The sequence below is a fragment of the Triturus cristatus genome, chromosome 11, assembly GCF_964204655.1.
Source record: "Triturus cristatus chromosome 11, aTriCri1.1, whole genome shotgun sequence".
NCBI lineage: Eukaryota > Metazoa > Chordata > Amphibia > Caudata > Salamandridae > Triturus > Triturus cristatus.
In genome coordinates, this window is record NC_140594.1 from 107,122,487 (window position 1) to 107,266,665 (window position 144,179).

Consider the following 144,179-nt stretch of genomic DNA (forward strand, 5'->3'; position numbering starts at 1 on the left):
CAGAATACAAGGACAGTCAACAGTGAAGAGGGAGAAAGCACATGGCGAGCACATGGCTAACTAAAATGGCTGCCACAAACAAAATGGCTTCAGCAGATGCTAACAGCTATTGCAGCTAGTTTTCCACAAGGTCAGATAGGGCGCGCCGTTCGGGTCGGTTTCCAGTTGCGGCCTTCAACAGGTAAGTCAGCCCCTTCCAGTCTCCCCCCACTTAGTGGCTAACACCCCCTGCCTACCCCGTACCAGGCACCTTTCTCTTGCGAAGATCTTCATCCCTGGGGCTCTATATCCCATAGATCCCGGGGGTATGTCGGCCCTGGGCTGGGGCGGGCCCATCAGGCTGTCACAAGTAGCTGCACTGGCGCTGCGACGGCGGGTGGCGTGGTGAGTGAAGATCTAAGCCTCTGGGATGGGCGGGAAGCCCTGGGGGTAGGGTTTGGCACGGGTGAGAGGGGGCGCTGGAGTCCATTGGTCGCGGTGCACGCAGGTGCCCCCACCCCTGCAGGCATGCCTCCATCCAAGGAGTGGCTCAGCGGGAGAGTGCGGGTCTGGGGATCTGGTTGGTCCAATCCCAGGTTTTCGGCGGTGGTGTGGCAGTGGCAGCACATCCAGGGTGGATCTCAATTGCCACCCCAGCCTGCTATTTGCTGGGGCAGGGGGCAGCTTGACTCCCTGTGCCTAGAATTTGCCCGGAAGGGCCCGCGTATCGCGGCACCCCCGCATCAAATGTGTCCGCTTTACAGTTCCCGCCCCAGCATGCTGGTAGCTAAGGCGGGGGCAAGCATGGCTGACTCTTGTCTCTTAGGGCACCCTCCCTGCGCCTAATATATTTGCCCGGAAGGGCCCGCGCATCGCGGCACCCCCGCATCACATGTTCACAAGCTCTCTCTTTGGAAGGTGTGTATCCTCAGTGTGTTAGCAATCTCATGGGTGTGCGCATTACATATTTTTGCATGATCTTTGCTCACGGGTGAACGCTCTCTGCTCAGAAGTGCCTGCCCACACCTGCAAATTTTAAGTATTCACGCCACGTTTAACGTTGAGTGTGTAATGAGCAGTACTTAGTGCTGGATTGGGTATCTGGGAGGTCCGATGCCGGGTTTTTGGCGGTGGTGTGGGCCTGGCCTGAAATCCAGCAGGGCTCACAATTGCCACCCCTGTCTGCTAGTGGCTGGGGTAGGGGGCAGCTTGACTACTCGCACTTTACAATTTGCCCCACAGGGTCCGTGTATCGCAGCACTCCCACATCAAATATTGCCCTTCACATTTCCCGCCTCAGCGTTCTGGTAGCTGTGGCAGGGGCAAGGTTGGCTGACTCTTTTCAATTGTACCATGAATTTACCCCGTGAGCACTGGGCTCCTCCCCAGCAGGGAGAGGGGGAGCCGAGCAGCACCCGCCCCAGTACAAGCTCGGGCCCTCCCCGATGTGTCATGAAGCCAGTATAGCTCAGTCGTTAGAGCATCAGACTTTTAATCTGAGGGCCCAGGTTTCAAGTCCCTGTTCGGGCAGGTCATATTTTCAAACCGCCCTTGTGCACAAGCACACCCCAACCCCCAAGCGGAACGTGTGTTACACTAAGATTGGTTGGGTTTTATCCCGGCAACATGTGTGCAGCCTGTGCGGATCGGTAATCTGTAAGCACAGGGCCAAGGTTTCGTTCTGGAAGGCGGGCGCTATCACCCTGGAGGCTGAGGTGTGGCTGCACATGCTGTCTGGCACATCATCACGTCGGTCGCGGATCGTCTTTTGAGCGGTGAGTTTTGTGTGCCTTTGGGGTCTGTTGTGACTGGTGGCCGCAGTTCCTCATTGCGACTGGTTGCTTGGCCCCCAACTATTGTGAGGAGTGTTGGTGGTTTGCTCGTAGCACGTCGGGCGCACAGTTGATGTTAGGTTAGAAGGTGTAATTAACAGCGCTGCCACCTCTGTTGTTGCGGGCTGGGCCGGGCTTCTGCTGGTTACGCTGTTGTGTCCCTAGTCTTTTGTCCCCTGCCTTTCCCCCTTATTTCCAGTGTGCTGCGGGGGGGGGCGGAGCGGTATGGGTTAGGAGCCTGCGGCCTGGTCGGGCACGGCCATTGTTGTGTCTAGGGGGGCCTTAACTCACAGTGCATGGTCAGATCTTACACACGTACGACCCATTTTATTGCCTTTACGACAAACACGGTACATCCGCTCTCTGTGTGTATCCAGCGGTTGCAGCTGAGTTGGTTCTCTGGCCTCCTGGTTGGGCGAGAGAGCAGTGCGGCAGCAGGGGAAGTATTAGCATGTGGGGCCTAGCTGCCACCTTCAAGGCTCTTAGCTGGGTCCTGGTTGTTGCGTCGTTAGCAGTGAGCAGTTTTCAAGAACACCCCTCGAGTTAGGCTCGGAAAGCATCCGGTCCCACACTGAAGATTGCGAGTGCCTCTGAGCTTCCATGTATGCAGTGCACATGCCCAGAGTGCGCAGACTAGATTAACACAGCGAGGAAGTTGTAGTTTTGGTGTTTTGGGACTGTGATGTAACTTCTAAGTGACTCATTATAAATCTTACACAGCCTCATCATTCCTGAATTGAAGCATTTTCAATAATTTTACATCGAAGCCATAGTAGTGGCTTATTTACCTTTGCAACTATCTTCCATTGACAAGGTCAATAGCCCTGGCTTGCTGCAGGTGGAATGTTTTGTGTTGATTATATAGCTACATGCAATGACTGAAGAGGCAGAACGATGGAGCACACTATGCTAAGCAAAGATTTTAGCGTAATTGTTTTAGTCCAACGCCAAAGTGAGAGCTTCAAGTGCAGGGCCAGAATCATTAGGCCACTGGGCAGCACGACAAAGGACTTTTAAAGGCACATGTGAAAATTGTGCATGCTAATTAGTCCTGAAGGCTTACCTCTTGCTAGTCAAATGGGGATGACCTGCACACTGGATGAACATGCTTGTTTAATCAACATTTTGTTTCAGTTAGAAGGGGCGATTAGAATGGCCTGGGTATGGCAGGACAAGCAGTCAGTCATGGGGACTGGGTAAGGCTGGGCTCCCGGAGGTGGGGTGAGAGCTCATAACAGGAGTTGAACACCAAAATAGCAGTGCTGGGGCTGTTCAGTCCAATGATAAAATTTAGACAAATTTGAAAATTATTTATTTAAAAGTTACTATGGCCTATAAGTTCTCTCCTGAAGATGGTTCCCCCAAAATGCTTTGAGTATTATATAGCTCCACATTTATTCATTCAAACTAGGAAAGTTGGGTATTAGGAATTTGGAGTATTTGAGAAGATTGTAATGGTATTTAGTCACCAAGATTGATCCTTTCATATAAATTCCACTGGTGTGGAGTGTACACGCTCTTCTTTGAGGATGGTTCCTATGAGACGTGAGAGTACACAGGGTGGATGTCTTTTAATGATAATGCAAGCGAGCTATGCAACGAAGCCATAGTTGGGGCTTGGTTATCTTATGCGGCTATCAGGCATTGACAAAGCCAATAGTACTGAGCGGGTAGGTATGGTTAATTTTGTATGGTATAACTGAACAATATTCTTACAGCGAAGCCATAAGGTGTTGCTTATGTAACTTATGCAACTAACAACCATTGACAAAGTCAATAGTCTGGAGTTGCTGTAGGTGTAAGGTTACGTGTTGAGTAAATATGTGGATACAAGGGCAGAAGAGACAGAGCTATGCAGCAGTCTTGGCCAAGCAAAATTTGTAGGCTAAAATGTTTCAAATGAATGCCGAAGAGAGAGCCTCAAGTGTTTGGGCCAGATTCAGCAGGCCACCCGGTGACACTACAAAGTATTTTAGAACGTGCGGATGGCACATTTGAAAAGGGTGCATGCTAATATTCCTTAAGGCTTGCTTTGTGCCAGTCCTAAGGGGACAATTTGTACAATAGATGAACAAGCTTGGTTAAATCAATACTTTGTTCAGTTAGAAGGGGATGATTTGTCTAATTCAGATATGCTTCCTGACAATTATTTTTCGACTTGTAACTTGTTCAGGTCCAGCTTGTCTAAGTTGGGTTGGGGCGAGTTACCCAACAGCTGTTATGTAGCATTGACAGTTCGGATGGCTCGTGGAGCAAGGGATGCTTGGTCTGCTTGCATGGGCATGTGATTTCTACGCTGGCTTATCCTTGCATGCTACCCCGTGTTTGGTTTATCTGACTAGGGTGATGTAATGGAATAGTTGCAGGCATGCACCGAGAGATGGGGTTTTTCGATACTATGCAACAACATAAACTTAACCGGTTTGGGTATCCAGGCCAAAGAGTGGCTTTGTGACTCTCGGGTGCTGGAGAGGGTCAGTTTGTAGGCAGGCCCTTCTATATGTTTGTTGCAAGCTTGAGAGCATCGCTGTATTGCGGCCAGTGCACAGGCACTGTATTTCCCCAGGGAGCGGCAAGTGAAGGCAAGGCTCTTTCCAAATCTCGCACAAGAACACAAGGTTCGTCTGGGCCAAGTTGCCTGTGGGGTGACTTGTGTAAGCGAAGACGCAGTACAGCTCTTGCACAGTCCCATCATGTCAGAATTGAAGCAGTGCCTTAGGTACATCTGGGCATATAGGAATGCCAGGCAAGAATCCAGGGGATTACAGAGCTAGGCACTCTGTTCAGAGCCTAGTATATGCAGGCGTAAGTAACGTGGTAGCTGCCAGTCCAAACATGCATCACCTCCTTCAAGATAGTAAGCATTTCTAGGCCCCATACAGGACCTCAAGGGAACTATCACATAGGCTTACCTTGCCAGTGCAAACAATTATGATTTGGGAGGGATTGAGCACTGCATGTGGGGGCACTCCTTGCTTTAAAGAAAGATGGAAGCATTAGGAATATTGCATCCCCGGTAGGGGACCGTCTTTTACCCTAGGTCACAAGTGCAGCTCCCAGCAGGTTCAAGTAGCCTTTCAGCCTCCTGAGGTCGATAATATGATTACCATTAAGTTGAGTATCAATGGACATCTGTTACTCAGAGCCAACAGACCTTTCAGGGTGACGGTGCATTCCAATACACATACATTCAGGTTTCTTAGCAAAGCCACAGGCTTATGCTTTAATTGGATAGAGTCAGAGATCTGAAGGGCCAGTTTTCTGCAGCACGTAGATCATAAATTGGTTAAAAAATAAGCTGGTCTTCAAAGGCAGGTGTTAGTCCCCCCACCCACCTCAGAATCACCCAGACTCCAAATAAAGAAGAAAATTTACTTTCAACAGGCCTGGGCAAACAAATGTATTTAGCCGCAGCTTCCGCCAGCTGATATAATTGAGAGTTTCAGGGGCGGATGGGTTGTACCTCCAGGCAACAGGTTCCCAGATCAGGAGCAGAGGGAAGCAGAGTTTGGGGCAGGTTAGCATACCTCAAAGGTATATATGTGGGTTAAATGCATGTGTATCGCTTGTCTTATGGCTGGGTAGAGCCATACTCACTTAGAGGATGTCCATTTTAAAACTTTGGGCTTTGGCGGTTCTCATGACCAAGGCGGTTTATTGATTTTTTCAAGGGGAAGAGAAATAAGTTATGTACTTCATCGCCTACAACGTAGCACATTAAGGCGGGCGTGTATAAGTCAAGTTGCAACTGGGAGATTTCCCTCATTAAGGTTAGCAGCTGCTCACGTGGTTAGCAGTAAGCAGCCTGGGAAGTCAGCGGGCAAACACCACAGATAAACTGAACAGGCAAAATTCCAGTAAGAAAGGAGGGATACATGGCAAGTACACAAGGACTCCCTTGCTTAATGTCACATAGTTCTAAACTCATCGGATAGTTGAGCCTTTACACATCATAGTAGGTTAAGGCACCAAGGTTGATCAGGCTATTGGGTATGCCTTGGCAGGACATTGACACACTTCACACAAATGGGAGCCTCCATAAAGGGTAAAATCTGAATACACGGACTGGGGTACATTGGCTCAAGCATCCTCTTCTCTGAGCTGCAGGGCATCATGTTTTGGGCAGCTGTCTTTGAGTGACAGGCAAGTGCAGTAAGGGAGCTGTATTAAGTAACGAGGTTACTTGCAGGGAGGCAGATGGGGCCCAGCGGCCCTACAAAAGGTGGGTTGCGGCAAAACATGAAACTGGGAATCTTATTCCGACATTATCATTGGATCAATAATACACAAGACTCTCTGGCTATGCGGGGTAAAAATGTTCCAACATAAAAGTCTAACCCAGCTTGTATTTGATGGAGGGCAATCAATTCTGGGGAAAACGAAGTGAACTAGGTCTATTGCTGGTTCAAGCACCAAGGGTCACAGCTGATTAGCAGGTGGTGTCATCTGCGATCGGACTGCAGTTAAGCAAGCCTGGTGGGCTGAGTAAGTTGCGTCTACAAGAAAAAGGGCGGTGACGGCAAGAGTGGGCATAATACATCCAGTCCCTCAAACCAGATTTGTCACCATTAATGTGTTCGCCTTGGTTTACCAATCAAAGAGGTCTGTGCAAATGTCTGGTCAAACTCAGCAAAGTATGTGCACTCTGGAACCAAGGGCATGTTACAGGTTGCTTCAGTTAAGCAAAAAATCACCCCGCCCTGACAGCCTTAGTAAAGTATAACCACAATGGGGCGACCCTGTGTCCCTCAGAACCTGGGTATTTGTAAGAGAAACTACAATTGTTCTGTCGGGGTGAAAGACAATTACTTGCCAAAAATGAAGCAAATCAAAGAAGGTTGCTTAATACGTAATAAATAAGTTCAAAAACTGTAGCACTTGCATTAATCAAATAATGGCATGCATATTCAAAGGTGTTGGAACACAAAGATGCAAGACAATGACTAGTATTTGATTGCAAAGATCAATTATTTTATATAGGTTGAGGCTTATACATATATATATATATTTACAAGTATTCAAAGGGCTGTCAATATGAAACAATAGTAAAGGGACATGTAGTAAAGTGACATTGGGTGCTCAGTGCTGATGGTGCAGTACATATATATAAGGTGCAGTTTATATACAAATATATGCAACAAGAAGAGACTGGAATGTGGTCAGAACGTCAAAATAGACAATATCTCTGGTATATGGCACATTGCTTATTGATTTACACCCAGAGATTTAGTAGCACTGAAATATGCGTTATCGTTGACGTTTCGACCCTGACAAGGCGTTATTAAAGTGTCTTGGCGGGTCTCCTTCAGGACATGAAAGGGGATTGACAGCCTGAAAGTAAGGAGGGAAATGGTCAACCTGTGTTCCAACTACAAGGGGCAAGGAGGTTTAGGTGGTGTGGAAGTACCCATTACTCACCCAACATGTGGGAGTTCTCCCTTTGGCATCCTTCGTTGAATGGAGGCTGCCAATAGATCTAAAAATAGATCAGACAATTTAGCCTTAAGGAAATGCTCCGGGGGTGGGAAGTAAGACACAGCTTGCGTGCATTTTATGAGTCTTACCTGCATGTGTCAGGGAAGCTCAAGAATGGAGTTGTACTTCATTGATTTGTAGACTGTGGAATCTAAGGATAAGTATGTACAATGGATAAGGTAGGGAATAATCTGATTAAAATTAAGCAATGGTACAGCCAATTATAGTCACTTGAAAGTGCCACATAGGGATGCTTACCTATGTAGCAGAGGTCGAGGGCTGTTTATGAGTTAATCAGCCAGCAGATGACACAAAATGAATAGGGTCCAAAAGGTAGGCCAGGCAGCAGTCCTGTAAGGAAAGCGCAGCAGAATTAAGCGCTAGGTTTGGATCTTGGAATGGGGGATTAAAGAAGTTAGCCCGCTTACCTGGGTCCGCCCGCACGTTCCATCGCAGTCATGAATGAGGCTGCCCGACTCACGTTAAAGTAGTGCACCAAGAGCAGCTTACATGGCAACTCACACGTAAGTGGCGTACGCGGCCCGTGACAGCAGCTAAATGCAGCTCAGCGTATCTTCCGGTATTTAGAATAGCCGGGAAAAGTCAAACGTCAGCTCAACTGATACGGACATGTCATACTTGGATTAAAAAAAAAGAAGGCTGAATTGCTCAATGGTGAATAAAGACTAAGAACATTTTGTCTAATGCGCCCGTGGATTAAATACACATTAATTCAATTTGGTAGACAATATTGGAAATTAGAGTCGTAAGTAAAAACATTAGTATAAAGTGTGTAAATGAGCTTGGAGATTTATGCACAAAATCCTAATGAGGGCCCATTCTGGTAAAACATATATTAGGTCATCCACGTAACCGCTGGAAGAGTAATACCATCTTGCCAGAAACAATACACCTGGTTACTGGATAAAACATGAGTGACCATTCTCGTTAAGCATACTATAAGCGACAGTGCAACTAGTCACTAGGTAGGTGAGTGCTGGTGCACGAAAATTGGGTGACAATTCGAATAAAACATGTTGCATATAAAGATCTGGTCACATAAATCGGAGAATGGTACTACAAAAAAACGAGTTACAGAAGTCAGAAATCTGAAAAACGTGTTAGAAGAAGGCCATTAAGTTGTATATGAAAAAGTAACTTTGGTAAAACGTGTTGCAGACATCAGATATACATGGTGGAAGAAGGCCTTCAAGATGTTGCCCACTATGGCCTCATGGGAAAATTAACCTGTGGGTGTATAATCACAGCTGGCCCATTTGTCTCGAGGTCTCCTCTTGTTCATTTAACCCATTGTCAACCGTGTTAAGAGAGTGAATCCATTTACACTCTGAGGTTAAGGGATGCAGCGATTGAACCACCCCTGGTGTGCATGCGTATTTTTTCCACCACCCACCATCTTAGACTTTCAGATGTACCTAGTTCAGGGTATTGAAATGTTCAACTAGTAGGGCCCCCTGTACTTTACATTTTATCCTGCTCATGTGTTGAAGAACTCTCGCCTTAACCTTCTGTATGGTCTGCCCTATATATAGCATGTCGCAGGGACATTTGATTGCATTTATAACATTAGCACTGTTGCAATTTGTGTGCAAGGGGAGATTGTATGTTCTGTTCTGGTGTGTGAATGATGTACCTTCCACAGTTTGCGAACAGGCCTTGCAGCGGCCGCACTTGTGGTGTCCAGTCAAGGGGGGCAAGCCTAACTGGCTTCTGATGTCAGGTGGTTTAGGAGGTTTCATATAGGCTTTGACCACACTGTCCTTGATATTCTTGCCTCTCTTGAAAGCAAAGATGGGATCTTTAGTCATGCCCAGTTCGCTAGAGACTAAACTGCAATATGTTTTTCACGATCTTTTTGATCTTGTTCCTTCTTGAGTTAAAAGTGGTGACACACACGATTTTCTCCTGTTCAGTGGTTTTTGGTTTCACCTGGAGGAGAAGGTCACTGGGGCAATACCAGGCTCACTTTCTAGCCAGCTTGAGCAATCCCATTGGGTATCCTCTCTCCCATAGACGGTTGGTAAGGGTCTCTGTTTCCTTGAAGAAGTCCACCCTACGGGTACAGTTTTGCCTGAGCCTGAGAAACTGCCTCTTTGGAAGGTTGTCCCTCCGGCTCCTGGGATGGTGCGAGTCGTATTTAAGAAGCGTATTTTGTTCTGTCGGCTTCCTGTAGAGGTCAGTAAACAGTACTACTTCTTCTACTTTAAAGGTGAGGTCCAAGAAGTTGATCGTTTCATTGCTGTAGGACATGGTAAACTGGATATCACTGGATCTGCTATTAAGCCAGTCCCTGAAGGCATTCAGGTTTTTTTCAGTGCCAGTCCATATCATGATCACATCATCTATATAGCGCTTCCATACTTCAATGTGGTCTATGAAACGGTTGTTGGGATTATATAGATGTTCATCTTCGTAAGAGTCCATGAGGAGATTGGCTAGGCTGGGGGCGAACCCAGCCCCCATCGCAACGCCTTTGCATTGATAGTAGTATTGGTTCCTGAAGATGAAATAGTTCTTTGTCATAGCAATGTCCAGGAGTGATACTAAGAATCCTGTTGGTATCTAGTCCGGTTCTGGACGTTTTTCTAGGGTTTCCCTGACTACCTCCAGTGCCTTTCCTTGTGGTATACTGGTATAGAGGGAAAACACTTCAAGGATCACCATGAGTTGAGTATTAACATCAAAAGGTTGGCCTTCAAGTAACTGAATGATGTGCATGGTGACAATCGGTCTCCCTGGTGGTTTGTCCAAGTGTTTGTGCACTTTTGGTAAAGTGTAGATTGTGGGGATTCTTGGTTCCTTTTTATTCAGGAAGTCACATTCGGGTTGGCTCAGGAAGCCTTGGGTTAGACCATCCTTGGTCAGGTCTTCAATCAATTTCATAATGTCTGATGTAGGATCCCTTGGTATTGGGAGGTAGCTCTCCCTGACGTTCAGTTGTTGTTCTATCTCATCCACATAGTCTGGTGTGTTTTGTAACACCACAGCTCCACCTTTGTCGGCTGCTTTGATAACGATTGTTTCATTTGCTCCCAGGGACTGCAGGGCCAGGCATTTCAAAGGAAGAACTCCCACATGTTGGATGAGTAACGTCGACGATAGCGCATGGTTCAGCGCTACCACATCTCTGGGTGTAAATCAATAAGCAAATGTGCCATATACCAGAGATACTGTCTATTTTGTCATTCTGACCACATTCCAGTCTCTTCTTGTTGTATATATTTGTATATAAATGCCACCTTATATATGCATTGCACCACCAGCACTGAGCACCCAATGTCACTTTACTTCATGTCACTTTACTATTGTGTTTCATATTGACAGTCCTTTGAATACTTGTAAATATATACATAAACCTCTACCTATATAAAATAATTGATTTTTGCAAGCATATACTAGTCATTGTCTTGCATCTTTGTGTTCCAACACCTTTGAATATGCGTGCCATTATTTAATTAATGCAAGTGCTACCGTTTTTTGAACTCATTTATTACGTATTAAGCAACCTTCTTTGATTTACTTCATTTTTGGCAAAGTAATTGTCTTTCACCCCGACAGAACCTCTGATAGCCTTAGCAGCCAGGCTGAGGTGGGAGTTGTCAGCTAACAAGGGTACTACTGTCCCAATTTCTGGCCCGAGAATTCTGGCCGACGTGATAGTCCCATACAGGTGGGGGCTGGCAGGTTAGGAGGTGGGAATCCCAGTGTTTCATGCGTTACATTCGCCCGTGAAGCCTTCAAGGGCTGAAGGTGCTTGTGGAGCACCATGTGTTCATATGTGTGTAGTGCGGCATCTGAGCAAACTATGTGCAATCTTGCGCAGCTCCATCTTCTAAAATATGTGCAGGGTAAATTCTGAGCAAACTATGTACAATTTGGCGGAGCACCATGTGCTAATATGTGTGCACTCTGATTTCTGAGCAAACTATGGGCAATCTTGCGTAGTAGTTATAGAATTGTGTTTTGCAACCGTGCATTTCTTTATTTTGCCATGATCAAAGGTTTGGGTGAGTGGCCATTCTCACATCGCGAGAGTGGCGCAATGGGCCGAAAGCAGGAATTGGAGGCATGGGTTTTCCTTCACTGAGATAGTCTAGTTGGGGTTCCCAGGCATGCGTTGGCACAGCTTGCTGAAGAAGGTGCGGCACAGGCTGGAGGGAGGCGAATCTCCTCCCAACATTTTGATCATACACCTGGGAGGCAATGACTTGACTTTCTTGGGTAGGAAGGTCCTGCTGCAAGCGATGAAAGCCACTATGCGTAAGTTGAGCAACCAATTAGGCGAATCTGAATTATGGTGATTAGAGATTACACCACGTCTAGTTTGTCAGGGTGCCAGGTCTGTTGAGGTCGTGGAAATCTCACAGGAGAGTAAACAGCGCGATGCGCAAATTCACAGAACAGAGGGGTTTTGGATTTACCAGACACGGTCTCCTGCATGCCAAGTCCACAGGATGTTTTGATGTGGATGGTGTTCATTCGTCTAGAGTGGGCATGGACCTGTTTCTGTTGGACCTGGGAGATGCCTTAGAGGCAGCTGGGTGACAGTAAGAATCCGAATTAAGAATCATACATGTAGGTGGGCAAGAGGAGGTTTAAGGACCAGCGTGGGTACACTCCCCACTTTAAATTATGAAAACACAAAGAACCCACGGGTCCAAGAAAGCAGTCAAGAGAAATAGTGTGAGCCACAATGACCAACAACAAACAGGACAAAGATGGGAATATCCCTTTTAAAGGACACTCCCCTCACACACCTGGAGGTGTCATGCTTTTAACATAGGGGTGCCTCCTCGTGTCTGGAGCTAGTCGTGGCACGGGCTACAACCTCCTCTCTACGAGGAGGGAGCTCAGGGATGTTTTGTTTTGTGGCACATGGGTGGTCCTAAAAACCCTATGTGAGCGTGGGGTGTGAACAAACATGTGGTGCAGTGCTGAATCAGTGAGTGAGTAAAACTACCTACAGGGTAAGCAATATACTTTATTGAGCTAGCCTGTAACAGGATTAAAAAGCTATGAATGAGCCATAACTATAAAAGGCTTCATTAGCTAGATCGACATGTTTCAGTCGTAATGATCTACTCAAGTATCTCGGCTTTCATCAGGATCTGTGTAATGCAGCTACTGCCAAACAGAGAAGTGCAAAAGGTGTCAAAACGAAAAATAACATCAATGTGTTTATCTTGACATACATTAGCCCCAACCAAATGTGGCTAGGCTCAAAAGCACTACTACAAGTGGTCAGTAGTGAAATGTGGCACTTACCCAATTGGTGAGGAAAAATTCCCACAACTGTCCGGTGCTAATTTTAGCAAGTGGTACAGACGCCAACCTGAAAGGAGGAGGGATGGCGAAATAGAAAACAAAGCAAAAGAGGAAATAAACAAGTAGAAACCTATATTCATTCGTTATTCTCTGGAAAAGAAGAGTTAAATTCCAGAGTTGCACCTAGTTCGAGTGGGCTATAAAAATAGCTTAAGGGTCAGAGTACATCAAACAGACATCTAAAGGGCATTGCACTGAGTTGAGGTGGAACACCGAGATCAGTCTAAGTCTTAAAACCCAAGTAGAGATGACCAAATCAAGGGTATTGAACTCCCTGCTGGTGTATAAAGTAAGTAAAGTAAGTAAAGTGGCAGACCTCGTAGTTGCCGCCATCATCAGGGGGCCTCTTGCACTAGAAAATGGATAGCGATAAAATACAGACGCTCAGGCTCGAGAAAAACAAAAACTGCAACGGGTCAGCTCAGTTGCCATACTGTTATTGTTATCCCTTGAGGCCAGAGAATGTGGGCGAATGCGCTGATAAATCCGACGGTTCGCATATGGAACAAGGGGTTCTGCACTCAAGGGGAGCAATACTTTGGATGTACGTGCTGAAGTGGAATAGAGCACGTCTGGCAGTTAAATGAAGAAGACCGTGGGTCAAGCACACAAACAAAGTGCGCGGAATCAAACAGATTCAAACTTACTGCTCAAATGGAGCGATTCTCCTCGTAGCGGCTGTCCAACCGGCAGGGAAACAAGCCGGTACGGCAAAGCTCGTTGTAAAAGCCATGGAAACGCTATGAACCAAGGGAGATGTAGTTTTCTCGCCAAGGTTCAGGGAAATGTAGTTAAGACCTGCACAGGGAGATAGAAGCCGGGTTCCATGGAACTAGTAGTTATTGTCAAAATTGTTTTTTTTTTTTTTTTTTTTATAAAATTTTATTGAACAATAAATCAATTACAAGCATGGGCCTACAACCACCAGGGCCGGCCGCTAGATTCAGAAAGGATTATACAGTTGTTGAGGCAATAGTCGGCTCCCGGGGCCCAGCCCCGTACGTGGCTCCGGATAGTCCTAGGGAAGCAGGATACCTAAGATTAACATAAATAACAAATAAAAACAAAAGGCGAGGCATAAGGGCAAAAAGTGTGGGTCAGGCTACCTCCGGGGGACTCTACTTCAGACCTTCAAGTAGCTATCAAGAGGAAGGAGTACTGATAGGTCGGGGGGGGGTCACGGGAGAGGAACGTCTATATTCGGTTGTTCCAAAAATCGCAAGGAACCATCAAGGGTCAGGGGGACAAAGCAATATCGGTGTCCACTAGGGGGGGAGTACAGATACCCCCACGATACGCGTTCCATTGCCCCCAGATCCTACCCCATGCCCCCGGTTTACCACGAGCCACATACACAGTCTTCTCCCTGAACATGCACCAGTCCATGTTCTCCTTCCATACAGACACGGTGGGAGGCCGCTGGGAACCCCAAAGCTGCGCTATATCTCTCTTGGCAATCATGTTCCCCAGGGCCGCCCACCGAGTCTGAGCCGCGTTACAGTCATTGGGCTCCCACACATTCAGGACACAGCGACGCACCTCCGGCAGAAGCGCCACCCCGGTGACCCGGCCCATGACCACATGTACCCGGCGCCAGTATTCCGCCACCTCGCGGCACTTCCAAAGGATATGGAGAAAGGTGGCACTGAGCCCACATCCCCGCTTACAGAGCCCGTCTTCAGAAAATCCCATCGAGACCAAACGGGGACCCGTCACATACACCCGGTGGAGAATCTTTAGCTGGACCAGGCGGAGGCGGGCTGGAATGGCCACTTCCTTGGGGGACGACAGTGCGGACTGCCAGTCCTCGTCGTCCAGTTCCACCCCATCCCCTGTCTACGCCTCCCGAAGTTTTTTATAAATTAAAGAGATAGTACTGTCGGGGACATGACCATCGAGTATGCGGTCCTCGAGAGGCGAAGAAGCCGGGATCTTGGTCCCCGCCCCAAATACCGAGAGCAGGGCATGCCGAACCTGGGCGTAGCGAAAGAACTCCGTTCCCGTAAGTTCGTATTCGCTCTGGAGCGCCGCGAATGTTTTAACCGCACCCTTAATCCATAAGTCTCCCACTCTACTAATACCGATCGTGTCCCAACGGTCAAACCCCTTCGTTGTCCAGTCGGTCGGAGGCAAACAGAGGAGTAGCACACGTTAATCGCTCGCTCCAGCCCATGGCTACATTGGCCGCCTTCCAGATCCGCACCGCAATCTTAGTAGGGCCCGTAAGGGTCCGTCCAGCCGATCTGGAGTAAAGTGCCCTGTTATAGTTTCCGCCGGGAAGCAGGAATTTATCCATCCCATACGCCGGATTCAAGCCAGGCGCATACGTGGCATGGTTAATGGCCGATAGCTGTGAGGCCCCATAATACCTGCGAATGTCGGGAAGCGCGATGCCCCCGTCGTACCAGGGGAGAGTAAGCTTCGCCAGTGCGATACGCGCCCGTCCGTCCCACACCAGTCTCCTCTGCAGGCTCTCCACCTCCCGAAAGTAGGACACAGGAATGACATCGAAGGAGTTCTGAAGTGCATAGAGGAATCTGGGAAGGGACAGCATTTTAAACAGTGCTGCCCGACCCAGCGGGGACAAGGGCAGCTTACACCACCGAGCCGTGTCCTCCCTCAAACGCCGAAGTGGAAGCAGGAGATTCTGCTCATAGCGAGCCACCGGGTCCAACGAGACGTATATCCCCAGGTATTTGAAGCCGGACAGAGATAATTGGATCGGGAGCCGCGGCGGCAAGAGAGGAGGGTCACCGGAGATAGGGTAGACACAGGATTTAGACCAGTTGATCGTTAGACCCGAATTTCTCCCAAAGGAAGTCAGAACATCAAAGAGAACATTAAGCGACCGCCGCGGCGAGGTGAGATACAGGAGAATATCGTCCGCATACAACGAGACCCGATCCTCGAAGCCCGGGGCCCACCGGATCCCTCTGATCGAGGGCTCCCAGCGGAGCCAAGCAGCGAGCGGCTCCAGGGCAAGAGCAAAGAGCAGAGGAGACAACGGGCACCCCTGCCTCGTACCCCTACCGAGAGCGAAGGGCTGAGAGACCCGCCCATTAACCACCACCTGAGCCATGGGTCCCGTGTAAAGAAGCTTCACCCAGCCAAGGAATCCCTCCCCAAAGCCGAACTTGGTCAAGACAGCCCAAAGGAATGGCCACTCGATGGTGTCAAAGGCCATCGTGGCGTCTAAAGAAACCAGCACGGCTGGTTCGGAGAGGTACTCCGCCCTGGCGAGGGCGCCGTGAAGACGCCGCAAGTTAAGAGCGGTGTTACGATGAGGGATGAAGCCGCATTGATCAGGATGAATCAGATCGCAGATGACGCTCAACAAACGATTGGCAAGGACTTTAGCCAGGATTTTAGGCTCTGCGTTCAGCAGTGAAATAGGCCTGTATGAGGCACAGCGGTCTCGTGGCTTACCGTCCTTGGGGATCACGACTATCGTAGCCAGACGCTGGTCGTCAGGAAGGGAACCTGCCTCAAGGGACTCTTGAAACATACGACGGAGGAAGGGCGCGAGTTTATCCGGGCGCAACTTATATGTCAAAATTGTTTTTATTGCAATTAAATAACAGACACAAACAAAAATAACCAAAGAAAGGAGAAGACATGCGACAGTTCCGCCATAATTCCCACGCAGGGGAGTTGCATAAGATGAGGGGGGCCGCTATAACTAGCAAAGGTCCTGTTGTCCGGCCCAGCAAGGTAGTCGCGCTAAAGAGGATATGAGTGGCCGAGGCCAGTTCGCCAGATCGGGCGCATTACAGGTGGGCAAAGTCCACCCTACTAACATGTACACCTACAGGTGGACCTCCAGGGCCGGCTCATCCAAGTTCCGTATCTCGGGCCTGTCCCTCTCAGATTCCGGGCTGTCACAATAATCATTCAAACCAATGAAAAAACAACCAGGGAAACTCCCCCCCACCCTCTAACAGCCCCCCCCTCCCTCCCCTCACCCTCCAGTGGTGGAAGCACGCACTCACACATACCGTTGCTAGCTTCCTGCGGTATTCACACTTGAAATAGATGTAGGGCTCTAATCGACGGTGGGCACACTGCAGCTGGTAGTCCCCGAGAGAGGCAGCGCACTAAGGGCCCCCAGCGGAAAACAAAGTTCTTAAAGTCCCCCAAAAATACGTCTGCCATTCGCTCCATGCTCAACAGCTTCCACAACCTCGCATGCCAGAGAGAGATCGCTGGGGCCTCCCTCTTTTTCCAGGCCGCTGCCAAAGTAATTTTAGCTGCCCCAGTACAGAGCCAAAAGATTTTTTTGTCCGCTCGGGTCTGATGCTCTAGAAGCGGGTCTCTAAGGCCCAACAGTACTTGTGCCAAGGAGTCCACGATAGGGTACCCCAGGATGTCTTTAATCTGGGCCAGGATCTCTTCCCAATAAGGGCGGATAATCGGGCAGTCCCACCAGATATGGCAGAAGTCCCCCAACAACCCACAGCCTCTCCAACATCTATCCGAGGTGTTTGGGAATATGCGATGGAGCTTGGCAGGGGGGAGATACCAGTCCATCATGGTTTTAACATGCGCCTCCCGCAGCTCCAACGAATGATTGTGTCTGGCCAAATCGCGCCATAGGTGGGACCACTCCTCGTCCGTGATACCACGACCAAGGAGATCTTCCCAGTGACTCATATATCGTGGTCTAGGTTTGGCAGCTGTGGCAAGGAGGTAGCTATAAATGAAGGAGATAGCTCCACGCATGGTCGAGGTGCGAGAGAGAAAGGCCTCAAAGGGGGTAGGCGGCCGAGTTGCTGCCTCCCGTACTGACGGGGATAAGGCCCAGTGTAGCAACTGTCCGTGGTGGAACCTTTCTGTTTCAGCAATCCCGTAGTCCCGCCCACAATTCGGGAAAGTCAACGGGGCGGAGCCGTGGAACAAATGCGTGAGGGCCAGGCAGCCTCCCTTTCTCCAAGCGTCAAAGGGCCCCTCTTTAAGCGCGGGCGGAAAGGCCGGATTGAAGTGTATGGGAGTGAAGGGCGATGGGAAGGCGGTCCACCGCTCATCCCCGGAGACCGCATCCCAAACCTTAAGGGTGGTGCCCGTAGGGGTGCTGAGATAAGCATTCTTGGGCCTATCCCCCTTTGGTTTCCACACCAGGTCCCAGATCGTGTGGCCCGCCACACTTCTCTCCATGTGCAGCCAATGCTTTTCCGAAAGTGGCTGGGTCCACTCCACCAAGACTCTCAATTGCGCCGCCTTGTAGTAGAGCTGCATATCAGGGAAACCCATCCCTCCCTCCGCCCGAGACCGCCGAAGAGTGGCAAAGGAAAAGCGGGCCCTGCCCCCCTGCCACACAAAGCGCAGCATGAGCGTCTTTATGCGGCGAAAAAAGTCGCCGTCTAAGACAATGGGAAGAGCTTGAAAGAGGTACAAGAGCTTCGGGAGGAGTGTCATCTTGATTGCATGAATCCTGCCCATCCAGGAGATAAAGAGCGGCTTCCAGCGTTGCAGCTCCGCTTGAATATTTGCCAAGAGCGGGGGGAAATTAGCCGCGTATAGCTTGCCCACTGTGGTGGTCAAGCGGATCCCCAGATACATCAGCAAGGAGTGAGACCACGGCAGGGGCGAGAGCGGGCGAAGCCGTTCCACCTCCGCCGAGGAGAGTGTAAGGTTGAGGATATACGATTTGCTATAATTAACCCGAAACCCCGCTACGTCCTCAAAGCGCGCCAGAACAGTCTGCACATGAGGAAGAGAGCGCGCCGGTTCCGCAAGGGAGAGGAGGACATCGTCCGCGAACAGGGAAATCTTATGTTGTTCCCCCGTGAAGGGCAGACCCGAATGTCTGGATGTTCCCGGATTGCCACTGCGAGAGGCTCGATACTCAGGGCAAACAGCAAAGGGGAGAGAGGACAACCCTGTCGCGTTCCCCGCGAGTGCGAGAAGAAGGGGGACAGGTGCCCATTCACCGCGACTCTAGACCGGGGGCTGCTATAGTTGGCGTTAAGCATGGTCACGAACTTGTCCGAGAAACCAAAGGCCTGAAGAGTGCGGAACAGGAACCGCCAATCCACCCGATCAAACACGCCTTCTCGGCATCCAGCCCAAGCAACACCGCCGGGATACAAAACCGGTTGGCCTTCTCAATAAGGTGGACCACCCTTCTGATGTTGTCATGGGTCTGCCTTCCCTTAATGAAGCCGGACTGATCCGGATGGATCAGTGCCGGCATCAGGTCCTGCATGCGCGACGCCAAGATAGAAGAGTAGAGTTTAGCATCGAGGTTGAGGAGGTCTATCGGTCGGAATGATGAACAAGCAGAGGGGTCCTTTCCCGGTTTGGGGATCACTGAGATAACCGCCTCCGCCATGGAGTCCGAGGGCACTCCCGCCTGGGCCATTTCATTAAACAGGCTAACCAGAAACCCACTAAGTTCCACCGCAAAGGTCTGGTAGAAAAGGGCCGTGAACCCGTCTGCGCCAGGCGCCTTGTGGGGCTTCAAAGACTTGATGGCGGCCAGCACTTCCTCGCTAGTGATGGGGGCAGATAGCAGGTCGTTCCATTCGGGAGAGACGCGAGGGAGCGGGAGAGCGCGTAGGTAGTCCTCCTGGGCAGTGGGGTCCAAGTTGTCCCCTGAGTATAGTGCGGCGTAGAAGTCCCCGAAGAGTGCTGCTTTGGTTGCGTCATCGTGTTGCAGCAAGCCAGCTGCATCCCTTATGCCCCCTATGTACTCCCTCTCCCGTTTGTGGCGTAACTGACGGGCCAAGTGTCTCCCCACCTTATTCCCCTGGGAGTAAGAGAGATGGCGGAGCTTCAAAAGGGTGAATTCAGCCCTGTTGTTGTAGTGGGCCCGAAGCTTGCCCCTGATAGCCGCGAGAGAGCGCAGCGTCTGTCTGGACGGATTGGTTTTATGTGCCTGCTCCAGTGTTGAGAGCTCTCCCTCCAGCGCCTCCCGGTCCGCCCTCCGCAGCCGATTGAGGGCCGCGTTGAGGGCCAAGCAGCTCCCTCGGATCGACGCCTTGAAGGCGTCCCAGGTAGTGAAAATCGATGTGTCCCGCACCGGGTTAAGCTGAAAGAATTCCCGGATCGCCTTGCGGAGGTCGTTACAAGTAGACTCATCCCGAACCACTGACGCCGGGAAAAACCATCTGCGCGGCGCAGACCCCTCAGGAGCCCACTGAAAGCCCAGCGCCAGTAAGCTATGATCAGAAACAGAGAGGGGAAATATCTTCGCGTCTCTCAGGGACCCCCGTAGGGATTGTCTATAGAAAACATGATCCAGGCGGGAGTAAGAGTTGTGTACATGGGAAAAAAAGGTGTAATCACGGGAGAGGGGGCGTAAAGAACGCCACCCGTCCCGCAGACCAAGCTCCTCAAATCTCCGTCGTGTCTCCTCAGAGAAGAGGCCGGCCTCAGCCCTCCGCTGGTGAGAACAGTCCAAGTCCCTGTCCCAGACCAAATTGAAATCACCCATCAGAAAGCGGCCGCCCTCCACAAAGTCTTCTACCGAACGCAGCAGTTCCAGGAGGAACCGATTTTGCCCGGCATTGGATGCATACATCACTATGAACGTGCAAGTTCTGCCAAGGAGCACTCCCTTCACAACAAGCCATCTGCCCTCCTTATCGCTGCGCACCCCCAACGGTTGGAACTGAAGAGTCGAACGGAACATAAGGGCTACTCCCCTATGCTTGGACCCCGCCGAGGACCTGTAGATAAGAGGGAATTGCCTATGCTTGAGACAGGACTCGTCGCTCCGGGCCAGGTGCGTCTCCTGGAGCCCCACCACATCCAGGTGGTGGTCCAGGATGTATTTCCAGACCTTCTGGCGCTTCTGCGGCGAGTTCAGCCCCTTCACATTCCAAGTACCTAAGTTAACAGGCATCCTATCACACCCTCCTCTCCTTTCTCCGCCAGCCCTCCCCCACTCTACCCAGCAACCCCACTCCCCCACCAGCACGACCCACCCCCCCTCTCCAAGATCGGGCCAGCAGCGCCCCTCGGGGCCGTCGCTCATGGAGGCTAACCCCAGAAATAACCGGAACACTTCCCGGATTGTCATGCGGCTCGTCGGGCCCATCAGCCAGTAAGTGCCCCACGCCTGGACATGGCAAAAAGACCAACGACCCAGCCCAATTCCGCCCCCGACTCCCTTGTCTGCATCCGAGCAGTGCACTGTCATTCATTCCAGGACCACTCTCCATACCCCACCCAACAGACATCCCTCACAGCGCTCGCACACTCTCCCCCTGGCCTCCACCACTGGACCCTCCCATCCCCAAACCCAACCAACCCCCCCGCCCCCTCCCCTCCCTCACCCCGGGAACCCCCCCCCAACCAGGGACCCACCACAAAAAAACAAATATAACCTGAGTATCCAATAACCCCCAAGCCGGGACCACTGTGGTTATCCCCCAAGTCCTTGAGGCGGTGTCTCCGCCCCCATCCCTCAAGTGAACAGGACCAGGGTGTCTCCTCACAAAGTACATCAATACCCAGTGGTACCTGAAAGGAGGACGGCCCTCCGGCGCCGATCAGACTGAGGTCCCCCGGGTGGCTAGGCAGCAGAAGAAGAGTCCTGCACGGCTGCCTCCGTCACGTTCACCACCGAGGCCACCGCTGCATCCCTCTCCTGCACGCTGGTCTCAGGGTCTGGCCGACCCGGGGCAGCCGGGCGCCCCACTCGTTGCCAAGGGAAGGAGTGCCGACGCTGCCTCACAGGCAAGCCTCCATCTCCCAGCGAGGGGGAGCTGTCATCCAAGCCAAGGAGGTCCTTGGCAGCCTGCAGAGAGCGGACCTGAACCAACCTGTTTTGCCAGCGAAAAATCAGCCGAAACGGATGCCCCCACGAGTAGGTGGTGCTCTGGCTGCGCAAGAAGGACGTTACGGGGCGAAAGTCACGTCGTTTCTGCAGCGTCGACGCTGCCAGGTCTCGAAATAGCTGGGGACGGTGGTCCCGATAAAGCAGTGATGGAAACCCCCTCGCCTTCCGGAGTATGCGCTCTTTAATCTGATAGTCGTGGACGCAGACCAAAATGTCCGGGGGAGGAGCCCCTGTCCCTCTTGGCAACCCCACTCGGTGCACTCTGTCCATCCGCACTTCGCGGACGTCATCCTCTCCCAAAATCTGCAGAAACAGGCCCTCCACATAGCACCGCAGGTCCCCAGCCTCTCCGTCCCAGGGCACCGAGTGAATGCGGATATTGTTCCGTCGGGACCGATTTTCTAAGTCCTCCGCATGGGCCTGGAGGTCCAAATTCTGTTCCGTGAGCCGGAGAACATCTTGCTGAAGCTGATGGACGTCACCAGCGAGCCCCAAGTCGTGCTCCTCCAGGGTTGCCACCCTCTCTCCAATACCATCCACATCTCGTCGTACCTCCCGGAGGTCAGAAGCCAGCTGGGAGCGGAGGCTAGTGATGTCCTCCTTGATAGCATTAAACAGATCCAGCATAAAGGCCTTGGTGACAGGCGCATCATCATCAGGTGGCTTAGAGGAGGCACCAGCGCCAGGCGGCGTCGAAGGCGCAGCCCCCCGCTGCGAACCTTCTCGTCCGGTTTTGCCCCCACGGGTCTTACCAGACATCGTATTTTAGTCCAGGTAGTTCGGTGCCACCCACTGGCAGGTCGTGTGTCCCCACCACCGGTACCGCTTCAGCACGTGCCACCCCAGTTCGGGGAGGGCAGTCTCCAGCCACGGCCACTCCGCAGTTCGTGTCCAGCGTGGGATGTAATCAGGCTCGCCCAGCTCACAGTCGTAGGCCAAATCTCCCAGCACCAGAGCCTCTCCACCGCACCCCCAGCCACAAGGCGTCCCCCTGATCGGCCCCGCGTCTTCGGGCCCCCGTCCACTCTTCGCCACTCGGGGCCCACCACCGGGAAAGTCGCAGGGCGATGGTCCCCCCGGAAGTCGCCAGGAGGAGCCCCCAGAGATATCGCCCACACCTCGGGCCCCAGCCCGAGCCTACCGGGTCCTCACGGGGAGCGCCTGGGTCCAGGTGGCAGCTCTACATTCCTCGGCTCCTCCGACAGTCCGACCGGGCCAGAGCAGGCCCTCACGCTTCACTATGGCGGAGCGCGCTCAAGCTCCCACGCCTCAGAGCCTCCCAGGCGCCGGTAGCCGATGGCACCCCATGGCCGCAGCCCCACGACAGTCTCCGCTGCTTGTAGAAGCCCCGGGGAGTCGAACACCCCCCCGCACGCCGCTTCCTCGGGCTGGTCCGGCCTGGGCCGACTCCGGCTCCGCAGGTCCTTGGTTCGGTGAGTTCCTCAGGCTTCGCCCCCCTCACCTGGGCGGGGATCCACGCCTTCCCGGTGCCCACAGCTGCAGTCCCTCGTGGGTTAAGGCACTCCGTCTCCGCCTGCTCGGTGGCCGCGTCTCCCCGCCGCCGCCAGCGTACGCTCCACCCCCGCTGGACAGTCGAGTTCCACAGCGGCGGCCTCGCGATGCAGGCGAGGTTTCGGCTCCTCCTTCGCCAGCCGCCCCACAGGCCTCCGATGCTTCGTGACCGCCAGCGCCTCAGGGGAATCCGCCGGCGACACCAGATTGTCCCCGCCGCCACCGGACATCAAGCGCCACCGCCGGCGGGTCTTGGAGGTCCCCGGGAGGCCGCTCATACAAGGCTATGCTGGTTCGGCGCCGGAGGGACCTAGGGGAACGTCCTACTCCGCCCCCATCTTGACTCCGCCCCCCGGAACTAGTAGTTCTAACATGCAAGCGGCAAGGTAATGCACGTAGAGAGTGTGGGGCACCAGGAAACTGAGAGACGTGGCCTCAGCGGCAAAGTGGATGAAAAGTGAATGTATTAATTACAAGTGTATTAAAATATGGGAACCATATGTAGTATAAATCCACAAAGGAAGTAGAAAAATTGTTACTCACGATAAAAGTGCTCGCTGCTACGGGATGGTGCTGGACGCCCCTTTATCCTCCTTCTGATTGCCCGAGGGTGTGAGAAGTCTGTTGCCCTGCTGGCGCCCAACAAAGTGCGAGGTGAGCGGGGGCGTGCGGAGATTGACGATGCCCGTAACCTGAGGACATAGTGGGTGCCTGTTATTACGCGACTGTGAGGTCTGGGAGGCCCTCCGGAGCGTAAGACTCCGCCGAGTACCAAATTTGCGGCTGCCACATCAGAAGAGTGTGAAAGTACTCCCTATTTCATGGTCTGGGGTATGGGACTGCCCTGGACCCCTGTTGAAGCCTGCGGCGTCGAGCGGTGGCGCACCACGCTCAATTTCCCCACATAGAGCAGATTGCAGGGCTATGCGGCTGGCAGCTCTCAGAGTTCTGCACCGGAGTGTGGGGCCCCGGCCTGTGGTGCCTTGTGACACAGGGTGCTGCAGTGAGCAGCTTCCACAGTGAATCTGGTGCGTAAGACTAGAGGGGAGAATTCACCATCTATAGCTGGTCCTGGTAGTGGGGAGGGCTTTGGTCCCCCACTAGATGATGCAATCACCGTGGCCTGAAGTCTCGGAGTGCCTCGCGTAGAGCGGTGCCCACAGAGGGATCAAGCTACTGCCTGCTCGCAGTGCCTGCCCACAGTGTTCTGTATTAGGGCAGGGTATTTCCCCTTCAGTTGCAGGATAGTGCTGGTTCTGACCCGAGGGGGGGCGGCCTGGACAGACTGCTGCCCCTGACTCCTGACACAGCAGTGCACCGCCTACACATGTGGAGGACTGGCGCAGGCCACCATCTGGTCACCAGGAACTGGTCCTAGTTCGTAGTGCCTGTGTGGTATGTACAAAGGACAACGCAGGCAGCTGGCTATAGTGCTTGCAGAGGACTCACCTTGGAACTGAACAAGTAAAAAGAGCTGGGAGGGGTGTTGCGGTGTGGCCAGACCCACCTGACACGGCCTGAGAGCTGGTTTCTACTGGTAATATATTGTCGCAGCCACAGGGGCATTTGGGGCATGAAATACAGGGACAACTGAGTCCAATACTCCTAGGCGTAGAGGCCACACATCACAGAAGGCCTCGCCAGTACGTACAGCAGGGAGATAAGGCGCTTTACAGATACTCCAATCTGAGCCCTACTTTTATTTCTGTCCGACAGCCCCTCCCGCAGCACCTTGACGCCTCCGGGCTAAGTTTGCACTTTAGAAGACTGATATTCATTCAAGAAAAGTGGATCCAGGAGGTGTGGTCCTCACATCTGGCCCTGGTGACAAGGAGGTACACCTCCCACGAATTGGACATTCTCTGCTCCCGGGCAGCAGCACACAGTGGCAAGGACAACGATTCAAAAGCCCCTGGGTACACTATTTCGATGATACAGCACTGCCCACCCTGGAGGAGTCAAGAAAGACTACTACTAAAGTGTAAAGCCTGCAGTGTGTGAAATACGCATCGGACCTCCCAGTGGGGTTTTATTGGGGGCCTACTTAATCACGACAGCGATGTGGTGGGGACAATAACTACAGCACTGCACTAACTTCACAACCTCGCACCTGACTCTAATACAGAACTAAAGACACAATGGGGCGCACATGACGTAGGAATCAGAAAGTGGAAGACTCCAGCACAGCCTCGGCTACCCCATCCACTGACATGCTTCCCCCCACTGTGGAAGGCGCACAACCAGACAAACTGGACCTCATCTTGCAAGAAATCCACAAGTCACGTGCACTGATGGAGCAACAACTGGGCTCCCTCACATCGGACATTGCCATAATCCGAGATGATCACAAAAAATTAGCTGAGAAAGTGTCTGCCAACAAAGCAGCAGTGCAGGAACTGCTTCCAAAGCAAAAAGAGCACTCACACAAACTAGAGCAGATGCAACACCAGATTTCAACTTTGCAAGAACGGGTAGAAGATGCGGAGGGACGGTCACGCCGCAATAACTTATGCATTATTAGCCTACCGGAGAACTCAGGGGGTCAAAGTGCGACGCTATACGTGGAAGCCTGGTTCAAATCACTCCTGCCATCGGGTTGATTTTCAAACACCTTCTGCATTGAAAGAGCCCACAGGGTCCCCACACGGAGAAGAGTACCAGGTATGCCACCTCGACCTATCGTGGCCAGAGTACTCAATTACAGAGTCCGTGACCAGATATTGTAAGTGGCAAGGGAAAAAGCACCAATCATGAAAGAGAATGCACACATCTCCTTTTCCCCTGATTATACACTCCAAGTGCAGAGGCAATGGGCGCAATATCATGGAGTCAATCAACATCTGCAAGCAATAAATTAGAAATACGCGCTTTTATATCCGGCGAAACTTAAAATCATATATGAACAAAAAAATCACTTCTTTGATACCCCAACAGAAGCGTGACACTGGATTGAGCACACATTTCCCGACCTACCTATCAATTCGGCTCACCGGCAATCAGAGGAATCACATCCTAGGTGTCATGAGCCAAGAACTGGAGGTGCGCTGTTCGCATTACCGCAAAACGCCTGCTCCACCATACGGACTCTATGTGAACTACACTCCCCAGAATGCTTGGCGGATCACGCTCCGCGTGACCCGCGTTACGCTCGACTGAGCGGATAAAGCCCACCACGTCTAAGGAGCGGTGCCGATGATTCCTGATTGTCCCGTGACTCTCTACCGGCCCCTCGTTCCTGTTTAGCTGCCTCGGCTATCTGCGAAACCCTCACCTTTCCGACCCCGAACACCTTCGCTCCAGCGGCGACGTCCACGCCGGGATCTCCAGGCTCTAGGGACGACATCAGAGAACCTCCGCCCTCGACTCTCCTGACCATCGCAAAGATCCTCCAGCGCTCCTCTGCCCACTGAGTTCCGGGTTCAGAGTCGCAGCACCAACAGGTGCGCTCCTCTGCCCACGGAGTTGCGGGTTCAGAGTCGCAGCGCGAACAGGTGCGCTCCTCGGCCCACGGAGTTCCGGGTACAGAGTCGCAGCGCCCACACCGTTCCCTGCTCCTCAGGAACCGTGAGTACTGACTTACATTTGTCTTTAAGGAGACATCTTCCTTCGTTCTCTCTTCTGACCCTGCTTTGTGAAGCGCGCTCTGGAGCATTAAGCACTAGTTAGAAGTGCTGTCAGTTGCTCCCAGAGATTTTGCGCTCTTGAACCTGTGGAACCAGTCGCTAGGTTCACCCTAGCTTCCTGATCGTTATCCAGTGCTCCCTTTTAACTGGGTTACGAATCTTCCCCTGGCTTACAGCTTTCCGCGATATAGAGGTAGAGAAGGTGACAGGTGAGAACCCGACTAACCGAGTCCTAGGAAGTAGACGGGAGGGTACAAGGTATCGTGTATCTTATGGTGTGCTTGTCTCGTTCCAGGTCCCTCTCCCAGCTGTTCCTTCCCTTCCTTCCCTCGCTCACCTGTCTCCATAGTCCGTGTGTGTCATACGTTTTCCGGACTGGGGACGGATGGGAGGTGGACCCCTTTAGAGCATCAGCGCCATCCTGAGGAGAGAGCTTCCCGGCCATCGTGACAGAATCATCGGCCCACGAATTATCGCTCCTCCCGATCGCACTGACTTAGGGGATGGCCACCTTAGAGGACGTAGTGGCGGCCTTGGCGCTTGTGCAGGTAGAATTGGCTGCGTCAAGGCAAGAAACCGCAGCGTTGCACTCCCGGATAGACCGACTCCAAAGAAACCCCTTTGATGCAGGAAGCATAGGGCCTACCCCCGCACCCCAGGTCGTGGTTGAGATGCCCGCACATGTTCCCCTGGCCCCTCCCAAAAGGTTTCATGGGGATATTCAGAAGGTGCAGGTGTTCATGACACAAATACTATTGCATTTTCACTGTAAGCCTAAACTGTTCACCACCAACTAGTCCCGGGTGGCATTCCTTATCTCATATCTAACCGGAGAAGCGGCTCAATGGGCGGTCCCAATCGTTAGGAGGGACGATGCCCTGCTCTACGATTGGGACGCGTTCCGAGTGGAGTTCGAGAAGACGTTCGACCGACGAGCCGACACCTTCTCCGCGGACCGTGATCTTCTAGACCTTAAACAAAGCGGCTCCGATTTCCTCGGATACCTCAACAGTTTCAGGCGGCTGGTAGCGGAGACGGACTGGCCGGAATCGAACCAATCTGCCATCTTTTACAGGGAGTTAACGGAGGAGCTGAAGGACGTCATCGCCCAAATCGACCCCCAACCCCGCACTTGTTCCGCAATGGTGGAGCTCGCCTCTCGGCTAGAATATCGACTCCGAGAGAGAAATGGGGACCACAGGAGGAAGGAAAAACCCCCTCCGACATCCGAACTAACACGTGCTCCGGATCATGGACTGACCAGGTCCGAACCCATGGAAATTGGGGCGGTAAGAGCGTCCCTAACGCTGAGTGAGAGAGAATACCGCAGAAAACAAGGCCTCTGTTTGTACTTTGGCAAGAAAGGCCACTATCTCCGAGAATGTCCCGTTCGACCCAAGGTCGGGAGACCTCGCGCGGGGCAAGCGGCAGCGGTGACCGGAGAAGGAGAGACGGGAAACGCTTGAGCTTGAAGGTCCTCGAAGGGAAGCCTTCAAGCTACCACTCCATCCCTTCCATGGAGTCGGATGCTACTACAGAACCGGATCATTTCTTCCTTACGCTCAAAGTAGTGATCGACCACACCACTCGGACGATTAGGGCCATGATAGATTCAGGGGCCACGGGCTGCTTTATGGATGAAACAGAAGCCCAGAGATTGGGAGTGAAACTCCTAACGAAGCGCACGCCTGAACTCGTCTACGCCGTAGACGGAAAGGAGTTGGACTCCGGACCCATTCGTTACGTTACGCCTTCCCTCTGGGTGACCATAGGGAGAACCCACGGTGAATGGCTTGCCTTGAACATTATCAAAGCTCCCCGGTGCAAGCTCATCCTGGGACTGCCATGGTTGAGACGACACGAACCAACCATCGAGTGGTCCACGAATACCTTATCCTTTTGTTCTACCTTTTGCCATCAGCAATGCAAGGTGCCCTATTCGTCTCCAACCCAACCATTGGCATCTCCACAATGCGTCGCCACTGCAGCGGAGAAAGAAGTGGTTCTTCCGGCCTGGTATGGCACCTATTCTGACGTATTCGACAAACAGAAGGCAGAGAAACTGCCTCCTCATCGGGCCTACGACTGCCGCATTGACCTGGAACCCGGAGCAGCCGTCCCCTGTTGTCTAGTTTATGCTCTCACGGGTCCCGAAACAAGCCACCTCCGGGAGTATTTGGACACTTACCTCACATTGGGGTTCATTCGCCCCTCCCGGTCACCCGCGGCTTCCCCGCTCTTCTTCATCCCGAAGGCCAACGGCGAGTTGCGCTGCTGCATAGACTATCGCGCTCTCAACGCAGTAACAATAAAGAACCAATACCCCTTACCGTTGATCCCAGTGTTACTCGAACAGGTTCGGGAAGCTGCCCTGTATACCAAACTGGACCTTCGTGGGGCGTACCACTTAGTACGGATGAGAGAGGGGGACGAATGGAAAACGGCCTTCAAGACGCGGTATGGGTTATTCGAATATCTTGTTATGCCCTTCGGGCTATGCAACGCCCCGGCCGCTTTTCAGTTCTTCCTCAATGAGGCCTTGAGAGACTTCCTGGATAAGTTTGTTATAGTATACATCGACGACATCCTTATCTTTTCATCCAACATGAAAGAGCACGTCGTCCATGTGAGACAGGTCTTACAAGCACTACGTGGACACCGCTTGTACTGTAAGCTCACCAAGTGTGAGTTTCACGTGACTACAGTGGAATTCCTGGGCGCACTGCTAACCCCCGCCGGACAAGTCATGTCGGACCGCAAAGTACAAGCCGTGGTGAAGTGGCCTCCACCCCAAACAGTCAAAGAGGTACAAAGTTTCCTCGGCTTCTCGAACTTCTACAGGCGCTTTATCCACCATTTCTCCCAGCTAGTGGCCCCGCTTACAAGATTGACGCGCAAGGGCGTTTCGTTTTCCTGGCATCCCGAGGCACAAAAGGTGTTCGAACAGCTCAAGACGGCTTTCACCTCCGCCCCTATTCTGCGACACGCCAAACCCGAACTTCCGTTTATCGTAGAGGCCGATGCCTCTGATATAGCCGTAGGGGCTGTCCTGTCACAGAGACATCCAGACACAGGACATCTCCATCCCGTGGCCTACCTGTCCAGGAAACTAAATCCGGCCGAAAGAAATTATACCATCGCCAAGAAAGAGCTGCTGGCCATTCGGGAAGCCTTCCTGGAATGGAGACACTGGCTGATGGGCGCTCAACACCAGGTAACGGTCTACACCGACCACCGCAATCTCCAGTTTATGCGGTCAGCACGACACCTCTCTCCACGCCAACAACGGTGGATGCTGTTCTTCGCGGAGTACCACTTCCTCATAACGTTTCAACCAGGAACGCAGAACAGGAAGGCTGATGCATTATCACGACATGGAACGGCCTGCCTCCCCTCGGCGGACCCTGAGCAACCAATCATCTCGCCCGACAAAGTGGTGGGAAGGGTGGAAACGGAGACGTTCGTGGCTGGAGTGAAACGAGGCATACGGACGTTCGCTTGGACTTCTTGGTTGCGAAGCCACAAGGAGTGGCGAATGCATCAAGGCCTCCCCATGTGGGGCTCACGGGTATTGGTCCCGACTCTCCGTCTCCGAAAACTCGTGTTCGGATGGTGTCACGAAGCACCCAGCGCTGGTCATATGGGTGGCACCAAAACCCTAGAAAAGGTCCTGCGACAGTTCTGGTGGCCGTCGGTTCGGCCGGATGTGTTGCAATGGGTAAAGAACTGTTCCATATGTGCCCAAATGAAGACCGATCACTGCAAAAAACAAGGCCTTCTGCTTCCGCTGTCAACCCCTATGAATCCTTGGGAAAAGATCTCGGTCGATTTCATTGTGGGTCTTCCAAAGGACCAAAATTGCACGGCTATCGTGGTAGTCATCGATTTCCTCACAAAGATGGGGCATTTCATAGCGTGCAAACAGGTACCCACGGCAGGTACTTTGGCAACACTCATGTTAAAACACATCGTAAGGCTGCACGGACTTCCCCTTGAGATCGTGTCGGACAGAGGATCCCAATTCACCGCCCGTTTTTGGAAGGTCTGGTGCACCGAGTTGGGTATTCAGTCATCCCTGTCCACAAGTTTTCATCCCCAATCCGATGGACAAACAGAGCGCCTCAACCAGACCCTGAAGCAGTATCTTCGATGCTACGTGGACAAGGCCTCTGAGGCCTGGGTGGACTGGCTGTGGGTGGCTGAAATAGCTTATAACAGCACGATCCATACATCCACACAACACACTCCCTTCTATCTCTCTTCAGGGTTTCACCCTCGTTTCACCCCTTTTTTGCTCCCCCGCACGAGTGTCACTCTGCCCGACCTACAACACAGACTCACGCTGATCAGCTCAACCCTCAAAGCTGCCCGCGTGAAACTTCGCCTAGCGAAGGAGAGGTACAAAGCGCATGCCGACAAACACCGTAGGCCCAATCCTGTGTACCACAAGGGGGATAAAGTATGGTTGTCCACTAAGAACATCACGTTAAAAAAAAACAGCGTATTCAACCCCAAGTACATAGGTCCCTACTCAGTGGTCCGTCACGTCAACCCTGTGGCGGTGCAGCTCCATCTCCCGGCACACATGCACATTCACCCCGTGTTCCACGTGTCTTTGCTCAAACCCTCGCTGTGTCCTGTGAAAAGAGTCCCTCCTCCCGTATGGGTGCAACATGAGCAGGAATACGTGGTGAAAAGGGTGCTTGATTCAAAGCTGGTACGGGGCCGGGTGTGGTATCTCTTGGCATGGAAGGGGTATGGTCCTGAGGAGCATTCTTGGGAGCCGGCAACGGCGATTCACGCTCCCCGCCTGGTGGCTGCCTTTCACCGCCACTGCCCTGGCAAACCCGGTGCTGCTCTCAGCGCATTAGACGGTGGGAGGAGGGGTGTACTGTCACGAGGCAAGAACTGGAATTGCGCTGTTCGCATTACCGCAAAACGCCTGCTCCACCATACGGACTCTATGTGAACTACACTCCCCAGAATGCTTGGCGGATCACGCTCCGCGTGACCCGCGTTACGCTCGACTGAGAGGATAAAGCCCACCACGTCTAAGGAGCGGTGCCGATGATTCCTAATTGTCCCGTGACTCTCTACTGGCCCCTCGTTCCTGTTTAGCTGCCTCGGCTATCTGCGAAACCCTCGCCTTTCCGACCCCGAACACCTTCGCTCCAGCGGCGACGTCCACGCCGGGATCTCCAGGCTCTAGGGACGACGTCAGAGAACCTCCGCCCTCGACTCTCCTGACCATCACAAAGATCCTCCAGCGCTCCTCTGCCCACGGAGTTCCGGGTTCAGAGTCGCAGCGCGAACAGGTGCGCTCCTCTGCCCACGGAGTTCCGGGTTCAGAGTCGCAGCGCGAACAGGTGCGCTCCTCGGCCCACGGAGTTCCGGGTACAGAGTCGCAGCGCCCACACCGTTCCCTGCTCCTCAGGAACCGTGAGTACTGACTTACATTTGTCTTTAAGGAGACATCTTCCGTCGTTCTCTCTTCTGACCCTGCTTTGTGAAGCGCGCTCTGGAGCATTAAGCACTGGTTAGAAGTGCTGTCAGTTGCTCCCAGAGATTTTGCGCTCTTGAACCTGTGGAACCAGCCGCTCGGTTCACCCTAGCTTCCTGATCGTTATCCAGTGCTCCCTTTTAACTGGGTTACGAATCTTCCCCTGGCTTACAGCTTTCCGCGATATAGAGGTAGATAAGGTGACAGGTGAGAACCCGACTAACCGAGTCCTGGGAAGTAGACGGGAGGGTACAAGGTATTGTGTATCTTATGGTGTGCTTGTCTCGTTCCAGGTCCCTCTCCCAGCTGTTCCTTCCCTTCCTTCCCTCGCTCACCTGTCTCCATAGTCCGTGTGTGTCATACGTTTTCCGGACTGGGGACGGATGGGAGGTGGACCCCTTTAGAGCATCAGCGCCATCCTGAGGAGAGAGCTTCCCGGCCATCGTGACACTAGGCGACGACAATCACAGTGACAACGCTCTAAACCCAAGTGGCAGGACGAGGATGTAACCCCAACGCCCTCGCAAATACTTGAGGATCAAAGGAGGGCCATCATTTCTGCTGCCACCTTCAGAGACACTAGAACAGCCCCGGACGAAAAGTATTCTACAGGGGACGCAGCCCAATCAGGGCCAGACCATAGCCCACCACTGTTTTCTTCACTGTCCTCACACACGAGGAATGAACTCCTCAACTAGTGGGGCCGAGATGGGTCATCCTGTGCGGATTAGATTGCTATGCTTCAGTGGGCTTCCTGTGATGTGGTTCGTAAGTAGTGCCCCCGAAGATGGGGGAGACGTTTCCTGGTTTCCCCGCTGGAAGAGGTAAGACTATCTTGAACACAGCTTGTGAACACTATCCACGGCGGAGGAACTGATTTGTCCTTTGGATGGGGGCGGATGTCCGCATCTCATCTCCCCCCAGAGACTTGAACACTGACTTGGGGTGCAGGCGGGGTGATCCCGGGGGCGGGAGCTGGCTCCCCCCCCCCTCTTTGGACTGTGAGAGGTTATTTCATGGAGTATTGAAAGCTCCCCAGAGATTTCTATAGCCATGGCCGATAATGCAGTAGCAAGTTGTAAATCTGTTTTGTTAAGCATTGTTTTAATAGTTTGGTTGAACCAAGTTCTACAGTTGGACCGTGTATTGGGTTGTTTAACAGGGATGCTGACGAGCCGTAACTCACAGAAATCCTGCACCTACTCGTTCACCTTCTCTCACTTTAATGGCTATATCGGGTACGACACAACATTATAACTGTATTACATGGAACATTAGGGGAATGGGGTCACTCCACAAGCAACACAGAGTACATGCTCAACTGATTCGGCGAAAAGCACAAATAGTGTTCCTACAAGAGACACACTTAACCTCCTTGGAGGCCACCAGACTACAAAATAAATGGAGAGGGCAATTGTATCACACGACTTACTCTGCCTTTGCCCGGGGAGCGGCTATTTGGTTAAGGTCCTGGGTCCCATTTGCAATACAAGAAAAACGAAATGATAAGGAGGGGCGATACGTCTTGAACCGGGGTACACTAGATGGTAATCCCATAGTACTAGGAGGTTTATATGCCCCCAATTTGGAGCAGGAAGCATTTTATACTCGGGTTAGTGCAGCACTTGCGGATTGGACGGATGTCAGCTGGGTGTTTGGTGGCGACCTTAATGCGGTGGCCGACACTGTTTTAGACAGATCCCATCCCCCCGATCGGGGCCCAATCAATACGTCACTCCAAAACATTGCAGAACTGGGCACAAGGTTGGGCTCTGATGGACATATGGTGTACTCACAATAAGAGACTGAGAGAATATTCATTTTACTCCATCACACATGATCTTCACACGACAATTGATCATAGGTTATGCAGTTCGTCATTGCTTACGCAAACCACTCGAGCAGCCTATGTGGGCAAAACAATTTCAGATCACAGTGCATTGGAGGTCCCTACATGGCGTCTAGATCCCCGCCACCTAGAGGACGGGGTATTTCAGGAAGCACTAGCAGCTACTATAACACACTACTTCGCTAAAAATGCTGGCACGGCATCCTCCGTGGGACTGGAATGGGAGGCATTCAAGGTAGTACTCAGGGGCACAGCTATTAGCACCTATTCCAGAGCCCGACAACAGGTCCACCGAGACTTGCAGGACATTGAAGGCAAACTGCACATACTTGAAACTAAGACGGCCCACGACCCCAGGGCAAACCCGGACCTCCAGGAGGCCCGCATTAAGTATGCGAAACTACTGGACCAACTGCGTATTATAGACCACTGCACTTATTTACACAAAACGCACACAGTCCCACCACTAGAGATTAACGCCTTTCTAGACACAGTAGAGCTCCCGCAGGTATCTGATGAGAATAAAAAAATGCTAGCCAAACCTAAAATGTTGGTGGCAATAAGAGTGGCGATCAAGTGCCTCCCCAATAACAAAACCCTAGGACTAGATGGCCTGCCTGCGGAGTTTTATGCCACTTACATGCAACAACTTGCTCCACAGCTGAAGAAATTGTATAAAGAGGCCTATAAGGCAGGCACCTTGCCCCTCACTACATCACAAGCACCAATAACCTCTCTTTCCAAACCCGTGAGGGACCATACTCAGGTGTCTGCATACCGCCCGCTCTCCTTGTTAAATACTGAGTATAAGATTTTAAGTCAAATATTGGTCAATCGCTTGGAGCTCTTGGTACAGAAGTTGGTACATATAGATTAATGTGGCTTTGTCCCTGGGCGTAGTATGTCCTTGAATATACGCCGGCTGTGTAATGTTATGTTCGCTTGTGCCACGGAGGACCCCGAGGCAGGTTGTATCACATTAGATATCACACAGGCATTTGACACTTTGGGCTGGGACTACATGCTGGCAGCGCTACAGAAATTTGGGATTCCACATGCTTACACACGTTGGATCCAATTATTGTATCATCTTCCCGCAGCTCGGGTGCACACGGGGTCGCATATATCCGAACCATATCACATACAATTGTGCACGCGGCAGGGATGCCCCCTATCACCCATATTGTTTGCTCTTGCCCTTGAACCACTGGCCCATAAACTTTGGGCATCCACGGCAGGATGAGATATAAACGTAAAGGGCGCCCACCATGCTGATATCATCCTATATTCGAAGAGACTACGAACCAGCTTGGACTCCGCGTCACAGCTCTTCACACAATTTGAACAGATAGCAGGGTTGGCACTAAATTATGATAAATCTTATGCCTTCCCCTCCGGTGCTAATACAGAGGAGCTGACTATACCATTTGGCAACCGGGAAATAACAATTGCGCACAACCAAGATGGATCTTATAGAAGGGAATTTGAATCAGCTCCCTGAGGGTTCAAATCACGTTCTGGACATCACTCCTATCTGTGTCAGGGAGATTAGCAATCTGTAAAATGGTCATGCTCCGCAATTACTTTAGTTTTTTACTAATCTTCCAGTGGTAGTCCAGAGAGCGGTATTTACAACACTGAATACACTCCTGGCGAGCTTAATCTGGGGTACAGGTTGCTGACGCCTGAGTTTAGCGAAGCTACAACTGCCATCTGGCGCCGGGAAAATGGGTGCCCTGGACTTTTATGCATACTGCTTAGCATCACAAATACAGTGGCTCTCGTTTTGGTTAGCAGGCCGTAATTTGCAGGAAATAGCTTGCATAGAGCGCATGTTAGCTCAGAGCTCGCTGCATAGACTGCTCTCCCTGTGTAGTGTAATACCCCACACTGCAGGAATGCTTCTTAGAACTGCACTTACATACTGGAAGCAGGCTCCTAATATACCGCTACTGGGCATTCCTACCAATTTAGGAACACTTACCACCCGTACGTTAGATCCCTGGTTGCAGGCCAAAGTGACAACGGTCAGGGACTTATTTTGGGACAGAATGTTACTCACACACACTGATTTCACGAGCGAGCGGGGGGTTACGGAGACATTGTTCTTGACTCATGCGAGTTTGACGCGTTCCGTTAAAAGACACTGGGCACCTTATGAGGCAGAACCAAATACACATGAATTGGTCCATCTCATGTACCTCATGGGGACGGGCAGCCCTCTAACCCATTGTCTCTACCAGGGCATATGCATGCACCGTCCGTCTCCACTGACTGCAAAGCACATTAAATGGAAACAGGACATTGGCAGACCACTATCAGACAAAGAATGGGCAACAATCTTAGAATACCCAAAACGAGTGTCCCGCAACACCCGTTTTAAATTAATCCAGTATATGATAATGCAGAGAGCGTACCTGACTCCGCATAGAATACATGCCATCTATCCCACCATCTGGTCATCCTGCCCTAGATGTCCTGAACAGGACATTGGTCTATTACACATGCTTTGGTCTTGCCCCAGCTTGCAGGGATACTGGGGTGGAGTAACTGCGACCTTAAAGGAAGTCGTGGGACAACTGGGATGACACACAGTGGAGACAAGTATACTAGGACTCTATAAACGGTGAAAAGAGCAAAATGTGCGAGCCAAATTCGCAGATCTGGCTTTGCTCCTTGCAAAGCGAGGTATAACCAGGAGGTGGAAATCCTCCCGGCCCCAATGCTGCTCAGTTGGAAGGAAGAAGTGGAGAAATGGGGACTGGCTGAAAGCGTAGCTATCCGGCGAGAAGAAAAAAGAGGCCTGCGAAAGGAACCGATTGCTTTGAGTTGGGACCAATTGCTGGAAGCTTTCAAAGCAGCCAACACCCTCACCCCTGAGGCCCTGGATAGGCTTGCACACTCCACTACTAATCCGTTGCCCAAATAGGAGCCCCCATTCTCGTAGCTGAGACAGGGGGACCTCCGTGGTCAAGGCTTATCCTGGTTACCAGTTACCCTCATTGTATATAGTATCCCCACTTGGACTGACATCCCAATTTCCCCCTCTCACAAGCTAGGTTTTAGTCGCAACCATATCAATTTAGTTTTTCTAAATTCCGGAGCGGCCCGTCAGCAGGGGAGGGGGTGGGGCGTGGAGTTTGCAAAAATGTGTATTATCTGCTATATCTTTTTCTGTTTACATTTTTTCTAATTGGTATTTAGCATTTCATATTACAAATGAAGATACCGTTGTTACAAAATGACAAGCATGTAGAAGAAGTTGAACAGTGATTATAGATCATAGAGGTCACTACATTACGGCATATGTTAAACATTGAGTATAGCACAGTAGAGTATTATGAGCACTACCCCTTTGCCCAATGCTGTTTCTGTTTGTTAGAGCTTGGTTAGATGAGTTGCCCATGACCATGGAGTAATGGTGTATCCCCCGTCGTTACTTTTTCCTGCTGTCATATATGCAATGTTAAGGAATGCATTCCTATTTGAAAAACCATCGGTCTCAAAACTGCCGATGAGGAAGATAAGGAAGAACTATCAACTTTTTTGGGGGGGGTAAACTGGGGAGGTTATTGGGGAGCTGCTGGAATGTATAGCGATGTACACCGGTGTGCGGCTGGTTGTTTTTGTCTTTTCACAGTGTGGTGTCGTGTATGTGGGGGGGCGCAGTGGATCGCCTCAGCGAAGCACATGGGATTATCTGGCGTAGCCTCCACACATCTCTGGCCTTAAACACTAGGGTCTGGTTCGGTACCTGCCTCTGCCGGTCCTATGTGGGATAGGGATGGGGTCTGGGATCGGGATGCCATAGGTGAGTCTGTGTGCGCTGTTTTGTGCGTAAATTGGTACAATAATTGTGCCTATTCCAGGGATATATGATGTTTGCAAATTCCCTTCACTTCCTCCTCCCTTAGTACCTCTTCATCCGCCGCTCCCCATTTTTTAATGGCACCTACCCAAGCTTCGTTAGGGGGTCCCTCCGGGGCCCGCCAGTACATGGCTATATCCCACTTTACTAAGAGAATGGCAAGGGATGCGAAGCTGCTTTGTACCTTTTCGGTTTTACGTCTACAGAAGATTCCGAGGGCGCACGCTTCCCATGTGTTTTTTCGTCGTCTGGAGCGTTTGGTGTATTGTGTCCCAGCACCGTTGGACGGTGGGGCAATCCCAAAACATGTGCTTGAAGTCCGCCTCAGGGTCTGGCAACGGGGGCATGCAAAGTGAGTATCGGGGTAAAAAACGGTGAAGGTGGTGTGGTGTGAGGTATGCTCTGTGGAGAATATTGAATTGAATGTTTTTGAAACTCGCGTTCCGGGAAACCTTTTTTGCGTACTCTAGCACCTTCTCCCATTCTTAATCATTAAATATCTGTCCTATTTCATTTTCCCATACCTGCCGCAATGAGTGTAGAGGACTGAGGGTTAGTTCCCGGACAGCTTTCTAGAGCCAAATAACCAAGTGTCTACCCACTCCCATATGCAGAATTGCATGTAGCACTAGGTGTATAGGGGGTTCCCCCTCATTTAGGTCCCAGTATTGGAGGCCACTGTCTAAGAGTTGTCTGTGTAGTAGGAATTGGCCCTGTGGGAGGTCATAAGTTTCAACTAGTTGGGCGTACATCCGCAGCTGGCCGTCTTCGAACAAAGATTCCACCTCTGTGATTGAGTGTTCAGTCCACACTTGAACGGTTCGAGTGGTGTAGTATTTATCCTTTTGGGGGAACCCTGCCAAAAGGAGTAGGCGTGAGTATAGGGGCTTCTCTTTAGACATTTGGTGGATTTTCAGCATGCACTTGCGTGCTATGGACATCTGCAAGGGGTAAGTACGGATTGGCTTGATACCTGGCATGAGCAATCTCCAGATCGCTGGGACAGGTACACGGCCTTCTTCAGTAATTGTTTCTCCAATATGACGCTCTGCCGTCCAGTGCTATAACAACTGGAGTTGAGCCGCTAGGAAGTATGCCTCAAAGGATGGTGCTCCCAGCCCTCCTTGATGTGTGGGTAAATATAGTGTAGTTAAGGCTACCCTACGTCGACCTCCTCCCCATATCAATGTGGTAAGCAGTGTATTCAGCTCCCGGAAGAAAGAGAGCAGTGGTATCACCGGGAGGTTGGTGAAGTGGTAAAGTAGTCTGGGCACCATGATCATTTTGGCAAGAGCTACTCGTCTGATGGGGGCTAAGGGCAATGTTTTCCAGAAGCCCACAGCCCTTAGTATCCCCACCAACACCTGACGGTGGTTACCTTCGTATAGGTCTTCGGGGGAGTGATACAATTTCACCCCTAGATACCGAGGCGCCGCAGCACTCCAGGCAATTTTCTGAGTTCCGATTGATATATCGAGTGGGGCTAAGTGGGGGCTCAATGGGTAGATCATAGACTTATCCCAATTGACTTTGAGACCTGAGGCCTCCGCAAAGTCCAGCAATATCGTCCATATGGGGACGAGGCCGCATGTGAGGTCCCGGACATAGATCAAGAGGTCTTCTGCGTATAATGATATACAGTGTACCATGTCTGCTATCGGGATACCCCATGTCTCGCCCTCCCGATGCAAGCGTATCGCCAGGGGTTCTACTGCCAGGGCAAATAGGATGGGGGACAGGGGGCACCCCTGTCTTGTACCTATTTCTATGGAGAATGGGGCAAAAATATATTTGCCTATTCTCACCCGCGCAGTTAGGCCTGTGTAAAGGAGTCGTGTATACGCCATCAGTGTAGGTCCTATATTTATTCTGCGGAGGACAGCAAATAGATAGGCCCACGACAAAGTGTCAAAGGCCTTTTCAATGTCTAGAATTAGGCATGCCGCGTTGGAGAACTGTGTACTTGCCCTGTCTTGAACATGGAACAGCCTGCGTAGGTTTTGAAAGGTGTTACGCCCTGGGACGAACCTGCATTGGTCTGGGTGGACCGTGTGAGTACTTGGGTATAACGGTCGGCCAAGATTTTTCCTCGTATTTTACAGTCTGCATTTAGCAATGTTATTGGTCTGTATGAAGCGGGGAGCGTTGGGTCTCTATGTGGTTTTGGGAATGTGACTAGGATGGATTCCCTAAGTGAGCCTGGGAGCTCTCCCTTTTTCAGCGCGTCTTCATACATGGCTACAACCCGGGGAACCAGGTGAGCTAAGAAGGTATTATAGCATTCTAATGGGAAGCCGTCCAGTCCTGGTGCTTTATTGCGCGTTAATGCTCTGATTGCTTGGGCGATGTCTGGGGATGTGATTCTCACTTCTAGGGCTTTTTTGTCTGCAGATGGGATGCGGGGAATGGGCAATGGGCGGAGGAATTGGGTTATCATGCAGTGGTCTCTCTGCGTTGGGACCTGATAGATACCCGAGTAATAGTCGTAAAAAACCCGCAAAATATCTGCCTGCGAGTGTCTTTGATTTCCGTAATTGGTTTTAGATCTGTGTCTTGCTTGGCTAACTACGCCAGAAGTGTCCCGGCTCTATTACCTTCTTTATGCATCTTGGCAGCATATACCCTAAAGTTATATTTGCTTAAATCCCTCATGGCCTCTGCATGGGAAGTCTTGGCTGCTGCCACTTGAGCTAGTGTGGCTTCACCCCTATCCGTTTGTTTTGTTAAAGCCTCTAATGCTGTTTCTGCGCTCTGTAAGGACTGTTCGAGTGTTCTACGTACCCCACTATTTGTTGTATTCAATGCCCTCTGGCGACAATTTTGAATGCGTCCCATTCTATTAGTCTGGATGTTGCCGTGCCGGTGTTTAGTATGAAGTGGTCTCGGATATAATCTCCTTGTTCTTGGCGAAACACTTGATCTGTGAGGCAGTCTCGCGGTAGTTTCCAGGAGGGTACGTGTCAGGTCTCACCAGAGAGATAGTCGGAGAACACTAACGAGGCATACGTACACAGCAAAACGCCACAGGCATTAAAGAAACTACATTTCCCATGGCTCAATGGGGGACCACGTTGCTGACGTCATCCCGTGCACGGAAGAAAGTATTTCAACTCTTCCGTCCATCAGCGGGTGCCGTTTACTTTTGCTGCTGAGACGCCCGGAGCTCTTGAAGGTCTGGTAAGGGTGCATCTTGCACCGCATTTCCCTAGTTGTGAATTCTTGATGCGCTCAGCGGATGTGGCAACTCTTGTGAATTGATAGTAGTAACACCGTTTGCACCGTTGGCTGAACCCAGTCGAGGGTTCTTGCGGTGGCAGACGAGCACTGCTTGTTTTGAGGTTAAGAACAAGCAAGGTGTTGTTTTCCAGATTTCACGTTCTTGTGTGTGAGTTGGAAGGCGGCTGCCTTCCCCACTCCATTGGCGTTCTCCCATGTTAGCGAGTTGAAATAACTAATGCAGGGAGAATGCGTGCGCCAGAAGAGATTGGAAGCTTTCTTGGCATCATGTTTTCGTTTCATTTGTGATAATTGTATTAGCGCACTGAAGTGGATCTTCCTTTGAATCACTTGCAAGGAGGAGTATTGTGGGTGCGTGATTACAGATACAGACGGGGAAGTTCTTTTCCAAGTTTAGGAACCTATGAAATACAACCTATTGATAATTATTCTGAGACTTATCAGATACTGAGATACACTCTATCCACCAAAGAAAACGTGGTTGCCAGTGGAATAGTGTGATGAACCGATCCTGATTTGCATAGCCTGCATATTACCACTTTGTGATTAAGTGCCTATGCTTTGGGGCCTTCTTTTGTGTTATTTCACCACAGGGAAACCTGAACCTACCCAAGTCAGCTCTGCACCCCCTGTTCAGCCACCCTCTGCATTTCCGTGGGTAGGTGTTATCACAGGAACAAAGGGAGGGATAGGTGATTCATTGTGCTTGTACGTTTTAACGTGTTGTTTCATTCTTAGATGCGTAAGGAGCCTTGTTCACCACTATAAGCTGACTAGAATCAGGAGGAATTTTGCTTTACAGGTATATTGAAAGAACCATAGGCACCTGTGGGCTCTGCAGTGTATATATGTATGTATGTATCTATATTGCAATATCTGGTTGTTATTTTGTTACAGGTCTCCCTCCCCGCTGTCCCCATCCTTCCCTTCCCCCGCTTGATCACTCCATTGAGTCTGTACTACTAAACTAGACCGTGGTGGCATCAAAAGGTGGACCACAAAGAGCAACATACGACCCTGAGGATCCAAGGCCGTGACTGTACGGGGGGGTGGGGGGGTGGTTTCCACCAGAGGGTCACTATGTGGGCGTCGTGATCTGATAGTACTCTGCCTAATTAGTCTGTGTGCTGGACTCTGGGGAGTATTGTTGTGGAGCAGAGAAATCTATCTAGCCGCACTCGTAAATTGTGTGGGATGGAGTGGTAGGAATACAGGTTAGTGTCAGGGTTCCGTTCCTGCCACGCATCTGCTAATGCCCAGTGTTTTACCTATGTGCGAAACTGGTCTGTCTGTTTGTGTGCAGGTGACTGCGCTGATGGGGGTGGCATCTATCTGAGTGAAGGTGCAGGGTGCAGTTGTAATCACCCTCTAGGAGCCATGGGATCAAGGTGTATGGGGTTAACACACCTGTTTTGTTCTCTACTACCTGTTGGCCAGACACATCACTTCCGCGCAAACCGGCGCATAAAGCGACATCGGGGCTCCCGCGGCGCGGGACGCCTGTATTGTTTTCTGCTACCTGTTGGCCAGACACTTTCTCTCCTCCCGCGGACTGCCCAGGACTGCACAACCCAGGGGGCATAGCGACTGGAGCCGCATCACTTCTGCGCCAACCGGCGCATAAAGCGACATCGGGGCTCCCGAGGCGCGGGACGCCTGTTTTGTTTTCTACTACCTGTTGGCCAGACACACTCTCTCCTCCCGCGGACTGCCCAGGACTACACAACCCAGGGGGCAGAGCGACTGGAGCCGCATCACTTCCGCGCCAACTGGCGCATAAAGCGACATCGGGGCTCCCGCGGCGCGCGCGGGCGTGCCCGGGCGTAGCCTGGGCCAAGGGCGGGCCCTTCCTTGCCCATCAGAGCCCGGATGAGGCTGGGCTGGGCCCAATCTCCAATTTTCTGTGTCACCTGGACTACAACGAATAGATCAAGTAACTTTAACATACAAATAACTGTTGTTAATTGCTACTTAGACTTTTGTGCACTAGGGGGGCTATTGTTTATATATTTTCTATCATCATACAAGTTACAGATACCTACGTTTCTAAGAGTAGTAGCAACCGTTGTCCACGTCCTAGTCGGTGATTGAAAAAGAGTCTGGCAGATACCGGAGAAACCCACTTACTGCATTAATTGTATATACTGACATAGAATAATATAATCAGGAAAAGAGAGTTGCCCAGCATACAGCATATTGCAGGAAAAAAGCCCGCCGGGGGCGCACAACAAACTTTATTGAGCTACCTTACAGGAGCAATGGGGGCAATAGATAAAAAAATACCATCAGTAGAAGAGTCCACAGTGGCAGGCACGACTTGTTCAAACATTCAACTAGACAGAGACAAAGACTTAGAGTCACTAGAGCCTCTTGGGCAGAGTCTAAGGGATAGTTTACCCCAGAAGGGTTGCATCCAAAATATATCTGATTAAATAATACTTAGTGATTCTGACTGTTTTACACAACCCCCTCAGAAAAAGAAAAAAATCCGATTATTAATGATAAAAGAAATGATGTGCACGAAGGAGGGACAGATCATATAAAATAAACTAGTCCGGCCCCTCATACTTTAAAACAAACTAAGCAGGGAAAAAAAAGAACGGTGACAAGAAAATGCTCTTGGAAATCTAACGAAGAAACCCAAAAAAAGACTGACTTACAGGCCAACGATTTAAAAAACACTAACAGTCCTGGTTTAGAGATTAGACCTCTACTTACGAGTCTCACTGGATAAAATGGGGGAAAGAATATCTGCACTAGAAGCCTCCTTGAACAACTGCTCACATAGTGGAAGTAGAAAAAAAAACATCTATTGACTCTAGCAATGACAGAAATGATAATCAGGAAATAAGTAGTACCGCTGATTTTTTTAAAAACTCATTCTAACATCGTTCTCATAAAAGAACCACTAACTCCCCGTGAGAGTAATTCTCCTAAAAGAACTTTCATTTCCAACTCAGACACTTATAAATCCAATATGATCGGTCATTACTCTAATAGTATAGAGAATAGGGGTAGAAGTGGTAGAAGCACGGATGAAATCTTAGAGTGTAGACCAAATTACTCTACCTCTAATAAATCAGAAGCACGCAACGATAATCTTAGTAGAGATTAACACCTAGATCTACCCCCAGCGGCTACACCGTATACGGTCATTTTAGCAAATGTACCTAAATTAAGTAATTTAGAAAACGAAACATGGGAAACGTTCAGAAATTAAGCATTACATTGGCTTAGTACGAAGGTCGGTTTTACTGAACAACTCTTTACTGAGTTTAAGATGGTGCGCAGGATCCAGTGGATAGGTAAAAGTAAAAAAACACTTCCAGGGGACTGTGTGGTTTTAAACATTTAGAACACCCCCTTTGGTGAAAAATATCATATGGTCTGCAGGAAGTAACTTTGTATCACCAAGAGGGATTAATATATTGCCACTGGGTTTCTTCTACCAATCACCCATTAGGGTAGATAGAGCTGATACTACCAGAAGTACCGCGTCAAGGTATATTTATACTTATAACCTTCCGACTGAGAATCGGTTTACCCTGCTCTCGGGTCTGGAAGAGATAGACTGACTGGCCCAGCCACAGGAAATGCAGTTAAAGGAAGTATCGGGATGTATTTCACATGGTTCACATTGCATAGACCCTATTCTAAAACCTACTCTGCATGGCCCATATCCAGGAACTGTTTTAGAACCACGGACCAGGAGTCTAATTAATAACCTGACTAGTAACACATCAACAATAAATTCGATCTTAGAGACTGAGCAGGGAACAACTACGGCCATGTGCTTACCTGTAAATCCACCTAGGTTAATGAAAGTTAACCTTAAACAGGTATCCATTATAAATGAACCTAGCCTTATAATTTTATTCTGGAATGTATCTGGTATACGATAGAAACTGACTAACCACATTTGGCATGATTTCTTGGGGACATTTAACATTCTCTGCTTCCAAGAGACATGGGCCATTGCTGAAACTCATATTGAGGGCTATAAAACTTACCATACCCCAGCTATTCCATCAGTCTTTGGGAGGGCTAAGGGGGGGTTGACAGTATATATTTCCAATTTGATTACGATTAAGGAAATATCTTTTGTAAAGTCAGAACCTAACTACCAAATAATAGCCCTCAACATGACCAAACAAGACATGTACGTATTGGTTAACTTCTATAACAATGTACAGAAAGAATACCTGGGGGATGTTCTAAAGCAACTTAGAAACGCCTTGTTACAAATTCAGAATAAATGCAATCAAAATGTTCTATTCATATGGGGGGGGGGGCATCAATATTGCTCTTTGTACAAAAAATAACAACTCAACATATGGCTTGACTTATGAGAATAATCGCAGCCTATCCCACTTCCCCCATACAACTAATGGTGACTGTCTAAATGAGATTTTATTTGTGCTGGAAGTAGGTTTTGCGAATGAGCTGTCCTCTCCACCAATTCCACTCTCACAGACCTTTAATGGCAGAGGAGCAAACACAATTATAGATTTCATTCTAATTTCAAATAGGTATGCTTCCCGCTTGTTGAAATTTGATAGTCATCAAAATGCTAGCAGCGATCACTTCCCATTGAGCGTCTCATTATCTTATCCGTATGAAACCGATAGAAGTGAGAGTAAGAGGATTTATGGGTCAGGAAATCTGGAAATTTATAAAGTAAACGGATATTCTTTAAAATGGAATAAAAATGGACCCACAGGAGCTCACAGAAGTAGTGGTCAAAAAATCGTTAAATTCCATTATGAAGTATGTAGATTCCTCCACTCCACATCATAAATTTTAAAAAGCTATACGGAAATAACAAATGTCATCAAGGATTCACTGAAAGTCCAACTGAAACAGAGAAATGACAGGCGGAAGGGTTGGTTCAATAAAATTGTACAAAAGCATACACTGACTTAAAATCCGTTTTACATAAAAAGGATAGGGACAGTCTGGAGATCAGACAGCTCAGAAAAGCATATAACCGGACAGTGAAACTAAGAAAAAAAGAAACATGGGAAGAGCTGCATGAAGCCTGTATTAATAAGGATACCATCGCATTTTGGCGAGTGGTTAAATCCCCCCCCTTTTCAACAGCGGATACACCGTCTATAGACATCGCAATATACGAGGAACATTGGGTGGAACATTTTCCCCAGATTTTTGGCTTGCCCAATGAGGACAGGGATGAAGGAGCAGTGTTAGGTAATATTAGTACTGGTTTCCAACCAATAGAGTTTCCTATAGCTCTTGATGTCACCTTAGCAGAGGTTGAGTCTGCCCTAAGGGCTAGCAAGGGGGGAAAGGCCCCGGGCCCAGACGGGGTCCCAGCAGACCTTTTTAAGTATAATATGGAGCTATGGTCTCCAATTTTAACAAGAGAACTAGAATCTTCCTGTATTGCTGGACTTATTGAATCATGGTCGGAATCTATCTTAGTTCCGATATTTAAGAAGGGAGATAGACAGAACCTGGCATGTTACCGCCCTATCTCATTGTTAGACACACTGGGCAAAGTGGCAGGCCGTATTGTCCTTAATCGCCTACAACAATGGGCAGAGGACAATAATGTATTGTCGGATCTCCAATTTGGATTCAGGGAAGTATTGGGCACCATAGAGCAAGGTCTCAATTTGACCCTTCTTATGGGAAAATATGCAAACGCGAAAGGGGGAAAATTGTATATGACCTTCGTAGACTTGACAGCCGCGCTCGATTGTGTAAATCATGTTAAGTTTTGGAGAATCCTGGAAGTAATGGGCGTGGATATCCCCATAATTAACTTCCTAGGAAACGCGACTGCTAGGGTGCGATTTGGCATCAATGGAGAGTGTACGGGGTCGTTTAAAGTGGAGAGGGGGGTAAGGCAGGGCTGTGTCCTGGCACCCTTCCTTTTTACACTCTATACAAATGGTTTAGAACAAGAGATGTTGGAAGGGTGTTGGGACCTACCACAGTTGCAGAAACGCCCAATTCCCGCACTACTCTACGCAGAGGACGCCGTAATCATGGCTCGGACTGCGATAGGATTAGAACATGCCCTTAATTCCTATCATAAATTCATGGTAAATTTAGACGGAAGTAGGTGAGAAAGGGAGTGATTTCTTTTGCATAATGCCCACCCTTCTGGAGTTAGACGCAAACCCTGCATGGGCGATCATAGAATAGCCCCATCTGTGCATAGCTTTACAGGTGTGGCCAATGAGGTGAGTTTCCTGAAGTAAAACAATATCTGGTGACAGCCTCCGAACCTGTTGCAATACTATACTACGTTTGATTTTGTCCCCCAACCCGTTTACATTCCAACTTAGAATTCTAACTTCCTTGTTACGCTGTACCCCCATTGATACGTTTTACGAAAAATCCTAGAATCAGGTAAACAAAAAAAAAGACCCTTACCCAACAACCTCCCGCCCCGCTGCCCTGACCTCTGGGCTCGAAACTGCCCATAAACAACTTGCAGAGTGCCTGTCGCCCTAAAAGTTCAAAGAAAGAAGGAAAAAACGATCCAAAGGGGAAAAGCAGGGAGCTACGTGTCCATGTCCTAAGCAACATCACTGTCACAACTCTATTAAACAATTGGCATATGTCCAATAATAAATCAGTAGTCCCATTTAGGTGAGGTACCGTAGACCCCACCCCCCTGCGGCCCCCCACCCCCAAGCTTCAAAGAAACCTGTCCTTATCGAGGCTCCTCCTCAGGCCGGTCCGTTGCCATCAGGGCCTCTGGCTCCCCCTCCGCAAGGCTTTTAGTCCCACGATACTCAATCCAGTCAGCTACTTCTTCAGGCCGATCAAAAAACCAAGCTCTCCCCTCCGCCTCAACCCGGAGGCGGGCCGGGATCAGCATCGAGTACTTTAGGCCTTTCTCTCTCAGAGCGCGCTTGACAGACAAAAATAGTCTCCGCTGTTTCTGTACCCTTTGCGTGAAGTCCAGGAAGAAGGAGATATCGGCATTTATATATCGGAGGGGGGCGCCGGCCCTGGAGTTCTGGAGGATCACATCTCGGTCTCGATCGTTCAGGACTCGGGCCAACATAGGCCGCGGGGGAGCGCCCGGCTTGGGTCGGCCGCCCGGGACCCTGTGGGCTCACTCGATCACAAAGAATTTACTGACTCCCCTGGGTCGCAGGTGATTAAGAATGAGGTCCTCGACAAACAGGTCAGGAGTTTGCCCCTCTGGCTTCTCCGAAACTCCTATGATGTGGAGGTTGTTGCGGCGAAGACGGCCTTCGTAGTCATCCAGCTTGAGGTCCGTGAGGTTCCGGGAGTCACGCAGATCATGGACCTCCCTTTGCAACAGTGCAACGTCACTCACCAGGCCGGCAGTCGTGATCTCCACCTGCTTCACCTTTAGCGATTAATTTTTTAACTTTCTTTTTAAACTGACACATTTGCCTATTTAAAGAAACCTCCGATGTTTACAGTGCTTGTTTACAGAGCTTAATGATGGTGTCACGAAATTATCCATTGAAAATAATTTTTTACATTTAATGAGCTATGAAATAGTTTTTATTGTTGGAAAAATGTGCTTTTATGGTTTCTTTTATATCATATGAAAACCGAATAAAGATCAAATTGAAAATTGATTCTAGAATTTGTCTTGCTCTACATTAGGGGCGTATATGCTCCCCAACAGTATAGGTTGGCCGTCTAACAATCCCTCTAATAAGGTATATCGTCCTTCTTTGTCTATAATGCCCATCTGTTCCTTAAAAGGGATCCCGGCCTAATCCAATTTAGGGTGTCTCTAGCGAAAGCCGAATATGTGGTAGCACATATAGTACCCCGCCATTTCCTACGCAGGCGATTCACCTCTATCTGTGTCAGGTGTGTCTCCTGTAGGAAAGCTATCTGTGCCTGTTGTCTTTTTAAATATGCGTAGGCGGCATATCTCTTATGTGCTGTGTGCATACCCTTGACGTTTAATGTGATAAGATTTACGTCTGAGTTAGGGATTTTGGTGGTCATGTCGGTTAGTATCTAAGCGTATGATGTCCTACTGAACCCCCGCATCCCCCCTCCACCACACCCCCACTCGTAAACACGTCCCAGTGCCGCTTGTGTACTCCGCAGGGGGTAATTGGGGAACTTGAGGAAAGGGGGAAGGTAGAGCTGAACTATGGGAAACATTCCCAACTTCTGGGACCTATCGCTCGGGGCAATACGTCCAAACTACACATCGTGTACTGTCTTTAGTTTGTTATTTGAGGGGGTGACTGTGCGTCTTTGCCAACCACTGACGCTACGGCTGCCCGCTATTAGACGGTTGACTAGAGATGCCTAGGGGTGATATGTCCCCATCACCTCCCATACGTGGTATCTCAGTCCGATATACAGTCCAATATTGTTCAGGATACCTTACCACAGAGTCCCCCTTATTCATGTCCGTGTTCTCTAACTGGATATTTAGATCACATAGGATACGTCAACCCGTGGTCACCTCAGTGCTTGTCATATCAGCGTGTCCGCAGTTTGAGGAGTCACCATCGGAGGTGTGACTGAGCCATCTCAGGAAGTGTTCGCATCGCTGACTTCCTCCTCTGAGGTGAAAAGATGTGGGCCTTTTTCTCTGTCTGAACTTTCCCTCGTCGATCCCACCACTGCAGCCGCCTGCAGTGCTTTCCTGCGCTCCGCTATGATTTGCTCCAGGTCAGGAGAGTTTTTTACGGAGAGATCAGAGCATGGGCTCAGTTGTGTCAGGGTGAGTCTTCTGTGCTGCCGCCGTTGACGTTCAGAGGGTCGATGACTGCGTGTGTTCCCGCTGCCACCAAGGTTTGCTAACCTTTGTTCCACCCATGCGCTCGCATCCGCCGGGTCAGTAAAGAAGTGTGCAGTTCCGTCATGCATGATTTTAAGGCGGGCAGGGAATAAAAGAGCATACTGTATGTTATTTTGGCGTAGGGTACGTTTGACTGCTACGTGGCCCTTTGTTGCTGGACAATACGTCTTCCACTCGCAGCGGGCCATTTTGTCTAGCTGCCCAGAGAACAGTGTTAATGTCTTGATAATGGAGCAGTTTCAATAGGAACGGCCGGGGCGATGATCCTGGGGGGGCCTGCGGGCTGGGACCTGGTGCGCTCTCTCTACAGAGAAGAAGGGCGTCAAGTCTTTCGCCTGGGTGAACGTTTTGATCCAGGCTTCGATGTAATGGATAGGGTTAGACACTTCCGTCCCCTCCGGTAGATTCAAGATGCGAATATTGCTACAGCGGGATTGCCCTTCTAAGTCATCAGCCTTGTTTTCTAGGATCTTTACCCTAGTTTGCAGGTCTTTCAGGGCGTCATTTTGTGACTGCACTTGTGGTTCTATTATTTGGAGCGTCTTTTGCCCTTGTTTAACTTTGTCTGCCAGCTTCCTGTGGTCGTCTCGGAGCAGGTTGAGGTCTGTGGCCAATTCTCCAAATCTGTTTTCCATAGTCACTCTCGAGTGCTCAATTGCCGCCAATACTTTGTCCAGTTTATCGGACATGGACGGTGTGTGGGAGGGCTCCCTTTCCGGCTGAGTGGCTGTGGGGTCCAGGGTAGTCGACTTCGTTTTCACCGGTGCCTGCACCGCTCCCGTTACACGTTGGCATCGCATGTTGTCTTTGTAATATGTTGCCGTTAGCCTAATGGTCTTTGAGCTGAGCCCAGGCAACGTATGGCTAGGTGGCGGCAGACTCCTACAGGATCCCTGTCCGGGTTTGTTGACGTCCTACCCCGTTTGTTGGGTTTCAGCTGTCACAAGTGATATCTCTGGCACCGGGTGTGTACTTCTTGGTATTTGCCACCCTACTGAGCTTTTTGGGGACCGATTTGTGCCTGCGGCGGCGCAGGGCCTTCAACTGCACCGGATTCCACAAAGAGGGTAGAGGGGAAGACGTATATTGTTATGTACCCCTGACGATATAGCTGGGTAAAGCTTCTCAGTCCTTAGGGTGATTGCAGCCCCTCTGTGTCGTGTCACAGTATGGTCTCGCCACTGCGTTGTTTCCGGTGGTATTGGTGTGGGCCCTGGGCTTCGCCTTGAGCGTCGCCATCCGCTTGGCTTGTCCGATTAAGAACAACGATTCTGGCCTGCTCGTTGCGCACCTCGCGGCCTGGCACCGTGCAGAAGGGTCTTCCCAGTGGGTCAAAGCAGCTTTCCGCAGTCAGGACAGACCCGGTTCCCTTTGACTTCCCCCTGCGCGCCTCGAGTCCCGGCGCCGTGCGGGGGTAGGCCGTGCCTCAATGCACTGGGGGGCGGGAAACGGCGGGTGAGCAGGGTTTTTGTCTTCACTGATCCGCCATGCGCCGCACAATCGAGCGCCGTGTCCTCATAGGCTTAAGGGCCTGTGGAGGGGAGGAGGGGGAGTCAGCAAACTCCTCGGCGATGCTTTCCCAACCCCGGCAATGGATCCAGCTCATTCCCCTGTAGGGAGCCTATGTAGCGCCGTTCTTGAAGGGGTCCGGAGTTTCACCCTCCCCATGGCCGATCTTGGGTCGTTATGTCGCACAGCTGCAGTAGGCAGAAGGCGGCGTTCGGGCGATCTCTTCCCAACCCAGAACAAGTACGCCCTGCTTGCAGGTTACTGTCGGTTATGGTGCGGTATAAACGATGGGCTAGGCCTGAGCGGGGCAGCGTGGTTGGTCGATGAGGCCTGCCACAACCGGGAGACTCTCAATCTATCCCGACCTCCTGCCGTGCGCCTCGGGTACCAGCGCCGTGTGGGGGGGGTCACTGTGTTTCGTTGCAATGGGGGCACGGGGAGAAGCAGTGCCGGCCTGGACCATGCCTCGCACCGGGGGCAGGCAATGAATCCCCTGAGTCAGTCCACTGAGCGGCGGCTTGTCGGTGCCCGGTCTGCCAGAGGTTATGGCCACTTCCCAGGGTCACGCCGCTTGCAAGCTACGCTCTCACCTACCCTGTGTGGAGCGTCGGGGACATCTGGGTGGTGCTGTTCCTGGTGTGGCGATAATTGCTGGGGATCCTCCGTCCTGGCCTCCCAAATCCTTCAAAGCCGAAGAGAGCCGTTAGTGCCGGGTGGGTGCCGGCATGTTGGCCTCGTTGCACGGTGATTGTTTGGGTCTCTTGCACCACGGGTACCGCATTCCACCCCGAGATCCAGACTTTAGAGTGATCGCAGGGAATCTGCGGCAGCTCTGATGTTGGTTTCAGCGGGGTTTGGGGTGATTACGGCATAGATGATTAACGATTACGCGGGCTGCCGAGCGGAGCACTAGGAGAGCACGTCTGCCATCTTAGTCGGCTTGGCCGCGCCCCCTGTATTATCTGCTATATCTTGATCCAGGACAATAGTACTGTTGTTGTTGTTATAGCAGGGTAGGAAGAAATGCTATTGTGGGACGCAGGCTTTTCTGCCGGTCCCACTTGAGACGAGACTATGAAGGTGGCACAAGGTTAAAATGTGGAGCACTGACAAGCGATTTATTTCACCACCATGTATATATGTGAGATCCTGCTATGTAGATAATGGTTACTGGAATATTCATTTTTTCTCATGTACTGTAACTGGAGACGATGAATACAATTTGTTTGGAGAAAAAAAAAATGAGATAACAGACTAAAATGTTTTGGGTAATTTCCTACTCCTGGACCTGGTAAAACGTTATTCTTGAAAATTGGGCCGAGCGAAAACCATCGCAGCAACATTGCCCAGCGCCGCCGCATCCGGGGACTGGCGGCAGCGGAATGAGCGTCCATCCTTTCAAACCAGGCAGTGTATGGAAACACCTAAGCATGTAACAGGAGGAGGAACTCTCCCTATGTACCCTGCCGCTTCTTCAATACCCCTAGTTTTTTTTTCTTTATTAGTATCTCAACAAATACATCGCACTGTGAAGTCGATAACATCAGGCACAGGGAGGAAAGGGGGAGGGAGGGGAAGGTCTTGCACATACATTGTGTCAAAGGGAGAGTCAGCATGCTATATATTACGCATTACACATATACATTTCAGTTATTACTCTCAATTTCCGCACTTGACAAAGCAGTTTGAATGCAGGAGACCACGCACTAAGGCATCGCAAATTATGCATAAGAACACAATATCGTATACGGTATACTAGTGATTCAGGGGTCGCTGGTGCTACACCACTGGCGTTGAAGGTGGGTGGGAGCTCATGTACGCATAAATGATAGGAATGGATCCGAGATGTTTTTCGGGCGCGACTGTGTAGGCATCATTTTCCAGAAGTGGTCCAGCTGGTCCTGGCAGTAAGTAGCATCCCGCAGCCATGTCGACATGGAGGGACCTGCCCTCCTCCCCAGTGCCTGGCCAGGTTACGTTTGGCTAAAATTGAAAGCATTGCAATGGGATGGCCCGAGGTGGACGGCATCTCCTTTACGTGCCCAAGGAGACAAACCAGGGGGGTAAAGGGAATTGGATGTTCCATAATTTACTGGAGAGTGCAGTGCACCCTGCACCAGTAATCCATGATTAGGGGGAACTCCCAAGCCAGGAGCAAAAACGAGGCCTGAGGTGCAAGGCCGTGCAAGCAACTAGCCTCCTCATGCAAATCCATCCACTTGAGATGTAAGGGAGTGTGATACAGCCCATTTAAAAACATAAAATGTATACGACGCAGTCTGTAGTTGGGTGACATGGCTGAGGTTTGCGCGCAGCAATAGGACCATTGCTCATCAGTCCCAGGAGGGTCTATTTCCCGTCTCCATTGAGCTTGAGCGACAGGGGCACATATTGGTGCTTTATCTTGCATCACTGTATAAAGTCTGGGACAAGCCTGTGGTGCGAAGTGTGTGAAAGTATATATTCAAGTGCATGGAGCGTCTGTGGGGGGGAGCTGGAAAGGCAGCGTGGAGTGAGAGACATGTAGTCCTAAGCTGAGTGTAAAGGAGAGTGTCCATCATGCTAGGTTTAGAGATATCAGTTGATGCACGTGCTGCTAAGAACTGGTCATTCGGGTACAGGTCTGTGAGTGTGAAAAGGAGTTTTTTCTTGGCTCGTTTGCATATTCCGTCATCCATCATTGTGGACAGCGCGGGGTTGTGTGCCTATAGGTATAGAGGGAGCATATAAGCAGTCAAGGGCAGCTCGTAACCACAGACCGTCCCACGCCCACCTCACGCACTCCACCATGTCCGCTGCGGTACGTGTATGTTTGCAGGTCTGATAGAGTGCTGTTGCAATCAGGACCAGGGCAACCAAGTCTGTTTCCACAGCGATGTGTGGCTGAAACTTGACTGGGTACAACCAAAATTGCACGTATTGGGCCTGGGCGCAGAGAGCATATAGCTGCATGTCAGGTGCGTTTAGACCACCCTGACTAAAGGGCAGCGTGAGAGTTTCCCACGCTATTGTAGGGTGTTTCACTGCAAGTTGGACCGTAGGCGTTTGAAGCATTGGTGTGTGAGTGGCATTGGGAGATTGAGGAATAAATATAAAAATGTGGGTAACACGACCATTTTGGCGATAGCGAGTCAGCCTGTCAACGGCAATGGGAGGTGTGTCCAGGCCAGGATTCTCTCTTCTAGTCAGGACATTGCTCTGCCATAGTTGGCCTGCCAGAGTTGCTCATGTCGCGGCTAAGCCAAACCCCCAGGTATCTCACAGGCTCTGTTGTCCACTATAAATGGAACTCGGATTGAAATGGCGCTGTACTCTCAATTAAAGGAAATATAACAGACTTAGTCCGATTTATGGCCATGCCTGACAGTCCCCCAAATGCAACAACCTCCCTGATGGTTGGGTCTAAATTGTCCTGCGGGTGTCTGATATATAGTGCAACGTCATCCGCATACATGGAGACCAGGATTCCACGTTCATGAAACTGTATTCCTCGATGAGCGTGGTGCTACTAGTGGTTTCATGGTAAGGGCAAATAGGAGGGGTGACAGGGGACACCCCTGCCTCATGCCGCGAGAGATTGAGAAGCGTTCGGTCAATAACCCATTCACACACAGCCTAGCAGTAGGATATGTATATAGTAGATTCAGAAATTTCTGACCAAGACCCAAATGTTGCAGCAGTTGGAATAGGAAGGGCCACTTCAAAGAATCGAACGCCTTAGTGACATCTAGAAGGGCGGCGATCGCATGACAGCGAACCGGGTCCGAAGATTATGCACTGTGGAGCGGTCCGGCACAAACCCCGACTGATCTGGGTGAATCATGACAGGAAGTAGGGGGCCAGACGATTCGCAATTAGTTTTGCTAAACTGTTGTTATATAAGTTTATCATCGAGAGCGAAATGTAGGAGTCACATGTCTTGGGTTGGTTGCTTACTGTGCTCAGTGGAATTTAACGTAATCTCCGCGCAGGATACCGGTGGGGTGATAGTGCTCTTTATAAGTATGCCTTACATTACATACATTACATTACATTACATGATGTGGCAGGTTTACCGGGCTTAAGAATGGTGACAATGACCGCCTCCCGGAGTGACGCAGGGAGCTCTCCTGTCTCCACAGATGCCTGATACCTAGCAAGAAGAAATGGGATCAGTATAAAAGCAAATTTCTTATAAAAGGATGTAATGAGGCCATCCAGACCGGGTGCCTTATCATTCGAGACACTACAGATAATTTGCTGGACCTCTTCCTCTGTGAACAGAGAGTCTAGGTATTGACGGTGCATGTCATCTAGCCACACCAAATGTATGGTTTCCAGCCACTCTTTGGTTTGATTGGAGTGTACTTGTGATTTGGTTGAGTAAAGGTCAGAGTAAAAAGTAGTTGTGTTCAGTATTTCAGTGGGGTTGGAGTGATGTCTGAGTGGCCCGTCAACTAGATCTACTAAAAAGTCATGCACTTTATGTGGCCTCATGTGTTGAGGTAAAGTGTTGCCCAGCCGCTCTCCCTCACCGTATCTACGGGCTTTTGTCTCCCGGCCCAAAAAAGAAACCTCATGGTCTACCTCCTCATATTCCCATAGCGTGTCTCGTATTCTCGCCAAGATATCCCTATCACTAGTTTGGAACAGATCAAGCTCCAGTGCTCACAGCTCGGACTCCAGCCACACGAGTCCCGCACGGATGGCTCTCCGGACTCCCGCTTCGCAATGCAGACCCCCCCCCGAATAATAACCTTGAAGGCCTCCCAGACTACAGATGGGGACTCGACTGAGCCAGCGTTCAATGCAAAATATTCAGTGATCGCGGTCCGTATCTCTGAGCGGAATACCTAGTCTCGTAGCGCAACAGCTGGCAGACGCCAGGAGAAGGCCCGCGGGATCACAAGAGGTAACGCCAACTCTAGTAGTACCGGGGAAAGTTCTGAGAGTGGGAGTGTCAAGGTATCTGTGGCCAATGTTGGAATTTCCCTAGTGAAAGCCAGTAGTCAATACGCAACCATGCTCACGTAGGAGACATGATGCATGTGCCCTCCCTGAGCGTGCCGTGTAGAGATCGCCAGGCGTCAGCCAGGTTCTGATCTTGTATTAAAGTGTGGAGTTGTGTTGCCACCTTGGGGTGCGGTCGGCGGTGTGCTTCAGACCTATCCATATCTGGGTCCAGAACAACATTAAAATCTCTGCCCCAGATTATCACCCCTGGTCCCAGGTTCACGATGTGCCGCCATTCCTCACTAAAAAACTCAGGGCAGTCTGTATTTGGACCATAAATACAAGCAAGTATGATTGGGTGTTGGTGTAGAGTGCCAGCTACGAATACAAAGCGACCTTCTGGGTCCAACTTCGCTTGTGTGAGTTTTCATGGCAAGTTTTTACAGATCAATATGGCTACTCCATGAACATAGTTAGAGTATCAAGAGACACGTGTCTCTAAACACCATCGAGCCCATAGGTGAGCAGTAGTGGCGGAGGTGAGGTGAAGCTCCTGCAAGAAGCATATGTCAGCTTGGTGTCTCACGAGGTATGCTTGCACAAGGTGGGCCTTTCTGGCATCATTTAGCCCACGAGCATTCCAGGTGAGACATTTAATGCCTGCGGTCATGCTACGGTGCAGTGGAAGTAGCTGGTGTGATTGCGTCTAGTGTAGTTGGTGCATGTGTGGACAGCTATATGGTGCGGTGGCTGTCAAGTATGCTTTCTGAGTATGCTAACAAGATCAGGGGCAGTGCCCTCATTCTACCAATGGAGGGGGAGAGGACAATGAAAATGGTCTGCATTAGGTTATGCATGTGTTTTAACTACCCCACTCCAACCCCCAAACTCGGTTGAGGTACCCATACCCACCCAAAACCCCACAAACAGCAACAATACTTGCGTAATAGGCTACAAACAGTTCAAGTTCAATCCCACAGATATAGGACTCATCCCATGGGGGGCAGAGGAAAGACAAACAAACACCTCATAGACAATAGTCAAAGAGAAAATTCCCCTTTTGGGACAAACAAACTTCTATCCACCCAATCACACCTATACTCAATCTGTCACCAGGATAAGACACCAAAAACTGTCCCCAGTCAGGTATTCATATGGAAAGAATCAATATATTTTATTAAAATTGTAATCATGTAATGTCACACGAACAAAACATTTTATACAGCACAAAATAAAACATTTAAAAACATTAAAAGCTGTTCATAATGATGAGAGCTCAACAATACACAAAATATATACACAAAATAGGGAGAAGCAGTAAGAAAAAGATGTTTTCTTATCAACAGGAATGGGGAGGCATATGATCAAGATCAGCTGTTTTCCTAATTGTTTCTCTTAAATGGTTCGGAAAATAGATGTCAAACCAATCTACAGTCTCCCTCCTAGACTTGCGTCGACGCGTTTCGGTGGAAAACAAGAAATAAACAGCCACCTTCTTCAGGACAAATATTCTATTCTCCCATAGAATCTCTCTACAATTGAATCAAATGACAAAGTATAAGCAATTAAAACATTATCAGCATAAACATCATTTTATTAACAATTAAAAAGCTATACATCCCACACTATTCGGACATATCACTATTCCTGGACACATTTCTAAATACCATTGATTCCTGCCATTGAACCCATAAGACACATATTAAAACCATTATGATAACAAAGTATAGTTCTCCTGGTGATTTCACACACCACTCACCCAACCAAATTTAATAACAGCATACCCGAATACGCTTGTATCTTATACTCATACTCCTATTACGACATAAAGTTAATCGTAACATCTAATTTTATACCTTATGGTGCCGATTCGGATCCTGGAGAAACCGGGTACGAACCGTCGGTCGGAGCGTATTCTCCGTCCGACTCGTACCCGGGAAATAAACATTACCAACATGCAAGTACGAATCGTATGGAAACACCATTTCCGTGCGATCCGTACAAAACACCGGCCGACTAAAATATACATACAAATGTGATCCGGGAAAGCGCCGACGTGACGTCGGGACGCATGCAGGCTGCGTTTCACAAACCAGGAAGTACGATCCGTACCGACGTCACCCCTCACGGATAAAATTCTCCGCCTGCCAAAAACTGCCGGGAAATCAGGACGACGCGCGCAAGGAGCACATGTACGTGACGGACAGCCATGGACCCGAACCTACGTGTCATCCCAGCCCTCATAGCAGTCCACCAGCTCTACAGGAACCAACGCAGAAACCGCAGAAGGTCAGAACAACACCCAGGGGCAAAGGGGGGGGCAGGGGCAGGACACAAAACCCCCACCCAAGTCACAAATCATAAATGCCCTGGACATACCTGACCTTCAGGGCCTGGTCACTTCGAGGGGGTGGGGGCGTGTCCAGCAACGGAAGTGGATGTAGACGCGAACCGGCAACACAACAAGTCCGGTACGTACCGTACCCATGCCTTAAGAGTGTGGGTACGAGTCGTACCACGCCCACCCCTACGTCACCCCAATAATGGCGGTACGGCCTGTACCCACGTTCCAAAGGCCTGGGTACGGGCCGTACCCCCACCCGTGTATGTACGGCGCGTACCAACACCCCACCCGTGGATGTACGGACCGTACCCACACCCGCGTACATATGGAGCGTACCCCCACCTCAACAGTGAATGTATGGAGCGTACCCCCACCCCAACAGTGTATGTACAGACCGTACCCCCACCCGTGTATGCATGGAGCGTACCCAGACCCGCGTATGTTCGGAGCGTACCCCCACCCGTGTATGTATGGACCGTACCCACACCCGCGTACGTATGGAGCGTACCCCCACCCCAACAGTGTATGTATGGAGCGTACCCCCACCCCAACAGTGTATGTATGGAGCGTACCCCCACCCCAACAGTGTATGTACGGACCGTACCCTCACCCGTGTATGCATAGAGCATACCCAGACCTGCGTATGTTCGGAGCGTACCCCCACCCATGTATGTACGGACCGTATCCACACCCGCGTACGTATGGAGCATACCCCCACCCCAACAGTGTATGTACAGAGCGTACCCCCACCCCAACAGTGTATGTACGGACCGTACCCCCACCCGTGTATGCATGGAGTGTACCCAGACCTGCGTATGTTCGGAGCGTACCCCCACCCGTGTATGTATGGAGCGTACATGGCCAGACACAGGAGGGGTGGGTGCAGAGTCCTCCCAGCAGTGCCCAGACACAGGAGGGGTGGGTGCCTATCACTCCCAGCAGTGCCCAGACACAGGAGGGGTGTGTGCCTATCACTCCCAGCAGTGCCCAGACACAGGAGGGGTGTGTGCAGAGTCCTCCCAGCAGTGCCCAGACACAGGAGGGGTGGGTGCAGAGTCCTCCCAGTAGTGCCCAGACACAGGAGGGGTGGGTGCTTATCACTCCCAGCAGTGCCCAGACACAGGAGGGGTGGGTGCTTATCACTCCCAGCAGTGCCCAGACACAGGAGGGGTGGGTGCAGAGTCCTCCCAGCAGTGCCCAGACACAGGAGGGGTGGGTGCAGAGTCCTCCCAGCAGTGCCCAGACACAGGAGGGGTGGGTGCAGAGTCCTCCCAGCAGTGCCCAGACACAGGAGGGGTGGGTGCCTATCACTCCCAGCAGTGCCCAGACACAGGAGGGGTGGGTGCAGAGTCCTCCCAGCAGTGCCCAGACACAGGAGGGGTGGGTGCAGAGTCCTCCCAGCAGTGCCCAGACACAGGAGGGGTGGGTGCCTATCACTCTCAGCAGTGCCCAGACACAGGAGGGTGTGTGCAGAGTCCTCCCAGCAGTGCCCAGACACATGAGGGGTGGGTGCCTATCACTCCTAGCAGTGCCCAGACACAGGAGGGGTGGGTGCAGAGTCCTCCCAGCAGTGCCCAGACACAGGAGGGGTGGGTGCCTATCACTCCCAGCAGTGCCCAGACACAGGAGGGGTGGGTGCAGAGTCCTCCCAGCAGTGCCCAGACACAGGAGGGGTGGGTGCAGAGTCCTCCCAGCAGTGCCCAGACACAGGAGGGGTGTGTGCAGAGTCCTCCCAGCAGTGCCCAGACGCAGGAGGGGTGGGTGCAGAGGCCCCCAGCAGTGCCCATGGAAAGAAAAAGGGTGGAGTACCCACAGATCCAATGGCCACAATTGTCAGTCAGGTGTACAAAGACCCTGCAGTACATGTAACACATGTGTGCGAGGCTGGGAGTACACACATGCAGACTGCCTAAAAGGGAACATGTCCACATGAAGTCAGGTCAACAGACTACATACACAAGTACAGTGATCACCAAGGATGCCACGAATGATGCAGGTGGAGACATCGCTCTGCATGCATGGCCAAAGTTGAAGGTGTCCGTCACACACCCAGCTAATGTAGACACAGCTCAGCACAACATATTGGAAACACCCTGCAGGGAAGATGTCAGGGTACACAGAGGAAGGAACACACCTTGGGACAATTTCACCATGCAGTAACTGCTTACATGAACAAAGAAACTTAGCTAACACCTTGTGATGGCACACAAATACCAGGGTCCCCCCTATGACCAGCACACTACTACATTTCCCACACACCCAACACATGATCACCACCCAAAATCATGTAGCAGCCCCACCAACAGCAATACCAGAAAAGCAGTAGTGTTCTAAGGGAAAAAAAATGGCTTTATTCAGCATGATCAAAAAATGTTTGTGTGGATAAAGTTCAATATTTACAAAGTCCATAGGGCAGTCCATAAGTCACAGCTGGCTGGGGGACACAGTGGGACGCGTGTCCCCTAGCTTGCCTACACAGTTCAGACCAGGGGGGAGGGGCATCGTGTGGGGGGGAAGGACCAGGCACCGCAGGGACAGGAGGGGCAAGGGCAGGCATTGTGGGTGCAGGGACGGAGGACTCCACCACAGGGGGTGGGGCAGCGCCAAAGGAGGTGGTGAGGATGGCGCTGCACACGTCAGCAAGGTCCCCCAGCGTCTTCCCTGCACCCGAAAGAACCACATGCCCCAAGGAGGGGGGGGACGAGGAATGGGTCGCAGCGCCACTGGGGGAGGGTGTGGACAGGGGGGGGCACTCAACTACCCTGACCGGGGACTCCTTTGCCTGCTTGCGGGGTGGTGTCACTGTTGGGCTCAGGGACAGAGCGGCCATGAAGGAATCTTTGCTGGATTCGTGGCCAGGAGAGCTGATGGGAGTGGATTTGGAGGGAGTGGATTTTGCGGAATGCGGACTCCCACTCTGGCTGCGAGACTTACGTTTGCCCCCCGACCCAGTGGGTGTGCCTACCTCACCCTGTGTGCGTGCCAGGAGGTGTGCGCTTGCCCTGCCCTGCTGGTGTGGTGCTTGTGTCTGGTGGGGTGCGTGCATGCTGACATCTGGGTGTACGTGGGACAGGCATGGGAGTGGGAAGTGTGGATGGGGCAGGGGTAGGGGGTGGGATGTAGCGCTGCAGGAGACCCACTGCTGCAGTCAGTGTCGAGTCTATGGACCTCAGCAAGTTGCGTTGGTCAGACTGCGCGGCTGAAATGCCCTCCAAGTATGCCTCCATCTGGTTGAGCACTTGGCTGTGGCCATGGAGGACATTAAGCGTCGCAGTCTGACCAACCCGCAACAGCCGCAGGATGTCCACAGACTCGGCATTGGTGGCAGCAGTGGAGACAGGGGCAGGGGGTGCGGTGCCTGGCAAGAAGGGACACGTGGTGACCGAGCACGGCGGGAAGGGACACGAGCAAGTGGGAGGCCGGTGATCGGAATGGAGGGGGCGGGTAGTGATGGAGTGCTGGTGTCAGCTGTAGGACCAGCCACCGCCCCCTCGGAGTGCTCAGCCTCGGACCCGTCTGCGTCATAGTCAGTGGTGGTTTGACTGGACAGGTCCTCCGCTGAACTCCTGTCGGCCTCCGTGCCACTCGATGTGCCAGACAACTCTGCACTGCTGGCACTGGTGCTCCCTCCCTCCTCACGGTCCGTGCCAGTGTCTCCCTCGGTGTCCCCCGATGATGCTGTGGGCAAGGTGAAGAGACAGGAAATAATCAGACACCTGTATACATATGTCACATGAGTCAAATCCACATAGGTCACAGTGCATAGCCTGAAAAGCAACATGAGTAACATCTACAATACAAGGTACATATGTAGGCCCTGCAACACACAGTTGGTTGACCCACCATGCCACTGACCAACTATGGAGAGCATGACACAAAAGCAAATAACATGATATGGATTTGGACAGAGGAGCCAGGCACTGGGGACAATCTAGCACAGCATCTGCAGCACACAGCGTGGGCGTAAAAAGGGATGAGCAGGAACCATGTCTATTAACTGTAGGCACATGCTGCAAAGGTAATACTTAAAAACATGCCCAACATTAATGGGTCACTGCACCTTGAGTGTATGTCCAGACAAACATCACACACTGGCCAGACCTGTATACGCGCGTGTCCGAGCCGTTTCACTATGGCTTTGCTCGCGTATGCGTACCCATAGTGATACGCCCCGTACACACGCGTGTACGGGCCGTTTCACTATGGCTTTGCTCGCGTATGCGTACCCATATTGATACGCCCCGTACACACGCGTGTACGGGGCGTTTCACTATGGCTTTGCTCGCGTATGCGTACCCATAGTGATGCGCCCCGTACACACGCCTGTACGGGCCCTTTCACTATGACTTTGCTCGCGTATGCGTACCCATATTGATACGCCCCGTACACACGCGTGTACGGGCTGTTTCACTATGGCTTTGCTCACGTATGTGTACCCATAGTGCTACGCCCCGTACACATGCGTGTACGCTCCGTATCACTATGGGTAGGCCTACGGCAGCACTCCCATAGTGATGGGGAACGTACACACGCCCTCAGAGCGCATGTACGGTGCATTTCACACCTGACAGTGGTGACAGGCAGCACACAGAAAGGAATAGAGCTGACATACTTGTCCAAGGCTGGACATCAAGGCATTGTCTGTGCAGTACTACATGTGTGGGGCACAGGTGTGTCAGGCTGTAATGTGGCACATTACTCCTGAGTTGTGAAGGCAATAGATGTATGATGAGATGTGTACAGATGTCATGTGTGATGGTGGACTATGTGCCAGACATCCCCTTCACTCCTTTGACATGTGTGCATGTAGTACAGAACACTTGTGAAAAGCGTCACTGCCATGGCACAGTCAACAACACACGCAACTGTCCCCTGATGCCAGCTACAGGGGTTTTCACACCTGACATGTGACTACCCGCGTTGCACGATGTGACTATGTGTGTTCCCATTAGCTTGCTGTAGGTGTTTGGTCAAATGCATCTGCAGTTGCTGCAACCAACATGTGTCTGTGTGTAGATGGCCATGGCACAGTGTTACGCATACCAGGCCACATGTGGAATCCGACGTAAGGTGTGTATGTATGCATCGACACGGCGTTTCAAAACAAGGACATATCTGCATACTCTCAATGTATGTGTGATCATTCTTGAAATGCAATCCTTCATGGCAAGGTGTGTGGTCTGTCTTTTTCTATTACATGTGACCTGTGCCTCTAGTGTTCCGCAACCTGTCTGTACAATAAACATCCTTCCTCTGCACATATTTGGTTGTCTGTAACTCCTGTAATGCGTCTGCCTGCTCACTTACACTGGCCCACAGCTAGTTTCATGGCATGGCATAATGAGGTTGAGAATAAACGTTTGGAGCTGTCTCTTGGTAGGAGTGTCACATGGCTGGCATACGTGTCCAGGGCATATTGCACAGACCTGACTCTGTATGTAGCATATGTGTATTGCCTGTTGACCATGTGCTCAGTACATTGACATTGGTTGTGTACTGTACTCACTCTTCGTTGTCCCTTTTAATTCACTGCAGGGCTCCGCCTCTCCCTCGAGCAATTCCGGACTTGGCTGACATGCGGGAAAATGACTGTATACGCCGCTACCGCTTCCCCCAACGTTTGATTGTGGACTTGACGACACGGCTGGCAGCACACCTCCAACCACTACACAGGTATCCTGGTGCACTGACACCCAAGATGAAGGTGATGGCAGCCCTACATTTCTTGGCCACGGGTACCTTTCAACATACCATTGCCCATATCGGTGGGATGTCCCAAACCATGTTAAGCCGTGTTCTGCATGATTTTTAGAGGCCATGTTGGAGCACCCTGATGAGTTCATAAAATTCCCAACTCCTGAGCAGTTGACAGCTGTCAAGCGTGAGTTCTATGCCCTGGGAGGGATGCCCCATGTCACTGGGTCCATAGATGGAACACATGTGGCTTTGGTACCACCACAGGCACAGGAGGTAGCCTTCCGTAACCGCAAGCATTACCACTCCATTAATGCCCTTGCGGTGTGTCTTGCCAACATGGTGATTTCACATGTCTGTGCTCGTTTCCCAGGATCAGCACACGATGCGTACATCATGAGGCGTAGCAGGGTGCCTGAAATGATGCTGCAGCTGCGCAACGAACGGGCATGTATTGTTGGTGGGTATACTCTGCCAGTCCTGTATTCAACGTCATCTTCCTGTCTTACTGCTTCTCCTGACCCACTCTTGTCCATGATGTTTCCATGTAGGGAACGCTGGCTATCCCAACATGCCATGGCTGATCACGCCTCTCCGCAACCCCAGCACGGCTGCCGATCACCGCTACAACAACGCCCATGGGCGGACCAGGCGAGTGATAGAGAGGACGTTTGGCCTCCTGAAGAGCCGATTCCGTTGCCTCCACAAGACCGGTGGCGCACTCCCATATGCACCGGTGAAGGTCTGCAAGATATTCCTCTTGTGCTGCATGCTGCACAACATGGCAGTGGAGAAAGCTGTGCCACTCATCCTGGATCCAGATGAGCAGGACCATCCACCCATGGAGGATGAAGGGCTTGGGCACGAGGCAAGTGATGTGGAGGAGGAGGAGGCGGTAGAGGACAGGCGGAGTCGGCTCATACGCGACTTCTTTGCTTAGTGGTGAGTTCCAGTGTCTGAGTGTGCACGCATTTGGCTGTGTGTGGCATGTGTTGCAATGTGTGTGTCCATCTGCATGTCTTCCAAGTGAGTCTGAGGTGTTTGGATGTGTCACTCGAGTGATGGTGCAATAGAATAATGTTGTTCCAGAGTCATCATTGTCACCTCGCATGTTGACAACCTAATACGTGTCGAGTACGTGCACATGCATGCGGTAGTGCTTCTTTTGGCTGACTTCTGGTGTGTCTCCCATCCACAGGTACTTGCGCATGCTGTCTGCTGGTGGCATTGTTGTGCTCCTGCTATTCCTCATGAACACAGCAACATGTGCTGAATCAGCGTGACATGCACGGACAAGTTCGAAAATCTCCTTCGGGTAAGGGATGCAGCACGGCTTTTTGGGTGTGGTATTTGTTTTGAATGTGTGTGCACTGCTCCTGTTCAAGTTTGGATACTTCACATACATGTAGATTCACCATGGGGCACATGACCTGGAGCAGAATTCACCTGAATTGATGGTCAGACTTGGTGACAGTCATCTGTAATGGGATTGTGATGGAGCAATCAATGTGTGTAACACTGGCCTCGGAAACAGACGGGTTGCACCGGGTTGACATGGTGTGTGAATTCCCCATTAGGGGCTCAATGGTGTATAGCAGCCTCTCCGTGAGCAGCAGGGGGTGTTTAGCTGTAATCTGTCACTTGTGTGCCAGTGCCATGGATTTCCAGCATCTGTGGTGGTAAGGGGGGTGCCAGTGTTGGTCCCACGTGTTCATCCACATGACCTGTGTATGTGTTGACAGAGTTGCATTAGCATTCCGACACACATGAGTAATAAAGGTGTCCCTCTGCCTCCAAGGTGCCTCATCTCTGTCAATGGTGGTCTGTTGCCACTGTGCATGCGGCATGTCTGGCATTGTTCTCAGAGATGGTGCATATGAGTCTATGTGTAGAGTAGCAAGATGCAAGCTGTTTGTCAGGGATTAGATTCTGTATTGTGCATGATGTCCATGGCTGTGTAGGTTTTGTGGCATGTCAGTCTCCACGACGGCCACTGTGCCGCATGTGAATCCATTTTGTGTGTGTGTGCCATGTTGAACCAGACATTCCTTCCTTGACATACACCTTTTGCATGGTTTCTTCCTGAGGTCCTTGTCTTTGTGTGCTACTTGTGGCATTGTTTCCTTGACATGGCGCATGCTGCTGCAGGCCCTGCTGCAAGGGCACCCAGTGTCCACGCAAACGAGCTGGTGTTCATCATGGATTGCTTGCTGACATGTGCTATGCTGATCAGCAGCATCTGTGCCTCATGCGGCAGCACACTCTGCATTATGCACAAGATCCCCAGTTCCATCCACCTCAAGGCAAGAGGGAGACCATCCCCCAGGTCAACTATGACATCCGTGTCTACTCCTACCCTGCACTCTACGGACATGTGCGTTAGAAATCCCATGAGACTTGTCCACATCCAGGGTGCATCTGCACAGCTCTGCTACTACATCCGGCGACCAGGCCACATCAACGTCCAACAGAGATGGGGTGAGTGGATCACTGGCAGCTGCAGGATGACCTTCTCAATCCACGCACACACTCAGTATGCAGCCCACACCCACAACACAACCTTGTGGCACTGTGATCCAACACCCAATTGTGCCATCTCCATGCATCCAACCTTGGCTGGCCCACCATTCTCCACATCCACCTGACTCAAGCATGCAGGACATGGTTCTGCCATGTGTCTACACATACCTGGGACTCCCACCCCAGGACACTCCACATGATCCCTGACCTCTGCGCATAACTGTTGCTCTTCTAAATAGGTCTGTGGGCCCAGTTGTGCGGGCACCCCCTCAGCTGGTTGGGCCCATCACGGGTGAGTATGGTGCTCCATGTCTGTCTTGGATGGTACATTGTGACCCATGTGTGTCCTGTGCCAGACTCAGACACCAGGGTATGGATGTTTGGAGTTAATTCAGTAATCATGCATGGTTTGACTTTACAACACACACATGTAGTGGAATAATGCTAAATGACGGCATCATCTTGTGATTGTGATGATTTTTATTAGTGCTGGGGTACGTGTTTGGGGGGGTGACAAGAGGTGCTTGGCGGGAGTGTAGAATCCAAAGTTCACAGGGGGAGTTGGTGTCCTTGCCATTGACAGTCATCAGAGTCTGTGCCACAGTCTATGTCAACATTAGTCAGACAGTGACCAGCAAGGCCATGTGGCCGAGAATGTCCTTTGCTTCTGTGCTGCTGTTGGGCCAGAGGGTCAGGTGCCAGGCCAGGTGACCTGGGAGATGGTGATGTTCCGCTGACTCTCACGGTCTTTTGCGTGGACGACCCACCTTCCTGCGGGGACCCTCAGATGCCTGCCTTGACGATGCAAGGGACGCTCCATCAGATGTATCCTCCTCCTCCCTCCCTGTGTCTGGTGGTGGTCTACGCCTGGTGGCACAGGGTTTGCCAGGCTTTGGGCGATCTGATGGAGGGATTGGCTCACGTCCCTGTGCACCGCCAAGAGCTCTGCAAGTCTTGCCTCCATCCTGGCATGATGCTCAACCTGCAGGGCCTTCATCTCATTGAAGGTCCCCACTACCTGGGCGATGCCTCTGGAGTCACGCCGGTATGCGTCCAGGATGTTTCTGACGTGTGCCATAGCCGGGTCCTGAGCCAACTGGTCAGGTTCGCGCCTCCGCCGTCCTCCACTCCCACCACCCCTGCCCACTTGCGCCTGGCCTGCCGTTGTGGGCACATCGGGTCTCCGGGACCCCTGAGGGATGGCATTTGCGGTCTCGCCTGCCTCCTCTTGGGTGCCCGGAGAACCTTGTCCCTCCTGGACAGACTGGCTGCGTTGTTGTGTACGGGCAGGGCTCCTGGGGAATGGGGGTGGTGGTTGGCACAGTTGTACCTGACGCAGGTGCTGCAGGTGGTTGGACACCAGAGGGGCCAGGTTGGTCTGGGTCATCCACGGAGTGGTGAGAGTCGTCGCTGCCGGTGGGGTCCTCTTCGCGCAGAGCCTGGTCCTGTGAGTCTTCCCCCCCAGTGTTGGGGGGAGATCGATGATGTTGACCTGTGTGTGAGAGAGACAGTGTTAATTGTGTTACATGCGACATCCATGTGTCATTCTTTTTTGATTTGGCACAGTACCTCTGGGTGGTTGGATTTGGCTAGCATTCCTCACACAGTGCACTTGTGCATGGGTAGGTCCCTTGGCCACAGCTTTCGACACTTTACCTATGTGTGACACAATCTTAGTTGATGCATCTTTTGTGAACGCAGTCAGCAGTGTAGTGAGCGGGCGTAGCAAGCCATGCAGAGCCGCCTTACGTGTTGCACTGTACGTGGCCAAATGGTGTTTATTCCATGCTATTTGAGAATGCAGGTAGGTAACTTTACAATTTGTGACAGGGTTCTGACGAACACAGTGGGTAGGTATACTGGGTGTAAGGTTCTGTTTGTGCCTGCAGCACGGATGTACTCGTGCACAGATTGACACATGGCCTAGTGTTTATCAAAGGTTGAAGGGGGGGTTAAGGCACTGCCAAACCTTGTCTACATGCACACAGTCCACCTGCTGACGAGCGGACATGGCCACACCACCCAAGGGTGATTTGGTCTCCCTCTGTCTCCCTTTCTCCCTCCCTCTGGCAGCCTCCTCCCACTGTCCGTCTCCCTCTGTCTCCCTTTCTCCCTCCCTCTGTCAGCCTCCTCCCTCTGTCCGTCTCCCTCTGTCTCCCTTTCTCCCTCCCTCTATCAGCCTCCCCCCTCTGTCCGTCTCCCTCTATCTCCCTTTCTCCGTCCCTCTATCAGCCTCCTCCCTCTGTCCGTCTCCCTCTATCTCCCTTTCTCCCTCCCTCTATCAGCCTCCCCCCTCTGTCCGTCTCCCTCTATCTCCCTTTCTCCCTCCCTCTATCAGCCTCCCCCCTGTGTCCGTCTCCCTCTATCTCCCTTTCTCCCTCCCTCTTTCAGCCTCCTCCCTCTGTCCGTCTCCCTTTCTCCCTCCCTCTATCACCCTCCCCCCTCTGTCCGTCTCCCTCTATCTCCCTTTCTCCCTCCCTCTAGCAGCCTCCTCCCTCTGTCCGTCTCCCTCTATCTCCCTTTCTCCCTCCCTCTATCAGCCTCCTCCCTCTGTCCGTCTCCCTCTATCTCCCTTTCTCCCTCCCTCTATCAGCCTCCTCCCTCTGTCCGTCTCCCTTTCTCCCTCCCTCTATCAGCCTCCCCCCTCTGTCCGTCTCCCTCTATCTCCCTTTCTCCCTCCCTCTATCAGCCTCCTCCCTCTGTCCGTCTCCCTCTATCTCCCTTTCTCCCTCCCTCTATCAGCCTCCTCCCTCTGTCCGTCTCCCTCTATCTCCCTTTCTCCCTCCCTCTATCAGCCTCCTCCCTCTGTCCATCTCGCTTTCTCCCTCCCTCTATCAGCCTCCTCCCGCCATCTGTCTGTCTCCCTGTGTCCACCTCTGTCTCTGTCCCTCTCTCTGCCCCTCTCCCTCCCTCTGTGTTTCACCCTCTGTCACCTCAGCCCAGCTTCCTGGGCACACACAGTTTGCAGGTCTTGCAAAGGCCATTGGCTTGTTCATGTGGGTTTGTTTCTTCTCTGCGGGCACCCATTGGGCGGAGTGTCTGAGTCTGCGCTGCTGCTGTGGCGGTGTGTGCTGACACTCTTTCAGTGTGCTGCGTCTTCATTGGCTGCTGTTATGTGCAAATTGTGCCTTCATACCCATGTCGTCCTGCAACGCGGCCACCATTATTAGGCAAAACAGTACTGTGTGGGGACACACTGTTTGTATGGCTGTGCCCTTAGCCATATGGGCTGAGGGCATTGTTGTGTGCTTCAGAGTTGCTCTATGTTGGTTTTGAGGCCCACCCTCCCGGCATCAGGGACATCCTGTCTTGTGTTGGTGTTTTGTGTGGCCTGTGACTTGGCATGGCCTTGCTTGGGGCATGGGGCATGGAGGCGCTAGTGGCATGTGTGTGTTTTTGGAGTGTGGTTGTGTCTGGTGCTGGCTTTGGGGGGGTTGCGTGCATGATTGGTATTTGGGTTGTATATGGTGGTCCCCCCATGTGAGTTGAGTTGTTTGTGTACTCACCAGGCTCTCGGACTCCTTCTACTCCGTCTACTCCCACCGGCGGCAGCGTGGCCATCACCTTCTCCTCCCAGGGATGGTAGTGTACCGGTCTGCGGGCCGGACCTCCTCCAGTGATGTTGGCCTGGTTGTGGTCGTCTGTCATTTTTCTCTTGACCGTCCTCTGCAGATCGTACCACCTGGCTTGGCACTCATGCCTGGTCCTTCTGGTGGCCCCAACAGCATTCACGGAATTGACTATCCTCTCTCACATGGCAGTTTTTTCTGATATGCTGGTCCGTCTGACCAATGTTCAGAAGAGCTGTGGCTCGACTCGTCGACAAGGGACTCCAGCTCGTCCTTTGTGAACTTTGGATTCTTGTTGGTGGGCATGGTGTGGGGTGTGGGTGTGGATGGTTGTGGGGGTGGGGGTGTGGATGGGTGTGGGTGTGGATGGTTGTGGGGGTGTGGATGGGTGTGGGTGTGGATGGTTGTGGGTGTGCAGGTGTGTGTGTGTGAATGTGATGAGGGTGTGTTTGTGATGGTGGTTGTGTGAAGGAGTGCAAGTGTAAGGTGTATTGATGGTTGAAGTATGGTGCAGTGCGTTGTCTCTGGGGTCTGGCAGCAGTGGATCTGTTGCAAAGGATCATGGTTTGTGTGTGTTGGGCCTTTTTATTGGTCCATTTGTGGGTGTGGCTGTGTTTGAACTTTGGGTGGGTGTGTTATAAGGAGTGGTTATAAGGAGTGGTAGTGGTTTGGGCCTCTGTTTCTCTGTTTGTCAGTTGCAGGTCAGTGTATAGGATGTATTTGGCCTTGTTGGATATGTTTTGTGGTGTTGTGTGCCTCGGATTGACTGTCCTTGTATTTTTTTGGTTAGTTCTGGTTCAGTAGGAGTGTTTTTAGCATCTGTACGGTGCGTACATGGGCCATGTTGTTGTACAGTGCTGTCCTTTGCTATGGCTTAGTACGACTTGTACATGCCCGATGTTGGGTGAGGGTGCTGGTGTGTGGGCCTGGGGTAGGGTGCGTACGAACACGGGCAGGGTGTTGGTCCGCACCGTCCATCGGTGGTGGTGTTTCGCACGGTACATACAAGGGGGGCTGGGTGTAGGGTCCGTACATACACGGGTGGGGGTACGGTCCGTACATACACGGGTGGGGTGGGGGTGCGGTCCGTACATACACTGGTGGGGTGGGGGTACGGTCCGTACATACACGGGTGGGGTGTTGGTACGCTCCATGCATACACGGGTGGGGGATACGATCTGTACATACACGGGTGGGGTGGGGGTACGGTCCGTACATACACTGGTGGGGTGGGGGTACGGTCCGTACATACACGGGTGGGGTTTTGGTACGCTCCATGCATACACGGGTGGGGGTACGGTCCGTACATACACGGGTGGGGGTGCGGTCCGTACATACACGCAGCAGTGCCCAGACACAGGAGGGGTGGGTGCAGAGTCCTCCCAGCAGTGCCCAGACACAGGAGGGGTGGGTGCCTATCACTCCCAGCAGTGCCCAGACACAGGAGGGGTGGGTGCAGAGTCCTCCCAGCAGTGCCCAGACACAGGAGGGGTGGGTGCAGAGTCCTCCCAGCAGTGCCCAGACACAGGAGGGGTGGGTGCCTATCACTCTCAGCAGTGCCCAGACACAGGAGGGTGTGTGCAGAGTCCTCCCAGCAGTGCCCAGACACATGAGGGGTGGGTGCCTATCACTCCCAGCAGTGCCCAGACACAGGAGGGGTGGGTGCAGAGTCCTCCCAGCAGTGCCCAGACACAGGAGGGGTGGGTGCCTATCACTCCCAGCAGTGCCCAGACACAGGAGGGGTGGGTGCAGAGTCCTCCCAGCAGTGCCCAGACACAGGAGGGGTGGGTGCAGAGTCCTCCCAGCAGTGCCCAGACACAGGAGGGGTGTGTGCAGAGTCCTCCCAGCAGTGCCCAGACGCAGGAGGGGTGGGTGCAGAGGCCCCCAGCAGTGCCCATGGAAAGAAAAAGGGTGGAGTACCCACAGATCCAATGGCCACAATTGTCAGTCAGGTGTACAAAGACCCTGCAGTACATGTAACACATGTGTGCGAGGCTGGGAGTACACACATGCAGACTGCCTAAAAGGGAACATGTCCACATGAAGTCAGGTCAACAGACTACATACACAAGTACAGTGATCACCAAGGATGCCACGAATGATGCAGGTGGAGACATCGCTCTGCATGCATGGCCAAAGTTGAAGGTGTCCGTCACACACCCAGCTAATGTAGACACAGCTCAGCACAACATATTGGAAACACCCTGCAGGGAAGATGTCAGGGTACACAGAGGAAGGAACACACCTTGGGACAATTTCACCATGCAGTAACTGCTTACATGAACAAAGAAACTTAGCTAACACCTTGTGATGGCACACAAATACCAGGGTCCCCCCTATGACCAGCACACTACTACATTTCCCACACACCCAACACATGATCACCACCCAAAATCATGTAGCAGCCCCACCAACAGCAATACCAGAAAAGCAGTAGTGTTCTAAGGGAAAAAATGGCTTTATTCAGCATGATCAGAAAATGTTTGTGTGGATAAAGTTCAATATTTACAAAGTCCATAGGGCAGTCCATAAGTCACAGCTGGATGGGGGACACAGTGGGACGCGTGTCCCCTAGCTTGCCTACACAGTTCAGACCAGGGGGGAGGGGCATCGTGTGGGGGGGAAGGACCAGGCACCGCAGGGACAGGAGGGGCAAGGGCAGGCATTGTGGGTGCAGGGACGGAGGACTCCACCACAGGGGGTGGGGCAGCGCCAAAGGAGGTGGTGAGGATGGCGCTGCACACGTCAGCAAGGTCCCCCAGCGTCTTCCCTGCACCCGAAAGAACCACATGCCCCAAGGAGGGGGGGGACGAGGAATGGGTCGCAGCGCCACTTGGGGAGGGTGTGGACAGGGGGGGGCACTCAACTACCCTGACCGGGGACTCCTTTGCCTGCTTGCGGGGTGGTGTCACTGTTGGGCTCAGGGACAGAGCGGCCATGAAGGAATCTTTGCTGGATTCGTGGCCAGGAGAGCTGATGGGAGTGGATTTGGAGGGAGTGGATTTTGCGGAATGCGGACTCCCACTCTGGCTGCGAGACTTACGTTTGCCCCCCGACCCAGTGGGTGTGCCTACCTCACCCTGTGTGCGTGCCAGGAGGTGTGCGCTTGCCCTGCCCTGCTGGTGTGGTGCTTGTGTCTGGTGGGGTGCGTGCATGCTGACATCTGGGTGTACGTGGGACAGGCATGGGAGTGGGAAGTGTGGATGGGGCAGTGGTAGGGGGTGGGATGTAGCGCTGCAGGAGACCCACTGCTGCAGTCAGTGTCGAGTCTATGGACCTCAGCAAGTTGCGTTGGTCAGACTGCGCGGCTGAAATGCCCTCCAAGTATGCCTCCATCTGGTTGAGCACTTGGCTGTGGCCATGGAGGACATTAAGCGTCGCAGTCTGACCAACCCGCAACAGCCGCAGGATGTCCACAGACTCGGCATTGGTGGCAGCAGTGGAGACAGGGGCAGGGGGTGCGGTGCCTGGCAAGAAGGGACACGTGGTGACCGAGCACGGCGGGAAGGGACACGAGCAAGTGGGAGGCCGGTGATCGGAATGGAGGGGGCGGGTAGTGATGGAGTGCTGGTGTCAGCTGTGGGACCAGCCACCGCCCCCTCGGAGTGCTCAGCCTCGGACCCGTCTGCGTCATAGTCAGTGGTGGTTTGACTGGACAGGTCCTCCGCTGAACTCCTGTCGGCCTCCGTGCCACTCGATGTGCCAGACAACTCTGCACTGCTGGCACTGGTGCTCCCTCCCTCCTCACGGTCCGTGCCAGTGTCTCCCTCGGTGTCCCCCGATGATGCTGTGGGCAAGGTGAAGAGACAGGAAATAATCAGACACCTGTATACATATGTCACATGAGTCAAATCCACATAGGTCACAGTGCATAGCCTGAAAAGCAACATGAGTAACATCTACAATACAAGGTACATATGTAGGCCCTGCAACACACAGTTGGTTGACCCACCATGCCACTGACCAACTATGGAGAGCATGACACAAAAGCAAATAACATGATATGGATTTGGACAGAGGAGCCAGGCACTGGGGACAATCTAGCACAGCATCTGCAGCACACAGCGTGGGCGTAAAAAGGGATGAGCAGGAACCATGTCTATTAACTGTAGGCACATGCTGCAAAGGTAATACTTAAAAACATGCCCAACATTAATGGGTCACTGCACCTTGAGTGTATGTCCAGACAAACATCACACACTGGCCAGACCTGTATACGCGCGTGTCCGAGCCGTTTCACTATGGCTTTGCTCGCGTATGCGTACCCATAGTGATACGCCCCGTACACACGCGTGTACGGGCCGTTTCACTATGGCTTTGCTCGCGTATGCGTACCCATATTGATACGCCCCGTACACACGCGTGTACGGGGCGTTTCACTATGGCTTTGCTCGCGTATGCGTACCCATAGTGATGCGCCCCGTACACACGCCTGTACGGGCCGTTTCACTATGGCTTTGCTCGCGTATGCGTACCCATATTGATACGCCCCGTACACACGCGTGTACGGGCTGTTTCACTATGGCTTTGCTCACGTATGCGTACCCATAGTGCTACGCCCCGTACACATGCGTGTACGCTCCGTATCACTATGGGTAGGCCTACGGCAGCACTCCCATAGTGATGGGGAACGTACACACGCCCTCAGAGCGCATGTACGGTGCATTTCACACCTGACAGTGGTGACAGGCAGCACACAGAAAGGAATAGAGCTGACATACTTGTCCAAGGCTGGACATCAAGGCATTGTCTGTGCAGTACTACATGTGTGGGGCACAGGTGTGTCAGGCTGTAATGTGGGACATTACTCCTGAGTTGTGAAGGCAATAGATGTATGATGAGATGTGTACAGATGTCATGTGTGATGGTGGACTATGTGCCAGACATCCCCTTCACTCCTTTGACATGTGTGCATGTAGTACAGAACACTTGTGAAAAGCGTCACTGCCATGGCACAGTCAACAACACACGCAACTGTCCCCTGATGCCGGCTACAGGGGTTTTCACACCTGACATGTGACTACCCGCGTTGCACGATGTGACTATGTGTGTTCCCATTAGCTTGCTGTAGGTGTTTGGTCAAATGCATCTGCAGTTGCTGCAACCAACATGTGTCTGTGTGTAGATGGCCATGGCACAGTGTTACGCATACCAGGCCACAGGTGGAATCCGACGTAAGGTGTGTATGTATGCATCGACACGGCGTTTCAAAACAAGGACATATCTGCATACTCTCAATGTATGTGTGATCATTCTTGAAATGCAATCCTTCATGGCAAGGTGTGTGGTCTGTCTTTTTCTATTACATGTGACCTGTGCCTCTAGTGTTCCGTAACCTGTCTGTACAATAAACATCCTTCCTCTGCACATATTTGGTTGTCTGTAACTCCTGTAATGCGTCTGCCTGCTCACTTACACTGGCCCACAGCTAGTTTCATGGCATGGCATAATGAGGTTGAGAATAAACGTTTGGAGCTGTCTCTTGGTAGGAGTGTCACATGGCTGGCATACGTGTCCAGGGCATATTGCACAGACCTGACTCTGTATGTAGCATATGTGTATTGCCTGTTGACCATGTGCTCAGTACATTGACATTGGTTGTGTACTGTACTCACTCTTCGTTGTCCCTTTTAATTCACTGCAGGGCTCCGCCTCTCCCTCGAGCAATTCCGGACTTGGCTGACATGCGGGAAAATGACTGTATACGCCGCTACCGCTTCCCCCAACGTTTGATTGTGGACTTGACGACACGGCTGGCAGCACACCTCCAACCACTACACAGGTATCCTGGTGCACTGACACCCAAGATGAAGGTGATGGCAGCCCTACATTTCTTGGCCACGGGTACCTTTCAACATACCATTGCCCATATCGGTGGGATGTCCCAAACCATGTTAAGCCGTGTTCTGCATGATTTTTAGAGGCCATGTTGGAGCACCCTGATGAGTTCATAAAATTCCCAACTCCTGAGCAGTTGACAGCTGTCAAGCGTGAGTTCTATGCCCTGGGAGGGATGCCCCATGTCACTGGGTCCATAGATGGAACACATGTGGCTTTGGTACCACCACAGGCACAGGAGGTAGCCTTCCGTAACCGCAAGCCTTACCACTCCATTAATGCCCTTGCGGTGTGTCTTGCCAACATGGTGATTTCACATGTCTGTGCTCGTTTCCCAGGATCAGCACACGATGCGTACATCATGAGGCGTAGCAGGGTGCCTGAAATGATGCTGCAGCTGCGCAACGAACGGGCATGTATTGTTGGTGGGTATACTCTGCCAGTCCTGTATTCAACGTCATCTTCCTGTCTTACTGCTTCTCCTGACCCACTCTTGTCCATGATGTTTCCATGTAGGGAACGCTGGCTATCCCAACATGCCATGGCTGATCACGCCTCTCCGCAACCCCAGCACGGCTGCCGATCACCGCTACAACAACGCCCATGGGCGGACCAGGCGAGTGATAGAGAGGACGTTTGGCCTCCTGAAGAGCCGATTCCGTTGCCTCCACAAGACCGGTGGCGCACTCCCATATGCACCGGTGAAGGTCTGCAAGATATTCCTCGTGTGCTGCATGCTGCACAACATGGCAGTGGAGAAAGCTGTGCCACTCATCCTGGATCCAGATGAGCAGGACCATCCACCCATGGAGGATGAAGGGCTTGGGCACGAGGCAAGTGATGTGGAGGAGGAGGAGGCGGTAGAGGACAGGCGGAGTCGGCTCATACGCGACTTCTTTGCTTAGTGGTGAGTTCCAGTGTCTGAGTGTGCACGCATTTGGCTGTGTGTGGCATGTGCTGCAATGTGTGTGTCCATCTGCATGTCTTCCAAGTGAGTCTGAGGTGTTTGGATGTGTCACTCGAGTGATGGTGCAATAGAATAATGTTGTTCCAGAGTCATCATTGTCACCTCGCATGTTGACAACCTAATACGTGTCGAGTACGTGCACATGCATGCGGATGTGCTTCTTTTGGCTGACTTCTGGTGTGTCTCCCATCCACAGGTACTTGCGCATGCTGTCTGCTGGTGGCATTGTTGTGCTCCTGCTATTCCTCGTGAACACAGCAACATGTGCTGAATCAGCGTGACATGCACGGACAAGTTCGAAAATCTCCTTCGGGTAAGGGATGCAGCACGGCTTTTTGGGTGTGGTATTTGTTTTGAATGTGTGTGCACTGCTCCTGTTCAAGTTTGGATACTTCACATACATGTAGATTCACCATGGGGCACATGACCTGGAGCAGAATTCACCTGAATTGATGGTCAGACTTGGTGACAGTCATCTGTAATGGGATTGTGATGGAGCAATCAATGTGTGTAACACTGGCCTCGGAAACAGACGGGTTGCACCGGGTTGACATGGTGTGTGAATTCCCCATTAGGGGCTCAATGGTGTATAGCAGCCTCTCCGTGAGCAGCAGGGGGTGTTTAGCTGTAATCTGTCACTTGTGTGCCAGTGCCATGGATTTCCAGCATCTGTGGTGGTAAGGGGGGTGCCAGTGTTGGTCCCACGTGTTCATCCACATGACCTGTGTATGTGTTGACAGAGTTGCATTAGCATTCCGACACACATGAGTAATAAAGGTGTCCCTCTGCCTCCAAGGTGCCTCATCTCTGTCAATGGTGGTCTGTTGCCACTGTGCATGCGGCATGTCTGGCATTGTTCTCAGAGATGGTGCATATGAGTCTATGTGTAGAGTAGCAAGATGCAAGCTGTTTGTCAGGGATTAGATTCTGTATTGTGCATGATGTCCATGGCTGTGTAGGTTTTGTGGCATGTCAGTCTCCACGACGGCCACTGTGCCGCATGTGAATCCATTTTGTGTGTGTGTGCCATGTTGAACCAGACATTCCTTCCTTGACATACACCTTTTGCATGGTTTCTTCCTGAGGTCCTTGTCTTTGTGTGCTACTTGTGGCATTGTTTCCTTGACATGGCGCATGCTGCTGCAGGCCCTGCTGCAAGGGCACCCAGTGTCCACGCAAACGAGCTGGTGTTCATCATGGATTGCTTGCTGACATGTGCTATGCTGATCAGCAGCATCTGTGCCTCATGCGGCAGCACACTCTGCATTATGCACAAGATCCCCAGTTCCATCCACCTCAAGGCAAGAGGGAGACCATCCCCCAGGTCAACTATGACATCCGTGTCTACTCCTACCCTGCACTCTACGGACATGTGCGTTAGAAATCCCATGAGACTTGTCCACATCCAGGGTGCATCTGCACAGCTCTGCTACTACATCCGGCGACCAGGCCACATCAACGTCCAACAGAGATGGGGTGAGTGGATCACTGGCAGCTGCAGGATGACCTTCTCAATCCACGCACACACTCAGGATGCAGCCCACACCCACAACACAACCTTGTGGCACTGTGATCCAACACCCAATTGTGCCATCTCCATGCATCCAACCTTGGCTGGCCCACCATTCTCCACATCCACCTGACTCAAGCATGCAGGACATGGTTCTGCCATGTGTCTACACATACCTGGGACTCCCACCCCAGGACACTCCACATGATCCCTGACCTCTGCGCATAACTGTTGCTCTTCTAAATAGGTCTGTGGGCCCAGTTGTGCGGGCACCCCCTCAGCTGGTTGGGCCCATCACGGGTGAGTATGGTGCTCCATGTCTGTCTTGGATGGTACATTGTGACCCATGTGTGTCCTGTGCCAGACTCAGACACCAGGGTATGGATGTTTGGAGTTAATTCAGTAATCATGCATGGTTTGACTTTACAACACACACATGTAGTGGAATAATGCTAAATGACGGCATCATCTTGTGATTGTGATGATTTTTATTAGTGCTGGGGTACGTGTTTGGGGGGGTGACAAGAGGTGCTTGGCGGGAGTGTAGAATCCAAAGTTCACAGGGGGAGTTGGTGTCCTTGCCATTGACAGTCATCAGAGTCTGTGCCACAGTCTATGTCAACATTAGTCAGACAGTGACCAGCAAGGCCATGTGGCCGAGAATGTCCTTTGCTGCTGTGCTGCTGTTGGGCCAGAGGGTCAGGTGCCAGGCCAGGTGACCTGGGAGATGGTGATGTTCCGCTGACTCTCACGGTCTTTTGCGTGGACGACCCACCTTCCTGCGGGGACCCTCAGATGCCTGCCTTGACGATGCAAGGGACGCTCCATCAGATGTATCCTCCTCCTCCCTCCCTGTGTCTGGTGGTGGTCTACGCCTGGTGGCACAGGGAGGGTTTGCCAGGCTTTGGGCGATCTGATGGAGGGATTGGCTCACGTCCCTGTGCACCGCCAAGAGCTCTGCAAGTCTTGCCTCCATCCTGGCATGATGCTCAACCTGCAGGGCCTTCATCTCATTGAAGGTCCCCACTACCTGGGCGATGCCTCTGGAGTCACGCCGGTATGCGTCCAGGATGTTTCTGACGTGTGCCATAGCCGGGTCCTGAGCCAACTGGTCAGGTTCGCGCCTCCGCCGTCCTCCACTCCCACCACCCCTGCCCACTTGCGCCTGGCCTGCCGTTGTGGGCACATCGGGTCTCCGGGACCCCTGAGGGATGGCATTTGCGGTCTCGCCTGCCTCCTCTTGGGTGCCCGGAGAACCTTGTCCCTCCTGGACAGACTGGCTGCGTTGTTGTGTACGGGCAGGGCTCCTGGGGAATGGGGGTGGTGGTTGGCACAGTTGTACCTGACGCAGGTGCTGCAGGTGGTTGGACACCAGAGGGGCCAGGTTGGTCTGGGTCATCCACGGAGTGGTGAGAGTCGTCGCTGCCGGTGGGGTCCTCTTCGCGCAGAGCCTGGTCCTGTGAGTCTTCCCCCCCAGTGTTGGGGGGAGATCGATGATGTTGACCTGTGTGTGAGAGAGACAGTGTTAATTGTGTTATATGCGACATCCATGTGTCATTCTTTTTTGATTTGGCACAGTACCTCTGGGTGGTTGGATTTGGCTAGCATTCCTCACACAGTGCACTTGTGCATGGGTATGTCCCTTGGCCACAGCTTTCGACACTTTACCTATGTGTGACACAATCTTAGTTGATGCATCTTTTGTGAACGCAGTCAGCAGTGTAGTGAGCGGGCGTAGCAAGCCATGCAGAGCCGCCTTACGTGTTGCACTGTACGTGGCCAAATGGTGTTTATTCCATGCTATTTGAGAATGCAGGTAGGTAACTTTACAATTTGTGACAGGGTTCTGACGAACACAGTGGGTAGGTATACTGGGTGTAAGGTTCTGTTTGTGCCTGCAGCACGGATGTACTCGTGCACAGATTGACACATGGCCTAGTGTTTATCAAAGGTTGAAGGGGGGGTTAAGGCACTGCCAAACCTTGTCTACATGCACACAGTCCACCTGCTGACGAGCGGACATGGCCACACCACCCAAGGGTGATTTGGTCTCCCTCTGTCTCCCTTTCTCCCTCCCTCTGGCAGCCTCCTCCCACTGTCCGTCTCCCTCTGTCTCCCTTTCTCCCTCCCTCTGTCAGCCTCCTCCCTCTGTCCGTCTCCCTCTGTCTCCCTTTCTCCCTCCCTCTATCAGCCTCCCCCCTCTGTCCGTCTCCCTCTATCTCCCTTTCTCCGTCCCTCTATCAGCCTCCTCCCTCTGTCCGTCTCCCTCTATCTCCCTTTCTCCCTCCCTCTATCAGCCTCCTCCCTCTGTCCGTCTCCCTCTATCTCCCTTTCTCCCTCCCTCTATCAGCCTCCCCCCTCTGTCCGTCTCCCTCCCTCTTTCAGCCTCCTCCCTCTGTCCGTCTCCCTTTCTCCCTCCCTCTATCAGCCTCCCCCCTCTGTCCGTGTCCCTCTATCTCCCTTTCTCCCTCCCTCTAGCAGCCTCCTCCCTCTGTCCGTCTCCCTCTATCTCCCTTTCTCCCTCCCTCTATCAGCCTCCTCCCTCTGTCCGTCTCCCTCTATCTCCCTTTCTCCCTCCCTCTATCAGCCTCCTCCCTCTGTCCGTCTCCCTTTCTCCCTCCCTCTATCAGCCTCCCCCCTCTGTCTGTCTCCCTCTATCTCCCTTTCTCCCTCCCTCTATCAGCCTCCTCCCTCTGTCCGTCTCCCTCTATCTCCCTTTCTCCCTCCCTCTATCAGCCTCCTCCCTCTGTCCGTCTCCCTCTATCTCCCTTTCTCCCTCCCTCTATCAGCCTCCTCCCTCTGTCCATCTCGCTTTCTCCCTCCCTCTATCAGCCTCCTCCCGCCATCTGTCTGTCTCCCTGTGTCCACCTCTGTCTCTGTCCCTCTCTCTGCCCCTCTCCCTCCCTCTGTGTTTCACCCTCTGTCACCTCAGCCCAGCTTCCTGGGCACACACAGTTTGCAGGTCTTGCAAAGGCCATTGGCTTGTTCATGTGGGTTTGTTTCTTCTCTGCGGGCACCCATTGGGCGGAGTGTCTGAGTCTGCGCTGCTGCTGTGGCGGTGTGTGCTGACACTCTTTCAGTGTGCTGCGTCTTCATTGGCTGCTGTTATGTGCAAATTGTGCCTTCATACCCATGTCGTCCTGCAACGCGGCCACCATTATTAGGCAAAACAGTACTGTGTGGGGACACACTGTTTGTATGGCTGTGCCCTTAGCCATATGGGCTGAGGGCATTGTTGTGTGCTTCAGAGTTGCTCTATGTTGGTTTTGAGGCCCACCCTCCCGGCATCAGGGACATCCTGTCTTGTGTTGGTGTTTTGTGTGGCCTGTGACTTGGCATGGCCTTGCTTGGGGCATGGGGCATGGAGGCGCTAGTGGCATGTGTGTGTTTTTGGAGTGTGGTTGTGTCTGGTGCTGGCTTTGGGGGGGTTGCGTGCATGATTGGTATTTGGGTTGTATATGGTGGTCCCCCCATGTGAGTTGAGTTGTTTGTGTACTCACCAGGCTCTCGGACTCCTTCTACTCCGTCTACTCCCACCGGCGGCAGCGTGGCCATCACCTTCTCCTCCCAGGGATGGTAGTGTACCGGTCTGCGGGCCGGACCTCCTCCAGTGATGTTGGCCTGGTTGTGGTCGTCTGTCATTTTTCTCTTGACCGTCCTCTGCAGATCGTACCACCTGGCTTGGCACTCATGCCTGGTCCTTCTGGTGGCCCCAACAGCATTCACGGAATTGACTATCCTCTCTCACATGGCAGTTTTTTCTGATATGCTGGTCCGTCTGACCAATGTTCAGAAGAGCTGTGGCTCGACTCGTCGACAAGGGACTCCAGCTCGTCCTTTGTGAACTTTGGATTCTTGTTGGTGGGCATGGTGTGGGGTGTGGGTGTGGATGGTTGTGGGGGTGGGGGTGTGGATGGGTGTGGGTGTGGATGGTTGTGGGGGTGTGGATGGGTGTGGGTGTGGATGGTTGTGGGTGTGCAGGTGTGTGTGTGTGAATGTGATGAGGGTGTGTTTGTGATGGTGGTTGTGTGAAGGAGTGCAAGTGTAAGGTGTATTGATGGTTGAAGTATGGTGCAGTGCGTTGTCTCTGGGGTCTGGCAGCAGTGGATCTGTTGCAAAGGATCATGGTTTGTGTGTGTTGGGCCTTTTTATTGGTCCATTTGTGGGTGTGGCTGTGTTTGAACTTTGGGTGGGTGTGTTATAAGGAGTGGTTATAAGGAGTGGTAGTGGTTTGGGCCTCTGTTTCTCTGTTTGTCAGTTGCAGGTCAGTGTATAGGATGTATTTGGCCTTGTTGGATATGTTTTGTGGTGTTGTGTGCCTCGGATTGACTGTCCTTGTATTTTTTTGGTTAGTTCTGGTTCAGTAGGAGTGTTTTTAGCATCTGTACGGTGCGTACATGGGCCATGTTGTTGTACAGTGCTGTCCTTTGCTATGGCTTAGTACGACTTGTACATGCCCGATGTTGGGTGAGGGTGCTGGTGTGTGGGCCTGGGGTAGGGTGCGTACGAACACGGGCAGGGTGTTGGTCCGCACCGTCCATCGGTGGTGGTGTTTCGCACGGTACATACAAGGGGGGCTGGGTGTAGGGTCCGTACATACACGGGTGGGGGTACGGTCCGTACATACACGGGTGGGGTGGGGGTGCGGTCCGTACATACACTGGTGGGGTGGGGGTACGGTCCGTACATACACGGGTGGGGTGTTGGTACGCTCCATGCATACACGGGTGGGGGATACGATCTGTACATACACGGGTGGGGTGGGGGTACGGTCCGTACATACACTGGTGGGGTGGGGGTACGGTCCGTACATACACGGGTGGGGTGTTGGTACGCTCCATGCATACACGGGTGGGGGTACGGTCCGTACATACACGGGTGGGGGTGCGGTCCGTACATACACGGGTGGGGTGGGGGTATGGTCCGTACATACACTGGTGGGGTGGGGGTACGGTCCGTACATACACGGGTGGGGTGGGGGTACGGTCCGATCTAACAAATAATACTCCCTCTTGACCTATATAACAATTTCCTATATATGAGCTAGCACACAAAAAACACCAAATTGTATTCTTTATATTTTTATTTATCGTATTTTTATATTTTCATTTTTTTTCTTTATAAAAATATAATCGAGTTTTGAACAAATAAATCAATTTTTCATAAATAACATCATCACTATACTTTACACATTATTCATGTCAGTTCATTAATACAAAGGTATTATTCCAATTCATGACAAAAAAAACAAACAAAGCCCAGGGAAAAGAACACTGCACATACAAACTCTTCATTCATACAAACACATACCAGACATTCCTTGCACATATATCTCAGTAGTTTTCCCACTTAGCACATAATGAGTGATAAGGTAATCCTGATGGCCCCCAAGAGGGAGCTGCTACAAAGATTTGTAGGATCTACAGGGAGATTTGTTCAACGCGTTTCGGTGGTAAAAGAAAACGTGAAAACCACCTTCTTCAGGACCAGCTACTTCTCTTAGTGCAAGTTCTCAAAACCTGGGGTATCTGTCTAGGGGAACAATATCGAACTACAAAGCCTGCTGTTTGTGCTGTAAAACGTAACCACAGTATATTTCTTCCTTTTCTCTTTTTTATCTGTTTACCTGTAGATGTCCAATGATGTTAGCCTCCAAGTCCCACTAAGTGTAATGTGAGGCTAGGGTACATCCAACAATAATTCCGTAGTGCTCCATATATCTTTAAGAAGTAAATTGCTTAAAGATCACCAGGGTATTTCTTTTCCATCCAAACCCAGATATCGGTAGAATCCCCAAAATACAGAAACACGCTGTTGTAATTCTTTATGGTGTCCCAGCGCTCGAAACATCAAAGTCCTTCAATAGCACGTAGGCGTCCTCAGATCGTCCTGCCGTCAGCAAGTGAGCCATACATACACTGGTGGGGTGGAGGTACGGTCCGTACATACACGGGTGGGGGTACGGTCCGTACATACATGGGTGGGGTGGGGGTACGGTCCGTACATACACTGGTGGGGTGGGGGTATGGTCCGTACATACACGGGTGGGGTGGGGGTACGGTCCGTACATACACGGGTGGGGTGTTGGTACGCTCCATGCATACACGGGTGGGGGTACGGTCCGTACATACACGGGTGGGGTGGGGGTGCGGTCCGTACATACACTGGTGGGGTGGGGGTACGGTCCGTACATACACGGGTGGGGTGGGGGTATGGTCCGTACATACACGGGTGGGGTGTTGGTACGCTCCATGCATACACGGGTGGGGGTATGGTCCGTACATACATGGGTGGGGTGGGGGTACGGTCCGTACATACACGGGTGTGGGTACGGTCCATACATACACGGGTGGGGAGTTGGTACGCTCCATGCATACACTGGTGGGGGTTCTGCGCGTACATCCGCGGCCGGGGGGCATTTAGCGCGTACATGCGGGGTCTGTGGTAGGGTGTTCGGCGTGTATGCGGGCACGTGTCTCCATGGTTGCTATGGGAGTTCGGTCCGTACGGTGTTTTTTCCATACAGTTGTGAAATCGAAAGGACGGGAGTGATCGTACTTGGGCAGTCGGACTTCATTTTTCCGATTCGTACGGTAAATCGTCCGGGGATGTGTCGGACACAATTTCCGACCCGAGGACGTGTGGGGGACTTTTCCGGATGTGATTCGTATGGAGTTTTTCCCATGCGAATCGTACTTGGCAGTTTGTACGCTTCTTGTACGATTCGGACGGTAAAAAGTCCAGTTTCAATTCGGACGGGGGAAATTTTTCCAGGATCCGAATCGGCACCTATATGTCTTATATTAGATGATCATAGTTTTTGATGCTTTAATAGCACAAGACACTGGTCCTTTATGCTGTTTCAGGATTATTCTTAGGCACATGTCTAGGATAGCTGGGTCTTATATATAGGATTGGACCGCTGAGTAGAGTGCTTGTAGCCCCTTAAGGACGATTACTATTTATTGGATGATACCATGAGCCTCAAAGTCCCACTATATGTTTGACGTTCGAACCAGGAGTGTCATTGGGGTGAGTCGCATTACTATGTAAATGGACCTGTAAGTGCCTTAGTGCGGATCTGCAAAACGGGACCGTATGAGATGACGATATCTAGAAATATCCTTACAGCATAAGTGTTGCTACTTATGTGGGGAACACAGTGGGCCTGTCTGCCACTAGACCTTCTTTAGACTGCCTATGACTGAAATCATTTTAACCTTTGCTGGACCGCACTTCGGAATAGGATTGCCAGTTATACATAGAGATTTTATAGGCAAGAATACGGAATTATTAGTGCGAAATTTTGCCAGGGCACCTTAGACATATAGTGGCTTGTTTTGTTTTGTTTTTATGGTATTTCTATATAGTGAGTCATGAGTAATAAAAAATAAAAAACTTTCTCTCCCCGTAGTGGGGATGCGGGTTTGTTAGATTCCGGCTACCTATTTGAAAGATATGGAGCCTAGGCGTATCTATTGGAACTCTAAGATGGCCGCCATAGCTGCAGTGGGACCTATTTTGTAGTCTTAGCTTCATTTGGATACAAGTCATGAGTCGTCAAGTATCCAATATAGTGAATAAAGTAAATACCGCATTGCGTGCTGGGCTCGCGCTATTCGTCAGAAGCGGGCTTTGTCTTGTCCCTTGTTACGGATGACACTGAGGGACATTTCAATATGGCTGCCATACTGGAAGTTGGCCGATGCGCGTGTGAGAAATTGTAAACAGCTGAGGCTTGTTAACCGAGCGGGCTGTTTAAAATTGCAGTATATAAGGTAGGCCAATACGGGTGCTATTGTCGAGACGCTGGGGCCTGAAGATTGCGAGTAGACGTACACGCGCGGTCAATGAGGTGAGTACGATTTAGATGTGAGTTAGGGAGAATTCATGTTTTAGGGTAGTACTCGCTTGTATAATTACATAGTACTCAGTAAAGGAGGATTATACAGAGATATTATCCATGGCCCATTTGGCCGTATACGATATATTGCCCATCTGTATTGTATTATGATGTTGGGCGTTAGTTTCTCACAGAGGCGCTCGGAGGAGGAGACGGAATTAGAGGGCTGTCTGTGACAAAGTCCTCTCAAAGGGAGCAGGAAGTAATTACGGACCGCTCAATATGAGTCTTTGACCTATCCACTGAAACCGGCATTTGTCTTTTCAGCACTAAATGAATTTTGTGATCGTGCTGTGACAGTTTGAGGGAAGAAAAGAGTCTCCCCATTACTGCGTTTCTGCATAAAGAAATAATAAGGTAAAATGGGTGTACGACTTATTTTTGCGATCCTAAAGAAGGAATTGAAGGAATCCATTGAATTGCATAAGAATAACACGTACTGAAATTGGCATTCGGTTTTGTCTTGCATTAAAAGAACCCTGTGATTGTGCTGAGATACTTGGAGGGAAGAAAAGAGTTGCCCCAGTACTACGTCTCTGCTAGAAGAATAGAAATTTGCATGAATTAACACAAGTAAATCCAATGTATTAATATTTAAATCCTATTAGACTTAATAGAAGGAGTCCTATGGAATTGTAAAATAATTAGACTTATCCGGGACCCTTTGTTCGTGTAACATTTTATCATTAATACCTAAAATCGATTGAGGGTATAAGCACAGAAATACCGTAATATTCTGGCTGCTTCTCAGTGTCCCAATGTCAAAAGAGTGAGATTCTATCTAAACCATAAGTGTCTTAATCTCTTTAGAGCTGATGGGTCAATCTATCTGTGTGTGATTCCATACTGTGACGGTGGTGAGGCGACTCGAGGAGGCAAGGATCCCTTGACTATTGACCATTATACCACATAAACGTCTGACCTATAAGGTATAAAATTAGATGTTACGATTAACTTTATGTTGTAATAGGAGTATGAGTATAAGATACAAGCATATTCGGGTATGCTGTTATTAAATTTGGTTGGGTGAGTGGTGTGTGAAATCACCAGGAGAACTACACTTTGTTATCATAATGGATTTAATATGTGTCTTATGGGTTCAATGGCAGGAATCAATGGTATTTAGAAATGTGTCCAGGAATAGTGATATGTCCGAACAGTGTGGGATGTATAGCTTTTTAATTGTTAATATAATGATTTTTATGCTGATAATGTTTTTATTGCTTATACTTTGTCATTGATTCAATTGTAGAGAGATTCTATGGGAGAATAGAATATTTGTCCTGAAGAAGGTGGCCGTTTATTTCTTGTTTTCCACCGAAACGCGTCGACGCAAGTCTAGGAGGGAGACTGTAGATTGGTTTGACATCTATTTTCCGAACCATTTAAGAGAAACAATTAGGAAAACAGCTGATCTTGATCATATGCCTCCCCATTCCTGTTGATAAGAAAACATCTTTTTCTTACTGCTTCTCCCTATTTTGTGTATATATTTTGTGTATTGTCGAGCTCTCATCATTATGAACAGCTTTTAATGTTTTTAATTGTTTTATTTTGTGCTGTATACAATTTTTTGTTCGTGTGACATTACATGATTACAATTTTAATAAAATATATTGATTCTTTCCATATGAATACCTGACTGGGGACAGTTTTTGGTGTCTTATCCTGGTGACAGATTGAGTATAGGTGTGATTGGGTGGTTTGTTCCAAAAGGGGAATTTTCTCTTTGACTATTGTCTACTTGGTGCTCTACCCCTTTTGTGGTACGGGGCCCCTCTCTTCCTGTTTTAGTAAACAAACACCTCAGCCAGAGCTAGGCTGAGTGGCTGAACCGACAACTGTTGCTCATAGTGTTGAACATCAAAAGGAGAGAGATTAATTACATTCAACTTGTGATAATCATTAACCACATTTGCCCTTTGATAGCAACCATGAGGCGCCGTGTAATAGGGCCTCAGCTCAGGTGAGATCCCGTATAAAAACATATAGGGATAGCGCTAGTCATTGTCATCCAGCAACGCCTCTTCCTTGTGGCGCGGAGATCCCCCCGCCACCTTTGGGCCAGGCTTTTAAAAAAAAAAAAATTCAAACAATTTTATTGATAACAACAAAAAGCATTGGTTCAAGGCAGTGCACATTCATCTTTGGCAAGGTGTTATATTTACAACATCATCGTAGGGTCAAGAATATGCGAAGAAAAGTAGTAGGTCTAATTACGGAGACGTCCTATTGTTGGCTACCCGGTGTGGGGGTCACTATCACCCCTATATTTGTTCCACTTTCCCCATTTGTGGTCCCACTTTTTGGGGCAACCTCTCCCCTTGAACACCATGTTTTCAGCAATCATGGCATAGTCCATGTCATTCGCCCAGTCCCTTACCCGTGGCGTCATGTCCAACCCCCACTTTTGGGCAATATTACGTTTGGCTATGGCCCATCCCGTCATGGCCCACGATTGCTCCGCCTGCAAGAGGTCAGTTGCCTCCCAAATGTTAAGGAGACATAATTTGGGGGATGGTTGAATAGATTTACCACACGTCCTGGTTAGTTGTCGGGTAACGTCCGTCCAATACTGTTGTATGTGAGGGCAGTCCCAGATGATGTGTGTGAATGTGCCAGTCTGGTTACATCGTCAGAGGCAGAGCTGGTCCGGTCTCCTACCCAACCTAAACAGTAATTTTGCATTGAAATAGACCCTATGAAGCACTTTGAACTGGACCAGTCGGAGGCGCATAGGAATCGCCACTTCTCTGGGAGAAGCGAGCGCCTCTCGCCAGTCCTCATCTTCAATCTCCCCCAGATCATGTTCCCAGCTTGACCGTAGTTTCAACATTGGGTCAGCTCGAATATTCACAAATTTTTTATATGTTACGGAGATGGCTATGCGGTCCATTGGATCTAACAATAGTCGGTCCTTCAGCGGGGAAGAGTCCGGAAGGGGGGCACCCCTAGGGAGGGCCGAATCAATGGCATGGTTAATTTGGAGATACCTAAAAATCTTCGACGGTGCGAGGTGGTATTTAGCTTGTAGATGAGCAAATGTGGCCTTTTTCCCTTTCACCCACATGTCCCCTACCCTAGAGGTTCCGATCAAGTCCCATTTATCAAACCCTGGACATGTGCTGAGGTGACCCAATATATCCGGTTCCCACAACGGGGTCGCCTTAGTTAGATGGTTATGCCACCCCATCTTGCGCTGGAGTCTGTGCCACACTTCCACCGTACGAGCCGTGGGGCCAGTCAACTGTAACTTCCGGTGATTCGTAAAAAGCACCCTGTTATAACCCCCCTCCCCATAAGCCAATGGTCCGTTCTGTAATTAGGATCATTGTGTGGTCCAAATACCCATCTATTATTGGCCGTCAACAGTGATGCCTAATAGTAGAGGCGCAGATCCGGCAGCCGTCATACCACCCCATGTTGAGTTTATTTATGGCAATACGTGGAGGTCGACCCTCCCAAAGCAACTCCAGCACCACCTCATCAATTTGCGAAAAATACGAATCAGGAACTGGATTAGGAGCATATTCCAAAGCGTAAAGAAAGCACAGAAGGGGGCGAGCATTTTAAAGAGGGAGGTGTGTCGCAAAAGACTAAGGAGCAACGACCTCTAATGCGTAACATCTGACTTCAAGCGCTGCAGAGGCACCTTCAGATTCCGTTCATAAAAAAGATTATCATCGGATGTGATAAAAACGCCCAGATATCGTCGGGCCAGGCTTTTTAAGCTAATTTATGGGCTGCCTTTGCACTGGTAAAGAAATGTGTCTTTCCTCAATGTTCAATTCTCAATTTGGTGGGGACAGGAGGGCGTAATTAATCTTTGCTTTTTGCAAAATTCTTTTGGTGGGCAGGAATTCCTTCCAAGAGGTTTGGACTGCAATAGTGAAACCTGGGTAGAAGGAAATCGCGTTGCCTCGGAACTGCACCTCTCTTCGATCCCTAGAGAGGCGCGGCACCACATCCCTGTCCTTGTAGTTGAGGAGGCATGCAATTGTAGGGCACGCCAGAATGCCCGGAGGCGGCAGTGCCGTTAGGGACCTGTGCGCCCGCTCTACGATAAACACTGGGGGCAGGGCAGCACCAAAAAGTTCCTGGAGCATTGTTGTGACGTAGTCCTCCATGTCACCATTGGTTGTGGACTCTGGAAGACCTACGATGCGCAAATTATTGCACCTAGACCAGGCCTCCAAATCCTCATTTTTAGCTTGAATGGTAGCTAGGACCTTGTGCATGCGAAGCAGCTGCTCGCTGGTCATAGTTTGATTGTCTTCGATGTCAAAGACCCTGGTTTCAAGTTGGTCTAGGCGATCGCCTTGTTTGTCGACCCTCTCGCTTATTCTATCCAGATGCTGTACCATCCCATCCAGTTTAGCATCAATCACTTTGAGGCTGGTTTTTACATCCACCAAGATCTCCTTTAGGTCATCATCTCTATTAGCCACCCCCGCGGAGGGGTCCTGTCCTGACCCCCATGCTGCTCTGGATCCATCCAGCACGAGGTGTTTTTGCCTTCAAACCGGTGCTTTGTTTGGGGCGTATCAAGCTTGGCCATCTTGGAAGGATCGGGTATCACTCGGTCGGCACCAGGCTGTGTATAGGCATGAGCAGCATAGAATAGAAGCAGGGACCACAGCGGCCAAGAACGTCCAGCTATCCCACTTCACAGCCCAGGCAAACAATCGCAGGCCGGTCTGCCCTCCACTATGGGTTCAGGGAAGGGAGAGGCCTCATAGGTACTTAATCACAATAGGGGACCGCAGAGAAAGGATGTCCATGCAGAGGGGCAATCCCAGGCCTCACCGGGTACAGTCACGCTCTCCACCACTGAGGTCTCCAGCCCACACAGTCAATCAGAAGCAGTAGGAGTCCAAAGCAAGGGGACAAGGCGGCGGCCGGCAGACAACAGCGTGGCCTAGCAGAGAGGGATCCTCAGCTGCAGAGCCCAGCAGGCCGCACTGCCTTCGGCCCCCACTCACGCACTCAGTCCTCCTCGCCTCAGGATGCAGGCCGCGGGCCACGGCACGCGGTCTCGTCGTCCCTCCGTTCTCGCGGTGCCCACTGCGAGCGATCAGTGACGTATCAGTCACCCCGGCAGCCCGCCCTATCAGACCCCGATCTGCTCGGCATGCAGGGCAGACTGCGAGGCACAGGCTCAGAATTCCACCAGTAGGGCCCCCCGCAGAGGCAACAGCAGCTGGGGGGTGGCGCTGGCAAGGGATTCACCAGCCGCAGTCTGCCCAGACCACACAGGTCCGCCCAATCGCCTCTTCACTCAGCCGTGCCGGTACGGGGGCAGAAAACAGGCACACGATGTGGGCGGCCAGCCCTCGGTTCAGGCCGCACCTCAAGGGCCCCGCCACAGACCCAAGGATCCACCGAGCAATCAGTGTCAGTCCGACAGGCAGCAGGATCCGCAGCTCGCCCCCGCAGGCTCTGCCGCAGCTCCGGGAGTGTGCCACGCAGGTCTGACCCCGTGCACCTCAGAGAGGCCCAATTTCATTCACCACTGCCACCTCCGCCACAATATCAGGCCCGCTGCAGTTGATTTCCCACAAGGATTCCCCCATGTCAGCTACAGGTGGGCAGACGCAGATTGCTCCCCGATGTACATGGATTATGGAGGATAATTAATTCAGGTGACGATGTCACTCTATCGAACGGCCATCTTGTTGCTCAGCCAAGCTCCGCCCACCCTTCAATACCCGTAGCTTGAACAGAATTGCACCCCAACTAATTCAGCTCCACTTTACTATCAGAAGAGCTACGCTGTTCTTTGCCTTTCCGGGACCAGGAGTTATTCAATTAAAGTGAAGATGCTTGACATTAAAATAAGGGTCTAAAACCAGTCCTTTTAAATCTTCTGACATGTCTCATAACCCCTGCAGTGAGAGAGATTAAACCAAACTTGCCGGGACGGACCAACCTTACCCTGCCAGCAGTAGCAGCATTCATACCACTATTACATTTATTCCTTAAAGTGAATGAAACAGGGTGCGACCACCTGTGGGGGTGCACAAGAACCTTGTTGGCCACACAGCTAAATCTCTAAACCGGATCCCCCTTCCCATCTCTTTGTGACGTCACCTGTAGTGTCCCAAACCGGGCTGTGATTGCTCGGGGCAGTAATAAATAATTAAATGGACACAGGACCCTTGCAATATACCAACTCGACCAAAGGATCCAACCCCACACCATCCAGGCTGGTGTAAGCCCACGGACCGACACCTGGCAGACACAAAATGAACAGACCAGAACACAACATTCACGCTCGCCCCACCTAAAACTGGTGGCCCCAACATGGCTGTACACTGTATTATTGTGTCCCAAAATCCTGTAACTGATCAACTCTGTATAAAGAGGAATCGACTAAGCTTTGAACACGGTGTTGTCCTCATTTACAACAATATACTCGTTCTCTCTCTCTCCTTTGTATGATACGCTATGACCTTAACTTACTACTGCTGCCCTCTGTGCTTCACGCGCGCCCAGGCATCCCAACATCATAACAGTTGAAGCAGGGTCCCGTTTTACCATATAAATGCCTTAGGCGAATTCTGCCCCACATCTGAAGCATGAGAACCTTATATGGCCCCACCAGTCAACATATAGGAATCTGTTAACACAGTAGGCCCTATGCCTCTCTGATAAAATCACAACACATCTCCTCTGCAAAGGACACAAGCCCCAGCTCCATCTTCTTGGTAAAACAAACTCTCACCGAGCCCCCACTCCTTTGTTGTCCCCGGAGTGCGGTTCTCTTCTCACGAACACTGACCACAGAAACAGGGAACATTTCGAGCTAAGAGGAACACACGGGGTGCACTGGGGTGAGGGGTGGGGGCCAGGTGCAATCTTTCACTTTTTTCGATATTTTTGTATTTTTGCTAGCTTCACATAAGTAAACAAGCAACGTGGCGTGAGAACTTCAACTGTAACCTATGGTAATCTTCCGCTTTCTTATAAATATTCTGTGATGTGACGTATATCGTTTCTGATAAATGTACACATTATGATATGATTGACAGCTAACACCTGTCATGTGATGGACTTGTGGTCAAGCTCTTCCTCATTAAATCAGTATAAAAGAGCTGCCCACATTCAACTCAATGGACTACCTTGAAACTACTTGAATCATGTGCTCTGTGATTCCATGGATAACCGTTCTCATTTTTAGAAGTCTTATTAAGGTTGTGCATTATTCATTGTACTTTGAAACATATTTCTATCATTGCATTAGTATGATTTTAAGCCTCATTGAAATTGCATGGTGTTGCTCGCAATTTTAAAATATGTCTAACACTTGGTCTTTGCTAAAAACAAGCAGCTTTATAATTAAGCGACAATATTGTTTGGAATTGTGTCTCCAAATAAATTGTAAACAATCTTGATTCAGTTCCTGCCTCTCACTCGTGTATTTCCTTATTTTAGATAGAGCACCCCAGCACAAATTAAGCTGGGGTAAAAATCACCCTTTAGCATCTTGCGACCACACGGCAAGGAAACGGAATCTGTTCGTTGTGACCACGGACGGAGATTGCCCTTTTCGGTGCCTCTTCTTGACTGAGCACAACACGCTCAGGGGTAAGTCAAAGTCATTCTCTTTGCCTTTTACCGCTGCGTTGCTTTGCCTGTATTTTCAGTTAAGCATCTATGGGTACACCTCTATCTAAAAATCACAGTTCCTTGCAATAAAAGTGGTGTCTTGCCACGTAAACAACCCTTTTTCTTTAACCACGTGTGAGCGGGCACTGAGCCAAGAGTTAGTGTTAAGAATTTTTTAACAGTTAAAATTGGGGATGATCCTTAGTGGTAGCCCATGTTAGCGGTAGCACATGTTAGACATCTCCAGCTTTTTGCAGGTGATCCTTAGTGGTAGCCCATGTTAGCGGTAGCACATGTTAGACAACTCCAGCTTTTTGCAGGTGATCCTTAGTGGTAGCCCATGTTAGCGGTAGCACATGTCAAACATCTCCAGCTTTTTGCAGGTGATCCTTAGTGGTAGCCCATGTTAGCGGTAGCACATGTCAAACATCTCCAGCTTTTTGCAGGTGATCCTTAGTGGTAGCCCATGTTAGCGGTAGCACATGTCAAACATCTCCAGCTTTTTGCAGGTGATCCTTAGTGGTAGCCCATGTTAGCGGTAGCACATGTTAGACATCTCCAGCTTTTTGCAGGTGATCCTTAGTGGTAGCCCATGTTAGCGGTAGCACATGTTAGACAACTCCAGCTTTTTGCAGGTGATCCTTAGTGGTAGCCCATGTTAGCGGTAGCACATGTCAAACATCTCCAGCTTTTTGCAGGTGATCCTTAGTGGTAGCCCATGTTAGCGGTAGCACATGTTAGACAACTCCAGCTTTTTGCAGGTGATCCTTAGTGGTAGCCCATGTTCGTGGTAGCACATGTTAGACGTCTCCAGCCTTTACCAGTGACCATCCGTACAGATATTTTATTACTGATTTTGTGAAAATAGAGTAGCATTCGAACAAGGCTTTTTTCTTTTCTGCGTAGTTACAGAAAAGGGGAAGTCTCTCTCTCATTGCAAGCCTCCTGTAAGTGGTTTCCTGTTCTTCCGCGCGAACAGAATCACAAAGACTTTCACTTATTGCAACATTTTTTTTCAACATTAAAAACATACGTTCTTTCTGTCTTCCTTTAGGGCCAAAGTGCTCAATTTTGCCTCTTTTAATTCAGTGTAAAAAGTATACTCCTCTTATGTATAAATTGTTTCGTAGTTTCATAAATTCATGGTTCTTTTTGGTGTTTCTATTTCCTATTAGTATTGTCGCGCCTCGTAATAAATGTATTGTGGCCTAACACCGGTGCCTGGCGCATCGAGTCTGAACGATTGCTCAGTTGTTAGAGAGATAAATAACTAGCTGTATAAATGTATTTGCTATATGCATATTGTTAGTCTTTGAGTCCCCCGTGAATATTATTGTCACATAAGCACACCCTGCCATCCCCCGTCCCCCTCCCCCTGCCCTCCATGTCTTGTTAAGGTCATTATGTAATAGCGCATTGTCAGCTTCTTTAAAATACAGGTCTAGTGCCATAGCGTACAACAGGATTTGTGCATGAAATGAATAATAACCAACCAAAATAACTAAGCTACTTTTGAACATACTACACAATAAATCAGTTGCACTATCCGTCCACTAACAGCACATCAAAGCGACCTTATTTCAGTAGCGTGGGACATATTGGGAGTTCAGCTTACACCTACATCAGAGGTAAGGATATCTGTGCTGGCCCTGGTAGAATGACCAGGTCCAGCTCTTACTGATTTCAGGCCTAACACACTGCTTCCAGATACTACACGTCCTGATCTTGTCTGGCCACACTACTCACAGAGTTCTTCCACTGAAGATGACACACGTTACCTACCATTCTTATACTCACCAGTCTCTCCAGTCATAATTAGCGATTGTGAGGACTCCTCCTCAGGATCAACTTATTCAGTGGAACAGACAGAGGAACCCACCAGTCCTGACATCACCCTCCCAGACACGCCAACATCATCCACATCAAACTCCAACGGTACAATAGAGTAAGAAGACTCTCAGGAAACCCATTCACCACTGCTGCAAGAACTCTTGAGCGGTCAGCAACCAGAGGAGGGGCATGTGCCTGCTCCAGAGGCAGATTACCCTCCGCAAGACAACACTAGGGAATGAGTGCAGCACCAGTAGGCTCTGCAGCACCACAGATTGTTGTATACATCATTAACGGACACATTAGTGGTATTTCTGAGGGTCCCCCTTCCTCCTTCACTCCGGTCACACCTTTAACTAGCGCTGTCCTATTGACAGTGATTGAAGTCTTAGGCATTGACATAACACATCAAACACAGGTAAGACTGAAAATAGTACCCAATTCCCAGCTAAGTACCAGGACACCTCTATAACTGAAAATAAGTATGTCTACGCCATTGCAACACGTACTAAAAACCTTCACAGGCCAAGAACAGTGCATCATTAAACACTGTAGGGAGCTGCACAAACACACAAAGAACTTGATACACCCCTGGCCTCCTGAAGGTACGTTTGATCGTGCCACACTCGATCCTGCCACAACATTCTTAGAAGCAAAATACTCCAGCTGCAAGCTTCAAAAACGAAAAGATACCTTAGCATTGCGGCACCTTTTTAAAGAAAATGCTGAGCCAACATTAATGGCTACAGCCCCCCCCCCCCCCTTCATATCATATGAGTGGCATGTACCCCGAACTTATTATAAATTCAGATTTAGAGCCAACTTAAAATGACAAAGCAGCTGTGGGTCACTCTGTCCTCTTTTCAAAAGACCCCTTTGATCCACAACATAACAGTTTGCTGGACCACGTCCAAAAACTGCCAACTCTTACTGCCCAAAGCCCAATGATAGAAGCCGTGATACCAGGTATAGCAGGTCAGATTGATGCACAATTCACCCTGAAGCTCACACCAGCGTACAATAAGGCAGCACAACAGCAAGATGAAGATGAAGAGTGTGATAGTGCTTCCAACATATTGCATCAAACTTCTCACAGCTCACGCTCTGGTTCCTACCCATTCCTCACTGATGAACACCAACCGCTTCCAAGTGCACGTCGCCAATGCAATGCACAATTCCCCATCAGTACACTCTCCCAGCGTGAGGTTAGGGCTTCCATCACAGGCCTTCAAAATACATATAGGGAGGCCAGGAATAGCAAGCAAGAATACCCTCAGACATATGCCCAATCCGACTTCACCAAATGGAGACACAGGCAGGAGTTAGACAAAAGTACGGATAGCATTGCACTTGGCGAACACCACACAGATTCGCTACACGAAAAGCATTCACCCAGCCTCACCAGTGACGCTGCAGCTGTCCGCCGCCTGTCAATGGAAGTAGAACAAATGCATGACCAACTCACTGACCTACTGGGTGATGTAGACCTCACAGCTCATCTAAATAATGGAAGACCAGAAACACCGCAACAGCGGGTTCCGCAGGTACATATTTCTGGGGAAACAAAGGGCGCAGCAATGCCACAAGCCAATGAAGCAGCTGCCTCGGGTATACCCCAGAAAGGAGCATCAACTGGTGATACCAACTCCCTTGCTCAAAACAGGCAAGCACCCCCACAGACCGTACAGACAGTCATAACATACACCTTTGGCCCACAACCTCCGTCCACACTTACCTTCATGAACACCACACCACAAAGAGAACATCCGGACGCAGAGGAACCAAAAGAAGGAGGAAAACAGAGCTAGAATGATTAGAAGTGCTAGGGACACATGGCAGACCGGACATGTCCTATGATGTCTCAGGTACAGCATCAATGCGCTCTATTAGACAGAAAAATAACTATAACAAGATGATGTTCAGCAAAAACACACCCTCACATTACACCGAATTAACGCCCAATGATATAGTTACACGTAGAGAAGATTCTGACTTTTATGTCAATCCCTTCTCTGATGATTTGGCTGAATGGACAGAGAGTCTTGCACCAGAAATGATTCCATGGCCATGAACTGGGTCCTTTGATCCACAAGATATGGCAACAGCAGAAAACTGCTTCCTACATGGGGAGGGAGATAAAGACTGGGACTGCGGTTACATGAAGGCAAGCTTCAGAGTATGGCAGAAATATGTACGTGAATATGACCCCACCCTGTACAATGGACCCACACCAGCAGGCACGAGGATAACACACCAGATGCCACTGATGTTCAAAAATGCCAATGACCCCCATCTATGTCCCATGGTCAAAAATGAACAAAGATAATTTGATAAAAACAACTCCCACCACTCACAAGGGGGCTGGAAAATGGATAGCCGCGTTGGAAAAGCACACTGCAGGTGTCAACCTAGGAATAGCGGATGTCAAAGGTCTGCTTATCTCCCTCATTGGAGAAGATGAAGAAGAAATATTCACACATGTCAATAACAAAATGACAATCACTGGCACAGAATATGATGGTGAAGCATTTAACAAAATAAGAGCACGCGTCTGGTCCCAATTGCGCTGCAAATTCCCAGATATTCCAGACATAGGGTCCCTAATGCCACAAACAATGCAACCAAATGAAGACCCAGCACAGTACATTTCCAGGATGAAGGAAAAAAAGGCATCAGGAATTAAGAGAAAAATGGAACGCAACAGGAGCGAACAATAGGTTTGTCTACCACACAGTAAAAAATGGACTGCCCACTGACGTGCAGGATAAGTTAGATGGGATAGTAGCAATGGAATGCAAACCATGTCCTGAAATGCAAGATCACATTATTCACTTCTGTAAAAAGCAGGAACAGGCAATTAGCAATTGAAAATGCAGCAGCCAAGCTGGTACAGCAGAAACTTAAGAAGAAAAAAGATACTCCAGATACAGTCATGCTCGCAACACCAGTAAACCAGATGACTGCTGTTACAAGATTCCCACAGAATGCCCTGAATGCGTTAGCAGGTAACACCCAGGGAGGTGCACCATACATGCAAGCACAGCCCACCTATAATAATGAACAGCAACAGCCATATTATGGTAACTGGCAGAATAGGCCTAGGAACACAGGGATACAGGGGAGAGGTAGAGGACTGGGTCAACAAAGGGCCACAGAACATCCAGGACCCCCGGTATGCTTTTACTGTCATAGATGAGGACACTTCATAAGAGAATATCACACCAAAATGTAGGATGAAGGAATGGAGGTGTTTAGAGGACCCCAACAACAGGCCCCCACCCAATACCAACAACAGCAGCAAATGCAGCCACAGTCAGTTCAGCCCCAAATAATATATTCCTACCTCCTACCAGCACAGCCGAAGGCCATGCAACAAAAATTATAATTACAAGCACCTGCAATTACCCAATTACAGGCACCAACTCCACAAACACAGCCACAAATACAACAACAACAAACACCTGTATATCAATTGATGCCCCAAGCACAAGCATTTGTACCTCAGGGAGGCACAGTGATATCTTCCACCAACCCATTTGTGCAGGGCACCATCCAGCAGTACCAGGCTGGAGGGTATCACAGTTAGGACAGCCCACAGACAACTCTTGTGTGCCCAGTTTTGTCGTGTACAACAGATGTTAAGGAAGACCTCATTGCTTTTGTCACGATAAACAATAAAACTTACAGCTTTCTAATTGACACAGGTGCTACTTATTCCTGTATTACAGGAGGAGCACCACCCATTTCAAATCAGATAGTGGACAACAAAGGGTTTTTCTGGGGCAATAGCTAGGGTCCCTTTCACCAAGCCAGTACCAATAGAAATAGGAGGCAAATAGGTAGAACAACGTCTGCTCTATTCACCATGGTCCCCAGTGAATCTTCTGGGCCGTGACCTCATGGCAAAATTAAATATGACCATCCACTTTGGTGTAAATGGAACAATGATTTGCTCCATTCCAGGTACACATATGGCCAGGATGATGGCAGTCACTGTGGACTCTTCCTTAAAAGCTCAAATAAGAGCCCACCTAGTGGACGAACACTCATTCTCCACTGCAGTGCACATCATTGTTGCCACCACACCAGAACTGAACGGCCGCACTGTCCAACTTCCAAAAGAGTTTCTCTTTCATCCACACTCACAGGACTCTCAACTGCCTGACAAGCAGATGATTTTAGACATACACTGTCTTGAAATAACACCCACCTATGGAGCATTCCAAGCAATTGACGACAACGCCCACATCTGGGCCTGCGTAATTTTCCTTCAACCAGGAGGGTTAGTAAGGGACATCCTAGACGACCAACTCTTCGGACCCCCGGAGCTTTATTTAAAAATGAAATTGGGGGGAGGAGCCAAGATGGCGGTGTGAGCAGTCGTCCTGCTCCGGAGCTCCCGCCGAGGCCGAAACTAGCACTGGCCATACGGCCGATTACAGCACCTCAGATCCCTGGGCGGCACCCCCGGACCCTTGTGAGGGGGAGCAGCGGCGTTGGAGCGAAGGTTGCCGGTCCAGAGTGGACGTGGGGGCGAGAGGAGAGAGGCAGCGAGAGCGGGCGCTGTAGCTGTGCGGCGGAGGTGGCCCGAGGTAGAGAGTGACGGGCGGAGCACTGGCGGCCGGATCCCTGGCTTCCGGAGTGCTGAGCACCCGCGCCCGCTGGAGCCCATCGGGACCGTGACGAGGGTTCCCAGAAACGGCAGAGTGACGCCGCAGCAGCGGAGTGACCGGCCCGCCGTCTCGGCCGACAGTGTCCCGGACCCTGGTGAGGGGGAGCAGCGGAGTCGGAGCGAAGGCAGGCGGTCCAGAGTGGACGTGGGAGCGAGAGGAGAGAGGCAGCGAGAGCGGGCGCTGTAGCTGTGCGGAGGAGGCCTGGCGACCGGATCCCTGGCTTTCGGAGTACTGAGCACCCGCGCCCACTGGAGTTCATCGGGACCGAGACGAGGGTCCCCAGAATCGGCGGAGTGACGCTGCAGCAGTGGAGTGCCCGGCCCACCGTCTTGGCCGGCTGTGTGCGGTGTGAGAGCCCGGACCGGGTGACCTGAGGCCCACGGCGAGCGGCGGAGACCGTCGTGGGACTCCGAGGCGGCCCCCCCTTCTTCTTCCCCCCTGCACATTTTGCACCGCGGCGCTCCGGGAGGTAAGGAGCTGCACGGGGCGGAGAGGCCCGGGAGTTTGTGTAGTGCCGGAGGGCCGGTCCAGAGAGTGGTGGGGAGCATCGCACAGCGGTCCCGGACTCCTGGGGGTGAGGACCTGACTGTTGGGGCCCGAGTGGAGGGGCATTTGGTGTGGGGAGCAGCGGCTGGACGGTTGGTCACCAGGCGCAAGCGGAGCGCAGCAGGGCCGCGCCTCTGGCACCCCCTGGGATAACGAGCGACTGGACCGGCGAGCGGTGTGGCGGTGGACACTGCTGTTGCCGGGCTGGGGTGGCTGCATCCAACGAGCCCCACGCCGGACACAAGCGAAGAGCGCCACCTGAGGCACTGGAGGGCGGCGACGGCGGCAACCGGAGTGCGCTGGCAGCCTGAGAGTCGGGAAGGGAGCGCTTGGTGTGCGCGAGGGAGCAGGTCGCTACTGGCTGCGGAAGGAGCGGGGTACGCTGGTGGTGGCGGTGGTGAGACTTGGGATGCAGCGGCTCCCCATTGGAAGAGGGGCAAAGAGGGCTTGGGTCGCTCATGGCACTGCCTGGGACTTGGAGCGAGGAGCAATGTCCACCCAGCGAAAGCGGCAAGCTAAGTCCATTAAGGACCTGTTCGCCAGGGGGTCAGACGGGAAGGTGCCTGCGGCCTCGGATCGCGGGAGCCCGGGAGGGGCGGCCCCGGAGGATGGGGGGACGGAGCCCATTACTAAGGCCTTTATGGAGGCAATGTTCGCAGCGCTGCGGGCGGACATACAGTCCTTTAAGCAAGAATTCAAGTCGGAGCTAAAGGAGGTCCGCAGAGATGTGGATAGCGTTGGTGAGAGGGTCGCGGAGCTGGAGGGTAAGAGTGATGAGAGGGACGAGGAAGTTGCGACACTGCAGCAAGAGATCATCCGACTGCACGACCAGCAAGTGGACCTTCAGGGCCACCTGGAGGATCTCGAAAACTGCTCCCGTCGCCATAACATCCGCGTGCGGGGGGTTAAGATGGATGACACGTCCAAGGACCTCTTTGCCTACGCGAGGGAACTCTTTAATCACATCCTGGAGCGACCTCTGGACACGGAGCTGGTGATAGACCGGGCACATAGGGCGGGACGACCCAGGGCTCCGTCTTCCCCCCCGTCGGACATTCTGGTATGTGTACAGGATTTTCGCACCAAGGAGTTGATAATGCAAAAAGCGAGAAAGATGCACCCCTTGCAATTTCGTGGCCACAGCCCGGTGTTGTATCAAGACTTGTCAGCCCTCACGCTGCAGAAGCGGCGTCTCTTTCGGCCTGTTACGACACAGCTGCAGCAGAACAACATCCCCTACATCTGGGGTCACCCCTTCGCTTGGTGTTCCGGAAAGAGGACAAACTTTACCAGCTGCGCTCCCTGTCGGAGGCTTGTAAGTTGCTGGGGGTGGACCTTCCGGAGGAGGCGGGCACGGCGGGGTCCCCCCCGGTTGGGGGTGAGAATTCTGGGCCTCGCTGGCGTCAGCAGGGGTGTAAACGCCGGCCGAAGAGACCGCCGGCGGCGGAGATATCTAGGGGTCGCCTGGCGGCCCTGGAGGCTGTCTCCTCGGACCTTTCGGGTGAGACCGACGGCTGACTTGATTAAGCAAGGGATCTGAGGGACTTGGCTTTGTGGACCCGGACCTGGGCGGGAGGGAGGGCTTCTTTCCACTTTTTGGTGGATCTTCCCCGATGCCGTACTACCGATCATGGACGAATGATGGACCTTTTGTTCTAAGTTATGCTAAAGTTGATTTGTTGGTGTTGGGGGGGGTTGGGGGGTTTGGGGTTGGGGAGGGGGGGGATGGGGCTCCGCATCTACCGTTCCCTCACACAGGAGGGCTCCTGAGCGCCCTTCGGTACCTGATAGACACACACAGCAGAGGTCCCTGCGCCGCGGCACGGGACACCACACAGGGTCAGAGTAGTTTAGGGGTTACATAGTATGCCATCCACCACGCTCAAGATATTGACCCTGAATGTTCGGGGTCTTAACAATCCTGTAAAGGGAAGGGCCGTTCTCTCTTGCTTGGAAAACTCACATGCGGATCTGTGTTTACTACAGGAAACACACCTGCTGGGGCGGGACTGTCATCGGCTTCGGTCTAGAAAGTTTCCCACACAATTTTTCTCCTCGGGACCGGCCAAGGCAGCGGGGGTGGCGATCCTGGTTGCCCAGCGGTTTAAAGGGGAGGTGCTGCACAAGGTAGCGGAGATCAAGGGGCGATTGCTGGTATACCGCTTTGCACTTGGGTGTGCGTTGTTCACGGTTGGTTCGTTGTACGCTCCGAATGAGGGGGCGGAACGTTTTTTACGGATGGCAATTTCGGAGGCCACGACCACACCGGATCGCAATGTCGTCATCGGAGGGGACCTTAATCTGGTGTTTGATAATGCCCAGGACCGATCTAGCCTGCGCTCGGGCCAGACCGGGGCGATCTCGAAAGAAGGGCTCCTCTATCTGCAGGAGCTGGGGTTCTGCGATTTATGGCGTAGTTTGCATCCGCGGGATCGGGAATATACTTTCTACTCTAACGCGCATAAGACGTATGCCAGACTAGACCATTTCTTGGTCTCCCAGTCGGCGAGAGCGATCTCTACGGCAGTGGAGATAGGCACGGCGTCACTATCGGACCACGCCCCGGTGACCGCGACTTTCACCGTCCCACCCGTGGTGCGTCCTGCTAGGGTTTGGTGTTTGCGGGACGCCCTGCTGCACCGAGAGGGGGTGCTCCGGAGAATACAGCTTCAGATTCGGGATTTCCTCAAGCACAATGATAACTCGGACACCGCGCCCGCTACGCAGTGGTCGGCGTTGAAGGCGGTACTAAGGGGGGAATTTATCTCCATCTCGGCGGCAGACAATAGGGAGCGGGAGAGCAAACGGGGCAAACTCACGCAGCAAGTCAGGGAACTGGAGCGGATGCATCAACGGACGGGTGCGCCGAGACTCTGGCGGCAGCTAAAGGCCGCTCGCCAACAGCTCACGGCCCTGGATCAGGATAGGGCAGAGTTTGCGGCGCTGCGGTTACGGCAAGCTTATTACGCAGGGGGAGATAAATGTGGCCGCCTGTTGGCTCACAAGCTCCGGGAGACCCGTCAGCGTCAGGGAGTCCAGCGGATCGTTCGGGCGGACGGGGGGGAGGCGACGGAAGACGGGGATATTGCAGAGGCGTTTCGGGAGTTCTATGAGAATCTATATGCAGAGGCTCCCTTAGACCGTCAGGATGGTGTGGCTTTTTTGGACTCGGTCACGCTGCCGGCTCTCACTACGGCGCAGGCGGATCATTTAGATAGAAGTATCCAACTGGAAGAGGTCATATCCGCAATCTCCCGCCTTAAGGTGGGTAAAGCACCAGGCCCGACGGCTTTTCGACTATCTTCTACAAGAAGTTTTGCCCCCTGTTGGCCCCGATTCTCACCCGGCTGTTTAATTCTTTTGCCGCTCAGGGAGCTATTCCTGGCGAACTCCTGGAGGCCTCGATTACTGTCATCCCCAAACCTGGGAAGGAGAGTTCGCGCTGCGGATCTTACCGCCCGATCTCCCTCCTTAATGTGGATTTTAAATTATATACCGGGATCCTGGCCTACCGCCTTGGCCCCCAGATGCCACTTCTGGTCGATCCGGACCAGGCGGGTTTTATACCCGAGCGCCAAACGGCAGACAACACAAAACGAATTTTGCATCTTATTGAAAAGGCCACCCGGGTTCCGGGGGAATTTATGATGCTGGCCATTAACGCGGAAAAAGCGTTTGACCGCGTGCACTGGCCTTTCCTGGAACAGGTGCTGGAGAGGGCGGGCTTGGGGGCACGGTTTCGCACGCACATCCTCGAATGCTACAGGTTTCCTACGGCGGTGGTCAGAGTGAATGGTTGCACGTCCACCAGACTTAGAATCGAGAGAGGCACGAGGCAGGGATGTCCCCTGTCCCCTCTTCTGTTTGCCCTTTATATGGAGCCCTTGGCACAGCGGCTGCGACAGAACCCAGAGGTGGCTGGGATCCGGTTTGGGGGTTATGTACATAAGATAAGCTTATATGAGGATGATGTTCTGCTGTCCTTGTCTGACCCACGGTCGGCCCTCCCGGCATCTTGGGAGGAGCTGCAGGGGTTTGCTCGTGCGGCCGGGTTTAAGGTGAATGTGGAGAAGTCCGTGGCGTTAGATTTATCGCTGTCCATTTCCACCCGTGCGAGATTACAGACCAGCCTTCCCCTTAGCTGGTCGACTGCAGCTGTCTCCTACTTGGGGATCCAATTGGCCCCATCGCTGCCCGCGGTGGTGGACCTCAATTATAGACTCCTACGCGACAGAATACGTCGTCAGATTGATAGGTGGCGGTATTGCCCCCTTTCCCTGCTGGGCAGGGTTGCAGCGGTAAAGATGACCGTCCTCCCACAGATTCTTTGCCTCTTTCGTACTATACCTCTCCGTCCGCCGGCAGGCTGGATCAAGGCGATGCAGTCGGAGTTGTCCCGTTTTATCTGGGGGGGCGGAGGCCGCGTATGCGGCGGGCGCTGACGCTGCTGAGCCCGGAGGCGGGGGGCCTTGGGGTTCCGGACCTCCGACTCTATTTCCAAGCAGCCCAATTGCGATATTTGGTAGAATGGAGCAAATGGGAATCGGAGAAACACTGGCTGTTTCAAGACCAGGCTATCGCTGCGTGCCCTCTGCAGGGGATCCCCTTCCTACGCAATCCCCACAGGCCCCCGAATTGATATGCCTCTTATATCACGCGGGTTCCGCTTGAGGTTTGGGACGCCACCAGTCTTCGGCACGAGTTGACTACCTTTCCGTCCCCGCTTACCCCGCTGATGGGCAATCCGGACTTCACCCCTGGCCTGGAGGGAGTCGCCTTTGCGGGGTGGAGGGAGGCGGGTTGCCGGGCCCTTTGCCACGTTTATGGAGGGGAGGGGGGGGTACACTCGTTCTCCCAGCTGCGGGAGGTGTTTGGGCTGCAGGAGACGGAGAGATTGCGCTACCTGCAAGTGAGACACTGGGCACTTCAGCCACAAGTTCGCTCTGGGGCGGAGCGGCGCCTCTCTGCCTATGAGCGGTGGCTCATCACACGCACAACTGATAAACATCTCATATCGGATCTTTATAAACAACTGCAGATCTTATATTCACACTCCTATAACCCTATCAGGAACAGATGGGACAGAGAACTGGGGAGAACCCTGAGCCAGAAGGAGTGGGAGGATATATGTTACAGGGCGAGACATACTGCATACCATATGGGGCTCACGGAAACTCTCACTAAGATGGTGACGTATTGGTATTATACCCCTGAGCGACTGCATCAGATGGACCGGACGAGGGAGGCACGATGCTGGAGGGGGTGTAGAGGGGTGGGTAGTCTCACCCATATCTTGTGGGAATGTGCTCAGCTGGGGTCTTACTGGCAGCAAGTGTTAGATGAAATTGACAAACATTTCGAGACGGAGATACCACGCTTTCCGGCTTATGTGCTTCTTGGTCTGCCCAACCCCTTGACTTATCCGCTGCGGTCACGCAGAGGTCATTTGATGGCCATTGCTCTGGGGTCTGCAGTTCAGAATGTCCTCAGCCACTGGGGTACTCCTCAGGGGCCGACTTTAATGGGGTGGCTGTATCGCCTATGGCACGTCTTGGGTATGGAAAAACTGGCGCTGTCAATGAAAGGGGAGGGGGAGAAATTTGGAGAGTTGTGGCGGCCCTTCCTGGCGATTTTGGCCACTGAATTTAGGGAAGTCACTTGCCCTAGATATTTGAGATTGCTGCGCATTGCGGAACCTCCGGAGGAAGGAGGGCACTAGCAGCCAATGGGGGACTGGGAACGACGCGGAGCGCGGGGGGGTGGGGGTGGATTGGAGGGGAAGGGAGGTTTCTTTTAGGGGGGGGATAGGGTTTGTTGTGGGGGACATGTACCAGCAGAGGGGTCAGAGGAAGGTATTGTGCAGCTTCTGCGCATGCTGCTTAGGTGGGACATGAGGTTGGCTGGCCCGGTTGGGGTTTGTATCTTAGCCTGTGAGAGAGCTGCTACATGTTTATTCTCATGTTGAAATTGCAATAAAAACATTTAAACCATAAAAATGAAATTGTCTACCAAAATGAAGTCCCCCTTACAGTGACCATTCAAATAAGAACACCCACTCCTGCCCAACACTTTGACTCCATACGTGACACAGACCTGGCTCAAGTACCAAGCAACCTTTGGACCACAGGCCCAAATGATGTAGGCCTCATTCACTCTGCTACCCCATTCAGAATTACACTCAAGAAAGGTGCCATTCTACTATGAGTGTGCCAGTACCCCTAGTCCAAGAAGGCAGAGGAGGGTATTGCCCCAACTATACAAGCATTACTGGATCAGGGAGTAATATACCCCTGCACATCTCCTTGTAATACATGTCTGTTTCCTGTACGCAAACATTAGACTAATCAATGGCGTCTAGTACACGATTTACGTCCCCTCAACAACATCGTGGTACCAGAATTCCCAATAGTCCCTGACCCCTCAGTGATTCTAACGAATATTCCACCAGATGCAGAATATTTTCCGTCATTGACCTGAAAAACTCATTTTTCAGTGTCCCACTACACCACGATAGGTAATATCTGTTCTCATTTTCATTTAAAAATATTCAATTGACCTACACCAGGTTAGCCCAAGGTTATTGTGAATCCCCCAGTGTCTTCAACAGAGCTGTCAAAGATGATTTATCAAATTTCCAATGTGACAGCACGATGCTGCAGTATGTCGACAACATATTGCTCTGCAGTCCCACAGAGCAACAATGTAAAAAGGATACAATAGCCCTGCACAACATTAGCACAGAGAGGATACAAGGTTGACAAACAGATACTTCAATACTGCCAAAAAGAAGTGCACTACCTTGGACTTTTGCTCTCAGCGTCAGGCGAAGAGGCACCCCAGATAGAATTGAGGCAATAAAATGCACCACTGAACCGAAAACAGTCAAGGACATGCAGAAATTCCTAGGATTAGTGAATTATTTTAGCAAGTGGGTCTTTGGTTTCTATACCATCACTGCCCCACTGCTGAAAGCTGTTACACTGGCTAAAGACAGACATAAAATTGATTGGACACCAGAAATGAAGACAGCCTTCACACAACTGGTAGATGAAATCACAAATGCTCCAGTGTTACGCTCCACTGACTACACCAAGGAATTCTACTTGTTCACCCACTGCGACGGTCAAGTCATGACAGCAGTCCTCACCCCAAAATACCCCATGGGCCACAAGCCAATTGCCTACTTCAGTGGCATACTAGATTATGTAATGAGAGGACACTACCCATGTGAACAAGCACTAGCAACAGCAGCAGTCGCAGTTGAGAAAAGTACTCCCATAGTCATGGGATCCTCATTGACACTGTACACTGAACATGCTGTTTTTGCCATAATACAGAAAGCTAAAACAACTATTACCACTCAAAGAGTATCAGATTACAAAGTCATACTATCTTTGCCCTCTCTGAAAGTAGTTAAATGCCACACAGTCAACCCTGCCACTTTTTTTGCCCATCCCATTGCAACTACAGATGATAACCCTCATGATTGTGCAGCATACAGTCCAGATTAGTCAGGAGCAGCAAAGGAGGACCCATTGCCAGAGAGTATTGTGTACTTTGTTGATGGCTCCTCTACCATTGATCAAGAGACAGGGATCAGGTATATAGGAGCGGCAGTGGTTAGATCATAACAAAATGACTCCTCTGACTCCCTAGACATTATACAGTAAAATTAGCATTACCTTCACACTACTCAGCACAAGCAGCGGAACTAGTGGCATTGATTGCAGCGTTGAAAAATGGAGCAGAGAAACGCATCACTGTTTATTCAGACTCTGCATATGTCGCGACAACAACACATTCCAGCATCTTGCGATGGAGGAGGTGTGGTTTTCTCAAATCAGATGGCACACCTGGTATGCGCAGACAGTTACTTGAAGAGCTAATAGACGCACCGATACTGCCAGCTGAGGTAGCTGTAGTAAAATGTGCAACAGACACAAATGGCCAAGACTTTGTATCCAGAGGTAACGCTCTGGCAGACTGGGCAGCTAAAGCAGCCACCAGGGGTCCCCCACCTGCACCACCACCCCCACTTGCAGCACCACCAGAAGGCCATTAGCTCCCATCCTGCTTGCCCAACATGTACCTACAACAGTACAACACGACAAAGAAAGTGCAGAGGAAGAAAATTCTGATTTAACGCTTCCATACACTATTGACGATGCACAGCCATATGATCACATTGCACAATTACACTTCAGAGAAATACAGGAAAGTGCTCCACCACAAGAGAAAGAGTTATGGAAAAAGAGGGGAGTACAGCAAGACCACTCAGATTTTACCTATAGACAAACAATGACAGGAAAACCTGTCATGCCACAGGCCTTACTACAAGTAGCGCTTGATCAGATACACCTTCACACACATGATTTCCAAGATAATATGTCCACCACTCTACAGACTGACTGGTTCATCCCTAATGCCCATGAATTAATACAGCTTTTTGTTCATAAATGCCTCAGTTTTCAGCAGTACTCACCGAACGCCACTATGCAAACAGTTGGTTCTACAATACCAGAAGGCCCTTTCAAAGAACTATGTGGACATGATTGATCGCTGCCAAAATTATCGATACCTCATTGTTGTAGTATGCCCATTCTCACGATGGATTGAAGCTGGACCATGTGTCCACTGCGATGCCAAAGCAGCAGCTAATTTCCTGCTCCGTGAGGTCATTTCGCACTGGGATTTGCCAGACGCGATCCGTTCCGACAACGGCAGCTATTTCTCAAACGCCGTATTTGCCCTTCTCACAACAATGTTAGGGATTAAACATAAATTGACATCAGCATATCACCCACAAAGTAATGGCATTTGTGAACGCCTTAACAGCCTGCTCAAAGGAAAAATAAGCAAGATAAGTGCCACAACTGGAAAGAATTGGCTCTATTGCCCTCCCAATTGCTCTGTTTGCACTTAGAAATACTCCCAGTTCTGACCACCACCTAACACCCCACCAGCTTGTCACTGGTCGATCTACCAATGTATCTGTCCCCTCAACAAAACCCAAATTAGATAGTGAAAGTTCTTGTGAAATTGTGAAAGCTGAAATGTTGACTATTTATGTGCACTAACATACGCTGCGCAGTTCCTCTCTACCCAGATATCAAAAAGAAAAGACAAGGCCCCAATCGCTCCTGAGCTTTCACCTATCTGTACGGGATCCAAGATTTTTGTAAAAAAAGCTGTTAGAAAGTGGAGAGACACCAGATTCGAGGGTCCCTTTAAAGTGATAGACTCTTCACCCACTGCTGTTCGGATTGCAGAAAGGAAAGCATGGATCCACAAGAACCACGTCAGGATCAACCCGGCACCATCCCAGAACTAAGTGATGAACAAGGGGAAGGCATTGCGTTTCCATTGACCATCCAAGAAGAAGAAGAGAACAGTAATCGCTTGGTCGTTTATGGATTCAGACGCAGAAGAAATACCAGCCACACAGAAATTTCCTATTTGAAGTTATGTACATACATATTAATATTTTACATTATTGTTGGTGTGGGGATTGGGAACTTTAACTGGTATGCAGTTATATCACTCTGCATTGATAACAAGCATTGGCATAGCCAATAAGTCTCGCCTTTGGGACCTTATAAGTGTTTAGCAATGCAACAGTTGCATAACTAAATACTTATAAGGTCCCAAAAGCAAGACCTATTGGCTATGCCAAGCGGTCGTGCGGCCGCGAAAGTGAAAGTAATCGCAGTAAAGCGCGGCGCGCGCGCCCGCGCACCTGCACTGTAGCTCTAGGCTGGCCTGGTAGCACTTTTTGGAGGCCTCTCAATAAGTCTCTCCAGACCAGCGCATGCGCTGGGTCAGGCGAGACCTAAAAATGCCTATATTACTAAAAAAGGTCAAAGTTGTCAACATCACTGTGCACTTCAAATCACTTCCTCATCTACCTGTTAGCACACGTTTTGCAAATAGCACCCCTAGTAGTGAAAAGGGTTCGACATCCTCTGTCAGTGCTGTCAGCACCCCAAATAACTATGTGCCCCTCACCTCATCACCTCCTGTACCCATTGAAAATACAGAATGGATCAGTACCGTGGATATCACATTACGCCCCTCGCAGCTGCCTCGCCGATGCAGACAAGCCTGTCCTGACCAGTTGGAAGGGGACCATGGGGTCCATAACTCCCTATTAAATAACTTGTGGTATAAGGATATGACAGCAGCTGGCAAGCAGGTCACAAACCAATTAGTTATGTGTGCTCATATATTCCCCATGCATTAGGCGCAGATAGACTGATTTTCCCTAGAGAAGTCCCACCATGCACTGCCAAATGCCTTTTTCACCTGTTCCTTTGCCGCATACAAGGACAAGTCCAGATCCATTATTCTGACATTTCCACTGCATATTTAAACACCACAGCATGGGACTACAAACACACCACACACAAAGTTATCTCTGACCCAACTGACCTTGAGGGGATAATGCAGGAAATGTACAGAAGAGGAGTCCGTAACATCGACCTTAGGGCACATCACCTTAGGAAGTGTGGATACATCACAGTAGCATCACCTTCAGCAGTATGCAATGTAACAATATCCCATAGCCGCCCTTGTCAGAATAGAACTGTGCTGCTCCTATGGGCACAAGTTTTCTTCAATATTAAGTGGAATGATCCTGGCTTTGTGGAGTGCAAAGCAGCATCCTTAGGGCCCCCTTGGGTAGACTCAGATTATGACGATGGGATTGACTGGGAGGTTGAAAATGAGTGTGAACAGATATGGTTACAGGAAAGTAGAAGGTACACCTCGGGTGGGGAGAAAATGTCCAAACCTAAAAAGCATTCAAACTAAAGTCACCTCTTCTCTGTTTTCTAGGAAATGGCACGCTACCTGGGGGTCGCAACTGGATGCAATAGCACAATTTTAAATTTGGATATGCTGCACGGCACCTCCAGTCTAGTGGACCTCTACTGGGCATGTGGAGAACGCCTCTATCTCCAACTGCCTACTCAATGGAATGGACTTTGTACATTGGTGACCATGCACGAAGTTCACCAGGTTGTTCCAGCAGCCAATATTTCCCACATCCATTCGCATCCAATGACAGGCGATGTTACCTTGCTCCACCAACACCGGCGAACTGCTCAATACTTCACCAACAACGCTTTTGATTAAATTTCCCAAGAATTCCACCTTTTCAACCAAGCCCATCTCTTTTTCGGGAGCCTCATCCCAATGTTCCAGATAAAAGCAAATGCACGTTGGCTCGAGGTGACCCGCTACGAAGTCATGCGGGCCATCAACAGTACCAGGGATAGGCTAAATGCTATCAAAGAAGGACTGCGCCCGCTTAGGCTTATGGTTTTAGAGCATAGGTATGTCCTGTACATGCTAACTGCGATGGATGGTGGACTATGTTGCAAAATAGGAAAAAGCTGCTGCACTTTTGTGCCTTCGAATGATGCTGAGAATGGATCACTCACAATGGCCATTGAGAACTAGGACAATTTAAGGAACAAAATGTTTGAGGAAGGAGGTACCAGGGCAGACATAGCAAAGGACTGGTTTGATTGTACCTGGATGCCTTAATGGCTGTCTGCCCTTCTAAAAAATGTTGTACCGCTCTGCGGTGTGCTGTTGTTCCTATGTTGCGGCATACAGATAGTATGTCATTATGTGAAAAGATTCAGTACTAAAGTAGCAGGGATGAATTACACTAGCACAGGCAGACCATATGTGAGGACAATGGACCAGAGAATGAGGATAAACTAGCACTGTTAGAGATAGTTGAGCTCACAACGACTGGCTCACACTTATTATAGACCACTGCTGACGCCTACTACCAAGTACCTACCGCTCCCCCACTTCCCCCTGGTAGACACCTAGAAGGGGGATCCTTATGAATCACTAGCTGACAGGCCTGAAGGAGAATATGTCAAGTTAAGATCACTACTAGATAAGCAGGACAAACAGTGTCCCTACATTAATGACACACCCTGAATGCACCAACAGGACAAAGGGCCAGCCAAATACGCTGTAAGAGTTTTGTTCAAACATGAACAAGAGGAGGGAAATGAAGCAGGGTCCCGTTTTACCATATAAATGCCTTAGGCCAATTCAGCCCTACACCTGACGCATTAGACCCTCATTTGGACCCACCAGCCAACATTTAGGAATCTGTTAACAGAGTAGGCCCTATGCCTCTCTGATAAAATCACAACACATCTCCTCTGCAAAGGACACAAGCCCCAGCTCCGTCTTCTTGGTAAAACAAACTCTCACCGAGCCCCAACTCCTTCATTGTCCCCGGAGTGCAGGTCTCTTCTCACGAACACTGACCACAGAAACAGGGAACACACTGGGTGTACTGGGGTGAGGGGTGGGGGCCAGGTGCAATCTTTCACTTTTTTCGATACTATGGTATTTTTGCTAGCTTCACATAACTAAAGACAAGCAACTTGGCGTAGAAACATGACCTGTAACCTTTTGTAATCTTCCGCTTTCTTATAAAAATTCAGTGAAGTGACGTATATCGGTGCGGATAAATGTACACATTATGATATGATTGACAGCTAACACCTGTCATGTGACAGACTTGTGGTCAAGCTCTTCCTCATTAAATCAGTATAAAAGAGCTGCCCACAGTCCACCCGAGGGATCACCTTGCACCGAGAAACTTACTTGAGTCACATGCTCCGTGATCCTTGGTTAACCGTTCTCATTTTTAGAAGTCTTATTAAGGTTGTGCATTATTTATTGTACTTTGAAAAGTATTTCTATCAGTGCATTAATATGAGTTTAAGCCTCATTGAAATTGCATGGTATTGCTCACCATTTTAAAATATGTCTTTAACACTTGGTCTTTGCTAAAACCAAGTAGCTTTATAATTAAGTGACATTATTGTTTGGAATTGTGTCTCCAAATAAATTGTAAACAATCTGGAATCAGTTCCTGTCTCTCACACGTGTATTTCCTTATTATAGATAGAGCACCCCGGCACAAATTAAGCTGGGGTAAAAATCACCCTTTAACACAGTGGCACCACTGAAAACAGACACTAGATCGATAGACTAGCAACAGTCTTAAGCGCACCTCTGATGCATTCACTGAAAACAGCAGAGTAACCGACAACGGACATTTACCACCGTTAAAATGGCATCTGTCTTTCATGTTCGCACCATACCATAATTTCTATTAAAGATGAAAAATAGATTTAAAATTTCTCAGTCTTGCCCCTCTGAGGATCAAACCAATAACGTGCCAGTCTCTAACTCTTGTGCACTGTCATTACACCCTTCCCGATTAATGGTGGGAACCTACGCCAGTCATTAAAACTTAATTGAAATCAGACCTCCTTGGTCACATTGGGCAATATCGGTAAACAGTGGGGCTTACAACAGGAAGGATGAAAGACTGAGTGAACGTAGACTGGGGCTCGAACTGCCTTCCAGGATGTAAGTGGCTCTCTGTGTTCTCTCCTTATGCACATGAGCCAGCCCGACAGTCAGAATGAAAGCACACAACCTGAATGCGAGTCACCTCTCCCCCCTCCGGCCTCCCAACCACAGAGCATTGGCCCCCCTGGGCAGAGCCTGTGGCCACACAGCAGGAGAGGGGCAGGGGAAGGGATCAGCACAGCTTTAGGTCCGCGCCCATGCCAATCAGCAACCCGTCGGGCCTGTGCATGGCCAAGCCATGCACAGGCCTGGGCCAATGACCCGTGAAGACCTCATGAACTAGCCAGGCCCTGCCCACCGACACACCCCCTCCACTCACAGTCAGGACCTAAGATGAACTCCAGCCGCACTCACTGCAGAAACCAACACACGCGGAGTAGCCCGACCAGGGGACGTGGCAGATGCGTGTGTCTGGCGGGGGAACCCTTGGGGACCCGAGCGGTGGCCCGAAGAACAAGTCAGCAGTGGAGGACAGAGGCAGGCATGTGGCCCCTTTGAGTCAACGCCAATACGCCCCGGATCTGAACGGCCACCCGATGCACCACACACAGCTGTGATGCAGAGGCAAGCCCATGCTTCCCCCTTGGAGCAACGCTCGGCAGCACAGGGACCTGCACGGCCGCCCGATGCACCACCACCGTGACAAATAAACACAGTGCCCGGTAAGCCACAGCTCCCTCAGCTGAAGGCAGCCCCCCATGTTAGAATGATGCGTTAAAACTTAGCGGCCGCCAGTGCCATCCTACAGCTGAGGGTAAGGTAAGCAACCCAGGACCAGGGATGGCGGCCCCCTTGCCCCCCCCTGAAATGGGAGCCAACCCAAGGAAAAGGGTGACCCAACCCGGGTGCCCCTCCACCTGCCCGTGCAGTAGTACTACCTATTTGCGCCCGACCCGCAAGTGGACCATGGGAGGAGCTGCCGGACGGCAATGTGGGAAGAGGGGGGGGGCGTTGTAAGGGTGCTCCAACGCAATGACAACGGCACCCCGGCGGAGGGCAGACTGCCGCCAACCATGCTGATGCGACTCAGGACCTGATGCAACACCTCCAGATGGCGTGACCAGGAGGAACAAAGAGGAAGGCCAGTGGGCTGGGACAGGTATATGTAACTCGCCCTGACCCTCTGAGTGCCGGAAGTGATGTGGCCTCGGCACAAGACTTTGGGGGACTCTCCGGGGGTCCCCACGACTAGAGTGTGGGGATGTGCCTAATGCGGTACTAAGGTGGCCGCCCTTTTATATGGGCACTCCCACCACGTGCTTCTTCCACTTCGGGCATCGAACTATAAAAAGGAACAAACAGTCAACAGAATTGCTTGGCCTCATTTCATTTCCCTGATTATGTGAAATCTGGCTTCAGCTCCCTCGCTGTCATCAGGCATTCCCTTCTGCGGCTTCTCCAGTCTTCAGACTTTGGTCATGTTCCTTCCTGCACTTCTCCTGTCAAGGCTGTCTGGTGTCCTCCTGTTTTTCCGGCTCACTCGCTGCTAGAATCCAGAAAAAGACAACAAATGTGAGGTATTTCTCGGCACTCATGTTTTGCCGACACCCTCTTTGGATTTTGTAAGGTACTTTTCCCTCTATTATTTATCTACTTGTTTGAACTATGAGAAGAACAATATGTTGATTAAGCAGTACAGCACAAGGGAAGATTTGGGCCTCCCAAGATTATTATTGTTGAAAAAGAAAAGAACAATCTGGTTCAGGGAAACTAGGGGGCACGAAGGCCATAGAAGGGATACCTTTGAGCAATTTTACAGTCCCTTCTTTAAAAATTTATGACGAAACAATGATAGAACATGTGAAGTTGCCACTTCGAATATGCATAAAAGGTGAATGGCTTGCAGCCGAGGCCATCAGCTACAGGAACTTTGTGGATAACATCTTAGCAGCTCACTTACAAATTCCCTTAGTGCAAAAATCTACTCCTATGGGCCGTAGATGGCAGTGAACTGTCTTCTGGACCTATAGCGCACTGCACCGCCTTAATAAAAACTGTTTCTGTTTTGTAATGTCAAAATGAAATAACAAATAAATCTGTTACTCTTTGAGAAACTTATTTTATATTATGCTGTTTTTTCTTTCCTTCTTGTTATACTATGTCAACTGTGAATCCTTCTATGAATGCTATCAACTCTGAATCCTTCTATCAATGCTTTGTGTTGTAATGCGCTCTGATACTCTCGGGTTTAGCCAGCGCTATATAAAACTCTCAACTAAATAAATAAATAAAGGTAATCATTCAGGACAATCATCATGAAACCTTTCAATTTAATGTAATCAATGCTCCACAATATGGTATCATCTTGGGCATTCCATGGCTAAACAAAGATAATCCCACAATTGATTGGTCAACGAGGACCGTCAGGGTTGAGTCTGACTTTTGCCCCAAAGAATGTTTAACATCCGCGGATTCAGCAGCCAAAGCCTTAACAAGGTGCCAGAAGATTGCAACTGCGGCAGAAAAAGAATCAGTCTTGCCCAGTCAGTACACATAATTTAAAGAGCTTCGTGGAGAAGTGTGGCTCAATGATTAGAGCGGCAGACCCTGATGCAGAGGTCTAGCCCGGGACCAGGGTTCAATTCCCCGCCTCGGCGGGTCTTGGGCTCAAAAAAATTCCACGGACCTGATATTTCTCGCCTCGGTGCCATTCCAATCATGGAGTCCCACTCTGCAACTCTGGGCAATAGCTTGCTTAATCTCCACAACGGCCCCCACAACGCTAAGGATGCCTGGCCTCCACCTTGGGGGTGTCCAGGAGTGGATGCCTCACAGGGAAAGCCAGGATGGGTTCCACAGCGGTATTCGTATAAGCGCCTTGAGACCCTTGCGGGTGAGTAGTGCGCTATACAAGAATCAATTTACATTTACAAAGAGCTGTGTTTGGAACATCAGGCAGAGCAATTACCACCTCATCAGCATTACGAATGCCAGATAGACTTGATTCCTGGTGCCGTAGTACCTTGCGGAAGGATCTAAGCCTTATCTGAAAAACACAATGCACATTTGAGACAACATTTGGATAAATACTTGGCAAATGTGTGTATTCAACCATCTAAATCCCCGGCAGCGTTACCTCTTTTTTTCATTCATAGGCCAATGGTGAACTTAGAACTTGCATTAATTACCGCGCCTTAAGTAATGTGACTGTAAAAAATGATTATCCTTTGCAACTCATACCTGTGTTTCTGGATCAAGTAAAAAGTCAGTCATTTATACTAAGCTGGATTTAAAAGGGGCTTACCATCTGGTTCTTATTCGAAAAGGTGACGAGTGGAAAACTGCCCTTCGAACTCGCTATGGATTATTTGAATAGAGTGTTCTGCCTTTTGGATTATGTAATGCTCCAGCTGTGTTTCAATTTTTCATAAACGATGTCTTACATGAATTCTTAGGTTTATTCGTTATAGTTTGTATAGATGATATTTTAATCTTTTCCCCTTCTGTGAATGAACATTTCCTACATGTCTGTACTGTGTTATAAACACTTCGACAACACCATTTGTTCTGTAAGATCACAAAATGTGAGTTTCACGTGACCAAGGTAGAGTTTCTGGGAGTAATACTGTCCCCTATGGGACTTGAAATGGCCGAACGTAAAATACAGGCCATTAAGAATTGGCCAATCCCTGTGAATGTTCGAGATGTCCAATGTTACTTGGGGTTCGCAAATTTCAACCACCGGTTCTTAGATCATTTTTCAATGGTAGTGACTCTACCAAATTGCTGCGCAAAAACACCTCCTTTGCTTGGACTCTGGAGGTTAATGAAGCCTTCATGCACATAGAAATGCATTCATGTTTGCACCAATTTGAGCAGATCCTGACCCAGACAAAGGGTTTATTGTTGAGGAAGATACCGCCAATGTTGCCATCGGGGCAGTCTTGTCCCAAAGAAATTCTCAAACTGGGCAATTACATCCTAAAGCATATATGTCTAGAAAGTTGAATGAGGCAGAAAGCCGCTACACTATCGCTGAAAAAGAACTGCTTGCCATTCGAGATGCCTTGCATGAATGGAGACATTATTTACTAGGAGCCAAACATCTCTTCACTGTGTACTCGGATCACAGAAATTTACAATTCATGTGGGCTGCAAGGTTACTGACTCCACAGCAATTGCGATGGATGATATTTTTTGCAGAATTCAATTTCATAGTAACTTACCTGCCTGGTTTGAAAAACAAAAAAGAAAACACTTTAACTAGACAAGGCAGTGAACAAAGTTTGCCTGCTGAGCAACCAAAAGCAATTATAGATCGAAGTAAAGTCATATGTGCGACTCAAGCTCACAATTTCCTTCAACACCTACGAGTAGCTCTGCAAAAGCCCTTGTGGAAAAAGTGGCTTTTGGGACATACGGATTGGAAAGTAAAAAACGGAATACCAACTAAGGTGTCTCAAATTCTAATTCCCACAAAAGTTTTAGGAGACAGAGTCTTGGATTGGTGTCATTCAGCCCCTTGTGCTGGACATAACGGATTCAAGAAAACCTTGGAATGAGTTTCTAGGCAGTTTTGGTGGCCCACTGTAATACAAGATGTTGTGCGAAAATGTGTCATTTGTGCCCAGTCTACATCTAACCATACTAAACCTCAGGGTCATCTTCATCCTTTACCAATGGCCAATTTACCTTGTTAGATACTTTTGTTGGATTTCGTTGTTACTCTGCAATTTTAGTAATGGTTGATAGTCTAACCAAGATGGGACATTTCATTGGTTGTCAACAGGTACCAACTGCAAGACAATGAGCACATTTGCTGTTGACTCATGGGGTTCGTTTACATGGGTTACCAAAAGTAATCATGTCTGATCGTGACCCACAGTTTATTGCATGTTTTTGGAAAGGATGGTTTTCCTCCTTACAAATGTCTTCCGCACTGTCTACTAGCTTCCACCCACAAACTGACGGCCAGACTGAACATCTAAATCAAACCCTTAAACAATATCTACGATGCTATGTCGATTCCACCACTGAAACTTGGGTAGACTGGTTATGGTTGGCAGAACTAGCGTATAACAGTGCTCAACATGCATCTACTCAATTCACCCCTTTTACACCAACTATGAGTTTCCTACTCGATACATTTCCTTATATCATACGATTAAACAGAATATATTCCCTAGAATTCAACAACAAAGTAAGCACATTTCTTAAAGTCAAAGGACATCTCCTAGAAGCTAAGAAAAAATATATAATACAAGCAGACAAACACAGATGAGAGAGCCTGAGCTATAAAAAAGGAGATAGGTTATGGTTATCTACACAAAATCTACATTTCAAAAGACACAGTGTTTTCCATCCTAGATTCATTCGCCCATTTAAAATGGTAAAACTAGTAAACCCTGTGGCAGTAAAGTTGTCATTACCTCAGTCACTACGAATACATATGGTCTTTCACGTTCTTTGATAAAACTTGCTCGAGGAATCAAGACAAAGAAACCAGAACCCATTGTAATCAACGGCAAACAGGAATATGAAGTCAAGGTAATCCTTGATTCCAAATGGATGGGTACCAAGTTATGGTATTTGATAGCTTGGAAAGGCTTCGGTCCAGAGGAAAACTCCTAGGAACCTGCCTCTGGTGTACATGCTCAATGCTTGAAGGAACAATATCATGTCAAGTTCCCTTTTAAGCTTGGACCCTTTCAGCGTTCCCCTAAAAGGGGGTGTACTGTCATGACCTGCAAATCTCCTTCCATATATATGAACCCTGCAGGCATCTCTGCTGCCATTCCCCTGGCACGGCATTCCATATATACATTAAAGATATTGTGGTGATTATGTCTGAACAAAACACAGAGACATTTTGGACTTTGGCAATTCTAGAGGGTCATGCGTGCTTCTGTTTACTTTCTATGTTTTATTTTTCAGTTGGACTTTATCGAGACTACATTGCCCAGAAGTCTGTGCTGCTTCAAAGGGCGCAGAGTTTTAGGCCACTGACTCATAGCCGAACAGTTTCCTGCTATTGTTATTGATGACTCATACACCATGATTGCCACAGTAAATAATGACTCAGAGGATATTTACACTGTGATGCCTGAGTGATTGATGACTTATAGAAAGTTACACCATGATTGCCAGAGTGATTAATGGCTCTTGGAAATTACACTGTGATGTCTCAGTGATTGATGACTCATAGGAAGTTACACAGTGATTGCCACTTTGATAGATGACTCATAGGAAGTTCAACCATGATTGCTGTGATTGCTGACTCACAGGAGGTTCAACATTAGGTAAGACTGCTATGACCATGCTCTATCTTCCTTGCTTATTATTCTCCAATGTCAGCAGGACCTGTCAAAGCCGTGGAGAACTCGCAAATCCTGAGATAAGCACAAGACCGAGTGAGCAGGGTCAAGTGAGCACCTTCGAGGATTCACGGAAAAAGAAGAACGAGTGATCCGGAAGATGTAGCATCAGAAGTGGTAGAGAACTTAACGCGACTAAAAGATTTTACCAAGAACGTCACTTCAGTCGGAGCAGTAGGAGAGTCTTCACCAGTTGAACCTGTGCAGTGGGTGGAAGTTCAAACTGCGAAAACACGCTAGCACAACAACAAAAAAGGCAAGTGTGGGTCAGTTTGCAATGCAGGTGGGCTCCGCTTTTGTACAAATCTTGTTGGCAAAAGAGCAAGTGGGACTCACTAAAGAAGTGCTTAGATAAATTGGATTAGTGCAGAGTGAGGAAACTTTGCTTTAATCAAAGATTGAACAAACCTGTAGACTGTGTAAATAACAGTAATACGGAGTGAGTGAACTCCACTATTAGCATACAGGAATAAAGAATACTTGTCAGATCACCTGCCTTTTGTCGCTAAACAGGAAAAGGGAGAGTAAAATACATTTCCTGTGCCCTTTCAGCAATTAAGAATCAAGGGGAGAATCCATCCCATTAAAGGTTCCTAGAACAGGTTCAGCTGAACTCATTTTCTTTTCAGGTAAGGGGGTATTGATCACAATTCTGGATACTAGCAAAGTACTTATTTGGTAATAATAGGGATTTATACAATGACTTTTGTTGTGTCTTTCAGATCTCCCTCCCAGTTTCCCCTTCCTTTCCTTCCCTAACTTGATCCTTCCAACTGTCTGTGCTTTAAAAACTAGCAGCAGTTGGGAGGATCGGGAGGTGGACCCACTTGAGCATCGCCTTGATCCTGAGGAGTTTGTCTGGCTGACAGGTGGCACAATCCAACTCTGTTGGAAAGGACCCTTGCCGCAAGGCAGCTGTTTGAAGGTTTAAGAGGTGGGGACAAAGAATCTCACGGAAGTGCTTGTAATATTTGATAGGATACCTGTCCATGCCAGCCATTTTCCGGGCCTGTAGCCCCGATACCGCAGCACTCACCTCCTCATGCATCAAAGTTTCATCCAGCTCCTTGGCCAAGGCACTCAATATAGTCAGCAGTGGTATGGTGTCTAGAAGGGGGTTAGCAACCTCTGCCTGTGTCGGGGAACACAGTGAGTATAACCCTCTTTAAAAATCAGCAAAGGTTTGGGCGATTGCGGAAAGCTCCTCTCGAAGACAGTCCCAGGAGTCTCCAATCACCGGAACCACTTGGTCGGAAATACAATGGGTGGCCAGCCGGTACAATAACTTACCAGCTTTGTCCCCAGAGGTGTATACCTTCTGGGTGGACGCTCTCCAACTCTGCTGTGCCTCTTCCAAGGAAACCTGCCGCAGTTCAGTGCAAGCAGTGGCCAGGAAACGACGAGAACGCAGAGTTTCTCGGCAGCGAAGTGTCGCCTTCACACGCGAAATCTGTGTCTCAAGGTCGGTAAGGCATGCCAGGTGAAGCGCTTCGGCCTTTCGAACATAGCCCTTAATACGGCCTCTAAAGGATGGCTTGATAGCTTGTTATAGTGTCGCTCCCGACAACACCGAGCCAATATTTAGCTCGAAGAACTGATGTAATTCCTCCTTGACAAAGGTCTCACACTCAGGGTTCTGCAAGTACCATGCATTGAATCTCCAGGTCGGCCACAAGACATTGGTTTGGGATCACCATGATAACAACAATGGGCTGTTGTCTGAAATGCCACGCAGAAGTATGCACACCGATTGGACAGAAAGGAGATCTACAGCCGGTAACCACATCAGGTCTATGCAGAATTCTGCGGCAAGCGCAGCAGATCGATAGGTGTAAGCCCTTTGAGTGGGATGCCAGGGGTACCAAACGTCACAAAGGCCCAGTGAATCAGCCCAAAGAGGACAAGATAGCCGCGCGGGAGCGCCTAGTTGGGTATGGGACGGAGGAGATGTCCAAGACAGGGTCTGAAAGTACATTAAAGTCCCCTACCTGTGTGAGAGTGAGGATGAAGGTTCTCAGCAACTGCAGAGAAGTCTGCAGCAGAGGTGGCGGGACATGACAGGAGGTAAAATGATAATGCAGTGCTTCCAATTGGCCTTCAACTCTCATATAGCAGCCCTGAGTATCAGTATGGTGTGCTGTAAAAGCCAGGGGTAATGATTTGTGTACCAGTATGGCGCCTCCTCTAAAGCCACTCCTCTAAAGCCACATGTAAAACCTGAGTGATACACCCTATCAAACTCGAACCGTCCCAAAAATGGGCAGTTAGTTCCCAAGATATGGGTCTTCTGCAAAAGAACGACCACCGGCCTGTGGCGCTTAACGTATCTCAAAACCGCAGACCACTTAATGCGATCCAAGAGTCTATTCACATTCCAGGAGAGTACTGTTAGCGTGGGGATGGCCATGACCCAAGATGAACAACCAAACCAAGCCCCAGCCCGGCAAGAGTGGACAGGGGATCCCTGGGACCATTTGTGCAGTGCTGATACAAACTAGCTATTGTTATATGCTGTGAAGGTTATTACGCAGAGATTTAATTTTGACATCTTCTGCCCACTCCATCAGGACACCGAGATGGACAACCTGGACATAGGGCTTTTGAGAGACAAGATTTTATCCTCGGCCATGGAGACCCGTCGCTCGACCTCCGTGGCTATGTTCAACACTTTACGCAGATCTTGGCGCATCAAGGAGAGGTTGACTTGCAGGCCATCCACTTTAGATTCTGCGGCATCTCGAGAGTCCTGTATGACCTTAAGGATCACAGCCAAATCCGATGCCCCTTGCCACCCTGTGTCAGGCATCTGCCCAGCCGAGCTCTCCTCCTGCTCTTGGGTGGCAGCCCTCAACCGCAATCCGCAGTGCCTCCCGGAGCAGGCTGCCCCTCTCAGATGGATGTATGATGATACAACGCGATCATTTAGATTGCAGTACATTACATAGCTGCTTTTACAATGCAAGTCGTTACAACGACTTGCGCTGGAGGGCGTTGGAATTAGGAATAGTGTGATTTACTATTCCAACTCCAGCCTATGTAACAGTAGGGAAGGTGTTGGAATAATAAATCACACTATTCCTTAGTCTAGAGCGCCATCCAGCACAAGTCGTTCTAACGACTTGCGTTGTAAAAATAGCGATGTAAGTGTATTGCGGTGTTTTGACTGCGTTGTAAATGTCATTTTCCCTCCCAGACTCCAGCACTCAGGCAACACAATAGTTGATGTTCCCGCTCCAGAAGGCTCCCCCGCTGCAATCAGAAAGGGGGGTGCCACCAGCTACTCCCTGGCCGCTGGCCCCCAGGGCCTCCTCTCATCTCCAACACCGCACCGCAGACCGTCATGCCCGCTGTGCCTCACAACCCACTCGCCCAGGTGGCCAGGATCAACTTCAGGACACAGCGTCTCCTGCTCGCCATCAAGCCAGGGCTGAAGTGAAGACACAGCTCTCCCCCAGGGGTGCCTCCGCATAAAGAGCTGTCCTCCGGATGTCGGGGGGAGCGATCCAAAAGCTCCACTTCTCCCTCGCCCGTCCAGTTCCAGGTTGCACTAATACTGTGGCCCTGCAGCATGGCAGCCTCCTCCACACCACAACAGTCCAATGGCCGCATATCAGACCAACAAAGAGGGCTGAAGTCAACCTCCAAAGCCCTGAGAAGAGCCATGATGCCCCGAGGTTCGGTGAGGGATGCTGGGCAGGCAGGATGGAGAAGGATCCCTTCCCGAGTGACAGGAGCTCCACTAGATCACAACCGCCATCTTGGCCGGAGGAGGTGTGGCACTGTGGCCAGGGTGACTGACTCCGGAATCTGGGGATCACGGTTAGATCCCCGGCGCCAGATTAGCCCAGCACCATGTGACTCTGGGCAATAGCTTGCTTAATCTTCCCAACGGCCCCCAGCACCTAGAGACCCTTACGGGTGATTGTTTGCGCTTTACAAATGTGGATTATTATTGGCCGCCCAGGCCACGCTCCCCCATAATACTTTTTTTAAAGTATTTACAGGTACAAGATTTTTTTCAACAGAACGCTCCCCGTAATACCATCAGCAGTGACTCAGAGCTGTTGTCATACATATATATCCTGGAGATGCTTAACTAACTATTCGGAAATGTTACTGAATAATGAAAGAGCATAGAAAGGATGATTTAAGCAGTCAAGCATGCAAATGGAGTTCAAAGACTGGACTCTCCGTGAAGGTGTCGGATATTAAGGATGCTTTTGAAATTATCTCTTTTTCGTTTATCTCAGTTAACCTGAAGCTACAACAATTTAGAACTCTGTGTATGCTATATTATACCCCATAGAGGAAAGATACATTGAATAACAATACATCTAGCAATTGGAGCAGTTGTCCAAGGTGTGGACTGCATGCAACAGACATAGTTCATATGTTTGCTAGCTGCCTACCTCTTGAGCAGTATTGGAGCGAAGTAGCGCAGTATCTGTCCCCGCATTTACAATGCGAATTGCAGCTAACTGTGAGAGATATTATGCTTGGCTTCAAACAGAATGCTGCTAAGCTGGTGAGCATATCTCTACTGCCATTTCTATTGCAATAATCATAGCTCGTCTATGTATTGCTAGGGGATGGACAACGCCAATTTCTCCCACAGTTTATCAGTGATGGGCATTGCTTGGTCAAGTCTATGAGATGGCAGTTGCAGTTCTTCAGCTTAGAGGGAAAAAAGGAGCTAGATGTATTAATCAGATTCGAGCACCTGTTTTCGGTGTTGCTGTTTTCTTTGATGGTGTAGCCCTATTCATTAATATCAGGTGTGAAATATGAAATAAGGAATATGAAATGCGAAATATGATATGAAATGTGTAATGATTAAATGATAGTCCACTTAATTAGCTGATTATCTTTATTTTTGTCTCTTGCCTCCCCTCTTTCTTGTTTTTTTCTCTATTTTGTTCTTATTGTTTTTTTCTCTAAGAATGTATGTTTTGAGTATCTTTTTGATCCCTCTAATTTGAAGCAATAAAACTAATTTAAAAAAAAGATTTAAGAAATATAGCCCGTCTATGGGGGGCATCGACCCTGCCGAAATTGAGGGACTGGCAGAACGATATGGACTGGTGTATGCTACAGGAAAAGACCGTATATATGGCACGAGGGTGTCCCAGGAAATGGGAGGAGGTGTGGTCGCTTCGGAACGCATACCGAGGATATATAGTTGAGCCGCCGCGGGCCCGCCTATCCGGCCTGGAAAGTGTGGACGTAACATAGGAGGTAGGCCGGCTCGGGCTACTAGCTTGGTCTCTGGGCTGTCTTCCTAAGTTTCCGGTGCTGCGCCACCCTAAATGCACTGCATGAAAGAAACCTGTCTTGTGTGACCTGTTTATGTTTTGTTGTCTGAAAACAATAAAAAAGATTTACAAAAAAAGCGAATTTCAACAGAAAAAGTTTTGGAAAGATTTTCCAATAGTTTCAAGCCAAAAAGGCAGAGCTCAGTGCCCCAGGATCCTGTCTCCAGGTGTTGTAAAAATTAAGTAACCTGTCACCTATGAGGCATGATGGGATGCAGGGTGTGTTGTGAGGTATACACAGTGCCAGCTTTTCTCTACTATGCTTTCCATTGCATCTTACCAGCTAACAATGCAACTCATTCCTTTTCCTTTTAAGAAGGATTTGTGAAAGATTTTCCATGGTCACTTTGCTATCATTGACAGCATTTTATCTGTTTGGCTTCTTTTTTTAAATGAAAATGAAATGCAATTTTACCATTATTTAGCCTTGCTTTAAGGGTTGCAAACGTAGATGTACTGTACTACTGAACAAAGCTAGATATATATACGTCTAACTTTATAAGTGCTCCTGGATCCCTGCGTGTGGGCAGAACTATTTAGTGCCTATGAATTTCGAAGAGGATCCCTGGAAGAGAAATACAATTACATTACATATCAAGTATATTTACAATTTTAGGCACAGGGGGATTGAGCAATTTGCCTATAATTAGGAAAATGTCAGTCAAGAGCCAGGCTTAGACCTAGCTTCCTGTTTAGCCACTACACCACATGTCCTCCTATTCATGGCCTTGGGTGAATAATTGTGACATCTGGCCTAACATCTCTCAGAAATTAAACCATCCACTGCGTGATGATCCCCGATTTACCAAGTACCTCCCTTAGCGTATTTGAACATACTTTAAATGGCATCCATTGCTGAACGCTTCAACAATTCTGAGGATTTGAAGGACTGGGTGATATTCTATTAAGGACCTAACGGGTTAATTCTACATTAAAAACAAATGTTCGTGCAATTGTATTGCACTATGGCATTAGGAGATTGGCTAAGTAGCTACTCAGTTTGTTATTCGTAGCTGATAGAGTGTTAATTGGAGGTGTAGCCTGAGAAAGGAATGTTTGGCGTTGTTTGTGAGCGTCAGAGGTATGCTCCAATTATGGTGTAACAAATTGCTGTAGCGCTTATACACGAGATGTGGATGTGTATTATTTACCACTTCAGTCAAGCTCGTAGTCATGAATGAGACAGACACACTCTAGCGCTTCATTCAATTTTTGTGCCTTTCAGTGCTGGTTGAGCGGTCTAGTCATGCTTATTCAATACTAGGGTTCGAATTTGTGGAAGCCGGCAGATCGGCTTCCAAAACGCTAACACTGGACCACGTTGAAGTAAGAAACTACGCAGGTCTATGATCAGTCTTGTGTGCTTCATTCATGGAATTTGCAGCATGGTTTTGAATTGAGTTTAGTTAGTTTTAAGAACGCTGACATGAAGCCACTTCTGATGATATTGGATACTTGTGTCCGCTTAATAGCATTACCAGGGAGGTTTAACTCATTTTGTGTAGTAATCAGGAGACCACACTGGAGTGATGATGTCAACGTAGGTTTATTCTGGTACCAGGTAAGCAGGTACACTGGTAGAATAAGTCCAACAGCAAATGTGAAAGTCCATATCACAAACCCCACCGGGAGCAGCCTGCTAGCTGCTCAGCCCAATCCATCCTACTGTCACTCCTCATCCAGTCACACAAGCATTCCACTCATGGCCCACACACCAAACATTCCATTAAGAACACACACACAGGCTGAGCAGCCAGGGACAGGGAAACATGGGAGAGGCAATCCATAACCCCAGGATACTACATACCTCTTCTCTAATGGACAAAAGATAGATGTAACGTAAATAAAGCATAAAAGATAACAACAGCATATAACTATAAACATTAGAAATTACAGCAAGAATAAATAGTTCACAACCCAGGGATGAGGAAAAAACAACATTGCACAGGGAATAGAACTAATAAAGATGAATCTAGTGTCCAGACCTAGGGATGGCAAGGAACACACATCACTAGATGGAAAGTAACAAAAGACTATGGAGAAAGACGCATAAACAATAAAACCCATCCCCCTCCTCTAATGAAAAGAATGAATAGACGTAAAGATGTAATATCTCCATGTAAGGAGAAAAGTCAATGTGGACAGAAGGAACTATACCCAACGTCCTGCCCCCACCCTAAGTAAGGGACAATGTGTAAGTATTACATTTTGTTTTTCGTCAGAGTTTTTTTTTGTCACAGTTGACTACCTATACAATAGGCCAAATCAGCTTATGGTCACTGTTAGGTTTCTGATTTCTTACTTGTGCTCAGATAGGCTTTGGGTTTGGGTGAGGTATATTTCTGAAATGAAATGAAAATAAAATGTATAAAGTGCTCTACTACCCTTGGGTGTCTAGGCACTGGTTCAGGAAAGGGAAAGTGGTCCAGCAGAAAAGGAAAGTGAACTAGATACAAATTTTACTGATTAAAAACCCAACTTTGTAGGGCTTTTCTGAAGGCCAGCAACTCAGACTTCTTTTTTAGATTGAGGGGCATAGAGTTCCACAACTTAAATGTATGTAACATATCTCTTGCCATCCCAATTAGATCTTTTGAATCTGGGAACAACTAGATTAAAGTTAGAGAAGGAGCAAAGAGGTCAAGATGGAATACAGCACTGAAAGCCCTGTGTTAGATTTTCAGGTCCAGAGTTATGTAAGGCTTTAAAAGTAATGCATAGGGTCTTAAAGTCAAGGCCTGCAAAGCAGAGTTGTGTCTGGGGATTACCAGGAACAGACGTGCTGCAGTGTCATGAAGAATCTGTGATTTGCTTAGGAACCTTTTCTGTATATTTGTAAACAGCGCATTACAGTAGTCCAATTTAGAAGTTACCAAACGTAAAAGTTACTTACCTTCGGTAATGCTATATCTGGCAGAGACACAATCTAGCTGCAGATTCCTTAACTTTGAATTCTCCCCTGGCGGCATTCTGGGTCTGGAAATTTTTCAGCAGTATCTCTGCGCGCTGGGGAATGACATCATACGGCTACGCGGTGATGTCGTCTCCGGATATTACATCAGTGGAGCCATAAAAGCCCCTCAGGCGTGCGGATGTCAGCTTCTTCTGTGAAACCTTCCGCGCCAGAACACGGAGCCACTACAGAAACTGGTTGTGGAAATAGCGTGCCAAAAAAAATCTAAAATCTTTGAAACATTAATAACGAAGAAACATCAAATGGTATGTTAATACCAGACATGGATTTTAAAGAAACCTTCAATAAAATGAACGAAACACATGGCTACATGAAACCCTGCACCCTGGTAAATAACATACACTCTATACACCATTCATCAATGGTAATGAAATGCATGGTGATAGCCAATCTGCACCACAGCATTACGTGATATATTGTCAGTACCAATGTCAAGGTATGATGATACCAAGAAGACTTTCATAGAAAGAACAAATAAATTAACACTGCTCACTGGTGTGTCATCCAGAGTGAAATAGAGAACTCATATCCACTCTACCAACCACACACATTTGGAAATGGATGGTGCTGCAACAACTAAACAAAAGCTAAGTGGCCAGGCCAAACAGTTTCTTTAGCCCAACATAGATTGCGATAGCGAAAACTGGTATATAACCCCAGTACTGAAAGGGTATAACCTATACCTCAAAGGACATTCGCAGAGCGGGAGGATGGGCAGGGCGTTAAGGAATCTGTGGCTAGACTGTGCCTCTACCAGATATAGCTTTACTGAAGGTAAGTAACTTTTACATCTGATAGAGACAGCTATACACCACTGGAGGAGGGTCTGCAAACTAATCCTACAAAGTTCTCAAAGAGAACTAGTCAGTCAAAACTAATAACTGGCCAAATGTATGTAGGAATAGCAAAACAAGAAAACTGGCTATTAATAGAACCTATGATCACTGTACAGAACATATAAATAAAAAACAATCTTACAGGTCCAAGAGAATTGGCCCTTGAATAAAAAGGGTTGAAAACTCCTGAAGAGCCATTTTTCAGAAGACAGACCTTAACCCCTGTCCCCTAAAAGGGCAAGAAACCTTGATGACCATAATATGCATTGTTGATAACAATAAAGAATCAGAGAAAGAACTGTCCTGATAAAATCTGAAAACAATTCAGAACTAATTTTCCCAAGGGAAAGATGAACAACAATACCTCCTTGGTTCAAATAATTTAGTTTGGAAAAAATGAATATTCATATTCATCCTATGCAACAATTGCATAAGACCTTACCACAAACATTAATTTATAGTCCTAAATATATATACAAACTTAAATGTGACACCAGATACTCCGATTGACCCAGTAATTCACAGAATTTTACTGGCCAATAACTACTGCCAGAACGCAAGAACGTATAAAGCTTGCCTCCGTACAGCCTTCAGTGCCATAGTCCGACAGACTGAACACAATTTCGAGCCCTCGATAAGCTCAAACACTAAGGCAAGCGAGAAAAGAGAATCAACCGTATCTTTGATTAAATCCTTTTTCTTTTCTCCTTTTTTTAAAACAAATACACTGAAACAACCCGTGCATCACAAACCTTTGGTTTCCAACTTACCGCACTACAAAGTGGAGCAGGAATATGAATTGCCTGCATTTGAGGAAATATCCATGTCATTACTAGACACTGTTCCTTTACCCTAAAGAAAGAACTCACAAGCAAATAGCATCCAAAAGCATGCAATGTATATACTCTGAACTACAGCAACTCTCCAACTTGCTCAATCTCTTCAAAGAATTGAAGCACTCATAATAAATACATAGTCCGCTCAAGAAGAGGGAACAAACTGCACTGAATACACTGGTTAAGAAAAAAACATGCAAATGTAACAGAACCTCCCGAGAGGGTATCACAAAAGGCAAAGAGCGATTATTAGAAAGCTGTACAATAGCAAACCAACACTCCACGTACAGTAAGTCACATACCCAATAAGGGGTATAACCTCTTGAGACTAAGCTCTTCATCAGAGTAAACCGAAAAAATAACCAGTTACATAGCTGTAAATACCATCCGCAGATTAAAAAAATTTAATCCGGAGACAAATCTTCTCAATATAGGCAAAAAGTAGTGCTTAACACTTCAACGCTACAAGACATAGCAGAGGAAGGAGATAATCCTTAAACATATGAACCACAGCTGTGGATACATAAGAAATAAACAAAAGACCTGATGAGGTCAAATTACAAATATCCAGCAATAAGGCATTGTATCGCAGATTCAGCGTTGCTGTCAAAAAACAGGCTCCATCAAAGGGCAAGTCTTTCAAATTCTCCCGAACGTTATCAGGAAATCTCAACTCACACAACCAAGCATGTCTACAGAGAGCAATTGATCGAGCCATAGCTCTGCCAATAGAATCTGTTGCGTTCATCGCCAATTTAATATTAAACTTTGCCATCTCAAGGCCATCCTGCACAATCTGAGAGAGTTCAGCCCTGACCCCTTCAGGAAGGGAAGGAGGCAGTTGGTTAACAGAGTCCCACAAAGTATAGGAAGCCCTTCCTCAGACACAAGATGTGTTCAACGATCTCAAGGTCGAACTAGTCGACGCAAAGCTATTCCTGCCACACATCTCCAACCACCTAGAATCTATACCTGGCGAAAGAAAAGGAGAAATCTCCAAACTTAGCGAAGCTGTAGCAGTTTGCAAAACAAACCCTTTAGCAGTAGGGTGTCGAGAAAGACAAGCAGGGTCGTCCGGAGCAGGTCGATGACGATGTGAAACGGCACAATCAACAGAGATACCTGACATCGGCCTTGCCCAAGTACTGGAGAATGTCGTACAGAGACTCGCCATAAGGTAATAAAGGTTCAACATCTGTGCCACCCTGATGAAGCAGATCCAATATTGGATCAGATGACATAGTCAGCAAGGAAAGCTGCAATTTTGGTATTCCAGCAGCTCTCTTAATAGCCTCAGTGAAAGCTGCACTAGCCTCCGTCACCATTCATGGCGGAGAAAGCAGTTCATAATTAGGAGAAGGTTGCAGACTACTATCGCCACCAAATCTCGCCAAAGAACCTCCTACCTGAGACTGTCCAAGACCAACTAAGCGGTCGACGTCACCAGTGTCTGCAAGGTCTTCATGCAATACTGGAGAAAGATCATCATAACAAACTTCATCATCAATTTGTAAAGGAAAAGGTGCAGGAGCTGCAGTGGCAATAAACGGCGCCGATCGACGTAGGTGCCGCGCCATGACCACCTCATCCGACTTCACAATGAGAAGCCACAGCCGGCTGTGTCCCAATGTCGTAAGGACTCCAGGTACGGAGTCGAGGTCCTCGAACGGCGCCAAGGGCGAACCTGCCGGCGTGTTTCCAGTCGGAGTTCCCCCTATCTCCTTGGGGCCTGAAGGCCGTCCAGCAGGAATCATGGACCCAAAAAAAGCATGATAATATGCCTGCATCTGGGACATAGTTGCCCCGGTTCCAGGATAAGGAGGGAGGCTCGGGGTTGACTCCTGTGCTATATCCTCCAGTAAAGAACGGGAGGAACCAGCAACGTCACAACTTTGTTAGGCTGAAGACCTCCATGACCTCGATCCCTTCCGATGGGATTTCCGAAACTTGGACGAGCGACGCCCATGGGAACGGCTTCATAAATGGCCCTGCGCAGGCACTTCAGAGCGGAAAGGAGATGGACGTTGCCTAGACTGCGATCGGGAGAGCCGCGCCATCAGCAAATTAATTCATCTTTCCCGCAATGACTTAGGCTTCAGCCTCTTACATGCGTCGAACTCCTCGGAGTCGTGGTGCACTCGTAAGCACCATATACAGATGGAATGTGGATCCGTAGCCCACATCTGTTGAGTACAGGTTTCGCACATCTTAAAACCCAAAGGTATAGGCACACTGTTCCCAGTTGCAAAAAGGGCATCAAAGTAGGCCAAAAAAAGAAGGCCAGAGAAACCGCTTCTCCAGATCCGCATTGCAGAGCGTAAAAGAACAAAATGACGTCCGCACGCCGGGGACTTATATGGCCCCACTGTTTTCATACCTGGAGATGTCACCTCAGAGCCGTACGACGCCATCCCCCAGCGCGCAGAAGTACTGCTGAAAAACTTCTGGATCCAGTCTGCTCCTGGGGAGGATTCAAAGTTAAGGAATCTGCGGCTAGATGTCTCTATCAGATAGAGACCCCAGTTTTCTGCAGTTCCCACTGGATAAAAGGAAGAACCTTCCTAAGTAATTTAAGCATGAAAAAAGAGGAAGAAGTGATAGACTAAATCTGACATTCAAAAGATCACTCACTGTCAAACAGCACCCCCAGGTTTTTGATTTTCGTAACCAGACTTGGAAGAGTACCAAGTTCCTGGCACCATCAACTCAGAGACCAGAAAGAAGTATTTCTGCAAATAGCAGCACCTCGGTTTTAGCCGGCTTCAATTTCAAGCAATTATCACCTATTGATCTTCCAATGTGAAGCATGCAATATGAAATCTAGTGGCAGTGGCCTCTGAGCTACTTGTTACTGACTCCACAATCTGGGTTTCACCGGCATAAGACACCAATGAGAAACCAAATGATTTGGTCAAATTTGCCAGTGGAGTAACATATAGATTAAAAAGAGTAGGGCTCAATGATGAGCCCTTCTTAACCCCACATGGCAATGAAAAAGAGGGTGATGTAAAATCCTCCAAGGCCACAACTTGCTCTCAACCCGCAAGAAAAGATTTCAGACGAGAGAGAGCTTAATCCCTGATTCCGATGGAGAAAAGACAGTCAATGAATAGGTCGTGATTGACAGTACCAAATGCCACTGAAAGGTCTAATAAAATTAAGGCAGCATTTCCTCCAGCATCAAGTGTTTGTCTAATCTCTTCTGATTCTGTTATCAAAGTCAGTTCAGTACCATGTAGGCTTCTAAAGTCAAACTGGGATGAGTCAGGAGCCGATTATCATTAAAAAATTATGTCAACTCTGAGTTAATAGCTTTCTCGACAATTTTTGCAAGGAATGGAAGCCGCAAGATCGGCTGATAGTTGTTAGGATCAGTGGCATTTAAGTTAGGCTTCTTGAGAAGAGGCAGAATGGAGGCTTTTTCCAGTTTATGGGAAAATAGCCTGAGCTGAACATTTTGTTGTATATGTTCATCAAATGAACCGCTGTAATTTCTGGAACACTGTGCAAGATTTTAGGAGGACAAGGGTCCATCTGGGATCCAGATTTAATTTTACCTACAAGGTCCTGTGTCTGAATTGAAGATAAAGAAGTAAAGGTGGAACAGAGTCAGTAGGGCAGTTTAACAAGTCATCTCTGTAGCCAACATCTTCTGACCGTGTCGCTAGGTCTAAATTACCTACAATGGTATCTCCAGCCAAGAGTCAGGAAGGCTCTCTGTTAACCTAGAAAATATTATAGACAGCTTTAACCTTTTCTTGAAAGAAGGTAGCTAGAGTGTTGCAGAACGATTGGTTGAGCATATTATTTTTTTTCTCGAGCTTGTATTGATTTTTAACCGCTGCAAACAACTCTCTAGAGGAATTTTTTGATGATTCAAGTTTAGATGTGAAGTACTGCGCCTTTTCCTTATGAATCAAATCTTTATAGGCTTGGATGGAGAGTTTATAGGTTTCTTTATACTCCAGATCATCCAGAACACTGCGGCCAGACTCGTCCTTGGCATCCCACAGCATGAGCACATCACCCAACACCTGCAAGACCTCCACTGGCTCCCCGTCGAGAAGAGAGTAACCTTCAAACTACTCACCCACGCCTACAAATCCCTCCTCAAAACCAGACCCAAATACCTCAACGAATGAGTCTCCTTCCACGTACCCAAAAGAAATCTCTGCTCTGCCGACCTTGCCCTGGCAGAAACCCCGGGCATCTGCAGAATCAGAGCGGGTTGAAGAGCCTTCTCCTACATCGCAGACAAATCCTGGAACGAGCTCCCAGTCAGCATCAGAGGCTCCCCTACCCTGCACACCTTCACAAAGAGCCTCAAGACCTGGCTCTTCGGCTGATCCGGAGCTGCACCCCCCAAAAGCGCCCCCCCCCAGCGCCTTGAGACCCTCACGGGTAAAAAGCACGCTTTAAACTCCCTGATTGATTGATTTATCATTAAGATCGTAATTGGTCCTCCATCTATGGTCCTGCCTACGGCACAGCTGATTCAGGTGTTGTTGTAACTGAAGTATATCAGTCTAACCAAGATTGATAGTTGTGCTGGGGTGGGGCCTGATTGTCCATGCTGTGAACGTAGCTTTCGGAGCTACCGGGTCCTTCGGTGCACGGGGCCTTATTATCCTGGTTTTTGACCCGCAAACAGACCTTGCCACAAGGGAAAGCTGTCCCAGTGCCTGATGAGTGCAATATCAGGGTGTGACTGCCCCGTGGAGATAGTTCTGGGAGATAGAGGAGGCTGCGCTCACCGCAGTGGCTGCTGACAATATGACGTCCGATCAGATTAGCAGTCTCTACTAGTGTGTGACTGGCAGACAGACTGGTGGCTGTCCTTGCCAAGCCATCCGTGGCTGAAGTTTCTTGCTGGGCCTGGCATGAGTTCACTCCCACCATTGCTGGGAAGCTGTGACCATGTGTGCATTTATGGGCTGCCATTTCGGGGTACTGGTGGCGGCCTTCCCAGGAACACCCCTGGAATAAAAGAGAGGAACCATCGGAGCCGGCTGGCTCTGGCTGCATGTGCTCCGGCCGCCTTGGGGACCTGCAGAGAGAGGTGCGGCTGTGGGACACAATGTTCGCTGGACGGGTGGTCTGCATCACAGCTGGGACAGCAGGATAGCATGTATGCCAGAGAATGTGAGGGGTGGACAACAGAAAGCTGGAGGGATTGTGCCACAGTGCGACCTGGTGGAGCAGCCTGTAGCTGGAGGCGTTGGCTGAGAGCCGAAGTTGAGGAAACATGTTGGTCTGGTCAAGGCCCCATCTCTTCCCCTGAACTGTTCTGTTTCTATATGCTGCAGTGCCTAGGCAGAAAAGACAGAGAGAGCAGGGGGTCAAGTGTTCGGCCTTCATGGAGATGACATGGGGGCCCGGAGGTGGCAGCTGTGAAGCCGTGTAGTAGTGCCCGGGAGGTGAGGGGCACATTGAGGGCAAAGAAAGCGATCATTCAGTGTGGCCCACCTGGAGTGACAGTTGTTGGTGGGTGAGAGCAGGCCCCCATTGAGCAATCGGCCTGCCTGCTGCTGACACAGTCCTGGCAGCCATATTCAGGAGGGGGATACTATCTAGTGCACCAATAGGGCATGGCCAAACTGGGGGACTGCAGGAACGTTCTCCTGCATCATACTTGATCCTCTGTCTCTTTTGAGGCCACAGAAAGTGGGGGCAGGCTGTCCGTTACCCACATCAGAGAAGTGGAGTGAGAAAGCCATAGAGGGTAGTGCGGAAGGCACTCTTTTCTGTGCTCTGCCATTGTGACTGTGCGTCCTCGACAGTGAGGAAGTGGTGAACATCCCCAGTAGGTACCCAGAGGGGCATTGGGACATTGTAGCGACAGGAATATAGCACCACAGGATCGACAGCATTGAGCCCACTTGACAGATGGGAGTCAGTGCCCGTCATATGAGAGAGAACCCCTCTACCTGGGCAGCGTAGTCAATGGTCGTTGGACAGAGGCATCGAGAAAGGGTGAGGATGTCACATCCTTGGCAGCACATACAGCGGCCATCTTATAGGCAATAAAAAACACCAAACTGTCCTTGGAGAATTGAAGAGCAGCTGTGATAGGTGAAGTGGGACTTCTGAGGGACAACCACAGGAAACTGATTTACCGGGTCAATGAATCGGAAGACCAACTAGACAATACCTTGCTACAAGTGAACGACCTTACCAAGAAGTGCGGAGACATGGAGAGGGAGATGAAACAATTGGCAGGACAACTCGAGGATGCTGAGGGCAGGTCTCGCCGCTATGTTGGAATTTAAGGTGTTCCGGAGAAATCAGAGGGGCCAAATATTTAACTTTTTGTGGAGGAATGGCTGGATAAGACTGTCCTACAGGGTAAGCGCTCACAATTCCTCTGCGTGGAACGAGGGCTCAGAATTCCCTCCTTTCCACTTGAGGAAATATGAATTTTTATGATCAAATTGTGTCCCCTATCTTAGACCCCAACGGCTCCATGTACGTGCTACAAGTACATGTATGTTCCCTCCACTTCCAGCTATGAAGACGCAAATACATTTGTGTCCAACGTTAACATGTCCTCTTTCAGATCCACCCTGAATGGGTCGAATATTCCGTTCCTAAGTATGCCTTGCCACCGTCTTTATATGGTGCACCTTTCACGTTTTTTCAGCTATGGCGAGTTAGGCCCTGAATTCTGCCATCGAGCCTTTTTCTGCCTTCTGCCTCTGAATGCTCCAGCCTGGACCTGCATCTGTAGCCATGACCTTTGTCTTACTCCCTGCGCGGCTAACGGTGCCCGGCTCGGCCTGTTGCCTGCCAAGACTGTATTTAGCCTTCAAGTTATCTGCTCCGCTCCTCGAAAAATACATTCCTGTCTAGTAGTTTAGGTAAACACCCTTCCAGCTGCAGAGCAAAGGGTCCGGCCTTACTGTCTCCGTGCAAGTAATTCATAGCCCCTGTTACCATGGTAGGCCCATGCCCCCTCGCATCTCATGCAGACACGTAGACGCTTATACACGCACTAGCAGTCAGTATAGGATAGCCTCTGCCCGAGAGACCTTTCCTTCCAGATAATACAGTTCCTTAAACACAAGATATTAGATACGATTTGGGATTAGGTTGTTCTGACATCCCAGACTTCTGTCTCCTCATGTAGGGCTAAATGTCAAGTCCCCTTCACCCTCCAGTTACACGTCAATCACACGTCATGCTGCTGCACGCGCATCTCTGCCATGTATTTCTGCTGACATTGCAGGATTCTCTTATGGATCCACCCACCTGTGACATCCTCATAATGACGTTTCTAGTACACGCCCTTATGCACGCCTATTACAACGCCTTTTTCATTACGTATGTGTATTCTTATCTCTCCTCTCAACTGTTACGCCTTCTGCATCTGCCTTTACTGTAATGCATTGACTATATATATGATAACCTGTCAATAAAGTATGCTCGATCCCTTCCCGAACCTTCGTGGTGACGGAACCCGATTGCCTGGTTCGAACCAATTCCTTTGTAAGGAATAAAACCCCTTTTAAAACCTCAAATATCACGGATTCTGCCTCTTATTTATTCTGAGTTATCCTTATTGAACTTTACCGCATAAATTAAGTACAGGTAATTAAAATTTACCACATAATTGGCGCCCGAATAGGGACTCCTCCCCCACCCCACGCGCCGGAGGTGCGTTGCAGACCCGGTCTCCTGCCACAGCCGGACGGACAACTACGCGTACCCGCAGGATTTCCTGTACCTCCCTCAGGCCAACGGAGGTGACTGAGGCTGCGATCAACACCCAGACGAGGCGGTGAGGAGTGCGGAGGATCCCGACCAGAGCCTAGCTGAGAGAGCAAGATCCGAGGTATACAGAGGCCCACCAGGTTCCGAAGTACCTACGTCACGAGTCGAGTCGAGTCCGGTCCAGTCCAGTCCAGAGTTTCCGAGGCCTTCCGTTCCGTGCTTCCCGGTGAGTACCGTTGCTGGGGACGCATCTAGACGTGCGCATTAATTTGTGCCGGTCAAGACGGGTTTGGGTACACAGACCTGGTCTGCACTGTTTTAGCGGTGTATCTGTACTGTTTAGCAGTACATCCAGTATTATGCAGTTAGCTAGTTTTATTCTAATTATCGTTGTTCGTTTTAAAATATTTTAATATGTTTTAAATGTCGTGGTATGAGTGATTGTTCGATCTTCATTACTGTGTTTATTGTATTAATTGTGTTCAAGTCCGAGTCAGAATCAAGTAGCAAGGTTTAAGATGCCGTTCTTCTCAAAATTAAGACAGATAAAAACTAGGAAAGGGATACTCGAGGAAGCCGTTCCCATTCCACCTAGGGACACTCCAGGGTACTTTATGTACCATAAACATGGCCTAGATGCCGTATTATATCTCGATTTGTGGGTGGACTACACCAAGGATTTAGCAGAGAATCAGAGATGGCCCGCTGCTGGGACATGGGATGCAGATTGCATCATGAGAGTAGAAGAAGTATTATGGAAAAAGAAAGCCAGACAGTCACAGAAAGATGCCATTGAATTATGGCGTAAAGAATCGCATAGACGCACAGAGAAAGCGCTCAGAAAAGAAGAGAAAACTAAGGAGGATTCAGACAAAGCCCGAGAAAACGTATTAGTTGAGGAAGGTATCCGAGTAAAAACAGAACAAATAGACAGACAACGAAACACTCTTATGAATGGTATGTATCCTCTTCTGGCCGAGGGTTTACCTAAGGCCACCCTGGAAGTACCAAAAGATCTGCCACCTCCATTGTCTCCGACTAAATTGCACCACAAGACCGCAAAGGACATTTTCCTTTCTTCCTATTTAGACGATGCAGCCCCCGAATATGTTAATGTTCCGCCGCCACGCACACCACCTGCTAACGGCGTTCGACCCCGAGATAATCTGCCCCCACCTCTGCAGCAACATACTACTCCTCCCGTTCCAAACCTTCCGCCTGTTCCTCCACTCCTTCCTGCACCTATTCTCCCTACCTTACACCCAACAAATCCTTTTGGACCTGGCACCTCAGGAGGTGCGACAGGAGGTTTTCATACGCCACCACCAACACATCGATTGACTTATAGGGATTTAGCACACCAACGTACACCTCAAACAGCGAATTACGACATACTTAAAGAGCCTCTTACAGACTGTAGATATGATCCAGTACCCGGTAAAGACGACAGAATGATGCTATCATCAGTACGTCTACGACGAGTTGCGAACTATTTAATGATACTACCAGGAATGGTTGATCATCTAGACAAAATATATCACTTTGTCCAAACAGGGCAAGGTCCCGAAAGTATTGGCGAGGCCATGGTATACCAGAAAGTGGACACACAAAAACTGTTGTTACGCTTCTTCATAAACTGCCTGATAAGAAACAGAGATAGGCCTAGTGTAGACCCGGAAGAAATGAAAGCACTTAACAAATGGGGTCAGAATATAGCAGACGGAAAACATGATAAACAGAATAGTATAAAAAATATGTACCGAAGGATCCGAAAAACAGTAGAACAAATACGTGAAAGAGAACAGCCTGAAAGAGAAATAGATGCAGATAAGACTGAATCCTCAGAGGAGGAGGAACAACCAGAAACGACAACAGGACAATTACAATTACCAGCTAGAGAAATGATAGCTTATGTAGGTAAGGGAAGATCATTTAATAGTTCAATGCGTCCGATACGTCCAGAAAGTAAGAGAATTTTTCAAGCAGCCGTGTCAAATCCAAAGACCCCCGAACACTTATTTCAGGCTACTGATAAAATACTTCAAGAACGAATGGGGTACCATGTACTCGATTCTATGGATGAACAAGAATTAGCCAGGTCAGCAGTACAATGGGCTGACAGTTCTGATAAATATAGTGATGACGCGCTAGCACACACGTTTTTGAATCTTTCACCAGACGAACAGCGTTTAGCTGGTATGTACATGATACAATACCTCCTTATATTGTATAAAGGCCAGCACTCCGATCCTGGTCCCCTACCTGATATACTGATAGAACTACTCATGAAGAAATGGAGAGGTCTAGGTACCGATCTCATTAAAGTAATTCTAGAACATCGGCACAGATACAGTGCCTTCCTGTGTCCACAGCTTGATCCAGCTCCCTCCATGGAAAGAAAAATGTATTACATAGACAGACAGAATCCCTTACGCGAAGTGCACCCAGTTAGAAATGATGATAATACTTTTAGACGCGTGTTTGTGTACACGCCCATAACTAAAATAGAACTATTGGAAATGAAAAAATTAGTGCCTAGCCATGACAAGGATCCAGCAGGTTTTCACCGTGAAATAAAAGACATGTTACTCATGGGTGATTATACCTATCCTGACATTATGAAAATATTAAAAGTATTATTGCCTGCCGGTATTTACGAGAAACTCAAAGAAAAAGAATGGGAGGTGGGAGAGCAAAAGATTGATTGGGCGGCATTAGAAAACGAAGAAAATACCCGAACTCCAGGCCTAGGGCTTGGGGACAAAACTAAAGCGTTACCAGGATTGTTAGTAAAAGTATTGCCACGTTTATTAACTACGAAAAAGGAAGACTGGGGTGCAATCTCAGCCTGCAAACAGAAACCCGATGAAGACACTAGTGATTTTTATTCCCGATTTGAAAAATGTTTTGGTATTAATAGCGGCCTGAAAGCAAGTAGCGATTCATATCCACATCTTTTTGTAACAAAATTAGTCGAGAATTCCCTACCCCAGGTTAAGAACAGAGTATTGAAAGTCGAGAGCACTTGGCAAGCTAATACCCCATCACAAATGTTACAAATGTTACAGTACCACCAGAATAGAATTAGAGAAGAACAAGAACACGAACAAAGACGTATGAAAGACACGAAAATGAAAATGCTCGTTGCTCAGTCAGTTCCAGCTGACGGTCATAAAAAGGGTGCGACACAGTCCAGTAATTCAGCGGCTCCTGTTAAAGGGACATGCAACTATTGTAAACAGCCAGGTCATTATATAAACGATTGTGCAGTTCTGAAACACAATATCTCTACGGGTAAAACCAAGGAGAGACCGCGTCCACCTAGACAGGATCAGATCCAACCACAAGTACCTCAGAATGTGCAGCCTATGCAAGCTTCACAACAGACCGTAGCAGTACCGCAGCCACAGCCTATTGCCACAACACAAAACACGACACAACAGATGTACCAGTATGCACAAAATGACTATCCCGATTATCAGCGATACACATGAAACAGCCTAGAGAGGGAGGTTGGCTTGCCTCTTATTGAGGTTCCCGTAGATCAAGAGGGTCCTTATGTACATAGTCAAGTATTAGGGAAAGACAGAAAGTTTTTAATTGATACAGGGGCAAGCAGAACAACTATAAGTCACGACGAGGTTCCAGGGGCACCCCTCTCAGGCTCACAGAATGTTTCCCTTGGATTTTCAGGAAAGCCTATTGTTAACGAAGTATCGCAACCTCTTCCTCTTGCAGTTGGTCCATTGATACGGACTACAGATTTATTGCTTACAAAATCATGTCCAGAAAACTTGTTAGGTATAAAGACACTGAAAGCTCTAGGAGCTGTAATATGTTGTTCCCCGGAAGGGGTACGACTATTTTTGCGTGACTTTAAAGGTCACTACGTATTGAAAGATATAGATCGCCGGTTACAGAATGTCCCTGCACATTTATGGGCACAAGGCCCCACTGATGTAGGTTGTATGCACATTACACCATATCGAGTCACACTCAAAGCAGGAGTGGTATTACCACGAATTCGACAATACAAGTTACCTCCAGATGCTGTAGTGGCTTTGCTGCAAATCATTGACGAGCTCATTGCACAAGGAGTGGTTGTGGAAACCGACTCCAATGTATGTAATTCTCCTATCATTCCAATTCTTAAACGTACTGATCCAAATGCGCCCCCAGTTTATCGATTAATTATTGATCTGCGCGAATTGAATAAATGCATTGTACCACAGTATCCCGTGGTTCCGGATATCTCTTCATTATTGACAGCTATTGATTCAGAAGCAACGTTCTTTACTGTAATTGACCTCAAGAACGCCTTCTTTAGCGTCCCAATCGATCCGGAAAGCCAATATTTGTTCGGATTCTGTTTAAATGGACGAAGCTTCAAATTTGCACGCGCACCTCAAGGATTCACAGAAAGCCCCAGCATCTATAGCCAAGCACTGAAAAGACAACTTGACAGTATCCACATGCCTGTTAACACTGCCCTGCTTCAGTATGTCGATGATCTGCTGATCACCGCCCGAAGCGAGCCCGAATGTGAAAAAGCATCACTGACGGTTTTACATTTTCTGGCCGACAAGGGGCACAAGGTGTCCCCTTCGAAGCTGCAATTCTGTGTTCAGCAAGTTGTATACCTTGGGCACTTGCTGTCCAAAGGGGGGAGACAGCTCACACCTGACCGCATCCAGTTAATTGTAAACATGTCACCACCCAAGACACAAAAGGAGGTGCGGGCCTTCATAGGCCTCACTTCGTACTGTAGACAATGGATTCCCCAATATGCATTTCTAGTAAAGCCACTCATTCAGTTGACAACCCAGGAGGCAGCGACATCGACTGTCCTCCCTTGGACTCAGGAACATACACAAGCTTTTGAAGACTTAAAGAAAGCCTTATGTCAAGCACCTGTTTTAGCGACACCATGTTACAGTAAGCCTTTTACACTTTTTGTCACAGAACGCGAAGGTACTGCCTTGTCAGTACTCACTCAGGAACAAGCAGGTTCACACAACCTGTGTGCTTACTTTTCTAGCACATTAGATACAGTAGCCCAGGCTCTGCCTACGTGCTTGAAATCAGTCGCAGCGACAGCTTTAGCGATCAGACAAAGCGATTCCATAGTATTAGGACATCAATTGACAGTGCAAGTTCCACATTCCGTGGAAGTTCTTTTAAACCGAACACAGACCCAGCACTTGACTATAGCACGACTGACAGGTTATGAATTGACATTGTTTCAGCCACACATAGAAATCAGACGCTGTAGTACATTAAATCCTGCCACACTTTTGCCATTAAGTGGAACAGACCCATTGGCACATGATTGTATTGAAGTCATTACTATTACGACGAAACCCAGACAAGACTTGACAGACATTCCATTACCAGATCCAGACCTGACACTTTATGTGGATGGTTCATGCATGAGAACAAGTACAGGAGAGTTAGTGGCCGCTTACGCAGTCACGACAGACACCAAAGTCATTGAAACGAATTGTATTGACACCTTGTCAGCTCAAGCAGCAGAGCTCATCGCTCTGACAC

The 144,179-nt window shown here is 49.8% G+C and overlaps 1 long non-coding RNA gene across 3 annotated transcripts; it reads left to right on the top strand.

Annotated features, from left to right (window-relative positions):
* Positions 1–40,882: 40,882 nt before the first annotated feature.
* On the top strand, positions 40,883–113,539 carry LOC146783433 (uncharacterized). 3 transcript variants are annotated; one of them, XR_014970500.1, is made up of 6 exons: positions 40,883–40,938; positions 41,597–41,661; positions 41,742–41,805; positions 94,009–94,161; positions 110,501–110,692; positions 112,065–113,539. It is a non-coding gene; the product is annotated as an uncharacterized LOC146783433 (long non-coding RNA). The 3 variants fall into 3 exon arrangements; XR_014970501.1 differs by lacking the exon at positions 112,065–113,539 and adding an exon at positions 87,385–87,503 and having other exon boundaries at positions 110,501–110,857; XR_014970499.1 differs by lacking the exon at positions 112,065–113,539 and having other exon boundaries at positions 110,501–110,857.
* Positions 113,540–144,179: the final 30,640 nt, after the last annotated feature.